Below are 121896 nucleotides of genomic sequence, written 5' to 3'. Positions count from 1 at the left end.
CTAGTATTAAAGGAATCACAGGCGCGACTTACAACTGCCTCAGGTGAAATGAACCAGGTAGCCGCCTTTTTATTTCATTTCGAAACTTTTAAAGAAATTTCGGGACCGGTCCAAGTTCTGATCCCCAGATTGCTTGGCTTTGTACAATAAGCCAAACGATTCGAAGTCTAGAACCTCGGACCGGTCTCTAGACTTTGAACAATGTTTGGAATGCGAATCACAGTCTAGAGATCGGTCCGAGGTTTCAGCAGCTTGGCATGCATGAACATTATGTAAGCATAGCATTCCAAGATATCAAACCGATACCTGTACTACAAATTTCATAGTCCAGCGACAAGTATGAAGTTCCAAACCTCGAACTACTTGGCTTCCACAATGTTTGTGCAAGCAAGCGTTTATGAGGTTTAGAACCTCTGACCAATCCCCACACTTCAAGAAAAAATAAAAAAACTGCCCAATATTTAGAAAATCAAATGACAAGAAAAATAGAAAATTAAAAAAAAAAAAAAGGAGAAAAAAAACAATCGCAGACCTCATAAATTTTCACAAATTTTGGGCTTCTACATTATTACCATATTTAAATATGGTACGGATGTAAATTGTTTAAGGTTTTATTAGAGGAATTTCATAAATTAACGAGACTTTTTTTTAAGCCCTTGAAGAAATGCCCTACCCAAAGAAAATAATATTTGAAGTGGAAGTAACTGATTAATGTAGAGGTTATTAGCTAAGGGATTCTTCTAAATGTATTAACCCATGTATGTAATATTAGTTGACCACAAACAAAAGCTGTTTTTTCCCTTGATGAGTATAAACAAAAGTTTGAATTACTAGAAATATTTCAACAATTATTAACATGAGACCGGAAGATATTCGAACTTCAGGCTTGCCACCCCAGTTATTCTTAACCCCGAAAGGTCATTTTTAACACTGTAATATATGATACTCATATATGTGTCAGACACTAACAAACACATCAATGTATGTAACATAGATTGGCAAATAATTTTCCATAAAGGGTATCTAGGACATTCATATTTACAGCTTCAACTTTGAGACAAGGTTACTTCGGATTTGTAAAGCTTGTGAAACCTGCCTTTCTCCCGTTTTCCTATCCCACAAAGATCCTAGCAAACTCTCACGGACGATATGGATCCCAACAAAATATATTTGGATCCCCATTTTAATAGGGCTAAGTTATTGGGTGTGTGATGCACCTTATTCTAGCGCCTGTGTCTTCCAAAAATCCATCTTAGATATTGATTTTGGATCCAAATTTGTACAAGTCCATATTCTAAAGCATCTCAAACATTGGGAAAGGGGATGGGTCATGGTGGTAGCAACCCCATGTCCTAATAAAACATTGGGAAAGAGGATGGGTCATGGTGGTAGCAACCCCATGTCCTAATAAATAACCATATTGTAGTTTCCATTCTCACCATTAACATCACCCGACGCTGACTCCGAATTTATTCAAAACAATGTCATTTATTTGAATTCTTTGTTACAACCGTTTATCAAAACCCTTTTGAAGAATTATTTATTTGAACTATTTTTTACAACTGTTCATCTAAATCAGGTCCGCGCTGACAAGTGGATATCCATTTGTAATGATTAGGATGGGTATAGATCCTAAATCCATGAAAAATCAAGAGCTGACTCATGCATCCAAGGACAATGAATTTTTCCCCAAAACAATGACTTAGGTGTAATCTTTGGTATATTACAAGCTTTCTTTACTACTTTTCTCAGATCTCTCTCTCACACAGCCTCTGTGTCACTGGCGGAGCTGCCTTGTAAATCCCTATTCGTATTTGTATGGGGTTCCAATGGTTGAGAACCCTTCTCCACATCAATTCCTTTGACAAGTTTTAAATAGGATCATTACTCTTTCCTTTATATCCTTAGATTCTTTGCCATACTAATTTTTTGAGAAAACAGTCACAAAGAAAGATTTTTCTTCCAAATAACTTTTGATTAAAGGAAAATCGTTTGATAGGGCTGCAGCCCTATCAAAATACGTAAAGCCTCAGCACATAGAAAATCGGAATTCAAGCATAAAAAGCTCTAAAAATACGGTTAATTCATTTTATCGCAAAGGTTGCATCGCTTGAACAGTACGGTTGAATAAAAATATGATTTCAAAATCTAAAAATATTGTTATTGTAACAAATTATCTAAAGATTCTAAACCATACATTTCATCCTAAAAAAAAATGTTCATAAATCTACAAAATCTGCACCATTTTTTGAATTTTCAATTTCATTATCGGTGTTGGAAATTGATCTTAAAATAATTATAGAGATTTCCATTGCCAAAATGTAGATAAAAAATTTAAGATTTCCATTGCCTAAGTACGAAATTTAAAGCTCCCAAAATGTAGATAAAAAATTTGACAATGGAGAGTCTAGATGCATTATTTTTAAGACTTAAGAGATCTTTTTCCTTCATATCTCTACAAACTCATATCACTACAATCTCGACATCGAGATGACCAATTGTAGGGCTTTTCAACGTCAGAATAACCTTTAAAAGTGGAATATTTATGGCACACCTTACACTATTGGTCCAAATTTGAAAAGGACCTACTTTTAATGAAAGAGGCATTTTCACCAAAGTCGGATGTATCATGAATTTTGCAGTAAGCAGCCCTAGTGCATTGTGCGTTCACAATCCAAATAGACAAAGTCGTACTCTTCTTTCTTTGCAAGGGTAAATTAGCACTAATTTTTGCCTCATGTAGGGACATTAATATTCATCTACCATCCTCATTTGAACAAGACTACAGCAACCTCCATAACCATTTTGATGGTTAGTTCCCGAAAAAAGTCAAAGGGTGACTATTAAAAATAAATAAAAAATTCCGACTATGGGTGGGTATATACATTATACAAAATAATACAATTGTGGTGGCATCGCACTCAATAATAAATGACTAAAAATTGGATTCCCAACAAAGATTGAGAAGTGCTAAATGTAGCTGGAAGATCCAAGCAGCAAATCAAACATGTCATTTGCAGTTAGAAGAGTAGTACCACCGAGTAACAAATCAACTACGGGGCCACCAGTTTCTACCACTACCTCACGAGCTTCACGTATCTTCACGACAAAACACAGTTGAAATTATTACCACTGAGCATTCAAAGAATGATAAGCAACCTCGAAAGGAAAGGAAAAAACTCAAACACCCCAAATGGCATAATATATGTATTTAACTTAGTGAAATTATACCTCAACCGTGTTAATCCCGCCCACTATGAAAACGAACAGCACACTCTGATCACCGAACTTTGGTTTTGCCTAAAAGAGTAAAAAAATCTCTTTCATTTTTATGGAAAAACTACGGAACTCAATGAAACTATGGGAGCACAATTTCTGTTATCACTAATAAGAAAATCATAAAAGGAGGTCTAGAAATGAATGCTTACCTGGCCTAGGCCAAATCTTCCAAACCCGCTTTTAAAAAATCGCCCAACTGCCGATGAATGATAATGCAAACCAGGTATATCATCTTTTTCCAATGTTAACCTAAGAAGTTTATACAACAATCCCCTGTTACCCAAAGTATCATCGCTTGAATAATCATCTATACTCAATGACCCTCTAGAGATGGAGTTTCTATTCAAGCCCGACAATTTATGGAAAACCTTGAATAGATGATCAACTCTATCACGTATTTCCAACCTCAACTGCATGTCTCCATAAATGTGTTCACTGTTATGCTCTGTATCTTCCTCATCCCAGCTACCCCACTGGTCTTCAAAATCAATCGTTGGTTGCTCTAAAGAAGTCCCTTCCATCTTTTCAGACGCAAGCTTCTTCCTATGAGCTTCCAAATCATCTTCTAGACCCCGAAGAAACCCAAAATTCAGTTCTTGTGAACACTCGAGGATTGCATCTGCAAAAGCTTCCTTTAGGGAATGCTCTTTTTCCCAAGAAAAAGGACCCCCAGAACCAGAAGTTGCAAAATTTTGACCAGCCAAGATGTATCCAGTAATAGCAAGGACAATCGCATCTTGGAAAGAGAGAAGAGACTGCTGGCTCTTCTTGCTTTTGTCATTTTCAAAAGAACCAACCAAACTGCTCTTATTGATTAAATCACAAATTTGGCCACAAAGGCTCTGACTTGTATCAGTGGCACTAAAATTTAAAATTTTCTCGGCATTAGTAAATGCCTTCCAGCGAGAACTACGAGGTTCACTAAGGGCTACTAGAGCAGCCATGGCAAGCTGAATGATCCCTTTGTTTCTTATTAAGGATGCCTGAGTAGAAGCCAACAACTTTATCATAGAATGCAACTCTGATACATTAGCAGGACTAGGTCGAATGTTTAGGCTCAAATGCAACTTCTCTCTACAAAGGGCATCCTGGAGCCACTTCTTTATTAGCAAAGCTCCATCTTTTGTTTTTCTATCAAGTAGAGCTTCCAAATAACGCACCCCTAGATGGTTCTCAGTGGATACGAGGGACCCACTAAGAAAACCAGTTTCAGAGCACCCCACATGGATAGCATTAGTAACTTTGCCACTTTGGTCATTTAAACTTGTAACAGAGGAACCTTTATCATTGGAACTCCATCCAGATACAAAGGATTGCATACTTTTGGAGAAGGGAAAGCCATTCTTTGGAGACCCATTTTCGCTAAGAATGCTTTCAAGAGGTATTCGAACATCGAGAGGGGCACGCTGCAAACCGCAAGAGACAGCCTTGTTTTGAGGGTTTGAGTCTTTTGTATGAGGAGCGAAGGCCATTCTTTCCCTGCGCGGCAAAGATGCAAACATGCGATCAACAAGTGAGTCACCATGAAGGCATGGTGAGAGGAGATCGAGTGTTCTGTCAACAAGCAATAAACCGGCGGATCTTTTACCACGTCCACCCACATCATAAAGGCTTGACATGTCCATCAAAATCTTCCCAATATTCCTTGACAAATCACCCAGAGAAAATACTTCCATCTTCAAATCCATCTACATACATATAAAGGGAACTGCTTAAACCCCATGCTCGATTATTCGATCAAGAAAGCAAATCCGCAAACTTTCCACAAAGAAAAGGTATATTATAATCTAATGGATTACATAAAACCAGAGTTGAATGTGAAGTATACCATCCCATAAAGTTGATAAACAATGATGGAGGGAAAATGGGGCCCACTAACAGCATATGACCACAAATGGTGGGTCCCGCTCTCTCCATCATCATCCATGACTCCATAGATGGTGATAACCCATATGGACTATGATTTTCCATTATCCAATGGATTTGTCAGCCATATCTGTTAAGTTTGCAACATAGTACCACAGGTTTGAGACGTGGTACTACTACTACCTTCTCAGCCAGATGGTAAAGGAAATGCGCTGTGAGGGTGGCTCCAGGAGGAATGTCCTCACCATCAGATGCTGCTCCATTACTTATAGCAGGCAGCCCAGGGCTAACAGAATCATCATGATCTATAGATAAGCAAGCTTCTGCAACTGCACCCTCAGAAGGCAGAACAAAAACGCCAGGTGAGAGAGGACATAAAATCATCGGGAAATGAGTGACTGATACAGTCAGTTTACTCGATCCTTTGGAGGCATTGCTTTGACCTAATAGACGCTCAGTGGATCCTGATCCAGGGCTGGAAGTAAGCTCTTCATTCGAATCCAACTGTTGCCAACCCTCATCCTCCAATAAAACCTCTTCATGTGGCTTGGTTTCCTCGGCCTCATCAGGCTTTACCAGTTTATGCTTGCACATGAACTCCTCATAATCTTGAAGAAGTAAGGATTCATATTCACGAAATGCGTCAGGTCCAAGTGGAGTATCAATATAGGCAGAGTGGGCTATCTGCATGACATACCCTTAAGAAGCATCAGAGATAGTCAAGTCTGGAGGAAGGACAAATTGCAGCAAAGAGGCACACAGTTTATTTGCATACACATAATTGTTCCACAAGCTAAACACCTGTTACCATAGAAATAGACTTCAATTAATCCAGATGAAAACTTTTAATATTAGGTTATTGAACGTTTTGATGAATCGCAGTAATTAGATTTAACGATAACAAATACTATGATTGGGGACAAAAATTCAAGCCAACAATTCATCTAATAGCAGATCTTCTTCTTTCGCTCTCCTTGAAGATAATTTTAATGAGAGGACCATGATAAATGGAACTCCTACATATGATGCATGTATATATCATTGCAACCTGTAAGGGCATGCAAAAGGAGATAAAAAAACCAAGATAATTTCTAGAGAGAGCTCAACCGCTAATGTGCTAAACTCCCACATGAATCAGTTATCCAAACTTAAAACAACACAAATACCTATAAAAGTATGTTTGGTTAAATATTTTTCATAAATAATTTTGAAGAGCCAATCTCAAATGGACATGTCAGGCTTACCCCCCACCCACAACCCCTCCACCAAATAAAATAAAATAATAAAATAAAAATAAAAATAAAATAAAATCTCGCCGGGACCTAGAGTGTCAAAGCAGATGATGGTGTAATAGTATAATCAGATGAACAGGACACCATCATCCATCGAATCGATGCATGGTTATGGAGTAAGCGTGGGACACCAGAATAGGACACGGCCCCAGGTGGGTCCCAGCCCCCCTCTCTCTCTCTCCCTCTCTCCCTCCCTCCCTCATTTCATTAGATAGTGATGACTCAACAGACCATGGTTTTCACAAAGTCCATTGGGATCCCTCCCTCCCTCATTTCATTAGATAGTGATGACTCAACAGACCATGGTTTTCACAAAGTCCATTGGGATATAATATGCTCCCGCTTAGCACAATTCCTACTGATGTGACCAGGGTCTGAAAATTTAATGCACCTAATAAGCAATGAGGAAAAGGAAAAATATAGCAACAAGCTGCTAGTGCCCACCATACAGACTATAAACTAAAACCTGATACACCATTATTTTTCAGACAATGTCAAAGGACTGCTACCTCTAGAGGGACATTGCAGAGTCTAAGTAGATACAATGCTCATATATTAATCACATTAACTCCTAGCTATTGACTTCCTTTGTAAATGATGAGAGGATTATTTAAAGCAATGGACTCACTAATTCAACTTATGAAGAGCCATAAGATTGTGCTTGAGAGTGGAATATTGAAACAATTTAAGACATGAAGAAAATGGTATGTGGAGAACATTTCAGATGATGTTACCGCTAGTGGGCAAACCCAACACAAAATTCCTTCACCAAATCACTCATAAAATGAGGATATGCATATAAGAAAGCATTCAGATGGAGGAAGCAAAACAAACCAATTCAACAACTTGAGGGCTAAACCCAGCCACTGCTTATTTGCTAGACAGCCCCAACCGTGACAAACCACCTAAACTATCCAGCTCAGGTAGGGACCATCTCATTAAGTTCCTTCGATCCCAAGGTTTGGGCAACTTCAGTCCATAACTGCGATTGGACTAGAAATCATTCTAGCTCCAGTTTAAGTACATTGGGCCAGTAAATTGACCTTGTTTTCTACAAGGGAAAGTACACTAGAATTCAATGAAAGTGGATTCGTAGTTCACCACACAGTCACAACATCACAATATCCCATTCAACAAGCCGCTAGTCTTCACAATCCAGGAACAAACTAAACCCTAACATCACATTATTTTCCACAAAAAAAAAACGTAAAGAGAAGCATACGACAATACCACATACTGCTCCCTTTTCCAAGCAAGTAAGAATCATATTGCCTTACTAGTGAAAGGACATATATATATATATATATATATATATATATATATATATATATATATATATATATATATATATATATACATGGTCCAAGAAGCGTAACGACCTTAAAGTTTCCCTGAACCCGTCCCAAGCCTGGGTAAAGGATGTGGGTTGTGTTAGGTAGGCAGCCAACATAAAGCTTTGTCAAAACTTTTCATGTATCCTAAATCTACATTATCTGCTTATGCTAGGGTGTTCTCCATAAGCGATGCCCTGTACTGTAACTCGGGTACAGTAAGAAATGCGAAAGAGTTAGCTAGGGCGTCCCCAGAAGCGACGCATAGCAGCGCCACCCTATTGTGGTGAAAAATATGTAATTCTTGCAACATTTTGGACGAGCACGGGTAAAGAAGCTAGTCCAAGAAAATAGGATTCATCTAGAGACAGGAAATGTAAGAACACTTAGGGGCCATTTGGGAACCTGGAAATCAATTACATGAAAATAGATTCCACGTAAATATAACATTTCCATTGTTTGGGTACACTATAATGGTAAGGAAATGGAAAATGATTACCTGAAATTTCCCCAAAAAAAAGGAAATCTATTACACGCGGTGCAAGGTGAAAAATCAATTACGCACTTGACGGGTAATCTTGAGAAATATTTCCCGCATGCCTCTCCCTCTAAAACTTTCCTCTGCCTTCTCTCTTTAAAAACGCAGAAGGCTACCCCTCTCTCTTGCAACTCTCTCTCTGGAAAGAAAGAAGCTCCCCATTTGTTTAAAAACACAAAAGCCTACCCCTCTCTTGCCACTCTCTCTCTGGAAAAAAAGAAGCTTCCCACTTGCTCTGCAACCAGGTAACATTTCATCTGCCTTCACTTTCTTAGCATTGTAGAAGTCAATTGATTCACATTATTATGAAACCATTGGAATTTTTTTTTTTCACTATGTATCTCCAAGAAAACCAACCCTATATTGGATCTACCATTTTTGGAGCTTTACTGGGTAGGGTTTTTTTTGGTAAACTGTAAGGTTTTTCAAACTTCAAATTGCATCTATTGAGTTAATTTTTGTTGCTTGTGTATCTATCATGCAATATGCTATGAAACAGGGTGGGGTTTCCCTCATACGAACCCTTTGGTTTTATTCTTGTGATTTTCTTAGTTTTTCCCTCTAGATTTCTTAGTTTTCCCTCTAGATGGTGCTGATTTTTTTTTTGACAGAGTCGAACTTTTTGTTTTAATTGAGAGACCTTCTACTCAGTGTAAATCATTATATTTAATTATATAAAACACTATTAGCTATTTAATTTACACTTTTACAGCATATAATAGCTATTTAATTTACACTTTTACAGCATATAGTATTTTTTATATGCTAGATCATTTGATTAGTTAAAGAAAAACAGAAACGCCAAAACTTTGATTTCTTCAGTTATGCAGTTCGGGTTTATTTTTGGAGAACTTCAAATACTTGGGATTTTGAGTTTCTTGAAGGCATAGCGGTGAGGCTCCTTCCTCGTTGAAGCAATAACCTCTGGTTAATAAGATGACAACTCCCTTGTTCACATAACTCAGTTTTCTCTATCTTTTTTCTATTTTTAATTACCATGCTTATCTATTTTCTTTCAATTTCTTTTATTTTCAGCACTCTCTATTCTCTTTTATGTATTTTAGATAACCATGCTTATTGGTTTTCTTTCATCTTCTTTTATTTTCAGCTTATTGTATTTTAGGTGGTTAACTAAACACTTATAAAATTTTGTCATAACTTCATCTTTTGTTTTCTCTTAAGTCGACAACTTATATTCTGAAGCAATGTTCATTCGGTAATTACTCAAATTTGTATATTCTATCTATATTTTATAGTTTTTTGCATTTGTCTAAATTTTCATAGGCCACCATGGATGCAATATAGGCTTTGATAGAGAAGAAACAATAATTTATTTAAGATGAAAGACTGAATTCAGTAGATGAAAGAATTCTGTATAGCCTCTCTTTCTTGTTATTTCCCAACAAAATCCTGAATTCAGTAAATGAAAAAAATTCATTTAGTAAGTCATATATGATCAATCTCATAATTTACGTTGTGGTATGGCATGACACGTGCATCAGGATATGGAGGCATTATGAATTATTCAATCACATTTGAAATACTCACAGTTTGTTGTGATGGCTTTGAGATGTATATTTGGACATTGAATTTGTAAATGCATACTTCGTCAATGATCATGATGAGGTAAGGGCAAGTATGAAGCACTTTTGGTTTAACTATATGTTAGGTGTCAAAGATTTATTCGATTGTGGTATTTTGGTACATTATAGAATATCAGCTGCCCAAGATTGAGTACATAACCACAACATATTCTCACTAACATTGTGCCCTGCAGCGGTCCTCAACTTTCTCATGGTGAGTAATCAACTTCAAGCATGAAGTAAAGATGAAAATAGCCGGATCACTTGTTGCAGTTGGTAGTACTCTAGCTATATTAGGTACTATTCTAGGGACCTATGTGTATAAATCTTCTGCACCAAAGCGTAATTCAATTGGTACAAAGTACCATAAAACGATAATTAACTCCACTGACGTGGACTGTCGAAACCATACTAGAATGAGCAAAAGAGCTTACTTTATCTTGAGGAATATTCTTTTAGAGAGAGGAAATATCACTGATACAATGGGGGTTTCATTTGATGAATAACTTGTAATGTTCCTACACATTCTAAGCCACAACCTGAAGAACCGAAAGATTGGTCATGAGTTTGGTCACTCAGGAGAATTGTAAGTCGACACTTTAACGGAGTGTTGAATGCAGTTATAGGACTTCACAGAGAATTCTTCAAACCACCAGAGTCGAATTTACCATCAAGAATCACTCGTAAGAAGGGGACGTTGTTTCCTTATTTTAAGGTAATGCATATTGTTATACTTATTGTTTTTTACTTGATTAATGTGGGTATTCAGCAATATTTTAATTGCTTCTCAATAATAGGATTGTGTTGGAGCCATTGATGGCACTCATATCCTGGCAACTGTTCGGACTAGTCTCCAAAAAAAATTTCGTAATAGAAAGGGTTTTACATCACAAAATATGATGGGCGTTTGTTCATTTAACCTTCAATTCCAATACATTCTTGCAAGATGGGAGGGCTCAGCTGCTGATTCTCGTGTTTTACAATCATCACTCTCCTGTGATGATCCTCTTGTAGTTCCCAATAGTATTTCGACTCTATGTTTGATATTATATTTCTTCACATAACAATATCTTACCAATTGATTTTAATCTCAATCAAATATTCATTTTGTAGGAAAATACTACCTTGTAGAGCTCGGGTATCCTAATATCCAAGGATTTCTCGCCCCTTATCGTAGGACTCGTTACCATTTGAATGACTATGGTCATGGTAGAGAAGGACCACAGAATTACAAGGAGTTGTTTAATAAACGACATTCCTCCCTCAGAAATTCCATTGAATGTGCTTTTGGAGTTTTGAAAGCACGTTTCCCTATCTTGAAAGTGGCAACTACCTATCCAATCAAAACACAAGTCAAGATAGTTGTTGCATGTTGTATTTTACACAATTTCATTACAAGTGAAGACGGTGAGCTTCATGATTATGAAGACGTAATATCTGATCAAAACCAGCCACCGTTAGTGGAAGTTCCAGAGTCTGAAGTATTTGGCAGGAGTCAAAGGGAGAGAGATGAGTGGTCTGAGTTCAGAAATGAACTTGCGATGCGGATGTCGGCAGATTATAGGAGTCATCTTAATTGAAGTTCATAATTTTTATTTCTGTAATTGAGATGAATTCATGAGAAAAACTTTTGTGGGATGTATGACCTGATTTTACTTTATATTTTTCTGTTCGAAATGATGACCCTTTTAAATCGATGCAAATTTCTTTTTTGGTCATGCATAACTTAGCTTTGTAATTGTATTTTACATTGCTATATTAGATGAATGCATTCCATGTAAATGTTTTTTTAATAATGGATGTGATAGTGATATTTGATAATTCATGTTAGACATGGCGAATGAAATTCCAATGACTCAGTCAAATCCCAAGTATGGGAGGAAACTTCAAAAATAGACACAATTTTGTTGGAGCTACTTGTTGAGCAATGCTTGCTCATTAAGAAGCCTGAATCAGCTTTTAAAAATGAGCAATGGAGTGCGATTGAGCAGAAGTTCAATGCTAAACTTGGAATGAATTTGAGAAGAGATGTTTTTAAGAATAAACTTAGAACATGGTCAAAGAACTACAAGACTGTCAAAAAATGAAGGATCAAAGTGATTTTGGATGGAATGAAAAATCACATATGGCCATTATCGATGATTCTTCATGGGATGACTATGTAATGGTATGTTTCTCATCTATCTAATTTTCTATTATTTTAAAAAATATAAATTAGTTATTTAAGTTAATGCCTATTATATTTACCTGGCAGTCTAATCCGCTTGCAAAGAACTTCAAACGGAAGTCCTTAGAATATTGGAAGGAGCTAAGCATAATTGTCGGCAATGATTTTGCGGAGGGTGTTGGTCCCAGGATGGCAACACAACTAAAGAAGGACATTGATGATGATGTTGAGGATGTTCGAGAGACAATTGTGAGCTTAGATGATGATGATGATGTTGAGGAAATAAGTGATCATGAGGACTTCCCAGAGACACCAGTCCAATCAAGGACGAATGGAATGACCACCAATCCATTAGAAAAATCAACATCGGCTATGCCATCAATGAAGAAAAAGAAAACCATGGTTGATACTGTAGAGTCAATAGGTATAGCCGTGAAAAAAATTGGTGCCGCAATTGTAGAGTTGAGGAAACCATCAGCAAACCCACATATACGAGAGGTCTACAGAGCCCTTCAACAGGTCAACGGCCTTGTTGGACCCATCTTCATGCAAGCATACAATGAAATGATGTCAGACTTAAATATAAGTGAGGAATTCTTAGCAAGGGCTGATTAATTCGAAATATTTTCAAGAAGGTCGTGACATGTAAAGTGGAGTAAAATCCACTTATTTTTTTATTTGGGTTCCTCTCTCTCTTTATTTGATCGAGATGGTTTTTGGACTTGGGAATATTTGTTATCAAATTGCTATACTTACTTTCTAACACACATCTCTCTTTTTTGGTGGATGATGACGAACATCTCTATCAGTTTTCTATCTATGATAATATTAGTAAATCTTGTCAGAACAACGATAATTTTTATTTCACGTTCTCATTCTCTCTTTAAAATGGTGATGATTAAAATCAATACTTTGCACTCTCTCTATCTTTGGAATGGTGATTATTAATACTTTTATTTCTCTCTCTCTCTCTCTCTCTCTCTCTCTCTCTAGAATGGTGATGATGTTATTATTAGAAAATCTTTTTGGAATGATGTGATGATATTTTAATTCCAGATTTCAAGAGAATTTTGTGACAAAAAAAAAATGATAGTTTATAGGCAACTGCTGATAAAATTTTGGAAATGCGTTTCCCATATTTCTTTCAAACTTAGCCAAACAGTAGCATTGTATTTCCCAGGTTGCATCTAAATACTACCCAAATAGTACCAATCCATTTGCAAGTAATGTATTACGCAGTAATGTATTATGCCCATAATATATTTCACAAACAATATATTTCCAGGTATCCAAACGGCCCCTTACAAATAAAAATATGGAGTTAGTAAATACAATAAGACAAAGGAGAGTAAACATAGCTTGCCTACAGGAAGCTAAATGATAACAAGAAAAAGTTAAGGAAATAAATAGGTATAAATTTTGGTATATAGGAAAGGATAATAATAAAAATGACGTTGGCATAATAGTAGACAAAGATTTAAAAGATAACGTAATTAGTGCTTATGCACCACAAGTAGGACTAGAAACATAGAACTAAGAAACAATTCTGAGAGGACAAAACTAGTTCAAAACATACCAAATGGAGAGAGGACCTTTTTAGGAGGGGGTTTAAATGGTTATGTAGTGAAGGCTGGTATATGATATAAAGGGATACATGGGAGATATGGTTCTAGTGAATGAAATGAGATGAGTGAAGCTATTCTAAATTTTGTTTTGCCCAGCGACCTAGCAATAGCAAGCACTTACTTTAAAAAGTGAGATGAACATTTAATAACCTGTAGAAGTGGATCATATAAAAGCCAAATAGACTTCTTCCAAGTTCAGAAGGTAGATTGACTATTATGTAAAGACTGTAAGATTATCCCAAGAGAGAGTTTGATTACACATCATAAGTTCATAATTATGGACATCTACGTAAAGAGATCGAAGAGAAAGGGTGAAATTAATAGGTGCTTAAAAACTAGGTGGTGGAATTTAAAAAATGAAAAGATAGACTTATTCAAGGATAAAGTAGTTAAAGAAAGAAAATGAAACATTGAACATGAGGTCAATGTTATGTGGAATGAGACGGCTAACTGTATTAAGAAAGTGGCAAAAGAAGTTATAAGAGAAACTAAAGGGAAAAGAAATTCTAATAAGGAGTAAGCAAGGCTAAACATAAGGCTTGTGATAATCTATATATAAAACTGGGAACAAGAAAACTTGAAAAATATGTCTTCAAATTAGCAAAACTGAGAGAGAAAATGTGTAGGGATCTAGACCATATTAAATGCATTAAGAGTGAAGATCAAAGGTCTTGGTGAAGGATGAAGTAGTCAATGAAAGGTGGAGAGTTTATTTTCACAAATTATTAAATGATGAACACAATAAACACACAGCAGTAGAATAAACCGTTGGCATAAATGAGGGCGTAGGTCATAGATACATTTGTAGGATGAGGATATCGAAAATGAGAGAAGCCTTGAAGAGGATGCAGGTAGAAAAGGCACCGTTTTAAAAAAAAGATAGAAAAGGCTTTAGAACCATTACGTATCCCAATAGAGATTTGTAAGTGTATGGCAGATTTCAGCATGATTGGCAAACCAAGTTGTTCAACAAGGTGTTGAGAACGAAAAAAAAGGCATGGTGTGCATAAGGTTGCAACTTTAATCGATAAAAGTAAGGTGCACCTCTAAACTTTATCATAAAATGCAATTTTGGTGTCAAAAATTCTTAAAATGGTATGAGAATCTATTTTTATCCCTAATTATAGTACTCGGCTCGTCGCTACTTTGATTCAAGAGGTAACCATGAAAGCACTCTAGCCCAGTCTTGTCAAAGCACTCATTTAAGAAGCATGTAAAGAAAATGGCCCATAGAAAACTACAGAGCACGCTAGCTACAAAGAAAACGTAGTGCACTAACGCGCACGTAGGCGTGCCCGATCATGGAATAGGCTTTGACCTAGAAACTTCCCCTCCTGTCTATTTCGAGGAGGTGGGGTACGAACTTGGAAGAGGCACTTATCTAAAAAAAGAAAAGAGGTGGGCCACTGATTCTTCCTACAAAAGGTGGGCTACTTAGCCCATTATCTACCGAAAAAACGAGATCTATAAACGCATGAAAATCTAGAAATGGACAGTCCAAATAATATGTTGCAAAATGTACTATTTCTAAGACTTAAAATCTATTTTTTTCTCCATATCTATACATCTCAATATCGTGATGATCAATTGTTTTTCTAACATCAAAGAAACCTTTTTCAAAGAATTTTAGAGGTGCACCTTAATTCTACCTTACATAAACTTTTCCCAACAAAAAAGTCAGACGAATTGAGGAAAATAATTGTGGTACCTTGTTACAAGAGCGAGGGAGACATCCAAAATTGTGCAAAGTATCGACAGATCAAACTTATGAGCCACACCATGAAGCTATGGAAGAGAGTGATTGAGCAACGATTAAGGCATGAAATGAGTGTATCAGAAAATCAATTTGGTTTTATGCTAAGGAGGTCAACACTTAAAGCTATTTTTCTACTTAGGTAACTGATTGAGAAGTTTAGGGCAAAGCGAAAAGACCTGCACATAATCATAATTGATCCAAAGAAAGCTTATTATAGAATACCTTGGGATTTAGTTTGGTAGGTGACGACAAAAAAAGAGTCTCCAGATACTATATTGACTTAGTGAGAGATATTCACGAGTGAACACTAACTAGTGTGGGAACAACTAGTGGAAAGATGAGTGAATTTTTAATAACAATAGATCTATATTAGGGGTCAGCATTGAGTTCATACCTCTTGTTTTAGTTATAGACGATTTAACTAGGAACCTATAAAATGAGGTATTGTGGTGTATGTTGATCACGAATGACATAGTTTTGATTGATAAGAACCGAAGCGGCATCAATACAAAGTCAGAACTTTGGAAGGATGCTTTAGAATCTAAAGGTTTTTAAAATTAGCCAGACTAAGACAATATATAGAATGCAAGTTTCGTAATAATAGGAGTAGAGACGAGGAAGTAGTTAAGATTGACCGGCCAAGAAATACCAAAAAGAGAGTACTTTCGATATCTTGGGTCGATAATTCAGGAAAATAGAAAGATTGACAAAGAAGTCGCACATAATTAACGTTGGGTGGGCAAAGTGGAGATGTACAACTAGAGTCTTATGTGATCGCCGCCCAGCTTTGCTTTATGGTATGGAATGTTGGGCAATCAATAAATAACATACCTATTAGAATGAGTATAGTTGAGATGAAGATATTGAGATGGATGAGTGACAAGACAAGAAAGGATGAAATTCGAAATGAATACATTCGGGAGAACTTAAATATGGCTCTAATAGGTGCTAAGATGAGAGAAAGTAGACTTAGGTAAGCAGACAATTACGGCACTTGTTAGGAGGTGTGAGTTGGTTCAAGTGCATACCTTAAAAAGGGTAAGGGATAAGCCCAAAAGGACAAGGTTGGAAGTAGTAAGAAAAGATATAGGGACTTGCGGGCTCATTGAGGGTATGGCCCTTGATAGAGCAGAATGGTGGACCAAGATTCACGTAGCCGACGGCAAATAGTTGGGAGAAGGCTTTGATGATGATGTTGATGACATATATGAGTGTGTGTGCGTGCGTGCGTGTGTGTGTGTGTGTGTGTGTAGAATTTCACAGTTGTATGTCAATGGGATGACAGAACGATATATGCCAAGGGCCTTGATTTCATCATGGCCAAACAGATGGCCACAACTAGTAATTTGGGGTACTCATACATCAAGATAGGGCGCACCCAATAAAAATAAAATAATTCAAATGGAAATTTGACTAAATTACCCTTGAAACATTCAAGGGTATTATGGTCAACTTTTTGGTATAACGATCAATTTTTATTTGAAATTTTTATTTATAGTTTTATTAAGTGAACCCCACATGCCCAAATTTCATGTCGATAGGATTTGTAGAAAAAACAAAACAATAAAAATAAAATCAATTAGTGTCTGTCCAATTGGCAAAGGTTAAATATGGGTTGTGGGCTTATATTGTTAAACTATATTGCAATGGACAATGGGAAACTACAATATGTTGGTGCCATCACCATCAAATGACATAATGAACAGTTACGGAGAGAGTGAGACCTCCAAAAATATCATGTCCTCAACAGTGAATCTCTCTCATTCTCTATTGCCATATGTTATTCATAAGATGGGGAGGGCTACAAGAGGCTATGTTTCTTGTAGGCCATTGGATTACAATATACTTTCGATCATAGTTGCTGCAACCTTGTAAGAAAGGTCATGGACCTGCTCCAAAACCTCAATCCCACCATGCCGACTGGGGATCTTGGATGGAATGCAGGTCCCTATATTGTGATCCTTGTTCCCGGTTGTTTGAACTGCGGTTCTCAAGTGCAGGATGCATTGCATATGGGTTTTCTCAATTCGGCACTTATTCATATGCACTGATTCAGGTTTGTGCCCAATGGTACTGTGAACCCACGCATCATTCACGATCCCTTTAGACATACTATTGTGATTCCTTCCTCATGGAATCACACTTCCTTGTGACAAGGCTCGCGCTTGTTTGATATAGGATCGTACAGGACGACAATCCTAACAACAAGGAGCTTCCAACAATCCACGGTTCTTTGGCCCATAGCCAGCTCCCGCTCCCGGGAAAACACCCACACCTGACAACTATGCTTTCGATGCTCAGTCATTAGAATTAGTTATATTTTCTTTTTGACAAGTATCAAAGTCAAAATTTATTTCAGCAGATAAACACATAGGTCAGAAGGAATCAAAGTGCATTTATCCAGCAAGCCTTTTGTTTCCTAAAAGCAAATAATACTTGAATACTAGTTTAATTATTATGTAGTCATAATAGCAGGAAAGAAGAAGCACCTCTGAAATGGACGTGAATATCATACAATGATGAACAGTTGAGTGCATGCTTAGGCAACGTAAAATATACCGATGCGCATCACTTAAAAGGCGTGATGTTATGACCACGATCTTCTTCGCAGGATCCTCAAAATTTGACTTCCAGTTAACCACCTGGAGCATCCAAAAAATGGTTTCATGGTTAGTTCATTAGAAGTGTTTTAAGGTTCTAAATATTGATGATGCTATTTATAAAAGGGTAACATTCATATTTCACGATCCTAATAATTTTCAATAACAATGCTCAGGACGTAACGGAGCAATTTGAACTGATGTTACGCATTCGTTCATAATAGTTAATATCAAACAGTTTCTCCTATGTCCAGCAAAAATAAAACACAGTTGATATAACTGAACTTATTAGATAAATACACTGCTAAGCATCTATGCTCTTACTGACAGTATCTCAGCTATGGGATATTGCATGTAATATGTGTTCTCCACAAGCCATATACAGTAAAGCATTTCTTTTCTTTATCAATCTTACACTAGATATACTCATTGTCTACTTTGGGGTATTATTATTCCCTGTAAAGAATGATGTGTTTACAGAGGGATAAGCATGTTACCAGGAGTTAAGGCTATGTGCCAGATGGATGGTTATCTGCAATTTCTCAAAGTTACTTGACAAGCAAGTGTAAAAACCCAGGGATGACACAAAATCCATAGGCCATTGGGGTCATCACCTGAAGGATGGTGATGGAGAGAGAATGTGGGCCCCACAACAACAGGACAGGACCCTAATGTTAGGTCCCACACTCCTCTGCGCATCATTACGTAAGGAGGTGATGAGCCCTTGGTATATGTTTTTACATAGTTTTATTGAATTATAGTATACTTTCCTAAACCAGAAAACAAATACTCGAAGCAATGAGTCATGAGAGATGAATGCTTTCACTCAATCTTGACAAGAAATGTCCAAAAAAAGGATGAAGAATCTTAAGCACAACTTCCAACAGCTAATTGATGAAGTATAACTTGAATTTATATGTACTTACAGCATCAAGAGACGACACATTTTCTAAGCTGCAAATAGCACGCGCACCAAGTTCCAGTAACAAAGGGAATGCACCAACAAATTGGAATGCCTCAAAGGAACCAGCATCCAGATAAACAATTGCATCAGCCACCTGATCTGCTGTCTACAAGAAGTGCAACAAAGAATGTTGAGGACACGGTCAAATCAAATGTTCACCTCGATATTATTTTGCAACAAGTACCAAATGATACAATACCTTTCTTAGTATCCATCAAAGGTTCAGTGCACGGTTTTGGCAAAAATTAAAACCAAGTGTCTAGTAGATAAGTAGATAAGAGCAATGATGTTAAACCACACTAGACTGGTCATTCCCAACCTGAAACTGGGAAAATGTGCACTCGAATCCAGTCGAACCCCTCAAACCAGAATGTCCTATGAGCCAGTGATGAACCGGTTAATGTCTGGACCGGTCAGTCCAGGAGTGCGGTGCCAAACCGGCATGTCCCAATGGCGACTTAAAAAACCGAAAACTGACTGTTCTTCCTCATTTTTAACAATTTTTCACACTGCTTCGGTCCTTTTTTTGAAATAGATAAAGGGCATTTCAATAAATAAATAAAATATATATTTTGGTGGGATTTAAAGTTTTAAAACATCTTTTCTAGAGAGCGATTAAGTATTTGGCAACTCTCTCTCTCTCTCTCTCTCTCTCTCTCTCTCTCTCTCTCTCTCTCTCTCTCTCTCTAACCCGTAAAAGCCCTATCTTTTTGACAATCAACCAGCAACTATATGAGCTTGTTCTGGCCACTTAATCTGAAATTTTCAACACCCAAGTAAGTCCACTCGATATATTCATTGGTTTATCTCTTTAGATTTAAAAAAAGTTAAAAATACTTAAAAATTAAATAATAAAAAATAAAAACATTTTGTAGAGCTTTTACAGTAATAGATTTTTTTTTAACAATTAGCTGCAATGAGTTGTTTATTGTATTCATTCTAAAGGTTTTTTGGCTTTAATAGTTAAATTTACAAGTATTTGCTTATGTTGTAGATTTTATTAATTCTGTACATATATTGCCTTTTTTTGGCTTTTTATTTTCAATTACTTGTCTTATTCTATTCCCCATTGTTTAACGCACCAATAGAAATATAGTATGTTCATAAATGGAAAGTGTTCCCTAGTTAAAATCTTGTGCAATTTCGGATTTTTAATTTTTCGTTTTTTATCTATTTTGTAGGTTGTCACTTAATAAATGCCTCTAGGGACAATCGTGAAATTGTTCTATAGCCAAGAGTTTGTGCTTTTCTGCATATCAGTCTAGGGACAATCGTGAAATTGTTCTATAGCCAAGCGTTTGTTCTTTATAGTTTATATTGATATCTATGGGTATATAGAAACGAATAATCAATTTTTCTGTTCAATTATTCAAAATTTCAAACAGTTCATAGATCACGTTCACTATTCAATAAATACTTTTCAAGAAACGGGAGTTTTTACTGATTTATAGTCATTTTGTACTTGTGTAGGGGTTCTGTAAAAGATAGGTTTCTCTTTTAGACTTAATCCAAATTTAAAGTTCCACTTTGCAATGGCCAATGGAATTATATTTGTATGTTTTCTTTTGATGTAGGTTTGTAAACTTGTAATTCTTGTGAAGTGTTCTTTGTGGCTTAGGTCTTTGGGTTTAGGATTCATGGTTGGGGGTAGGAAATTTGGTGTAGGAATGAGGATGGTCATTTTCTCACAGAAGAATAATGCCTTCGAGTGGGTCTAATAAAGGAAAAAAATATCTAGTATGGGGGCATGTCAATAGGATAGGAAAAGGAGACAAGTGAGAAAACATATGCATACATTGTGGCCAACCAATAAAGGGAGGAGCCATACATCGGGTTAAGGAGCATTTGGCTCACAAGACTGGGAATGTCACCAAATGACTCAAAGTTCCCTTTCATCTGACCTATGAGACAGAAAAAAGCATTGAACATCATGATACAGAGAAGCGAATGAAGCAAATAATTGAACCCTCACCAACCCCCATAGAGAATAATTGTGATATTAAGGAAGGAGAGGACGAGCCCCCTCAATCAAAGAGGGGAGTACTTGGGAAAGAACATTGCTACAGCATCTAGGGTGATTGCGATTAGCAGGCCTAGGAGGCAAGGCCAGGTGGGATAGGGTATTATTTCCCATCTAAGGCAACATTGGGCTCCCAGCAACCATCGGACTCGTGTTGGCAGGATGAAGGCAATAGAAAGGGCAAACAAGTGTGTAGCTTGGCAAACAGATTAGTATGTTAACCCTTTTAATGCCCACAACTCCATCTATTTTCAGTCTATGTTAGATACAGGGGCATTCATAGGCCCTGTTTTGAAGGCCCCAGCTATCATGATTCCAGGAATTAGTTGTCAAAGAAGAACGTGGAAGAGGTTGGGGCACATATAGGGAGATATGGGAGAGCCATGCATATGCAGTCAAGGTTGATGGGTGGAAAGATGCCAGTGATCGGCATTTCATTAATATTTTGGTGTCCTATCATGCCTTTGAAATTGTTACGTCTAAGGAGGTATTATTTGGTTTTCCTAAAGAGATTATGAGGAAGTAGAGCCACAACATGTGGTCTATTTTATTACTGATAACACAGCCAACTACTCCCTTGGGAAGCAGTTGTTGCAAAGGAGCATTATCCACTATCTTTTGGACATCTTGTGCAGCATATTTACAACATCTGAGGCGTGAGGATACATGGAAGATGTCCCATGTTGGATCCATTGAGAATCAAGCGAAAGAAATTACAAAATTTATCTACGAGTACTCTATACTCAATCTTATGAGGAACTATACAAATAAGGAGGGGGTTAGTGACGCCTACAAAATTTACCTACGAGTACTCTATACTCAATCTTATGAGGAACTATACAAATAAGGAGGGGGTTAGTGAAGCCAACAGTAACAAGATTTGCTACTAACTTCCTCATACTACAGAGTATTTGCAGCAGAAAGATGGCTTGAGAGTTATGGTTACATCAGTTGCTTGGCAAGATTCAATACGGACCAAGAAGATTAGTGGGAATGAAATGGTAGAATCGACTCTAGGTAGCCAATTTTAGTCAATTTGGCAACATAATTCAAGTATAGTGTTTTAAAACCTGGCAATATCCCATCCAGGTTGCCGATCCGGATGCGGAATTGGTCGAGACCGAACCAATTCTGAAATGGTATGGGTCTCAGCATGTGTTTCCCCCTAAAATCCCCCTTTTTATTCTTTTTTATTTTTTCTTTAAGCTTCTCTAATATTTTATGTGGTCTCCCCTAAATCCCCACCCATTAAGCCTCTTTTAATGTTTATTGTATTTCTTTTGTTTTTTTATTTTTTTTGGATCAGTAAGGCAAACGATTTGAGAACGAACCGGATTGCCGATCTAGCCAATTCGAACCGGGATTGGGGGTGGACAATCCACCCCACCGATCCATTTTTTTAAACATTGCAAGTAACTAATCCCTTGGCAAAGGTGCTGAGGATTGCTAACGGTGGTTCTAGGCATGCTGTAAGGTATGTTTATGAAGCAATGGTCAAGTCCAAGGAGGCAATTTGCAACTTTTAAGCACAAGAATCATTATGAGAAGTATTGGGATATTTTAGATTATATATGGGAAGGCAGCTGCAACAACGATACATGCAACTGCTTACTATCTTAACCAAAAGGTTCTCTACAGCAAGGGCAACTTTTCAAGCTGTCCTGAGTTTTGGGAGCTTGCATACCATGATAAGACATATACGCAAGTGCGGATTGCAAAAGATATGTGGTTATATTAGAAGCTTCGAGACAATTTGGAGCAACCTATCCCCTTATGTGGTGAAATCCTTCTCAGTAAGCCATCTTATTAATGTATACATTATCCTTTGTTATTCTTAAAGTGTAATACAAATTATAATGTATCATGTTGTTTTCTACTTTTAAATTTCCATTTTCAGCAAATTGGTTGGAACCAGTTGGTGGGGAAATTCCCAAAATTTTCATTTACTCACAATTCATGTCCTCCACCAAAATTGTAGGGCAAGTAACCTAGGAATGGAATTGGAGCAGTTGTGTCCTGCACCAAAATTGTAGCGCAAGTTGTCTAGGAGAGGAATTGGAGCAGTTTCCAACACATCCAGACAGATAAGCGTGATAGGTTCGCGCATAAAAGGCTTAACAACTTGGTCTTGGTGCAATACAAATTGATCATAAGGTAGAGGTAATAGGCTCTCATTTATTTATGTTTAAAACTTTAAATTACATGAAATGTTATGCAATGTAGAACTATGCAAAAACCCATATGCTTGGAACCAATCGACTTGGAGAATATTGATATTATACAAGAATAGCCGAGAAAGAGAGGCCAACTCTTTAAGGCATTGAAGAGCAACTGGATAACTGAATGGAAACAGAACCACCACTAGAAGGTAGATTTTAAGTTTTATACCTTTATGGTTTAAGCACTTTATCCGGTTTCCTTCTTATATTATATTAAGTTATTAATACTTTAATTAGTAATAAGTAATTCTCTGGAGCACATATGGTATATATTGCTAGTAAACTATAGAGCAAATTCCATACGGACCATATTAGGAGGGGTCTATTACCATTTAGTGTCCAATATGCCCAATATTACGAGCACCACCCCCGTCCCCCACGGCATTTGTTTTTCCTAAGTTGCCCCCATGTCTGCCAATAGAAACACTGAACAGGGGACTATTCTTTCCTATCCGGTGTTTGAAATACCGGACAGTATCTGTTATCTCCAAAACCAGCGAACCCTCTTTGAATGTAGCAAGCTCATCCTTTGGTCGATGGTTAACATAGACCATGCTTTCGAAAAAAGATTGGCCCTTATTAGATTAAACCCAATATATTGATGCCCTTCTTTCACCACTTCTTCAGCAAATTCTATGGCGCTCTTCTCACACCGCAATTAACCAGTACTTAAATTCAACTGAGTGAGAAAGAGAGAGAGTGATGAACAAAACCAACAAATTTAATTTTTTAAGCAATTTATGCGATTGTGTACATTGTGCAACATCCAATACTAAAATCATGACCAATCTTAAAAGTTCCAGAGAAAAAAAATATGGGTTCTTTGTTGTCTCGTAAGTCTCACCATTAAATCCCTTATGGAATATAGACAATACGTTCATTCCACAAAAAGTCAAATTTCCTTTGGGCTTATGAGGCATTTGATAACCAATGGCCCGCTCATCCTTCCCATCCCATATATGGTTTTTTCTGCCACTAGAGAGAGAGAGAGAGAGAGAGAGTTTTTCTTCAAATAAGAGTTGAGGGAGAGTGATATTTTCTCCAAATAAGGGGGTTAGAAAGAGAGATTTTATTCAAATAGAGGGGTTAGGTAGAATCATGTATATAGCGACGTGGGCATGGCGAACTCATCCCTTATACCCACTGGTCCTCTTCCTCAACAAAACAAGTTCGATTCTTATTTCGCTTCTTTTATGCCTCTTTCTGTATAGTAAGAAGAGAGCCATAAACTTTGTTGAAGAAGTGGTGAAAGAAGGGCATTACTATAATGGGTTTGAGTCTACTACATTGAAAGAGGGCTCACTGGTTTTGGGGACAGCCAATAGATGTCCGGTATTTCGAACACCAGACACCAAAGAAATAAGAAAGAATAGCCCCCCTATCCGGTGTTTTCATTGCAGGAGAGGGGGAAAAAAACAGGCGGTAAGGAGGGGGCTGGTGCTTGGGCAATATTGGACACCAAATAATAATAAACCCATTCCCAATATGGTTCGTACGTAATTTGCTGTAAATTATAAGTTTGTACTCTATACCTTACTATTTTACTAATGTGTAGTCTTTCTTCTAGGTGGTGGAGATGATGATGACTTAGATGTTAGTAGAGGAATTCAATGATGAGGAAGGTGAAGACATCCATGAAGATAAAAATTGCTGAATACTTTTTTAGCATTTATGCAAAACAGATAAAGATTACTTATTATTTTTAGCATTTATGCATAACGATCAGTTTTGTGATATTGTAATCGTAACAATTGTGTCAGTATGTGCCTAGATGGCCTATGCGAAGTGGAGTTGTGGACTGGTTTTTACCTTTTTATGCTTTCATACTTTTTTCTGATAACTTTAACTGTCATTAATAAAAGAGAAGTACATGAGGTTGGTGTTGTGAGCCTCACAAAAATGGGTGCCACCCAGGGCCAGGAAAAGGCCTATGCACAATCAAAAAATCACTTATGACAACCAAAAGTTGGCCTGGCAAAAATTGGGCTTATAGAACACCCAGTTTACAAGGGAGCAGTGTGTATACAGAGTTGAGGGAAAGAGAAAAACAAAAGGAAGTCAAAAAAGTGGCCTGTAGTCCCGTGATTGAATTGCAATGAGGGCTCCGTCATTTCCCTATAAGTATGCGTCCATAAGACACTAATATCCCTGCATAAAAGTTCAATTTCATCAAAAATGTCCAATAAGTACCAAGGAGGTAGAGTCTTTTTAGATGCCCAAGCTATGACGTTCCTGCTGTCCCCTTCAACTATCAGAGTAGTGGCCCAGGATTGGTTGAAATTTTTTAATCCTATCAAAAGTGCCGATGCCTCAGCATGTTGAGCATCCATGACCCCGAGAGGTTCGGTGTAGGTGAAGAGAATGTTTTGCTGGTAACCTAGGAACACTCCGCCTGCCCCTGAAGGCCCTGGATTACCCCTTAACAGCCATTAAATTGAGTTTGATGGCTCCTCTTGGGGTTGGTTGCCAAGAGCTGAGTTTTGATGACCTTCTGGGCTTGTGGATTAATATCAGATCCCAATTGTCAATGAAATATGTAGATGGGACTCCTACAAAGTCTTTGGAATTAGTGGCCCAGAATGTGACCAAGGATTTAAACTTGTTGAGGACTGCCATTGGCTGCTGATAGCAACCCCTGAAAATTCTGCTATTCCTTTCTTTCCAAATGACCCAAAGGAGTGCTGCCGTGGCTGCTTTCCACAGAGATTTCCCAGCCTTTGGCCATGGCCCACTGAAGTCTGTGCCCTGTATATCGGGCACTGTGGGTGGGATGACCCATTGGAGGTTGAAGAGGTCCAAGACCTTGCTCCATAAAAATGATGCCAGGTCGCAATGAATATAGAGAAGGGCGGGCATTGGTCTCCTCTTCCGAGAGGCACATGATGGACCTGTTAGGGGTTTGCACTCCCCTCCTTTGCAGTTGGTCTATTGTGAGATTTCTTTGATGGCATGCTATCCAGTTAAACATCTGCACCCTCAGGGGGCCCAAGGAAGACCAAGCTTTAACTGTAGCTGTGTGGAAAGTCGTATGCAAAGCGGTGGGTTGGATCAGTTTTTGGTAGAAGGAGGCCACGGTGAAGTTACCTGAGGGGGAGGGGGTCCATACCAAAACATCATTTCCAGAATTTGGCAAATTGATTTCATTCAAGGCTGCAAGAAGTTGATTGAAAATGGGTATTTCAACCTCGGATAGGTTTCTTCTGAATGAGGGATTCCACACTCTTTTCCCTCCCAAGTTAACCATTTCATCAGACACCTTAGATAGTCGGTTTGATGCAACGGAATAAAGGGAGGGGTATAGGTCCTTAAAGGGTGTGTGCCCTAGCCATAAGTCCGACCAACAATTGACCTTGGAACCTTCTCTTGCGTGCAGCCTAATGAATTTTTTGAAAAGTTCAAGGGAGTGTTTAAAGGAGTTCCAGATCCCTGAAGCTCTTCCTCTATTTGTGTGTTGGGGTACCCAATGAGAGGATGGTATGTGACATTTGTCGCGAATCACCTGAGCCCACAAAGCTTCAGGCTGGGTGGAAAGGCGCCACCACCATTTCCCGAGCAGTGCAAGGTTGTGTTTTTTGAGGATTCTAATACCCAATCCCCCTTGTGGTTTAGGTATGCAGACCTTGTCCCAAGATAAAAGATGGAATTTAGTTTTTTCAGGTTGCCCAGACCAGACGAAGTTTCTAGAGAGTTGCTCCACAAGAATTTCATTCTCGGAAAAAGGTCCTTGCATCCACAGTTTGGACTGATCTGATAAAGATCAGAAATCTAAAGACGTCATTCTGGGTCGGCTTATTTGCGGGGCCGTGTAGAAGTGCTGGAAATATTCAATGATAGCAACCTCAATGTCCTCTGCACGGGTGAGAATGGAGTTATCCTTTTTCAGGGTAAGGATGTAATTGTCTCATCTCCTACAGTTAGCAATCCTATGGAAGAAACCAGTGTTGAGGTCCCCCGCTTTGAGCCATTTAACACGGGATCTCTGGTACCAGAAGAGTTCCTCTTTTTTGAGATTGGTGAAGTAGTCCAAGCGGGCAGAAGATCTAAGGGTAGCCTCTTGTTCGGTAAGTGGTCTGGTTTCTTCAAGGACGTCCAGATATTGGATGATCTGAAGCAGGGAGTTTTTGTTTTTGGTGTAGTTTCCGGGGAGGGTCGTGCTCCAATGTTTCAAAGCACCTTTGAGCAATTGGAGTTTAGTTTGAAACCTATAACCCGCCCTTCTTGTGACAAGTGAGGAAAAGGAATTCCACCAAACAGAGATCAACTCCACCAAAGATGCCTCTTGTAACCAGGCCAGCTCAAACCTGAAAGGTTTGGGGCCTCTATGCACTGATTCAGTGTCCAGGGCAATAGGGCAGTGATCGGAGGTGGGTTTGGGTAGGGTGTAAGCAAGTGAACCACAGAAGGCGTGCTCCCACTCGATAGATAAAAGAAATCTATCAAGCTTTGAACAAGTGGGTCGCTGCGCGTGGTTAGACCATGTGAATCTGTTCCCTTGGATGGGGATATCAACTAACTCATTGCGAGATATGAAGTTCAAAATGGCATTCATACTTCTAAAGTTAGATGAAGATGAGTTTCTTTCGTGGGCCCACTGGATAGTGTTAAAATCCCCTCCTATGCAGCAACAGGGGTGCGGGAGGGATGCTATTTCATCTAGTTCAGCCCAAAAATGGCCCCGAAGTGCTTCATTGTTAGGGCCATACACCCTCGTGAATTTCCATTTCAGGCCGTCAGAGATTCTAGAAAGGAGAATTGTGACCGAAAATAGTGCTTGATGACTTGACTCTAAGGAGTGGTCTGACGGGTCCCAAATGCCCCCTGCTGCTCCATTTGCAGGAATGGAGGCCCATTGGCAGGGTCTGCGGCCCCACACTTGTCTGATTTGGGAGAATGCCCCCTGCTGCTCCATTTGCAGGAATGGAGGCCCATTGGCAGGGTCTGCGGCCCCACACTTGTCTGATTTGGGAGAGAGTAGGGGTGGGCATTTTAGTTTCCGAAAGGGTGAGGATGGTAGGGGGGGTCTTTGACTGCGGATTTGTTACAAGGCTGACCAAGGCCTCTAATGTTCCAAGCCAAGAACTTCATTGGTTGAAGGGATTTGCAAGGGGGTACTCTTGGAGGTGTTCAGTCTGGGTGACCTCCTCGGTTGGGTGTTAGGGTGAAACCACTGATGTGAATGACTAAGGGGGGCTTGAGGGAGTGAAGAAAAGAGATTAACGATCTCCCTTTGACCCTTTTGTCTCACCTTCATACGGCTCTGGCCCTGCCTGGAAAAAACAACGCACTGGCCCCTCGGGTCCTTCATATTCGAAGCCCATAACTTTGTATATTTCTTTCATTCTTTCCAAATCCTTGAAGTTGGAATCTCTGGAACTACATCCTGTGTTAGGGTCATCTTCCGGAGGTAGCTGCGAGCTGGACTCTGCCTCAGGTCGCGCAGCAGTGTCCTCTATTTGAACAGGGAGGCTGGGACCAACAATGGCTGGGTTAAAGGCAAGGGGGGGGGCGGGGGGGGGGGGGGGGGGGGGCGTGGGGGGCTCCACTGTGCATGGAGAGCGAGACGGAGAGGGTAAGAGGGGGGGTTCTTCAAGGGCCACCAACAGTGGAAGAGGGGTGAGGGTAGAGCTAAGGAGAACTCCAGAAGATGGGGGGTTCACGAGGTGAAAGGGGAACGGGGCGGAGGCTGTACCAATGTGAGACGAGGTAGCATCTTGCCTCCACTGAGGAGGGGAGGGCAAGGGGGGGGGGCAAGAAGAGATGATGATGTATGGTTGTGGGGTGTAAGGCAAGAGGGGGGACCCCTGAGCCGGCAAGTGAGGGTGAGCAAGGATAGAGAGGGAAGAAGGAAGAATAGGGGGTAGTGGGTGGGCTCCAGAAGGCATAGGGGAAGAGGACGCCTCCAGGAAGATGGTCAGAAATTGGTGCATGAAAAACTTGTCCGAGCCTGCTGCCTGGAACAAGCTCGCGGGGGGAAGACATGTTAGATGCATGTTCACTTGTCGTACATTAATGACACGAGGAGAGAAAAGAAGATAAGGGAAGAGGATAGCGGCAATCTCTTCCAGTGGAGGCGGTGAGGGATCTCCGGAGAGGATGGTGGCAACGGCAAAGGGAAAGGAGGTTCCTTCCATTCAGGCGGATGGAAGGGGAAGGAAGGTAAAAAAGGGGAGAAACAGGATAAAGGGGCAAGGGGGCAGAACCGAGATGGCAGGGGGGGGGGAAGGAGGGAAAGGGGGGCGTTTCTGAGGGTTGGAGAGGCGGCTGAGTGGAAGCAGGGCAAGAAGGAGGGAACAAAATTGAAGGAGGAGGAGGTGACTCAGGGGTGAGGGCCGAAGAAACGGATGGAGAGGCGGGGCAGTGAAGGAGAAAAGTGGGCGAAGAAATGGGCAAAGGAGGGGGGGTAGAGGAAAAAGAGGGAGGACAACTAGACGGAGGGGATGGGGTAGAAAGGTGGTGAGGCGGGGTACACCAGTCGCTAAAAGGGGCAAGCGTAACACGTGTGAGGGGGAGCGACGTGCAAGTCGAAGAGGGAGGGAGAGAAGATGGCCCGGAAGTACCCAGACCAGAGGAGGACGGAGAGGGAAGAAGCGGGTCGCGAAGAAGGCCCAAGAGGAATCTAGACCTTCGGTTGAGAGAGAGCAGGGAAGGAGGTGGAGGATATGGGGCGCAGCAGACGAGGTTGACGGTGAAGACGGCGGGCTAGCGGAAGGGCGTGAGGGCACTTGGCGCGATGTTAGCAGCTCAGCAAGATCGGAGGCGGTAGGTGAGGGCAGGTGGATCGACGAGGGCGGCTGCAATGGTGAGGAGGAGCCTGCAACTGCCTGGATAGGGATGGGTCTCGAAGAGGGACAGGTGACCGTTGGGGTCACTGTGGCCAACGAAGGCGGTGGAAGATAGGGGAGAGTAGGTGATGCCGCATGTATGGAGATGGGGCTAGAAGAGGGACAGATGGCAGGAGGGAAGGCCAGGTGGGTTCCAGCGGGTGTTTCAATGGGCAAGACTTGAGGGTCGGGTCGACTCGCTCGGGCATGCATGCGAAGATCAAGTAGAGGGAGAGAGGTAGAAAGAGAAGCAAGGGAAGGTGGACCGGGTCGAGCTGCAGAGAGGGGGAAAGAACGAGTGGATGGAGAGTCGACCTGATTCTCTTTCTCGAGCCTCGTAAGGACTCCCTCGGTCACCGGGCAACAGCAAATCGGGTCTCCCTCCTCAACTCGGATAGGGTCGACACAGTTATGGCGACTTTTACGACTCGACTTAGCTCGGCCCAGGTTTGGGGGGAAAATCTTGTTCTTGGGTGGACGTCTCTTCTTCGTAGTTACCACCAACCAGCTAGAGGTAGATTCTGATGATGGAATGGGAACCGCTTGTCGGAAAAGGAAGAGGAAGGGGGGGACGCTTGAGTCCAAGATAAGGAAACATCATAGAATAGGTCCTCCGTTGCAATCCATATGATTTTGGGGATCTGAACAAGGTCAAGAACTTCCAGGAGAAGGCGTATGGAGTCCATAGGGAGGGACTTCATGGAAATCCAGTGTATGGAGATAAGGTTCCCGCACGCCTCCGCTATTTTTTGAAATGTACCAGGGGACCATAAGTGGAGAGGAATATGGATAAGGGTGAGCCAAATTCGTTGCTTCTTAAAGGACCCTTCCTTGAAGGTCCAAGGTCTAAGGGAGCACGAAGCACCTTTGACGGCCATCGTGGAAGAGTTGCAGAGGGCTACCTCTGGTGAGGGAAACAAGAACAAAAATTCCCCGATGGACAGACGGCTACAAGACAGGTTGGGTTCCTTCCAATGAACTTTGGCCCATCTCTCTATCCCTCTGATGCCATCTCTTTTAGGTTTGAAGATCCCTAAGAGGGAAGCCGAAAGTCTAGATCTGAGGGCAGAGGACGTCTCAGGGGTAGAAGAGATGCAGAAGGGGGTGAAAGGGGCGAACCCAACAGGAGGCAGAAGAGAGGAGTTATTCGGGGGTGTGTGGGTAACCAAGGGTGGAGGAGAAGGCGAAGGTTGGGTCTTAGGGGGTGCAGAAGATACTGTGATTTAGGCGAAAGAGGGCTTAGAGTGAAGAGGTTGAATTGAAGAAAGAGGCTGGAAATGTGTTTTGGGGTATAGATTGTAGATGTTGTCCCGTGTCAGGGGAGGCCAGCCATGGCGAGAAACAGAAACTCTTTTCCTTGCCATTCTTAAGGTAAAGTTATGTTGATCAAGAAGAAGAGAACAAGCTTTTTATGCTTTCATACTTGTGTTCAAAGTTCATTAGTCTAATACTTTGAAGCCTTATGTTTTGCCTTCAATGGTTCAATTTCATTGTTACAACTTAATGAGTTATTGGAAGCCATCATGAGAACTGAATTGAGATATAAATCATTTTATTTTTGTTCCTAATGATTTTCTGAATTTTATTTTCCATTTTTTTTTGCTTCTTTTATAATTCTCTATTCTTCAAAAAAAATTCTGTATTTTCCCTAGTTTTGTTTTATTTTTTATTTATTTGACTGGCTTGACCAGTAAACTGGCTCGGCTCAACTGGTCCAAGGTCCAACTACACCAGTTCCCTTCGTCCACCGGTCTGGTCTTAGCCACATCCATTATTGGGATTAATCACCTGGACCCAATCCCCTACAGGGCACAATCAAGTTAGCTAATTTTTAATCACTGCATTAGACAAATGCATAAATTTTTACAAATTCATCAATCCTTAAAGAGGTTTATGTGGAGGAACTGGCTAATGTTTTGGCTCGATGAAGTTGATCCTTTCACCATCTCCTTTGCATATTGTTTGTTATCTGTTAAACTCTAGGTATCCACAAAACTGAAGGACAAAATGGGAGGTCCCAAAACATGCTTCGAGGCTATAGAGAAATATGGTGGATGATGGGAGTTTAAGGCTAGGTGCAAAAAGCAGTGTATATGTTTTAAGTAACTTAGATGCTGTTTTATGCAAGCTCTAAGTGGCATTGATCGACTGACCTTAGAACCTAGGAGTTAGCCAAGTATGCTTCCCCAACAATGCACTTAAACAAGGATGAGGTTTGTCTAGAGCCGAGGCTCTAAACAATCAAATTAGAGCCACCTTCAAATAGTGGTGAGAAATGTGGTTTCAATATTGGAAATCTTTGACTAGCCTAAAAATATATTTTCATCTATAATTATAAAATTTAAAGCTTCAAAAATAGTGTAGATCGAGCAGATATATGAAAGCTCGAATAACTTAAAAATTGACAGTCCAAAAATGCATTACAAGATGCACTATTTCCAAAACTTGAAATCCATTTTTTTCTCAACTCCATGCATCTTGATGTCGAGATGATCAATTTGAGAATATTTGAGCACCACAACAAACTCTTCTAGTGAAATTTTTGAGGTAGGCTCTAATTTGATTGTTTACAGCCTAGGCTCTGTACAAACTTTTCCCTTTAAACAATGGCTGGGAGGATTATTCCAAGTAAGTTTCCGTTTTAGGATAGTTGGGTAATAGGGATTAGACACCTAGTTTGACAATTGTGATGGATTAATCCTACATAGACTTCATATTTTTTGGTACTATCATGAATAGTCTGTAGACTCAACTGACCATTTTCATGGCTTAGTTGACCATATAGGAGGAACACAGGCATAGTCAGCTGCAACATATCAAAATAAACTTTTTATGGAAAAAGAACTGAAAACCCAAGTCTTGGACAGTGATATCACCAGCATTTGCCTACTCCAATATCTCTTTTACAAGCATATTCTAATTCCTAAAGAAAATTGACCAAAATTACCATAAGCACCATAAGAACATTTCCTTGAGGAGGTTGTGCTCGGATATAAAGAGAAGGATTTGAACTTGCTTCAGAAGCAAAATCTAGAAACTTTTTTGGTTTTGAAGTCAAACCTCCTTGTAAGCTCTGAGATGGTGATGCAGAACTTAGATTCCAGAGAATGTAAGAAGTAAAACTTTTTAATATAAGCATTCAGAAACTGTTTTAAATGTAAGTTTCCCAATCCAAAAAAATGGAAGATCCCGGGAGATCAGAAGAAACTCAAAATCAAGATCCTAGAGGAAGTACTAAAACCAGCTCCCGTAGACCAGGTCTTCAAGGTAAGTGCAAATGGAAAAGCTAAAGAGTTGAATCCAATGTGGCCCTTCTCACCATTCTTTCATAAGATTGAGGATCTACCAGCCAATATATAGGGCCATGAGAAGAGAAATGGACGTAAATATCAAACAAGTAGGACTTTTCTCACTTATATGCAGTGTTGATCTTAACCCCTTAATGATCCACTAATCACTTTGTAGATAACTACAATTTACGCCCTCAATTTTAAATAGTTCTCACTTACAACTTACAAGAATGCCTAAAGCATTTAAGAAAGGAGGGGGAGGTATGGAATGAAGAAGGCCCTACCCTCTCTCAAAATCTACACATCGATAACATGAGACTCACCTTCCAATGAAACCCAACTTAATATGCTAGAAGAGGTTTGAGCTGTTTCTCATGATGAGCATACTTTGGATCCTTATCACCATACCTTAGTGTGGTGGAATGCATCAGAAGGTTGGCCTAATCTGCAAGACCCCAGATTAAATGATTTGGACCGTTAGAAAATTCCAGGATGTTAGACCTACCTAGACTTGAACGTTAATGAGACTGGATAGCTATCAGTAGAATTTTGATAAGCTTCGAAAGCTTGTGATTTTATGGTATCCACACACCAGGTCTCTACTCTTGCATGTCTTGTGACTTCATGCACTCTCCTCTTGTCCCTTGATAAAACCTAATAATTGCGATGTTGATGATAAAAACAAAACTAAAAAAAATGTGAGTTTTCCTGTTGAAGCTGGCGGCATGGAGGCCTTGGCATGTCCTCTATGTCACACTTCACCAAGGTTATTGTCGAACAAGTTGTCGCAGACCACCTTACGAGTTTCGCAGATAATGTTGATCGCAGACCACCTCAGGGTCTCAACATAATATTGCCACCTGATGGAAGCATTATATGTTCAATGAAGTGTTAATTTATTTAGTTTGCCTTTTTAATAAACTCAGTTTTTTTTTCTCGCTCCAGAGATGTTTTTTTTTTTTTTAATCTTTTTTATTTTCCATAATCAAGAAACATTCTTTTAGATTTCTTTATCGTACGGCAAAATATGCCAATATTAAATAGCCCATACTTTAGAGGAGACACCCTGTCATGCATATTTTTCTTAATGCATGACGAACAAAATTTCAAATGCCTTAGAGATGGTTTATGAGTATCTATAATAGATAAAGTATTTTCTCGATCTTATCTCTTTGTCTCACTTAAATTGTGATATAGCTAGCAAATCAGCAATCTTTTTGGATAAACAAGGCAATGAAGATGATGGCATGCTTTTATCTATAAGGGAAGAGCGAAGGAGAGTAGATGGAAATTGGGTTCGAGTTGGTTCTCCTTATCACGTTTGAGATTGATTAGGAAAGAGGTATTGAGAGTGGAGATTTTTCTCAAGATGACTTTCCAACGATATCTATGCGTGGTCACACTGTTTTCAAAAGCAAAAAGAGCCTATACAGTGAGGTTGTTGCAGACCACCTTACAAGTTTCCCGGATAATGTTGGTCGCAGACCACCTCAGGGTCTCAACATAATACTGCCACCTGATGGAAGCATTATATGTTTAATGAAGTGCTAATTTATTTATTTGCCTTTTTAATAAACTCAGTGTTTTTTTCTTGCTCCAGAGATGTTGTTTTGTCTTTTTAATCTTTTTTATTTTCCATAATCAAGAAACATTCTTTTAGATTTCTTTATCATACTGCAACATATGCCAATATTAAATAGCCCATACTTTAGAGGAGACACCCTCTAATGCATATTTCTTAATGCATGACGAACAAAATTTCAAATGCCTTTGGGAAAATACTTTATGTATTATGGATGCTCACAAACCATTTCTATCTTATCTCTTTGTCCCACTTAAATTGTGAAATAGCTAGCAGATCAGCAATCTTTTTGGGTAAACGAGGCAATGAAGATGATGGCATGCTTTTATATATAAGGGAAGAGAGAAGGAGAGTAGATGGAAATTGGGTTAGAGTTGGTTCTCCTTATCACTATTGAGATTGATTAGGAAAGAGGCATTGAGAGTGGAGATTTTTCTCAAGATTACTCTCCAAATATATCCTGTAGATTAGGATTACTAGGCGTAGTCTCACTGTTTCCAAAAGCAAAAAGAGCCTAGACAGTGAGGGACACAGCCTCCCACATTGAGGGGGTTGGCAGTTTTTATGGAGAACCCCTTATCATTTGATTTCTCCCAAATAACACCCCCCACCCCCTTCTTTTTATCTTTTTTTTAAATCATTAGTTTCCTGGATCTAAAATTACCCCTTTCTATTAATTTTTTGCAAAAATAACAACAGACTTGACTTTTATTTTTTGGATCCAACAACGACCATTTTTTTGTGCGTGGCCACCTTGCCTATTTAATCCGAAGATGGAATTTCCACGAAACTGAAATACAGCGAAACTCCATGGAAAAACTATGCTCTTTAAACCCAACATCCATAAATCACTGATTTTAAGTGAGCCATTGACTCCTAGACATCTCAAAAAATCATCTTACATTTTTAAGTTTCGAACCAGAATGACTTCCTAGATTTTTTATTTTTTTTAAGCCACCAAAATATCATTCAATGTTAGGTTTTTAAGTTGTGTTTTTTCCTCTCAAAATAGGTTTAGCAAACAACATGGAAGTAGGAAGACCCCCCCACCAATGCTTTTCCGGTCCTTAAAAGGGACAAAAAGATATTTTACTCTCCAAACCTAATGGCATTTCCCACACTTGGTTAGGAAAAGTCACACATGGGCGCCTAAGCCCAAGGCACCAGGTGCCTGCCTAGGTACTACTTGGGCGCCTAGGCCTCCACCGAAGAGCGGCTGGCCCAACCTTCAGTGAGGCACTGGGGCCTGGTCTTTGGCTCCCTCAAGATGAAACCTAGTCATCCAGGCAGTCTGGCATTTATTACATTATCACATTGATACAAAACTAGAAATCGCTTATGTTCTAGCAAGCCAAATAAATGGTGAGCATAATTGCAATTTCTTGCCTTAAACTCAGGTTGCCGAGATATAACAGAAAATTGTATGATTTGAAAACCCAGAACCTTCTCCTGATTTAAAACTTGAAATAACAAAGACTTTTAAAAATTTAAACACAGACTTCCTTTAGATGACAAGTCCTACAGTTACATAAACTAACATTACTAAATCTATTACCATTTATACTCAATATTTCTAGCCTATAAAGGACCATATTTTTCTTATTGTGATCCATGTGAGATTCAAATACAATGGATTTTGAACAATAAATCCTTAAATTTTGGGAAATTTCCCTGAATAAGGTATTATCCATTTAAATCAAACAAACAGAGCACCACTTTCAAAATAGTCAAGCCCAACTTCCCATGAGCTGTTAATTGTCCATTATGTCTTTCTCTAGCACGTAGGGAACATATTAGTTAGCAAAACCAAAACGGCCATGTTGATTTGATAAACCACATGATTTCTTTTCACTAAGCTAACTACAAACAAATGAATAACCAAGAGCCTCAGCAGGAGAAGATTCTACTAACACATAATGTCCTTTACCTTCAGCTGAAGCTTTTACCCAATGCTAGTGAACTAGTGTACCAAGCAATTCAGGGGTCCCAAAACAGGATGGAAAATCGAGCCCTCAAGCTGGCCTGAGCCAGCTGATTCAAACCGGTCAAACAGGTTGAACCGCTGTGAACTATTTGGATTAAACTGATTTTGAAAAAACAAGTTAACTTCTAATAATTTTTATCTATACTTTTTAGACCACTTTTATAACACTAGTTTCTATTGTTTTTTTGAATTTTTCTTATCTTAATATATTTTCAGGTTTTTTCCCTTTTCAATTTTTTTTTATTTTTCTTGAAATATTTCAATTTTTTAAGTTTTCACAGTTCTGACTGATGAACATGTCTACTTCCAACTGAACCAGTGCCCCACCGTTTTGACCACCTGTCCGGTCTTAATAACATTGTATGTGAGTAAGTTTATGTTTGTGCGCAACATATCCAAGCATTGTAGACAACGACAGATTGAATATTCATGGAAGTGTAAGCATAAAGATCTTTCAAGAACAGTAACATTGGAGAAATTTTTTTTTTTTTAAATTAACATTGGAGAAAGTTCTTAGCCATCAAAGTTCAAACTGGATTGTAGTTTGACAACTCATGGGTACTTGGGTCAGTTGGTCCTAGCTCTTCTGAAATTAAACCGGTTTTCAAATATATATATCTATCATTTTTAAGGCTTTTATACGCAATATGGCAGGAACCTCAAAGTTTATAATTTTTCAAATGGCCTCAATCTTTCCTTAGGAAGAGTTGTGACAAAGGGATATAAAGACGCTAAGTAGGGTCATGTTCAACAATAGATACATGTTTTCATCAGTTCCCATTCTTTTGCTAAGTACCTTATATGGAATTTGTAGTGAAAATGAACAATCTTTCTCTAAGGAAAACAGCAAAAGAAATAACAAAGACTCTTTACATAGAAGGCCATAAAACACTTGAATGTTTTAGATTTTCTGAAGCAAGGAGCAGTCCTATTTTCTTCTTGATTCAGAGGTTAAACAAATATCTAAACAACTATCACTATATATAAATATACCCAAAGGCCTTTTCAAACGGAAACCATATATTAGTAAAATTTACCCACTAAGAACCCAGCTGATAGTCACAATGCTGAAAATAAACTACAAAAAGCAAGAGTTTTCCACTGAAACCCCATGCCACTAAAGAGCACACATTCTTAAATCATCCTAAAACCCAAAAACAGCTATAACTTTCATTGGCAATTACATGTTAATTTGCAAAAGAGTTCTACAAAAATCACATAAAATCATTGAAGTATTGAGCCAATATAAAAACAGGCCTAACTTTATTCTCCAGGTTACATTAGCAGACATCATTTACAGTGATAAAAAAAGAACATGTAAATTAGTCAGCAAATTAACATGCGGTTCAAATGCATGAACTATTGCAGTGATAAAAGATTATTTTCCTCTCTGCCAAAATATAGTATCAAATGAACAAATATATACTCTAAAAAATAGTATTCTGAATGATATGACAATATCCACTCAGATTTAAAGACAATGGAAGCTTACTTGATGAATTGAATCCAGGCATGACTTGATGATATCTATAGAACCCATTATTCTCAGACCACCAATCTGCCATTTGCAACCAGTCTAACTGTTAAAATTTGCACAAACATACAACTAAATAACACAGACAATAAGAGGGGGGGAAAAAAAGTAAATCTGCTAAAATTTGCACAAACATACACCTCATTAACAAATTCGCGATGAGAAAAAACTTAAAAAAAAAGAAGCAAATACCGATCTGCTACTCATTCTCAATATATACGTAAATTACCATGATTAAACAACGGAATAATAAAATTTGAGAGAGAGAAAAAAGGCCCAAAAAAGTGATGAATCCCCTAAAGGAAAATATTTCAAAACAATGAACAAGCCAAAGGAGATTAGGGCAAGAAAATGAGAAACAAAGATAGGGCTCTTACAAAATCAACAGAAAACTAATCCAATGGGAAGACCGGAGTTCTCAATTTCCGTCACATCCAAGGAGAGATGGGGGGATGAGTATGAATTTTCTGGTGGAAGGCCAGAATTCTCAATTTCCGGAAAATCCACAGAGAGATCCGGCGATGAGTACGAATTTCCGATGACCTACATTCGGAAGTCCTTTGGATATTTCGGCAACCTATTTCTCAAAGGTTGTTTTGAAGATGAGCAAAAGATACAGGGCATGGCTTTTGTAACTTACGTGTTAACTATCATAATAGAGACTATGGTGCCATCTTAGGGTGCGTTTGATGACTTTCTCTGCAGTTCCCTAGGAAAATCCCATATGCTAATTTTCCTGGATTCCAGGAAGAAAGTGAAAATTGGTAGCCTAAAAGCTAGGAGCGATAAATTGTGGGGTTGTTACTTTCACCTATTTGGTATTTTGAAAGCTTTAAACTACCTACCTTAACCATTCATTATGTATTTCATTGATTTGATGTTCAAAATGCATATTTTGAATATGATTTTTTTACTACAAACCATCTAATGCATATTTTATAAATTGTAATGGTTGAGATTGAAATTTGTTCTTATATTGTGCAATGCTCATTGAACATTTAGATCCCAAAAAACAGGCAGAGCATATCCACAACTAGAAGCACAAATCTTACATTCAATTCCACTTGAGTCGTGTTCTCTCTATCTCTGAGATGAGGGAAAGACGCAGAGTTCAAAATTCAAAAATTTAACAGAAAAGAAGTGGAAACCCATGTATACAATAGAAACAGAAATTAACTTTGAAATTAGCTAGAAATTACACACAAATTACCTGAATGAATTACTCAAGAAAATTCCTTAATCCAACATAAGTCATTAAAAATAAGTTCTTGACCAAAAAAGCAAGAATACACTTGATCAAAACACAAACTCTAATCCAAAGAATGAAATTAACAGAATAATTAACAGTTCAGATCAACTAGGTTACCGACCATTAGCAGATCATGAAAAACAAGAATCAGATCACACCAAAAAACGCATTAAAAAAAGAACCGCACCTCAGAAGAGGCAACTAATCCATGAAATAATCACAACGCAATGCAAAAAAAAAAGAAAGTACCAATATGAAGATGACATTAATGGTAAAAAGACTAAAAATGAAAAAAAATTGAAGAAAAAATAAGAAACTAGACAACAAATCTGTGAATTATTCTTCATTTTAATGAGTAGAATAAACCAACTTGACCGTGTTAAAGTTGGGTATTGATATCCCTATAACCTCTTTAACAGAAAAAACCTAAACCATGTTAGAGTTCTACAGAAAGACCAGTGAAACGTCCAACAACAATGTCGAGAAATAGACGAAAATGCATCTCAAAGTTTATAGAGCGAGACTCAAACCCATATTAAGATTGAATAATATTCCAGCGACAACACGAAAAGGGGCTGAGCAAAGCCAGTCTAAAAAATTCTAGAGAGAGAAATAAAGAGACCGAGACCGAGACCGAGACCAAGCGAGAGAGATGGATGAGCGTACCTGGTCCAGAGCGAGAGAGTAGGGTTCCTTGACGGCGAGAGTTTCCACTGTTGGCAAATCAAATGCACCGTTTCTTAAGAGAACTTTTGGCACCAAAATTTTCTTACGACAGAAGAGTTTGCAGGTGCGCCCTATTTTAATGGCTTAGGGTGTGTCTATATAAATCTTAAATAAATGTGACCACCGTACTGGCCTCATGCTGTTTTCCTTCAAAGGAAACAAGACGTACTTCCGAATTCTGTAATAAAATATAATTTTTTGTATCAAAACTATTAAGATGGAATGATACTCTATTTTCATCTTAATATGAAATTTTAAACTCAAGAAATAGTTCAAATTGAGCATATCTATGAATATAAAAATATAAAATAGTATGTCTACTATGTTGCAAAATATACTATTTTTGGGCCTTCAAATTTTTTTTTCTCCATATATATACATTTCGATGATCAATTAGATGTTTTTCCAACATCCAAACACTATTTCTCCAAGGATTTTGAGGTGCACCTTAGTTCTACCTATAATGTGTTAACCTTATATAAATTTTCCTTTTTTTTATTTTTTTAAGCTTCCCTAAAATTAAAAGCAAAAAGGAAAATATATTAGATAATGAAACTAGTTTATATTAGGTTGGCATCTTAAATTCTAAAATTAAGGTGCACCAAAGACTATTTTGGCATTGAAAAACCATATAATTGATCTTCTTGACATCAACTAATATGAATATGATAAAAAAAAAACACAAAGATTTTAAGTCCTAAAAATAATACATCTTACAACACATTTTCAGGACCATCTATTTTTAAGATTTTCATATATTTATAAATTTATTTAATTTGAACCATTTTTAGAGTTTAAAATTTTATAATTAAAGATGAAAATTGATTTTCAAGCCATCCTAAAGTTTCGACAACAAAATATTGCATATTATGATTAAGTTAGGAGGTGTACCTTATTTTGATAGCTTAAAGTTGCAACCATGCAAACCTCACCCTTGGATAATATTGTATCTTGTTCAAAACTTGAGCAAGATGCGTCAGTTTTTGCCATGTTCAAAACTTAAATAGCATGCATCAGGTTTTTTGAATCGTGAAAATCCACACCAACCTTATCTCTTATGTGTTGTCTTTCATTTTTTTCATTTCTTTTTCCCCTTTTTTAGGTAGTTTAGTGGCCAAAATTAAACTTAAAATATAATGTCAATTGCTAATCACTTAAGCCCAATCTTAATTTTTTATAAGGTGTCTATCCTAGACATTCAAAATGTGGGGCACCTTCAAATCCTATCAAAAGTTATAAGTTTGGTGTCAACAATCTAGTACAAAAATCGACTTAAACTTCTAAGTATAAAATTTAAAGCTTCAATTACAGTGCAGATCTACATATACTTAAAAAATTTAAATATCAATAGCCAAAATATATTACAAGATGCACTATTTTTTAGATTTGAAATTCTTATTTTTGTTTATTCTTGAAGTAAAAATGATTAATTAGAAGATTTTTCAATATTACGATATATAGTTTTTAAGCTTTTGGGTTGCGCCTTACTTAGTTGCTTTCATAGATAAAAGGTTGATATTTTATATAAACTTTTTCTATCTTTTATTTCAAAAAAAAATCCAATCCTTTTAACTTTTACCCATATCAACATTGCCCATAGTCTGGATCATCAGATTGGGAGGTCCTTTAGCTTTTTTCACTATGTATAGTAAAATAGGGTGGCTTTAATGAAAAATGTTACAGCAGGGTTGTAGCTCCTGAAAGTTGCAGTTTTGTCGACCAAATAAAACTCAGAATAATCATCTTTATCCTTATATTTATGTAGGGGTTGTATTACTATACGAATATTTATTTTTGTACAAAAAAATCATAATCATTTTTAATCATTACATATAAATCCAATAGATGAAAGTGTATCACATTAAGAAATTTTATTTTAAACGTTGTGCCTAAACAAAGACACATCATCAACCACCAGATTTCAAATCTAATAAGTAAACAACGTGGATGTCAAGTTTTAAAACTAGAAGGCATATTGTCTAAAATGGTTTATTTTCAAATTTCACAATAAGCGGCAACATAATTTTTTCATATCATCATAGGACTTTCAAATTTCATAATCAAGACCAAGATCGATTTTCCACCATCATCATGTTTCCGATGTTGGAATTTGTGGCAGGATATTGGGAAGAAGGTTTATATCTTGTCGCATGCTTCTGTAATTAAGAGGCCAAATGGGCTCTTATGTCGCTTCCTTTTTTGCATCAGATATCTTACCATTTTTTCTATACGAGACCCAGACAAAAGCTACTAGTTGCACCCCAAACCCCCCTCTTAGCACCGAAAAAATCTCAAATTGATCATCTCCAACTATACAACAATAGATCGAACTATAAAAAGGAAAAGTATACAAAATGACCAGTTTACTTTTTAATATAATGAGGTCAAAACTACCTTCAAATCAAGTCGTTGTAAGTACTAATGATTAGACTCAAAGTTTAAAAAAACAAAATCTCGAACTTTGTAATACACTCTAGCCATCTAATTTGACATTTAATATCTTGGACTTGGAGTGATTGTAACTTCCTTGTAACTAAGATAAATTGTCCATACTATGCAATCTCATATAAAAAACATTTCAATCTCAAAAGTTGTGTCTTGTGATATATTATCTAGACATCTATTTTCAAGTGGTCACAAATTTGACATGAATTTGGGAGCTTCATTTTTCACGATCAAGGGTGAAAATAAATTTTACACCCTTATACAAGTATGGCTTTGGAATTGCATTCAAATCACCCTTTATTATTAAATGAAAATTGGACGGTTGGAGGTGTACTATTGACCATCAAAATCCAAGTAAATTATTCCCAAATTTAATGACACATTCTTAACCACTCGATTTCACATCTAACATATAAAAGCACTCGATTTCACATCTAACATATAAAAGTACTTATGACATTGTAAGGTTAAAAATCTTATAGGATATAATCACTTAAGGGTCGTTTAGATACCTAGAAATATATTGTCTGTGAAATATATTAATAGAAATACATTCTTTTTACTCGACACAATTTAATATGGAATTGTCTATATTGCACCTTAAATTTTCTCATGCTCTTATGGACATAGCGATTTAATATGAAATTGTCTAGCTAGATACAATTTATCTTTTGTACGCACAATCATTCTTGTCCTTTAAATTTCAAAATGAGTGGTTGTACTAGTGTCATTGAATAATACAAAATTTCAAAAAAAAAAATTCACTTAATGACTCGCCTCAAGCCATCAAATTTGATATATAACATTTGAAAATGTTTGTGACCTCCATTCACGAAAGGTAAATTATATCTTTGTAGATATTCTTCTTTAATATTGAAATGCATATATATAGATAGCATGATTATATTATGCTTGTCATGCCTCGAAGAATAATAATTTAACAGTGTGAATTAATATTCGTCATAAACATTGAGTGAACTATTTTAGTCCCAACCTTTAAATATCGTTAATTTGTAGTTTAAATAGTATATGGTGATGTATTTAAAAAAAAAATTAATGTGAAATAATAAAGTATTTTAAAAATTAGATTGAGATATTGGAGGAGGCAATGTGAAAAAAAAAATTACAACTAATATATAGTAAGTAATTTATCTCTCTTTGTCTGTATCTAAACCATAATCTCAAAAAATCATTTTTTTCAAACGACTAATCATTATAATTTATATAAAATATAATTTATCACTTTTTTATCTCGATCTAAACCTAATCCCAAAAAAATCATTTTTTTTTCCAAAAGATTTAGAAATCATTATGATCTATTCTAGGGAGATCTCAAAAATATTTTGAGACAACCCACGTTTTGGAGATTTTTTGGGGAGGACAACCCACCAATTTGGAGTTTTTGTTAGATGTTAGCTAGAGATTTTTAGGGGGAAGCTCTTTTTCATATATTTTGAGAAATCTTGTATAATTTATTTCCATTTTTTTACAGTTAAAGTGTACTTAAACATGATAAAGGTCCTATTTGAGTACCCGAACATTTGGTAAATCTCATATTTCTTTACCTGATAAATTTCATATTTCCTACCTGTGAGTGTACCAAATATGTAAATCTCATATTACAAGGAAATATGTTTCCTCAAATATGTAAATCTCATATTTCCTTGTAATATGTTTCTCTGATTTTCAGGTGCCCCGTAGAGAAAATATAGAAGTTTTTAACATGGTTATAATTTCATTATCTTTTGTACATAAAAGTTACAATCAATGTAAAATTGGATGGCTTGAGGTGAATCACGACGTAAGAGATTTTTTGTTTTTTAACTTTGTGTCTATTCCATGACATTCTTATAACCACCCATTTTGAAATTTTGTTTTGGAACTTTGTGTCTATTCCATAAAATTCTTATAACCACCCATTTTGAAATTTAAATGATAAAAATAATGGTGATCTCTATATACAAAAGATAAATATTGTCTTTGTAGATAATCCTTTTAAACATTGGGCTCCCAGGTATCATCCCCCTCCCCTCTCTACTTGTCTTTGTTCTGAAACGCTTTTGGGCGAGTTTGGCTTCACCAAGCAAGTTCATTATGACTAATATTAAATGCAGTTGAAGCCATCTTCAGTGAGGATTTAGTGGTGTTTTCGCGGCATTTCCCAAACAGCGGAACAGAAAACTAGACAACCATTACAGAGACAAATATGTTGCAAGACAATTCCCCACAAGTGGGTTACAAAACTACAATCACATTTAGTGGCCAAACTAAACAAGGAAGTGCAGACGCAAGTGCTTTACAGAACTACAATCACATTTTGTGGCCAAACCAAACAAGGAAGTGCAGATGCGAATCAGAAGAGAATAGTATTTAAAAATGGGCATTGGGCATGTGTTTTATGAATAGCTTTGTTTTTGCTTCTTTTTTTTTTAGTATCAACCTTAATATATAGCATTGTTAATGGCTAAACACTCAAACCCAAGACCAATTCCTACATTTTTACCATTTCCCATCTCCTCTTTACCTTCTTTCATCTTAAAATATCGCTCATGGGAAATGATTGGCTATTCTCCCTACCCCCTCCCCTCTCTCCCCTTTCGTCCATCCTTGGATAGGTGGGCAATGGGGGATCACCATTGTCCAATAACCGACTCAATGGTCGGGATCCTCCTGCCTAAGGATCCAATGGTGAACAAGGACCCATCATAATTTCAAGAGACACCACCCACCTGATCAATACCCTTTTGTTTACTTCATCATTGTCAGAGAATCATTTCGACTACTTACCAACTTATACGGTAGCCGGGCCCAATAGTTGAAAAAGCTCTAATGATGATAATGACGATGGTGATGAATAGCCCATGACTTGGGAGGTAAGATATTCCAAATCCAGTTATCAAATAACTTACCTCGCAGCCTGTCGAACAATGTCTCAAAAATTAGACTTAGACTTGGGCCGGCCAGATGTCCAATTTTGATACCCCCAATCCAAATAGGGTGATTCCCGGGCCGGGCTATATGTTAATAATTATTTTCAAAAAATAGATAACCTGGAGACTCAAGTGACTCCGGGTCTCTTGGCCCAAAATCGCCCGCCTTCCGTTCTGGTCCTCCTCAGTGATTCGCGAGTCAGAGAAGTGATTTTCGAATCACGTCTCAAATATTTAACATCAATGCATAAGACTATAAATTTCACAACTGTGCCATTTGACCGGTGCCAAACCAACACTCCTCAATCATTGCACTTCATCCTTTTTTATCATCAACATGCTAGAAAAATGATGTATCTTTCATAGAGAGTGAAAGGTAGAATGTTAGAGTTTCAAAAAGAAAGCCTCTGTTTATTTGCCAAGATTGGCTCAGCCCTTACTTTCAGGCTAACACATCGTCACAATTCAAATAAAGATGAAGAATATGGGTTTTAGCAGCTCTTTTATTGTACCCGAGCCATATACTCAAGGCCCAATTCCTTGGATAAAAATTGGAAGCAATTGAGAGTAGAAAAATAATGGAAGGGAAGAAATTTGAGAGAGAGAGAGAGAGAGAGAGAGGTTACTCTTCTGCAACGACGACACTGATCTCACCCTTCTCAAGCAAGTCATAGAAAGCTTTGGTTTTCCTCTGCTCGTTCCAGTGGTGAGTCTTCCAAACACCCCCAGCCAGCAGGCCGAGTGTCATGCCATAGAAGATCTCCTTAATGATACTTGGTCCAGTATACGCAACATGGGCAATCCTATGTGCAGCCATTGCTTCCTCTTTCTTCTGCAAAATTGAGTGAAAAGCATGACAAAGGCAAAGTTGACAGTTTTAAAAATAAAAATAATAAGGTAGAACATGACCAAACATTAATCAATTACAGTTAAATAAATGGTAATCAATTTAGATATTCATGTAAATCTCCACTTTTAAATTACCCTCCTAACTATATAAAAAAAATGGGTCATTGCCCACATTTTTGTACTCTTATCATGACATGGAAGGCAGTACTATGAAGAAGCTTTCAAAATTAGTGAATACCCACTTGGTTTTCCGTTCTTTTTCTTTTTATTATGAAGTATCATTGAGCTCACATAACCTTCTTGCACTATTTGAATAAGTGAATGTCATAGCGATCACTAAAGGGCCACCATTTATTAAGCCAAATATTATCAATAGAAGCCAAGCTTTGATGAAAGAGCAACAATTCAAGTTCGTACAGCATCAGGAGTTTTGTCTGAAGTGATCACCACTACAACATGGAAATATTTTGAATCCTTAAAGAAAATCACCAGGGGTTTAAGCCCCATGGCCTCCTTGTTTACAGCTTATAAGAGTCTTCTCTTTGCCAAGAGTCTATGGCAAGAGTCTATGCCATAGATAATGCCATGGGTTTAAGCCCCATGGCCTCCTTGTTTACAGCTCATAAGAGTCTTCTCAACAAAGACAATACCGACGCTTATCGATGTTTATTATCTATGGCATTTCAATTTTACACAACCTAGTATTTATTTATAGGGACAAGTGGTTTATCTAGTGTTTGACAAAGACAATACCGACACTTATCGATAATAGTTATTTATGGCATTTCAATTTAAACAACCTAGTATTTATTTTTAGGCACAAGTATTTTATCTGGCGTTCGAAAACTCAGTGAGTTCAACTCGGACTTGCCCGAGTTACTCGGAATAGGCAGGAAGCCTAGTCCAAAAGAAAAACATCAGGAACCACCCAAGCTCTGATAGACTCAGCCACGTGGACCGCTCTGATAGACTCAACCAGGTGGACTTGTTTTAAAAAAAAATGGTTTCGTCTTGTATTGTACATCGAGATTCTTGATTGTACCATCATTCAAAGAAATTAATCGAGCCTGCTGCAGTGGTAGAGCTCACAAATATTTTCCTTATTAAAAAAAGATTTGAGTCCCTACCAAAAGTATACGGTTTCTTTTGAATTCAAGCCTAAAAACTTCGAGACTAGATTGTATTTTACAGATGTGAATCTAAGAATTTATTTATAAATTTTACTGCATCAAAAAAAAAAACAAACAGTTGGAAGCCTAACAAAACTATTCAGTAAATACTTGCAAGTGATTCACTAAATAACATGTATGGATGATCAGTGCATTCATACCTACATAAAACTTACAGTTGCATGCATTTAGGTAAATTAAATGAATCTGATAACAAGTTTTCTCCTTCCAACAAACCCCAACCACCATGTCCATTTCATGACGTACTAACTAAAGACTGGTAAAAAAAGATGATCAAGCAGTTAAAAATATCAAAATCAAATTGTAAAATCACGATAGGATCAGATTTGAAGATGATTACTGTGATGGAATAAATTACTTTTCAAAAAAATAATTGATGCAACAAATTATTGGAGAATAAACTCTTACCCAGAAAGGTACGAGAATGAGATGGGTAGGGCTGCTCTCTGTGTGCCCTTTTTAAGAGGTGATGTATTTCTAAACTCATAGAAACGGTTTACTGCGTGAAAACGATAGAAAATTGACCCGGTTTCTATGCGACCAAGCTCGCATACGTACGAATGCGGGCCTCTTAATAAATCTATTTTTTAGATCAATTTTAAGACTTGTTTTTTAAGGACATATAATTCTAACATGAAGATCATGAATATGAATAAATAAATAAATTTTAAAAATTATAAATAATAAATTTAGTAAGAAAGCATTTGGATCGTTAGTTTCTATTGTTTTTAAATGGAATACTTACTTGCATCTATTTTTAAAAGGGAAAAGTTTACATAGAGCCGAGGCTCTTTAAACAATCAAATTTGAGACTCTATCAAAAAATTCATTAGAAGAGGTTGTTTGGATGTCTAGATATCTTCAAATTGATCATCTCAACATCAAGATGCATGGACATGAGAAAAAAATGGATTTCAAGTTTTGGAAATAGTGTATTTTGTAATGCATTTTTTGACCGTCAATTTTCAAGATTTTCAAATGTTCGTAGATATGTCGATCTACACTATTTTTAAACCTTTAAACTTTATAAATAAATGTAAAAATATATTTTAAGTTTATCACAAGGATTTCCAGTAGTGAAACTACACTTCTCGACTCTATTTGAAGATAGGCTCTAATTTGATTGTTAGAGTCTAGGCTCTATACAAACCGCACCCTTTTTAAATGGATGCTTTACACTTTCTGGACAGCAAAAGCGGGCTAATAAAAAGAAAATTTTCATCCGTCAAAATTTGGGGTAGATTCATTGGATAGATCAGGTTTTGATTAGTGACTTAGTGTTGATAATAAACAAACAATTCCTTTCGTTTGTTGGTCTTGAAATAAAACAAGCGAGTGGTTCATAGATTTAGGAATATTGAACAAACAAAACTGATTATTAAGATGGCGTCCATGGAAGTATAATAATAATATTATTATTATTAAAAATAAAAAATAAAACTGACCAATAATATGGCTGTCTTGGAATCATAAAGGCGAGATAGAACCAACTATTCGGTTGGTGGAACCACATAATAATTTTTTGGTTGATATATGTTGCAAAGCTAAAATTGGATGCGGTCAATAATCGGTCAAATGTTTGGCCTGTTTTGATAAATCATACCCATTTATTTTGATTGATTAGACAAATCTTACAAAAGAGAAAGTATACAAAAAGATATTCTTCTTTCTTTTCTTTTTTTGGAAATTTTTTAAATTTCATACGATACCCCAAGCCATCTAATTTGGCATCTGAATGCTAGAAAAACTTTTTTGTAATAAAGATAAAATATAAAGGGTGCAGTCGGCATACGGATGCATCCATAGCTGTAGAGGTAAAGTGCACTTTCAAATTTTATCATGGTATATAATTTTGATGTAAAATGTTCTTAAGATTATCTCAAAATTTATTTTTATATCTAATTATAAAATTTTAAATTTCAAAAAATGGTTAGAATCGATCTATAAACATATGAAAATCTTGAAAATGGACGGTGTAATATGTTGTAAAATACACTATTCCTGAGACTTAAAATCTTTTCATTTTTCATGGTCATACATCTCGATGTCGATATGATCAATCAAAGGGTTTTTCAACATTAAAATTACATTTTTCGATGGATTTTTGAGTTGTGTCCATAGTTCTACATTATAAGGTTGCATCCTTATATAAACTTTTTTCAAACATAAATAGTCTACATAATCCCAATTTATATATATATATATATAACCAAATAAATAGAGATTAGAACAATTGTTGTGATGTTATTATGCTCGACAACTAGGTAGATAGACGTCGATTCATAAATCTTAGAAAAATTTACTGAAATCCCCCAAGTTCAACTTTCTAAGCATCTTCATCCTTATGTTTTTTATACCACTCTATGAAGCTCAATATGGTTTTCTTTTGCCAATACCCCAAAGTAAAAAAAGTGTTCTATTTTGGACCAAAATAACTCCCTTTGACCGAAAAATGAGTTCAGTCTAACACAAAAAATATGTTGTACCAATTTGGCACATTGATTTCATAGTGTCGTACCACATGAAAGACTGCCAGACCGACACTATGAAAATGTGGGTATAAGGAGAAGAGGGGAATTTTGGTCATGAATCTATCATCTTTTTGACTGGGAGCGGGAGGGGGGGGGGGGGGGTGAAGATTGGGGTTTTTTAGTGTGGACAAAGTTAGAAATGAGTTCCCTTTTAAAAATATATTTTTGAGATAGATTTTTTTACTTAATTTTAAGGATATCTAATCTCTAACATGGAGATCATGAGTATAAAATAATAAATAACTTTTAAAAATTAAAAATAATAATTTTATAAAAAAATATTTGGAGTGTTAGTTTTAGTTGTTTTTAGATAGACCATCCATTTGCATATATCTTTAAGATGGATGCTTTATACCTAAGGGGCGCAAATGTAGAAATGCGTCCCTCGATGTATGGAATTTTTTCTCTTTTAGTGTTTTTTAAAAATTATTTGGGATGAGGGGGAGAGAATATCCAGAAAGTAGAGTCAAGGGAGATTTTCAATAATTTTCCCTAAATCTGAATATATGTATAAGTTCCGGCATAATTTTGTGCAAAATTATATTCGTACACAGTTTGAGTTGTCATGAAAATAGGGAAGTACCTTAATTAAAGACATATCATGTCATGTCATTTTCCAACCAAAATGAGCTACATAAATAAAATACTGTCAATCATTGATTCAAGAAACGTACTGTTTTGCTTAGTGTTCATTTATTTAAGGGCGAGTTTTGCATATGGTGTCACCCTTAAGCAATTCAAATACGACACATCTCCAATCCTTGTCAAAAGATAATTTTAATAGCTAAAATTTTAGTAATGACCTGATAGTCTATTTAACATTTAATTACAAAATTTAAAACTCAAAAAATGTTGTAGATATAGCAGATTTACAAGCATAAAAATGTATGGTCTATATAATATATTCAAGATGCACCATTTTAGAATTTGAAATTCTTTTTAAGACTCAAAATTCTTTTTTTTTTCCTTTTCCATATATGTATATCTTGGAGGTCAATAAGATCAATTAGAGGATCTTTTCAGCATCTTTTATATATATATATATATATATAGAGAGAGAGAGAGAGAGAAATAGTCACCATTTTTCATTCCATACTCAGGATATCACAATCTTTATTCATATATTTTTGAGGTGAGTCTTACTTCATGAAGTTGACACCTTGTGCAAACTTTTTTATTTATTTGATAGGTCACCCATTGTCACACCCCAAGAATTTACATTACTGTTATTCTTGAGATGTGACAGACACAACATATATACATCTATTGATAGGACAAATTTACAGTGGCGAGGTCTTACAAAGTAAATAAAAAAAGTTTAAGCAAAACTACAATATCTTCCCAAAGTTGATCTTGACGAGGACACAAATGAAACCGCAGTCATCCTGAAAAATGTTTACCATAGTTTGATGAGTTTGGCTACTCAGTAAGTGATCATCATAATCCTAAAAATAATCATGATTGAAAGATATCAATATTTTCCAAAATGAGATCTATTAACAGAAATGCATCAACAGTTTCACTTTCAATAATTGCATAATTAAGTATAATTCGAGTAATTGAAATACTTATAATACTTTTAACAACAGTACATAATTCAAAGGATTTCACAAAATACCCTATTGGCGTCCCAAGTAGGTCACCTATATACCCCATCAGCGTCCTGATGGGTCCACTTAATCCCTATCGGCGTCCCAGATAGGTCCATTTAATCCCTGCAGGTCCACTTATACCTCACCGGCGTACCGGATGAGTCAACTTAAACCCTACCGGCATCCCAGATAGGTCCACTTATACCTCACCGGCGAACCGGATGAGTCCACTTGCATACTTAAATTATTTCTAAATCTCTTTAAACATTCGAAAGCAGCAATATCATGTACTCAACATATCACTGAAACCATTAATATGAATTTTACTTAAACCATTAATAACAGTCACTCTCTATAACATTTCAAAAATAACCAATCAAATATTTTGGGCTCAAATGTAGAAAGGCAGCAGTTTGTAAAGGCATTCTAGCATAATTGCCAATTTAATATGTATAGAAAAACTCTTATAAAAATTCAAGAATACGGAATTATCACAATTTATGGAATATCAATTCACAAATAAACATTTCACAACAATACTATAATCAATTGTAAAAATGTCAATTTTTAAATAATAAGGCAGTCATTTGCACATGAATTTTACAATGTCTAAATATTCAAAACAGTAGAAAGAAATATCACAATTTTTATTAAAAAGATTATTTTTCATGATAATGAGGTCACGTGCGCATAAAATTTATCGCGCCTAAAATTCATGATAATAAGCAGAAATAATTATTTCATTTTATTTTTAAAAAGAATGGATTATTTTTCGAGACAATGAGGTCACTTACACATAAAACTGATAAAATAAAGATTCTAGACGGAAATATCACTATTTATTAAAAATAGACTATTTTTCAGGAAGACGATGTCACTTACACACAAAACTTATAAAATAAAGATCCTAGACGGAAATATCACTATTTATTAAAAATATACTACTTTTCAGGAAGACGATATCAAGAAGGAGCTTCTGATAAAAAATTTCGGTTCGAGAGAGAAGTTCACTGTGTTTCGACCAGAGAGAGATCTCAAAGTTTTGTTTTAGGGTGGGAGTGCTCACATCCCCTATTTAAATTCTTATAACGTATTATTATATTATTTTCTTACGCTCTACCTCATACCTGAGGTGTCGCGTTAAAAGCAGACATTTATCGTACGAAAACCACGTCCGCTAAAGGACGCTGCTAGCTGCAAGCAGCAGGAGGCAAAAGCGGGCAAAGGAAAAAAATAAAGGCAAAGCAAAAGTTAATCCAAAGCAAAACTTTTTGAAAATAGTGATGGTCCCCAAGGACCATCATACTCAAACAGAATATCACCTATTTATAAGCATATTTTCTCCTTTTTTCTTCTTTTTTTTTTTTTTTTTTTTTTTTTCAAAAGTTTAGGATTGTTACATTCTTCCCCCCTTAAAGAAATTTAGTCCTCTAAATTTGTGTACCTGATTATTGAAAATATTTTTAAATTTCTCAAAAATCTTAAACCTATTGCTCTGATACCATAATTGTCACACCCCAAGAATTTACATTACTGTTATTCCTGAGATGTGACAGACACAACATATATACATCTATTGATAGGACAAATTTACAGTGGCGAGGTCTTACAAAGTAAATAAAGAATATTTAAGCAAAACTACAATATCTTCCCAAAGTTGATCTTGACGAGGACACAAATGAAACCGCAGTCATCCTGAAAAATGTTTACCATAGTTTGATGAGTTTGGCTACTCAGTAAGTGATCATCATAATCCTAAAAATAATCATGATTGAAAGATATCAATATTTTCCAAAATGAGATCTATTAACAGAAATGCATCAACAGTTTCACTTTCAATAATTGCATAATTAAGTATAATCCGAGTAATTGAAATGCTTATAATACTTTTAACGACAGTACATAATTCAAAGGATTTCACAAAATACCCTACTGGCGTCCCAAGTAGGTCGATTATATACCCCATCAGCGTCCTGATGGGTCCACTTAATCCCTATCGGCGTCCCAGATAGGTCCACTTAATCCCTACAGGTCCACTTATACCTCACCGGCGTACTGGATGAGTCCACTTAAACCCTACCGGCGTCCCCGATAGGTCCACTTATACCTCACCGGCGAACCGGATGAGTCCACTTGCATACTTAAATTATTTCTAAATCTCTTTAAACATTCGAAAGCAGCAATATCATGTACTCAACATATCACTGAAACCATTAATATGAATTTTACTTAAACCATTAATAACAGTCACTCTCTATAACATTTCAAAAATAACCAATCAAATATTTTGGGCTCAAATTTAGAAAGGTAGCAGTTTGTAAAGGCATTCTAGCATAATTGCCAATTTAATATGTATAGAAAAACTCTTATAAAAATTCAAGAATACGGAATTATTACAATTTATGGAATATCAATTCACAAATAAACATTTCACAACAATACTATAATCAATTGCAAAAATGTCAATTTTTAAATAATAAGGCAGTCATTTGCACATGAATTTTACAATGTCTAAATATTCAAAACAGTAGAAAGAAATATCACAATTTTTATTAAAAATATTATTTTTCATGATAATGAGGTCACGTGCGCATAAAATTTATCGCGCCTAAAATTCACGATAATAAGCAGAAATAATTATTTCATTTTATTTTTAAAAAGAATGGATTATTTTTCGAGACAATGAGGTCACTTACACATAAAACTGATAAAATAAAGATTCTAGACGGAAATATCACTATTTATTAAAAATAGACTATTTTTCAGGAAGACGATGTCACTTACACACAAAACTTATAAAATAAAGATCCTAGACGGAAATATCACTATTTATTAAAAATATACTACTTTTCAGGAAGACGATATCAAGAGGGAGCTTCCGATAAAAAATTTCGGTTCGAGAGAGAAGTTCACTGTGTTTCGACCAGAGAGAGATCTCAAAGTTTTGTTTTAGGGTGGGAGTGCTCACATCCCCTATTTAAATTCTTATAACGTATTATTATATTATTTTCTTACGCTCTACCTCATACCTGAAGTGTCGCGTTAAAAGCAGACGTTTATCGTACGAAAACCACATCCGCTAAAGGACGCTGCCAGCTGCAAGCAGCAGGAGGCAAAAGCGGGCAAAGGAAAAAAATAAAGGCAAAGCAAAAGTTAATCCAAAGCAGAAGTTTTTGAAAACAGTGATGGTCCCCAAGGACCATCATACTCAAACAGAACATCACCTATTTATAAGCATATTTTCTCCTTTTTTTTTTTTTTTTTTTTTTTTTTTTTTCAAAAGTTTAGGATTGTTACACCCATCCAAGCATTGTAAGCAAATAATAATGCGTTGTCCATTGGAGTAGGCGTAAATATTATGTCCATAAACACCAAAATACACAGGCACTGACATGCACCATAACAAACACGTTCAAGGGCATACTGGCGGGAGAAGAGATGTTTATCTTTAGGGGATTGAGAAATATGTAATTTGATAAAACGTCATTTCAAGAACCCCAAGACCCACAGTAAATTGTGGTTCTTTTGCTAGAGAAACTCTTTGGATGGCTTGGAATCTAGGTGTGGAGCAGACTATAGAGTTTTTTGAGTATTGATTTTGGACCTAGTGAGAGTGGAACTCTAGAAAATGTAATGTGACACCCATTACCCTAACCCTGGCTGCCTCTTCTTAGCGTTGATTTTTTATTTGATTTTGATATTTGAAGCTCAAAAAATGGTACATACCTTCGTGATATATAAGTTATTGAAGTGGAAAGTTCAAAAAATATGTTAATGAAGCATTTTATAGCTTGAAATGTTTTTTTTTTCCTAAATTCATGATTGTTGAGATCAAAATGATCAATTTACGGGTTTTTATGCTATTAAAGCAATATTAAATAAAAGCAGCAACCAATATTATCAAAATCGGACCGCCCATTGAAAAGTTGAAGAGTTCGGTCTAGTTGAAACTACTCTGATCATTAGTTGAATTTGTTGGATGTGATTGTAAATATATAAAGAAATATATGAATAATAGTTTAAAAATATAAAATGTATTAAAAAAATTGTCCAACTTTATTTAGGACCCGGTTTTTATGTAGCCAAACCCTTATATACAGAAATGCAGGGGCCCTCTTAATAAATTGAGATGGATAGTAAAACTTAATTTTTAAGGATTTGTAATCTCTAACATGAAGATCATGAATATGAAAATAATAATAATAATAATACTAATTAAAAATTAGAAATAATAAATGTAGTAAGAAAACTTTTGGACCGTTAGTTTCCATTGTTTTTAGATGGAACACCTACTTGAAGATGGATGCCTCACACTTTCTAGACTGCATATGTAGAAATGCGGTCCAACAAAAACTGAATGGTCAGACTGGCCAAAATTGGACAAAGACTAGTTTTTTACTCAAATTACCAAACTGGCCAACACAACAATCTGATCGAGGGACTGTCTTCGAATTTGTCTGAAAAGCACCTTGGGCATTATAAATATCTACGATGGCTCTAAAATCAATTTTCAATACCAATTATAAAATTTAAAGCTAAAAAAGTGATATAGATCTTGCAAATCCATACACACTTATTTCAAAGGTGAAATGGATGGTTTACATACCGGTACAGTTTGTATAAAGCTGAGGCTCTAAATAATCAAAATAAAGCACATCCTCAAAATAGTATTGAGAAATGTGGTTTCAATAATGAAAATTTATGTGATAATCTTAAAATATCGTTTCATCTCTAATTATAAAATTTAAAATTTAAAAAATATTGTAGATCAGGCGGATCCATGAAAACTTGAAAATCTTACAAAATTGACAGTAAAAAAATGCATTACCTGATGCACTATTTTCAAAACTTGAAATCCATTTTTTTTTCTCATGTCCGTGCATCTTGAGGTGGAGATGATCAAATTGAGGATGCTTGTGCATCAAACTAACCCCTTCGACTGAAATTTTTGAGGTGCGATCAAATTTGATTGTTTAGAGCCTCGCACTCACATAAACGTTTTTCTATTATAAATCTTTATTATGGCTATAAAATCAAGTTTCAATACCAACTATAAAATTTGAAGCCAAAAAAAAAAAAGTGGCACAAATGGTAAGGTTAAGAAGATAAACTTGAAGGTTTTCCGACTCCAATCTTTTTATAAATTTTGAAGTCAGGTTTCACTTATTTTGATAGTGATCCAGCCCTATCAAATTTAAAAAAATGATTATTTCACCTACAAGTTGAAAAAGTAGGTGCCCGAATCCGAAAAAGACAACACCCTTCCTTCGTTAAAGAATCTGGTGGTATCCCAACACAGTTCGTCTCCCTCTTCACCAGAGTCCTTCCTACTTCATCCCCTCTCTAACCACTTCGCACAACACCCCCACTCTCTCTGAAGTCCTGCCAACCTTTCAACCTCTCTCTCTCTCTCTCTCTCTCTCTACTCCCTCCAACCTTTCATCATCTTCTTGCTCATCTCTCGATCCAGGTCTTAAAAAGCAAGCCCCCTGTAGCTTGGCTCCTTGCATCTCTCTCTCTCTCTCATGGCATATAAAACACTGATCACCGTCTTCCTCATTTCCGCAGTCCCACTGGCTATTCTTCTCGCTCTAGAAATCAAATCCCCATCGAACGCCACCTCTTACCCCTACCAAAGCCAGGGCTGGTTCAGGGAATGCAGCAAATGGGACGATCACGACCGTCGATTCATAGTCTCCTTCATGGAAGGCGGCATCGGTCAGATTTCCGTGCCGAAAAATGAAGAATCGCGGTCGCCGTTTCTCAAAGAGGATCTTCTCGTCAAAGACGCCGACCTTGGAGGGAATGGGACCCTTGGATTAAGGATCGACCGGCCCAGAAATCGGCTCGTCGTGGCCGTTGCTGACGTCTGGGGGAACCGGTTTGGCGCGGTCGCCTCGTACGATTTGTCCACGTGGCGGCGACTATTCCTCACAGTTCTCGCGGGGCCAGGTAAGAAAATCTGAAAGAGAATCTTGGGTAAGATTTTTTCCAGAGTTTCATTGCCCTCTTACCAGTCGTAGGACTTATATCTACCTATTGCTTCCCTCTTTATCATCCAATTTTTAGATGGACTTAATCTTTTAGGTATATATAAATTTTAATAAAATGAAATAAATTTTAAATGCTAAAACATAGTTTTTGGAAAAAATCTCCGATCATTGATTTTACTTTTAATTTAATTGGAAAGACCACAATTCCATATCCATTTTCCCTCTTTGAGATGGATGTTTGGTACCTCAGGAGACACAAATGCAGTTATGCATCCACTGCCGATGCATAAACTACTTTTCCACCAGCATAAATCACCTAATTTTTGGATAAAAACTCATATATATATATATAAATATATATTTTGAGTATTGCCTGGGCCTCGGCAGTAGTATCGTAAATTGTAAGTATCATGGTGAAGTCTAAGGCTCCATTCTAAAAAAAAAAAAAAAACAGAGCCTAAATCCCACCGAGTTATAACTTTTAGTTAGAAAAGGGATTGGGGTCGTGGTGCTAGCACCTCCACACCCAATTACCGCATCGTGGTATCCAATCCATTCCGATCATTGACACTCCCAATTTAACACCTTCGAAATGTAACTCCCTAACCTATTGAAAAATACAACGGAAAACTTTTCATCCTTAGTACTTTTGCCTAAAGAGTAAGCAAGCAATTTGATCATGTAGGCTGTGGACTGGGACTAGGTTCATGAGAAACTGGGGCTTAATTTGTCAGTATCTCCAGGGAAATTTATTTATATACGTATGAGGGATGAATTATTTAACACTTTACCCATTCATTCAAAAGTATTCCAACTCACGACAATTAGTTAACTATTTAACCAGAAGTATTCCAACTCACGACCATATGTTTTTTTTAGGTATTTTAACATCAAATTAAAAGACATGGGTAAAATGTTAAATAGGCAATCTCCTATAGAAATTTGACAAATTCTCTATATTTTAGACCAAAATTCTATAAGAGACTGTATGTGTGGTACAAATGATTAAATATTGTTTGGTATTTCCTATGTTTGTAATTGTGTGATGTGGAATCCCAGTAGCGACTCCAAACCTTATCATAATTTTCTTTTTTAGTATTCAGACCTTTCAAGATTTGATACAATGAGATATGGTGGGAATTGGAAGCATGTGAAATTTTCCTTGTCCATCACTAAAAATGATGGTGTAGAAGTTGTTCTTTTTCCTAGTGCCTTGCCACTATCTTAATCCAAAGTGGAAGTGCATAGTCGTAACATTAATGTTTATTTCGTGTGAAAATATTTTCTAAATAATGTTTTCATGTGAAAGAATTATTTAATGTGGTTAGATGTGGAAATATTTTCACACTAATTGGTTTCAGGGCATCTTTTCATACCAATTGGTTGGTGTGAAAATATTCCAACACTTAACCACATTAAGGAACTAAATGTGCTCAAGTGAAAGAACAGGCCAACCATGCCATCCTTGGTTGAGATGTGCGGTGAAGATGATCCGATTTATTCAAACTATACATCAAAAGTGCATATATTCTGTTTATTTTGCCTTTTGCTTACATGAAATGCAACCACTTTGTTGCTTTATTTAAGGATAATGTGAGTTATTTTTTTGCAATGCATTAGTATTAGCCATTTTCAAAAAGGTGTGGTTTTTTGAGGCTTAGGCTTCACTTCAAAAGTAACGTTGCACCATAGGTTTCTGTTAGAAGTTGCATTTTTTTTGGTACTAGAATCTCTTATGGAGGCATACAAATCAATTTTAGCCCTTGATCACAAAATTTGAAGTTCCAAAAATAGTATACATGAAGTGGTTAGAGATCAAAGGGAAAAAAACAAGGGATTGTATAAAGTGATCATTTATCTTTTGTACAAAGAAGTCACAACTACATTTATCTTTTGCACAAAGAAGTCATAACTATTCCCGCTCATTAAATGTCAAATTGAATGGCTTAGGGTGAGCCACGAAGTCCGAGATTAGTTCTCGTGGTCAGCCTTCGAAGAAAGAGGTATGTGGTGCAATGATGGGGACTCCAATCGAGTAATGTATGTCATGTGTATAAGGTGGTACCAATGAGTATGTCTGTAATACACAAAACTATATTGTGGAGATTCAATGCTAATGAACTAGCTGTTCAAGTTTATCCTAATTCTCCTAGCAAGTTGGTTCCAAAAAAAATTCACAAATAAATACATCACACGATCTGGAAAGTCTCCTTCCCTTAACCATATGGGTCATTTGGCAAAAAAGAACTGGGAGGTCAAAAGAAGATTACAAGCAATCATTCCAAAGAGTTGAGATAACTTGGATGATTGAAAAAAGCATCACAAATACTATGTTTCTAAGGGCTGAGAATGGGTCGGATCGACACTAGGGTCGGGGCACTTGAGTTCTGAGCCCGAGTCAGGAACTTTCATACTCCCGAGTTCATAAGAAACTTGGCTGAGTCCTTCAAAATTTAACAATAAAATTTTTAAGAATTGGTGAGACTTGATTGATTTCCGCAATTTTGATTCCAAACATTTCCTGACTTGGCGGCCCATCGAGTCTGAGTAACTCAGGTGAGTCCAAATCAGGCACGCCGAGTTTTTCAAACGCTGCTCTCTCATGGTTGCATTTTGTTTTTTACACGTCAGTGCTAATAAACAATTCCATTCACACACTTTCTTCAATGTTGCAGAGGATGGAGAATCGTTGGCAGATGATGTTGCTGTAGATGAGGAAGGAAATGCCTATGTGACGGATGCCAAAGGAAATAGGATATGGAAGGTTGGGCCAAAGGGTGAGCTGCTATCCACCATAATGAGCAAAGCTTTTAGTGAGAGAAAAGAGTGGTATTATAACTTGGTGGGACTCAATGGAATAGCTTACCATCCCAACGGCTACTTGCTGGTGCTCCACACTTCAAGTGGTGCTCTCTTTAAGGTTGACATAGCAACTGAGGAAGTCACTAAGGTTGTTTTAGTGAGAGGTTCATTGATCACCGGCGATGGTATTGAGCTTCTCTCCCCAACTAAGTTGGCGGTGGCTGGGGCTGTGCCTTCTTGCCGAGTGGTCACGAGCTCGGATGATTGGGTGACGGCGGCTGTGGTTGAGAGATATATGGGGCCCATGCATAGGTTTGCATCTTCGGTGACTGTGAAGGATGGCAAGGTTTATGTGAATCATTTATTCGGGTTGGGCCTTTGGCAAAGGAAGCATTTGATCACCGAGGCTGTGTTTTCACCCCTGTAATTTCTAGGTCTAGATTGTTTAGAAGAGAAAAGTGATTTGGTCGGTATTCATGTTTTCTTGTTTAGTGTTACTGAACATTTTAATGGAAAAACTGGGCTTATAATTGGAAAATAGAAATTGAAAGCCTCATGATAGCTATGTTTTATGCTTGCATATAGGCTTCAACTAGTTACCAGTCATGACTTGTTGGGGGCCAAGCCCAAGTTTGGGGTAGATTCGACCAAGTAAAGTAGATCCTGCTCTAATAACAACAAAAGCTCTTTTTCATTCTTTCATATACCAAGGGATTTCAGTTGGAAAAGAAGATGTTCTATAGCACTTTATTTTTGTTTGATTCGAATTCATAATTGTTTGAATTGTGTAATCTCCAACTATAAATATTGGTAACCAAACCAAAGCAATTTGATTTGATTATAATTCAATTTGTGACGATCGTAGGTGGAAAGTTCATTTTTTGGGGGCGAATGATGGATTGTTAGTATGGATGCTTTAGAAGATATAATTGGAGGTTATTTATGGTTAGGTTTCATATGTATACTTGGTGGAATATGGCATATCTTAATCAAACTTTTTGCGTGGGTTCTTGGCGCGCTTAGTCCTCAAACAAAACTACAAAAAGATGTAGGGAACTAGTGCTACTCGGCTAGTTCCTGAAAATTTTTAGTTGGACTCAGTCTGACTGACACACACAGGTCCGATTTGGACTCCATAAAAGAATGGGAGGGAAGTCCTTGTAATTTTTTGCTTTATTTTATTAATGATCAGTCGAAGCAATTCTGTTGCTCATTGCATTGATCTCTGATCTATTCTCCATTCCAATGAAATAAGTTATGGTTTTAAAACAAATTGGATCAGTCCTTGTAAATGCTGACTTCCTAGGCTTTTAGAACAGGTTATAACCATCTTTATAACATAATAGCCCCAAATATTATACTGGAATAAACTATGGTTTCTTTTCTCCCTATGGCTTTCTCTAACATAGTGTTTCATCCCTTTTTATTCCGGTCTGTCAGTATATTAAGTTTCTAAGTATTTATAAGTTTGTTTTTTTGGAACAGATTAGATGGTTATCTAGTTTAACTATCATATTAGCCAGTTGTGATTGGTTCAAGCCATAAGAGCAGAACAGGAGACGAAAAACAAAGTCCAAGTATGGGGATTTGGCTGGACATAGTGGCTCAAAATTATGAGAAGTCATGCATGTTCACAATAAAATTTTTAAATAAAGTGCAAAAAGAAGTATTACATTTAATGCTATTGCATCTAATTTGTAAGCCAAGACTGACTCTTCCCATGCATGTGAGCAGTTTAAAATTAATTGGAAAATTTAAAGACATGTATAAAAAGATCGCTAATAACACATGGAGTTCAAAATATCACCTTGCACTAGGGCTAAGTGTTGGGTTTGGTGAAAGCTAATTCACTACATCCATATTTTCTTCTAAAGATTAAGGACATTATGGAAAATAGAAAATGTACTTTCTTGTTTTATAAGAGAGTGAAAGATGACATAATATCCATCCTTTGAGGGTCATCCACTTGAGGATTATGGGAATAGATCTCCAATATGGAGATGGGTCTTCAAGAGAGAAACATGACCTCCGAGAAAGAGGCGATATTCCCATGAGTTTTAGGATGGTTAACTTTTACTTCTAAATAGAGAAAATCTCTATGTTGTTGTCGATGTTATCTTTCCAGTAGCGGTATTGCGGTGGAAAATAGGTTGTTGATTGACGGTGTAGCTCGGTCTGGAGAGCAGGTTTAGAAGGAAATATCGGTAACGGTCTTTTACCGATATTTAGAGATATGTATTATCTCTTGTAACCTAAAATTGTAATCTTCATTGTGATAGTGAATTTTTAGTCTCCGAGGCCGTGGATGTAGTCCTACAGGGTGAACCATGTAAATCGTGTGTTGTTGTGGTGTGCCTACAATTGGTATTAGAGTACAAGGTACGGGGTTATGGCTTGCATTAATAAAATGATGAATGATAGAGTTTGATGGATACATGGCTTGAGGTGGAGAAATATGGAGGCAAAGTGTTTGTGAAAATTCTACAATGGAGGCAAGTGAGAAGAAACCAAGAAATATCCATGGTTTGAGGTGGAGAAATATGAAAGCAAAGTATTTGTGAAAAATCCACAATAGATGCAAATGAGAAGAAATCAAGAAATCTATTCAATGAAGGTTGTCAAGGCAATTGTGATGACTTTGCTATCAAGGTGAAGATTGTTGGGTTTAGTGATAGCCAAATCACTATACCCATATTTTTTTTCTAAAGATTAAGGGTATTATAGAAAATAGAAAATTGACTTTCTTTGCTTTATAAGAGAGTGAAAGATAACATAATACCTATCATTTGAGGGTCACCCTTTTAGGATTTATGAGAATGAGAGACACTGCCTCCGAGAGAGAGGCGGTATTCCCATGAGTTTTGGGTTGGTTAGCTTTCCAGTAGGGGTATTGCGGTAGAAAAGAAGATGTTGATCAATGGTGTTGCTCGGTTTGAAGAGCAGGTTTAGAAGGAAAGATCGGTGATGATCTTTTACCGATATTTAGAGATATGTATCGTCTCTTGTAACCCAAAACTGTAATATTCTTTGTGATAGTGGATTTCTAGTTGCTGAGGCCATGGATGTAGCCCTACAGGGTGAATCACATAAATCGTGTGTTGTTGTGATGTGCTTTTTATGTTTATTTTTTTTTTTACACTCGATTTATAGTTGTATTAATCTACTTCGCATTTGGCCAATTGAGTACACGATATTTGGGTGGGATCTCCGGATTTGAGATTTTCGGTTCCACAAACTAAGGGATTATTGAGATCCCTACACTAAGTACTTGCGACCTTAGGAGTACATAATATCGGCTTGAAGGGGAAAATATCAAGGAGTACATAATATCGGCTTGAAGGGAAAAATATCAAGGAGTACATAATATCGGCTTGAAGGGGAAAATATCAATGAAACGATGTTGACTATTTTTATCGGATACTTCCTAAGAAATTTAAATTGCCTTCCTGTGCTGTCAGGCTCCTTAAATTGTACAAAATTAATTTCTGTGTCATTTTCAGAGTCCTGGTGCTAATAAAGACATAGGGTTGATAGATTATCCACCACCCCTTTGCTAACCATTAGCGTACTTGCCTCTTTCCAAAACTTACCTCAACGGTTAGTTTACCGCTTTTGATTTACTACCTCTTAAACGCGTACTTACCTCGTTCCAAAACTTATATTATCGGGCCTCAATGGTTAGTTTACCGCTTTTGCTGTTTCTATTTTCCGGTTAAGGAGTTAAACATCCCATACACACCTGAGGTTGCACTACTATCCATCAAATTTCTGGTTCCCTTCATCCAATCGTCCATCCAAAGTTCATAGGATCTTGATTGAATGCGTCGAAGTGGAATGCATGCTTAGTATAGGGTTGTACACCGGGATTCTTTCTTTGCCCTGCATTGCATTATTGTAGTAGCATATCACCGCACCATTCAATGTACCCCTGTTAACTCTACCCATCTCCTATTGTCTAGAAACTTTACCTCACGCTTGTAAACTCTAGCAGCATTTAAGATGCCAGAGAGTAGAGTCTGGGACAGTAGAAACCTTCTCTTCTCTTGTGATGAGGATAGCAAATGCGCAGATGACGAGGAGGGCTCAACACAACACAACACATTGGGCTCGGATGAAAGGAGAAGAGAGGAGATGAAGCCATGATTTAGAAACGCAAACGCAAACGCAAACGCAAATGAACCGGCTAATAGATTTGATTGGGAGCGAAGGCCCAAATACCTTCACATACAAATGGAACATCCCGCCTTTTTTGGCAGCAAGGGTTGATCTCCTTTCTTGATCTACTTGAGCATGAATTAATTATCACATAAAATTTTAAGAATGAGAAATTTTATTAATTAATGTAAAAATTATAATTTAATTTCCTATTTTCGTTTGTTATCAAATAAATGCTTGTATGATCTCAAAGATGGCTGACCATTTTTTGAATTCAAAATAAGTAACATCGTGGAAAGAAGCTTCGAAGCATCTACTAGAACCCAATAGAGCATGACATGGAGCACCATGTCTAATCTTCCCGGGTGTGCAAATAAGCCAACAAAATGCTGTTGGCTCTGCCCTATTCCCTAAGGTCTATGGGTTTGTTTAAGGAGTTCATGAGGTATAAGCCAACTGTGGTTGTGTTGGATCGATATCTAATATGGAAGAAAATTGGATGATTGTGACGATGACGTGCATCTCTAGAGATGGAAAACTCTGTTGCAGCATTGTCGCCACCGCTAATTATCTCGAGATAAAACTTAGGAACACTTGTTGCTAGGAAATGCTACCTAGACTGTTAAAGAGGGCTTCAGAAAGCAATTATCGGTTATGGAGACACCTACGAAGAATTCCATATGCATCGTTGGTTGTAATAACATTCAAATGCACACGAGGAACATTCAAATAAGAAGATAGATGGAAGACGAGCACTTACTGTGAACATAATACTAACATTGTATGTTGGCAGGGTACAATCACCTGCAAAATGAGTGATAAATGTGGCCCATTTGATCTAGATACGAGATTGTGTGGTTTGTATCGACAAGGATAAAGAGATTTGTAACTGGCCAGTGAACAAAATAACTTCACAGGTGAATTATAAAAGAAGAAGCATCCTTTCTTTTACTTTTGAAAATCGTTGTTTCAAGTTTCAAATTGTTATGTTTTATATATATATATAAAAGCTTCTTATCGGTCTTTACCATAAAGTTGGCCATCCCAAAAAACAATACAATTGAACTAGGCAATCATGGGGCAGTAGGAAACCAAATCGACTTTCTTGGGTGCGGGATCGAGCAAAGCAAGCGTGCACCTAGTTTTCACAGCACTACTACACTCACTCTAGTTTAGTTTTCTTCGCTGCTAGCGTGCTCAGCAAACAAGTATTTATTGACTTGTGTGTACGTATTTCCTATAGGATTGCGATTCTACCATATATGTCTTTCATTAGACCTTTATAACAGCGATGCTGAACATTAAATACAATGGGCCAAAAACACCATACGTTTTGATACAATTATCTATTGTATGACACCTTAACTTTTTATTAGAAAAATCCCCAGCTAGTTGCAAGGTACTTACCAAAGTTCCCCGCCGGGCCGAGCCGAGCGTAGTGCTCGATTCGAATGAGACTTGCAGTTTCATTTTCCCAATCGAATAAAGAGAGGCCTCTCGCCTTGCCATATCGATATTATGGTAAGAGCTCTATTCTATAGTAAGAAAATAACTTTTTTTTTCCACTTCAATTGCACTTGAATCTCACTGATACAACCTTTTTTTTTTCCAGGTTGAAGCCAAAAAAAAAAAGCAAAAAAAATAACTTTTCTTCTTTTAATTTCACTTGATCATTTGAATCTCACTGATATAATTTTTTTTCTAGGTTTGAAGCCAAAAATGCAAGGGCATGGCAGATATCGCATTTCTTTGGAAACCAAAGAATGACATGTCCCAGAAGGAAATGAAATCGTATTTGATATATATTATTCAAAGAAAGGGTAGGCATGTTGTACTTTTCAATATGTATTATTAAAAAAAAAATAGGCATGTTCCTTGAAGATCGTATTTGATATATATTATTCTAAGAAAGGGTAGGCATGTTGTACTTTTCAATATGTATTTGATATAAAATATTCAAAAAAAGGCAGGCATGTTGGACTTTAAAATTGTATTTGATATATATTATTCAGAAAGAGTAGGAATGTTATGTTGGACTTTCAATAGGCTCTCCGTTGAATAATATCCTTGAAGGTTGCATCCCAATGGTTTTTGGTGTTTCTCTTTTAGAACTTAGAAGGTCACATCCAACTTTATATATTTAGATAGGGTAAAATTATAGATATCTCCTAAAAATGAACTTTGTTGACACAATACTTGTATCACAATCTAGACTTAAACAAAATTTGTTTATTGCTATTACCTTTTCAATCAAAAAGAAATTAAGATACATTTTTCCTCTCTCTACCCGCTCTCTCTACTGGCTAAAAATCTGACATGTGATCAGCTTTTTTTATTCTCTCTCCCTGTCTCCCTCTCTCGATCTACATTGTCGAAAAGTAAGATTAAGACTTTATAGCACATGGTGAAGATGGTACATAGATCATATTGAGTAAAAAAATTTCTTAGATCTACGAAACACATCTTAAGCAATGTAATGGTCATTTATCGTAATAAAAATAAGCCTGATGCATAGTCAAAGCTGAAAACTAACTCATAATTTAAATCTACTATTGAAAATTTTAGGTTCTTAATGGGAGAGGGTGCCCTAGGTTAACTTGCATAAACACCATTTCCCTCTCTCTACGTGTTTGAAAATCTTTGACATATCAACTAGTACTACTCTCTCGACCTTCTTCTTGGTGGTTTTTTTTTTTTTCTTTCATTTCAGTTCCCAGTTCACTTCTATTACTTTCACTCTACCCGCCTTTTTTCATTTCACTTCACTTCCCAGTTCACTACTATTACTTTCTCTCTACCCACCCTTTTTCATTCATTTCACATCTATCAGCTTGCAGACATGGTGGATTAGTTGAATAAGAGAGATATTATTTCAAATCATTAAGGACTTCAAAAATTGATAAATTCCATATGTAGCCAGGGTCAATGCCTTCTTGTACCACAGAAACAACACATTGCGTGGCTGTTTAACGCACCAAAGACATCCAAACCTAGCCCAAGTTTCTCTTTTTTTTTTGGATACTGAACCAAACCTAACCCCAAGTTTCTCCTTTTTTTTTTTTCTGGATACTAAGCCGAGGTGTGAGCTGCAACCCCATCCATCTAAAAGAAAACAAAGTACAGATTCTGCTTACTAGAAAAGCATCAAAACACAAAGTTGATGAATACTGAGGGCCCAGCTTTTGCTTATACTCATGAGTTATATGCCAAGAGCCATCCCAAGCAAAGTTAATAATCTAGAATATTTTCATGGAAGGGATATAACGCAACACTTATAGCAAAAAGAAATGGTTCTATAACTCCATCAAACAAACCCTGGTTGTAAGAAAACAGGAAACATACTGATGCTACTAGCCATTTTGAAAACATCACACATAAAAGTAATGCGAGAGAGAGTCATTAAAAAAAAAAAGTGATACAAGAGCCAAGTTCTCATTCTTTTTACTCAATCAAGTGAACACGTTGTCTGCATATGCAAATAGAGAGATGCGCATCATGACCATTTATTGTAAGTCATGACTTTAGATTCAACTTGGCCTGTGTACGACTCAAACTATGTGGCCTGCTAAAGTTATCCAATGAAAAATCTGTTTAGTTCGCTAAATATCCCTAGCTACACCCATGTCCCTGGAACTCGGTCCTTGAGTTTAACTCCTCCAATGAACACAAATTATGCTAAAACTAAGCAAATATACCAATTGGCATGTATCATTTGTTGTGATGTCTGGCATATTTATAATCAATCAACATATAAAAACTAATAGCCTTATCAAAAAAAAAAAAAACAGTTAAAATATAAAATTATAAAGTTAAAGTGCACGAAACCCTTTAGCTAGAAGAAAACTGACAACGAGAATGTACACAAGAGACTCAAAGGCATCTCAGTTATCACCATGCTATCCCAATACCCAATCTCGGATCGAAAATAGAAGACTTGGATGAATCCAAAATCCGAAGGAGGTTCGTGGCCAAAGGTAAAGATGCTAGAGTATGAGTTATTTTGAAATATACCAATTGTACTTAAAATGACGCTAATGCTAAGAAGGAATCCCCAAGCGTTTCTAGATATATTAGTGAAAATAATCGACCCAATACACCTAGTCAATTGGAATTGAAAAAACTCTGTCGTTATTGTACGAACTTATAAAATATACCCTAGCAATTATAAAAAGAAGACTATCAAAGTATTAAAGAAAAATGCGTATCAGAAAGTACATTCAATACCATGAATAGGAGGCATCACTCCGTCTCTCTCTCTAAGATGTATCTAGGGCCATAAAAGCTCGAAGTGTCAAAACTTGAAGCATTTAATTCAACATGAACTAATTGGAAATTGCCCCAAAAGGTGGCGGCAGAAGAAAAGTATTGCTAGTCCAAAAGTGCATGATCCTAACATAACTTTACATTAATCAGTAAAGAGTTTTGACTTTGTCTTATTTATATATATATATATATATATATATATATATATATATATATATATATATATATATGGGTTTGTCTGGAGTTTACAACCCCTCAGAGGTTCAATTTAGAAGGGTTTGTGATGGGTGTATTTATCAAAACAAGCATTATTATTTTGTTAAAAAATTATTTAAATAAGTAACTTTACTATTAAGCAAGAACAAATTTGAAATTTTTTTAAAAAATACAATGATTTTTGGAAATTAGTGTCCGAAAACTTTATTTGTAGAATGCCTTGTCTTTTAGTCAAAATTTCAAATTTATCCCTTATGGATATAACAAAAATACCCTTTAACTTATAGTAATATTTACAAATTTGCCCCACAAAAGTAACTTTTTTTAAAAGATAAATAACAAAATTAATAAATCCATCTTTCATTACTCTCTCTGTCTTGAACTTTTGTAATTTGAAGGGTTGTGAAGTTCAAAATATCCTTATATATATATTGAAGGATTGTGAAGTTCAAAATATCCCTATATATATAAAGATACTATAAAATGCCTATAGACGAAAATGAACAGTGATTTCGTCTACCTTCATCACCGTCCAAAGTTCATCGCATGGTCACGATTGTCCGGTAGTATTTTATTTTTCATTTTTTTTCGACAAATTGGAATGATCTGAAATTTGGAGTGTATGTACATCTTAGCGGATTTAGAACAGCTCCAAAATTACCTGATCCAAATTGAAACGGCATTTTTGAAAGGAAAAAATTTATATAAGATGCTACCTTATAATGTAGAACTCCGGATGCCCTTAAAAAATCTATTAGAAAATGTAGTTTTAATGTTAAAAAACCCTTTAATTGATCATCTCAACATCGAGATGTATGACCATAAGAAATAAAAAGATTTTAAGTCTAAAAAATAATGCATTTTACAACATATTATCTACACCGTCCATTTTCAAGATTTTCATATGTTTAAAGATCCACTTGATTTTAACCATTTTTTAAATTTAAAATTTTATAATTAGATATAAAAATAGATTTTGAGATAATCCTAATAACATTTTGCATCAAATTTATATACCATGATAAAATTTGAAGGGCACCTTACCTCGACACCTACGGAAGCATCCGTAGGACCCAACATGTAATTTTGTGTAATTTTTTTTTAGGATTATCTGAAAATCTATTTTCATATCTAATTATAATATTTTAAACTCCAAAATGGTTAAAATTAAGTAGATCAATAAACATATAAAAATCTTGAAAATGGACGGTCTAGATAATGTGTTGCAAGATGCACTATTTCTAGGACTCAAAATCATTTTTTTTTTTTCAATGTTCATACATCTCGATGTCAAGATGATCAACCTTTATCGGATCTTTGTGGTGCGTCTTTATTTCTATATTTTAAGGTTGCAACCCTATATAAACTTTTTCCTTCAAATTAAAGAGAGCTTTGTTTGGGCTTTAATTTGAAAATAAGCCGTCTCAATCAAAAATCAATTTTAAGTTTTCTTTTTTTTATTTTAAAGAAATTAATTTTAACTTCTTGAAGGTTTAAACCAATGTCACCCAATTGACGTATGCATTCGCATTTTCCCCTCTTTTACTTTGCAAAATTGAACCGTTCTAAATTTTTTGACCACTTATAAAGCTAGAAGAGATTTCCTGTGCATGATTTAAGTCCACTCGTCTCCTACTTTTTAAAGTGGCTTAAAGTCGGCGAAAAGCTACGACTTGGGGATGGACTCAGCCCTTAACCGGGCCGTGGAACTCCGGCTGAACCTCCACTCATGTCCGACAGGATCCTCACCAATTAAAAGAAGTCTTGAAAAATACAAGAAACAACCAAAAAAGATAGGAAACATATGTTTAAAGTAAAATCAAACAAAACACTAAATGAGGTTAAAAAGATAGATTTTAAAAAATCAATTTGTACCATGAGTATTTTAGAAATAATCCAAGAAGAGAAAATACTTCTCAACTTTCGCCAAAATGATAGAAAATATAAGAAAAAAAAACTTATTACAAATATTATTTGTAAAAAGTTTATTATTCTTTGAATTTTTTTAAGATCCCTAAGTTGATCACCAAACATGGAATACTTGGACTTGCTCGAGTAATCAAACACTAGGATATGATTTCAAGATCTTATAACCATTCAACATGAAACCATTTATCTTTTGATACGAGGACGTCACAATTAATTATAACTATTCAATATGAAATTTGACAGTTTAGATGTGTCACAAAATTCGAAAAAATTTCTTTTGAAGTTTGAGTCGGGTCAAACGAATAAATGCAGTCATCCAATTTTATATTCAATGATCAAGATTAATTGTGACTACTTTGTACCAAAGATAAATGATCTTAAAATATACATTCCCTTTTATACATACCACTCCCAACTTATCCAGCTTACACTGCAGTTAAGATTACAAAATCTCTGTACATATATGAATGACACATCTTAATTACTCTCTCTTTCAAAAAAGGATATGAACAAGAGAAGTGAAGTTAGAAATGGGATCATGCCCGATTCACAAAAAGAACGGCCGAGCAACATGCAGCCATAAAAAGTGAATCTCTCTCACTCTCACTCACTCCCTCTCTATATTCCCGATAAATAATTGTGTAGCATTACAGAAAATCGCTATTTGCAAGGCAACCCTTGGACCTATATAAATAAATTGGGTCAACGATCGGCACCAAACCCCATCTCCCGTTGAGTCTAAAATTAGCACCAATCTCTCTCTCTCTCTCTCTCTCTCTCTCTCTCTCATGGAGTCCATGATTAGCACCAATCCCTCTCCCTCTCTTCACCCCAACCCCCTCCCACCCCAAAGATATATATATATATATATATATGAATTCAGTCGAAAATCAACCCCCACCCAACCCCTCCCCTCCCCTTCCTCTCAACCCCACTTCAAATCTCTCATCCGCCAAAACCCATTTGAGAGAGAATTGTATGGAGTTCTGGTCCACCTTCAATCACTACGAGATGGACAAAATGTAGCCAGAATTAAGCATCGTAGCCAGAATTGGGCATTGCATTGCCGTTGTCTTCAAATTGGAGCAGAATGAAAAAACAGCCTCACACAACATAAATCTAACATACTTTCCTTGACATGATCAAATATTTCCTCATTTTATTCATACAATGGAAATTGCAGTCTGATGCATGCATCCATGAAGCCTGGTAGGAGTCATACATAATGAAAGAAAACAAAAAAATTGACCATAATTTAAGTAAAAAACTCAAAGCAGTATATTATGAGAGTTCTTTGTCACCCATGTGAAAAATAAAAAATGAGAAACCTATGGGCAGCTTGAGATACAATAAATAATTTGCCCTAGCAAAATTGAAGCTGCTCATACATTTTGTATCAGCAGGTCGGCAGCAATAGCTTTTTTCAGGAATTACCAAACATGAATATGAGTCCTCAAATGGAACAATGGCATTTTATTGGGACTATTGTTCTTTATTTTCATCCTCTTGGTTGTCCGAGAATGTAATGCCGAATATTTGGCTGTAATCATCCACAAAGTGAACTTCAAGGCCTTCTTTAACATTGGGTGCAAGCTCATCGAAATCCCTCTTGTTTGCGGAGGGGAATATAATGGTCTTCACCTCGCTTCTCCTAGCTGCAATTGTCTTCTCCTTGACCTGTAATAAGAAGTATTTCTTGTTTCAATCTTGCCTTTCTTTTTGGGTAAACAGGGATCCAACAAAAATGTATGACAAACTTTGAAAATCAAAAGATTAAGATGAACAGCAGAACACAGGTTATGAAACATCAAAACAGCACCAATATCAGATGCCATTCATAAAATGTCACAACTTGCATCCCAAGTAGATATCAAGGGTAACTCATTGCCTAAAAGAGCATGAGTTAAACACACTGAGACAGAAGAGAAACAATAATTTTATCCTCCGTACTATGAAGGGAGAGAGAGAGATGGTGGTCAGAGATTCTAGCTGCCCCGCAACCTCCATTGAAGTGAAATTTAGAGATCGCATCTCCAGCCTAACTCCAATATAAACAAGAAAAATATTTTTAAAAAAGAAAACAAGAACACCACCACAGGACCACCCCTCAACAATGCGTCTCCCACAAGAGGTATGACAAAGGGAAATTCTTCTTCTTTTTCATGATCTCCTCCTAAAAGGTAAGCATTACACTAACTGGTTTTCGATAGCCAATAGCTCTAAGGTGAGCTCCACTTGAATGTGTATTTTTCATGGCTAGCCCAGACAATCATTAGTAAACTATAGAAGACCATAAAGCTCCATAATAAATCAAAGAAACTGAAAATAAATATGCACAAAAAAGGAATATCGTTAAAAAAAAACCTAGTTTTAATAAAGCAAATAAACTATGCCGCCATGACAAAGATGACATACCCCTCCAATAGGAAGAATTCGTCCAGTCAAGGTAACTTCTCCTGTCATGGCAATGTCCCTCTTCACAGGCTTCTTCATGGCCAAAGAGAGCAAAGATGTAATCATGGTGCACCCTGCACTTGGCCCATCCTTAGGGGTAGCACCAGCTGGCACATGGAGATGAAGCTTCGTGTTTGCGAAAAATTGGTTCCCAGGTTCTTTCTCGAGAAATATTGCTCTAGCAACAGTGTGGGCTATTTGGGCACTCTCCTTCATGACATCACCAAGCTGCCCAGTTAGATTAAGAGCACCTTTTCCTTCTCCTTGCTCCACAACCGTGGTCTCAATGTAAAGTGTAGAGCCACCCATTGCCGTCCATGCAAGTCCCATCACAACTCCCACTGGTGTATGCTCATATATGCGCTCAGCATGGAAGACTGGTTTGCCAACAAAGTCAGAGAGATTAGAGACATCTACCACAACTTTTTCTACTGGCTTCTCCACCACTTCTTTGATAATATTTTCTTCTTTTTCCTGTCAAACAAAGACAAAATTATACTAATGAGTGATAATTGCTTCAAGGGCTTACTGATCGGGAAATGTGGGTTATATGGCAGAATGATCCTCATTTTTATTGTAACAGGGGAAGATTTGATGTATAAACCGTAGAAAACTACGACACTAATTCTCATCTCCATCTCTCCCTCAGCTTTTGCTTTCTCACCCTGACATTCTCTCCTACCCTCTCCCTTGTGGGTTTCTTGGTAGTCCCATCTCTCTTTTAATTCTTTATGGCTTTCACATTCTACTACTTTGGATTTTTCATTTTGCTCCTTTTTTTTAAAACGTTTTCTTCATATTTTCCTTTTTCTCAACTTTTATGGAACCTTGACAAATTCACAGCAACAGTACTTCATAAAAGGCCAATCAAAATCACTACAAAAGAAGAGTACTTTGGTCCCTACATTAGATGGCCACTCAGGGAACAGAGATGATACCTTTGAACCAACACTTTCCTCAGTTGCACATGGATTTTGGTCAGGAGATGACTCTGCGGAATTCAAGTTAGTTGATTCAGATGTCTCACTAACCTCAGTTCGTTCAGAATCACTGCAGGTTGCTCCTTCAGTTAATGCTTCAGATGACTCTTGAGAAGATGTCTCTAAAGATTCACTAGAGTCAACTCTCCGAAGAGTCGCCTCGATAGATAGTTCCCTTGGCGAGTCCCGCCGAACCAATTGCAGAGCAATCTGTTACAATCCGATGCGCAAAAGATTCAGAAATATTGGTTAAGGAATGAGAAGTTCAAATAAATCAGCAGTCATCTAATGAGCATTTCAACGAGTTATGGATGATTAACATAAATAAAAAACAAGTTATGGATTGCCATTAACAGCAGTTTCTGCTAAGAACTCCGTATCATCCAAGTGTTTGTTTTAAGAAGCACCTGTCTCGTCTCTATACAAGGATAAAGTTATTGTATGATAAACTGCTAAGTTACTATCCCTTTCTTTTCATAATGTTGACAGTGTAGCATCCCCTCTTGATTTGATTGGGGCTTGCCATGAATTGCAAAATAAATGACAAAACAGGACATTATGAGTTATGTAGTCCATAACATAGCTCGCTAACATGGTAACACTAGTCTACATGCCAGACAAAGATGCATTACATTAAATCATGAAGTGAAGCCAAAGTGGCTAGCATACAACTCAAGCATGAGAGACAAAAACTAAAATGACCATGACACATAAAGACTAAATACCTTTACACATGTAGTTTCTAGTCCTACCCACAATCACGCAACATAATAGCACACCTCAGGCTCAAACTAGATGGGGGGCATCAAGATGAGTGAATTCGCCACCAGAACAAATGATCCAGATGTGGATTAGGTGAAAAAAACCATTGTCTGGTCATTGAAGGAAGTATTATTGTTCTGTTCACTTTCTAATATCAACTCCATTTTTTGAAGATCTTACATGCTCTAAATGCCATAAAATTAGAGAAAATGATTGGCTATAGCTTAGAGTATTGGTGAAAAATACAAACCTTGCGGTATATTTTTTCTATGTGCTTTTGGAGGTTACGGACGCCTGCTTCTCGGCAGTAACTCTCCACCAAAGCAAGAAGAGCTGCATAAGTAACCTCAACCTGCATCATAATGGCACGAGAAATTTTTTTATAATAAATATATTAAATACCTAAGAAAAAGAAGAAAATAAAGGAAAATCATACATTTGGAAATAAGAAAACAAATCCAAAATATGCACCTAATACCTGCTCTGGCTTGATACCACAAGCTTCACGGGTTGTCTTCTCCAAAAAATCCCGAGCTATATGCATCTTTTCATCAGTAATATAACCAGCAATTGCAATTATCTCCATTCGATCAAGAAGAGGATTAGGAATCATTTCCACTACGTTTGCTGTGCAAACAAATAGAACCTGTAACATAGAAGAAAGTTTTATGGAGAGGATAGACAAAATGGAATAGTTCAAGGTAGGTACATAAATAATTTTCCAGCTGACACCTTGAGATGGCCATGACTTCATCTACTAACATAAGAGGCCTTTCCTAGATGAGAAGCCTACTCCAATATATTTAAGTATGATTCATGAGGATTTAGATAGAGATGATAGGACACCAGAATTAAACAAATAAATGCATATTGCAATAGAACCGTTTCATATATTGTCATTAATGGTCATTTCAGAATGACATGTAAGAGTGCCTACTCAAAAAACACATAAAATACGCAATGATTCTTACCGTTGACTTACAACACCCCACCCCCCCCAAAAAAAAAAATTGTAAAAGGCACAACTACATAAAAGGAGAGCCATAGAGATATAGGAAACATATGGGGTTTCAATTAAATATCAGACTAATAAATATAAAAAAAAAATGCATGGGTTTCTTAACAGCACCTTATTCTGAGATCTAACAGTTGTATGGGAGAATATACTGCATGGTTGAAATTCCAAGAAGTTGCAGTAGAACCAACACTTACCTTAGATAAATCAATAGGAACATCAAGATAGTGATCAAGAAAGTTTGCATTCTGTTCTGGGTCTAGAAGCTCCAACAAAGCACTTGCTGGATCACCGGCATGGCCCCTACCTAGCTGTAATGAAGAGCAGAATCAAAGAGATGGTACGGTCAAATAGTTGTATGACTTCAAGAAACAATTTATTGACAGAAAAAAAAGGAGTAACACTCGTGGAAAGGGGCGCATTTTGAGAGGGTAAAAACAGACCACCAGGCAGGGATGTGATTATCAGATCGGTTACCTTGTCAATCTCATCAATAAGAACAAGAGGGTTTGCTGTTCCCACATTTTTTAGGCATTGAACCATCTTTCCAGGCATAGCACCAACATAAGTACGGCGATGACCCTGGATAAATAGCTCCAAATTATATATATTTTACATGTGCTGTAGTCAATAGCATTAGCCCATATAAAAAGATAGCTTATTTCCAGAATGCAGCTATCTTATAGATTGGCAATGTGGTGACCACATACAAGTCAACATAAAATTTGTTCAGTTTACTGTACCTTGATTTCAGCCACATCAGCCAAACCTCCCACAGAGAACCTATAAAACTTCCTGTTAAGAGCACGGGCAATAGAACGACCAATGCTGGTTTTCCCCACTCCAGGAGGGCCCGAAAGACAAATAATTTTGCCTACACATGGTATCAAAAGCCAATAAATTATATTGTTTGCCCTGCGCTATCTCTCAAAGAATGAGGAGAAAATAAACACAAGGTAATTCAGAGTAAGTGACAGCAACAAAATAATAGGTCATGAGATAATTGGCTTCTTCATAAGAAAATGTTAATATGATTTACATTTCCTCGAAGCCAAAACAAGGCGCATTGCACAGTTTCACAATAAATTGCAAGGTACCAATCAAGGTTTATGGACAAACTTTTTCCTTCAGAAAGACATAAGCTTTAGAGCGCGTCATTTAAATCAAAGCAGTTGAAGCACATGAATCATGCTTGATTTCCTCTTCATCTAGCATCATCATTAATAAAAGAAAAGAAAAAAAGGAACAAAAGGAACTAGAATAACCAGATTAGAGCTTCTTAAAAGCTAACACTATGAAAAAGGGTGCATAAACAGACAAGCATACAACACATGAAGCAAGTAGATACATCTTGTAATGGATATGAATTAAAGGATCAACTATTGCATAATATAATCAGGCCAATCAACTGAAAGTGCATTATGCTTTAATGTGAGACAAAAGGTGAAGATTCTAGAGAAATTTATAGATTCTAGAGAAATTTACATTACTAACCTTGCGCGATACCCCTGAGTTTTCCAACAGCTATGAATTCCAATATCCTCTCTTTAACATCTGAAAGACCATAGTGATCTTCATCTAATATCTTTTGAGCACGATGAACATCAAAGTTCTCATCACTGCAGCAAAACCAATCAAAATAATATCTCAGCAGGGGATGAAACCATTTATCTCAATCAGTGTTTAGCATCATAATACACATTAAACTGGATATAATATTATTTTTCTTGGGGACGAGAGTAGAGTTGGCTTCTTGACAAAAGTAGAGTTGGCATTTTGTCAGACCTTTTCTGTAGAGGAGGCCATAAAATTCCCTGTCTAATGTCTATTCCACTTGGTCTCAACCCGCAAAGTGGTCATTAGTGATTGCATTAGAGAGGAGAATGTTGCTCAAGGAAATCATAAGCAACAACAGAAATATACAAGTCAAGCCATTAGTTGGTGTACCTTGAAGAAAATTTTATTCCAGATAGATGAGTGGCAAGAGATTGTAGAAGCAAGACCATATAGAAGGCTTTTCTGTGAATCCTTCATCCAGAACTTTTTTGAGGCATCCCAAGCTATGCCAAATCGGTGGAGTGTCGCATTCTTGGTTATCTTCTATGACATACCAAAAGAAAAGAAAAAGGACCTTCTAGGGTGTCTTTGAACTACGTGGATTTAAGGAACATAGCACAGCTTTATAATCAAAAGCACCCTGAGCCATAAAAGGTAATTGTCTTTATTCTTGGGGACCAGATTCATGTATAGGAAATGGTATCCAGAAGTTCCACCTCTCGAATTGGAGTTAGAATCTCATGAACTTTATCACTGGATTGCTTCTTTACATCTTACCTTTTGCAGAAACTCCATACGACAAAAGGCTGTGTAGATAAATGATTGCATAGTTTGAGATAGCCCAGGCAGGAGTTTTGAGACATTTGAAGTGCCCGGTGGTGATTGTGACACAATTGAGGCAGTAAATGCAAGATCTCTTACACAAGCCTAAAGGTTGTCTTCTATTTATTAAAAAATAAATACACAACATATTCAATTTTTTTAACCCATTAATCTCAATAAGAATCTCAACAGAATAAGGTTAGTTAGAAACTCATGGTTTGCAAAGACGACATAAATATTTGAGGGGACTATTAAGTACCAAAAGAAACCCCTTAGAAAGGAAAACAAGATGGAAGGGAAGTCTAGGGTGTGTTCTGAAGGAATTGGGTGGAAGCATATCAAGTAATAACGCTCGGATCAGCAGCATAATGAGTGCCACCCAAGATTGATGTTTAGAAATTACCTATTAGCAATGTAGGCATGAGTTGTTCGGGACGTGGCCTTTAGGCTTCCCATATTTGTATTTCCCACATTATGTGCATTATGTGATTGTTGCATACCAAATAAACTAAAGGGGAAGTTGCATAGGATAACGGTCAGACCAGTCAAACTTTATGGGACAGAATGTTGGCTCGTCAATAAACAATATATCCATAGAATAAGTGCAACTGATATAAGGATGTTGATATAAAGATGTTGAGATGGATGGGTGGCAAGACAAGAAAGGATAGAATTCAAAACGAATACATATGATTGAACTTAGGGGTAACTCCAATAGGCGATAAGATGAGGGAAAGTAGACTTAGGTAGGTTGGCCATGTGCAGCGCTGATCTAAAACGGACGATTTGGTTCAAGTGGAAGGCTCTAAAAGGGCAAGACGAATGCCCAAAGTATATGGATTGGAAGTAGTTAGAAGAGATATGGTTACTTATAGTATGACTGATGGTATGGCCTTAATAGAGTAGAATAGCATAATAAGATTTGTTTTCTGGAGACTAAAAAGTTGGGATAAAGCTCGAATGATGATTATGATAATGTATAAACCATGACAATCATTGAAGACACTTTCTGAGTATCACAAAGGTACACTCTTACTCCCAGCTTCTGCAAGATATAGTAAGCCAGTTGAATCCAAATAACTATCCCTTTTCAGATTTTCTAAATTATTTTGTTTCCACTAAAGTGCTAAGTTTTCACCATAAGCTCAAAAAATAAGCACATTTTTGTCACTATTCAATCTTGAATTACATAAACATTAAAAAGAATAACAAACTAAAAATAATCTGGACCTCACATATATTCCCGATTATAACCACAACAGTCTCCACAGAAGCGGTGGTATGTGAGCAAACCATGATAATAAAGATAGCTCATAGCACAAAATAATTGTTTAAACCATATTTCATATACCAGGGTAAAAAGAAGAAGAAATCAAGAATTTTGATTATATAATTATGGCATAACACCTGTAGTTTCCCCAAGGCAATGCAGTGAGCCAGTCAAGATAATTACGAGTGACATTGAACTCGCTGGAACTCGCTTCCAAAAGCTGCAACTTGGTGAGTTCCTCTTCAATAACTTGTAAAACATGAGCTGGGCACTTGTCCTTTTTTGGTTCAAGCCTTTCCCGGAATTTTGCTACCAAAGAAAAAGAAAAGACAATGAATCACAGCATACGTCGTTTTGCAAACAAACCGAGAGTTATTCTGCATTCCCTTACTAACCAGAGAGTGCCGTTTTATCATCTGTCTCCAAACCCAGCTCCTGGATCAAGACAGATGAAGTTATATTCCTGCAAAGTGTACATTATACACATGAACCACCTGCTACTAAACAACGCAAAACATCTTTTAGTGATCTCCTAAATGTCAAAGTGGTTCAACTTCCTCATATTTTTAGAAACTTAAAGAAAAAAGACAAAGATTTTTAACAAATAATAGAGTTTAGGGAAAAAAGACAGATTATTAACAAATAATAGAGTTTATTACAACCAAATGCGATGGAAAACTAGACACAGATGAACAAAAGTACCTTCTTTATTGCTTTGAGCTGCTCATTTAGAAGATAACGCCGCTGCTCACCACTTATTTTTTCTTCAATTGCTTTCGCTATAGATTCCTGGCAAAAGCAACAAAAAATACATTCAATTAACAAGTGAGTCTCTTCAGCATTTCACAACAGCCACAAATTCACGTGTTAGAAGAAGAACCTGAATTTTGCTGATTTCCATCTCTTTTTTTACAAGCTCCAAAGTTAGCTTCAAGCGTTTGTAAACCTAGTTTGTATCAAGCATTTAATCATCACAATTACAACACACTAATTATACAGAGCAACTAACTCAAAAAAACTACTGAACAGAAGAACATACAAATTTTGAAAGATAAATTGATCTAAAACACGGTATATATATTAAATATCGAAGTAAGAAAAATTCAAAGTAAGAAATTAAAAAGAATAACAGCAGTCACTGCTCCACATCACTCCAGATTGGTTTGCATGTGAGGAAACAAAGGATGCAGAATATCTGGGAAGGGAACAAGACTTCAAGAACAAGTGATTAACATTTGTGAAGCAGAGAGGACCTTTGTGAAATCAAATAACTTGAATACATGAGGCCATAACTATCTACCTATAGGGGAGTCAAGAAGAAAAAGGAGTCAAGAACAAGTGATTAAAATTTTCAGCATCCATTTTGCACGTCAGACATATATTTGAAATAAAACATACCTCTGTTTATCAGGAGACCTGTGGTTATCCAAGGTCACTGCCAAGCTAAAACATGAAATTTTGATGGTCCTGACATATATAGCCCATAATCTAACAATTTCTTAATTAGTCCTTCCATCCCATGTCTAAGTTGTAGGGGCCAAATTAGCTTATATTCCACTCCTTGCTGGATGAAGACTCATTCTAATGTTTGTAATAGGATGGCCAATGCCTGGAACTCATTTCTTCCAAATTCTTCTTAGGTCTGTGGTCCATATTGCCTTGCATCTTTGGCTCTTTCGCAACAATGACTTCTGCCACTCTTATTTTGAGATTACTAGCTATAGCAGACAACTTTGGTCCCTTTTATCCAAGTGCAATAACTCCCACCCTTTGTCTAACCAAATTCCCACCTCCTCTCTTGAATCTAATATTGCTAATAAATTGGGCTCTACAACTCTTGACTCCATTTCATATCCATGAAAATTTCGTATATGTGATCAACCACCCTGTTTCATCCATTGCATATAATAAAAACATACTTCCCGAGATGTTTACCCTTCACCCTAGTCTCCACCAAAGCTAGACAGGAGAGATTAGTTTGTTTCTCTAGTTCTCCTTATCCTAGACCCCAAGTAAACCTTGTTCTATAAACTTGTTCTATAAAGTTTTTCCCCACAGTTAAACAGTATCAAAAAAAAAAAAAAAATTTCCCAACTGACCAAGTGATTTTTAGGTGGTGTTTGATAACCGATCAAACCTAGGAAACTACTACCGCAGTTTCACTGGCACTGTAGATATCACCCATTTGACAACAGTGAAACGAGTGAAAGTCGGAACTCCTCTATTCCCCCCCACACTAAAATGCATGGATGCCCCTTCTAAAGCCTAACCTTTTGGCTTGAAGGGGAAAAAAAGCCCACTTGCTCCTCACGACCGCTCGCTCCATCACCCTCATCAAAGAGCTCTACTGGTGCCGAAGAGCATCACGAAAAAGATAATCTTCAAAAATGAGTAAGTTTTCACCTTTTCATTGTTTATTAAGCAGATAAACTCGAAATTTGAGTTTTTGTTTTTTTCATTTTCTGTTAATTTGTATTCCTTTTCTTTTTTATGGTTATTCTCAATGAAGGGGTCCATTTATCAGTGAGCTTTTCCTTTTTTCACTATTCCTTTTTTTTATAACTATCATATTATCACCATTGATGGACGTGTACCTCTTTTTTTTTTCCTTAAAAACAACCACCTTCTGATAAACCCCAAATCTAAAAAGGTGATCTTTTCTTTTTTCTGATTCAGTTTTCTTTTTTCTCTGTTAATCTGGAACTGACCCTGTTTTCCAATTTTGGGGATTTTTTGTTCTATATTTTCTGATGTTTGTGTTCTTGTTTTGAACAATTAAACAGGCAGTTTCCAATTCCATCTTTCCCAATGCCAAACAGGTGAAATTTCCAACACCAAAGTTTATCAAACAGGGCTCCCAGCTTTTCACGCTACCAATTTTCACCTGCCTCCCAGAATCCAGGAAAGTCAACAGTAGAGATTTTCCCAAGGAAACTGCATTCAAAGTTATCAAATGCCACCTTATTTTCTTATTCCATCCTCGATCCTCCACACACACACACACCCCAAAAAAAAAAAAAAACAACAAAAAGCCAAGCACAGGGGGGGAAGGGGGGGAGATCCAAAACACATGTAGCTCCTGTTGAACCTTCCTAGCACTCCATCGCCTACGTGGCTTTCCAACAGAAGGGCAATCCCAGATGTGCTCGGCATCTCATCAACTCCATATCCAATATATTCAGCTTTACAGAGAAAAAGCGACTTATTATATTATAATAGATATAAGCACGCATACACAATTGACTGACCAAAATTTTGTAGAGAGTGCGTATGGTTTTGTAAAACAAGAAAAATTAAGAAAAAAAAAACAGAAGAAATCCGCCCCTCTATGGCTGGGGTCCCCATCTAGAGTTACCAAGCGAGCAACCATCAAAATTGAGTTTGATGGTGCTTGGTTCCAGTATTAACAGTTGGGTGGATCTTGTGATAAAACATTGAAGTGAACCAAGCAATGTCTATTCAATTTAGTAAAAGGTCTGTTGTAGAGTAGGCATGGATTTCCTTACGGAGTCTCGCCCAATCTTTGATCACAGATCTGACCCTATTCATTTGAAAGTAATATATAGCTTTCAAAAAGCTATATATTACTAGCAAGATAATCCACATCAAGGCAAAAATGAAGTTTGCAATGGAAGCCAGCCCAGAGTCGATAAGGGAATGGACAAATAAGACAGAAACAGTTGCTCGGTACTGGATAGATGTAGGTATAACCAACACCACTCAGTAGGTTGAGAAGGAAGGACCAAATCTGCCAGGCCTCAGTACCATAAACGAACAAGTGGTCGAGCAAGTGGTTCTAGAGTGAGTTTCTGGTCAGATTTATGGCTAGGACCCTCCCCACTGCGTGAAGTATTTCCTACCCTCTATATACTCGCCTCAAACAAAGACTCTACTATTGCTGAGGAAATGGTATTGTCAGGAGGCTGAAGAGTATGGAATTCTTCTTTCCGAAGAAACCTAACAGAAGGGGAAACCAACCACTTTCAATTGCTCTCGACAGCTTTACACTCACTATTCATTCCAACAAGTGGAAGAGATGCTGCAGTCTGGACTCTAGCCCCCTCAGGTATCTTCACGGTAGCTTACTTTTATAAAAGCCTGACTCAGCCTCCCACTTTACTGGGTAATCCCACTTTGGTACTGTCGAAAGTCTGGTCCACCATTGCCCCACCCAAGGTTCAAACTTTCAATTGGATTGCCTGCTCCCAAAGGGCTCTCACAGTGGACCAACTCCAAAAGAGAGGGATCCCGATCCCCGACAGATGTGCTTTGTGCCAATATGAGGAGGAATCCAACCCCACATTTTCATCCATTGTGACTTTACCCACGAACTTTGGGGCCAAGTGTTGCAACTCTTTGGTATCCAATGCGTCACCCCCCCTACTGTCAAGGCCTTGATTTCATACGATCTTGATGCAACCATATGGATAATCTGGGTGGAAAGAAATACCATAATTTTTCAATCACTTAAACTCCACCGTTCAGCACTATTACACAAGGTAACTTCTTTGGCCACTTTCTGGGCCTCTAATCATAAGGTTTTCTCGGGCATACCAGGGAATGTTTTCCTCAGCCAATGGAAAAATATCCTTCACCACCAACCACGACAGGCTTCAAGACCTAACAAATGGCAATCACCACCAGAGGGCAGCATTAAGCTGAATTTTGATGGTTGTTCTCTTGGGAATCCTGGCCCGACAGGGGCTGGGGGCGTCTTTAGAGACCACCACTGTAATATCCTCTTAACTTATTCTTATCACCTCGGCCTCAATGATTCGCACTACACAGAAGCCTTGGCCCTATTATTGGGCCTGAAAAGGTTCAACCTTTCTTGGGACTCACACCTGATCGTGGAAGGAGATTCAGAAAACATCCTCTCCTGGGCAAGTAGGACGACTTCTCCACCGTGGCACCTAACCTCAATTTTTGATGAAATTGTTCACATTTGCAGGGATATGGACGTCTCTTTGAAGCATATTTGGAGGACATCCAACGAGCTCGCAGATCTTTTGGCGAAAGAGGGGGCTAGGATCCAAATAGAAGAGCACACCCGGTCTGACTCCTTTTTTGTTCTAGACCACAGGCACACAATATAGACACTTTGTATTTGGGCATCTTCCAGCCCTGGTTTATTCTTTGAAAGCTTCATGTAAATCTTTGTAATTGGGCGGATCCTATAAGCCCATTTTTTGTACATGAAAGGTTGATGCATTTTTTATCGAGAGTCACTCCAAGTGGGTGCTCTCGGACTCTCACATCTATGTAATTATCACTTCTCAGTAATACAATGCTAACCTTTTCTCAAAAAAAAACAAGTGGTCCATTGACCACTTGCTACCCTTGCACATTACACATCTGCTGGTAAGGTGCATGCCCCTTCACTGAATCCTGTTCACCATGAGGGCCTTTTCGCAAATCACAAACCAACAGAATGCATGGACCTATTGGGGAGCTGATGTGGAACTGAACCTGCTAGCAAACCCAGAGGCAAAGTCATTTCATCAAAACCGTAGTTATCCAAAGCGATTTGGAAACCAAACCATTTAGGAATCGAAAGCACGGAATAATCGACGACTGGAAAATTGTTGTTTTCGGAATCGATGTCCGTTCAACAAGAATCGTGGGGGATGAGATTCCTATTTTTAGAAATCGAGATCCAACCAAAATAGAATCGATATCCCTACATAGATGGAATCGAGATTCCTGGCTTTTTGGAATCGAGATTCCGACCTAGTTAGAATTGATCACGATGGAATCAAGATTCCTTAATATATGGAATCAAGATTCCGCCATCTTTGGAATCAAAAGGGAACTGAGAGGGAAACAATACATGTCTCAATGCCACTCATTGACCGACATTCCAATTGCCATGCATGTTTACATTATTTTTAATATCGTGGAGTTGCAATCTCTCCAATGGATTAATACAATGCATACTTAAAGAATAAGTAGAGAACGAGAACCACCACTATGGTTTCTACTAGTCATTTCATGACAAAAAAGATGACTACACCTTGCAGCAGGTGTCTAGCTCAAGTAGTTTGATGCCTTGAAATCTTCTAAACAGCATTTCTCATAAAAAAGCAAAAAGAAAAGAAAGAGGAGAAGTGGTAGAATTCCAGTAAATGTGAAAACTCGTTTCAACAAATGTAGAATCGAGATTCATCAATTGCGGAATCGACCTATAAATGTTGGAATCGAAATTCTTAAAATAGGGAATCAAGATTTTAAACATGGAGGAAACGGGTTCCGTGAAGAGTCCTAGTTGGAATTGCCGAATCAGGGTTCCGAATTGGAATCACGACCTTCCATGAGAGATTCGGGTAACTAAGATCAAAACTCATCATAGAATGACCCTGATGGAGCTGGTTCAGACTCCAACTTGTCCCCACCATGGCAGGGGCAAATTGGGAATTGAGGAGGGTGAACAATGCCTCCAAATATGGACTCTCACCATTGTTGAGGTCCCTTCTAAACCTCAGTATCCATACTGCATGCCCCCCAGGGTTTCATATGAATCAGAGAAAGTAGAAGCTTGATGGGCCACTAGAAGTTTAAGATAGCAAAAAGACCTTTCAAACTACTCCTTCCCAACTAGTGGTCCTTCCAGAGCCTTATGGAGTTTCATGTGTTTTTGCCGAAAATCTAAGTGATCCCTTTCCATGCCCCCAAAGGCCTAGCATTGGGAGAATCCTTGAGCAGCAATGAATCGTCAAGGTCAAGGTCATACCAACACTGAATGCCTTGGCTCCATAAGTACTCTTCCTGGGTCACAAAGAGCCACTAATATTCTCCCATAGGGCAGCATTCATGTCCTTTTAAGTAGGAAGTTCCCAAGCCCCCATTTCCTTGAATTTGCAGCCAGTATCCATCGTACTAGATGGACGTGTTCTCCATGCCCCCAACCAAAGAAAGTCTCTCATCAGGCACTCTAGCCTTTCACTAGGCCAAGCCACCTATTTGCATTATTCTCTTACCCTAAACAACCATTGGAAATCAAAATAGCCCTCGTTCTAAAGTTTGGGAGTTCCTCGACATTGTGAAACCAACACAGTAATAAAGCTCATGTATCTAAGGTCTAAGCATCAGCATGAAAAAATCGCGTCATGCAATTGGGGTTGACAATAGTTACACTGCGTGTTTGTTTGGCTGAAAAAGCCTTTGAATATTCTGACTCCATGGGGAGATGGAAGGAGCGGCTTCCATTTCTTCCCCATTTTTGGAACCGATAACTCGATTAATGGCGAGAAATATAGAAGCCACCCCTTCTCATGCCCCCCACGGAGCCAAAAGGTTTGGAGGTTTCAGCCTCCAAAGCCGAAACTTCCGCCAATCAAAAACACCAACAAAGTATCCTCAAAATTGCTACAGCAACATCATGATGAATATTTATATGATAAATGCATCATTCGCAGGAAAAGAATCACAAGTGAAAGCCCTGATAAGAATTCTGTCAACCATATATATTCTATTTCTAACTTATGGATAACAATGCATCAATGCTTACGTCTAGTTCTTCAAGCACTTGCTGGCAATGCAACTTGTTTGCTCCAGATATAGCAGCACCAAAATCTGCTAGCCGCGGGTAATTGAAATCACCAATGTGCTACAAACATATCAAGAAAAGCAAGTAATTAGCACCATAAGTAGCAATACAAGTGAAAGGTCAAAAAAAAACTCATCTATCACTATTACCCAAGGACATCACATTTTTAACGGAATTGCTAACCCAATAAGATACAGTCAGGCCAGCTCATCTTTACAAGCCGAATGGAAATTCTACACAATCCATAAAATAAATGGAAAAGAATAGATTCAGAAACACTCAGGCATGGCTAAAGAAGTCATCAGTCCTGGCTAACAATCTGTGAATTCTAGTCCCCTGAACCAGAGAAGAACATGATCCTAGTTTAGTTGACCCTTCCAGAACAGTCATTGTTCGGATAAATATCATATCTCCAAATAAAAAACTCGGACTGTAAATATCACAGGATCATATCAGTAAATATCACAGGATCAATCTGACATGATGCATGGACATAGAATTACACACTCTCGCAATTCAACAAACATAAGATCAGTTTCATAAAATGCATGAGGGGTCATTGTAACACACAACTACTCACCAAATAGCATTAAAGACTTCTCAGAGTTCCTACAAATGTTAATCCTTCAAAACTTACAGCACGATTAACGACATGTTTACAAGAAATTTAAAATATATCCAGATGGTCACAAATGCCTCAATATAAGGAGCCCCATAAACCGTGAAATAAGCCTTAGGAAGTGCCATCACTAGTAAGCACCATTGTTCACTCTCAGGTCCTATGACCCTCAATTGCAGTATTTCCCATTTGAATTAAAACATTCACAATTCAAATCGCAAATTTCCATGTTTGGTGATGGCAGAACCTTCCGGAAATGTTTCAGAAATGTGACTATTACAATGTCTCTTTCATTTCTTGATCGGTAACCGATTTTCCCATCAATATTGATTTAAAGTATATGTCAATTTTAGGTACAAAAATGAGCCTCTTCGGAAGAGACTCTATATTGGAATTTCTACGCCTCAGACACAACTTTGAATTTCCTGCTCATCAACGCCAACTCAGATTGTCTAATTCCTTCTAATGCAAGTGCTTTTGCTACCTCGTTGCACTTACAGCAGATGTGATTGAATTGAGACTCCCACTCCTTCATTTCCTTCCACATTTCTTCTATCAGATGACTTTGCTTCGATGGACATTTTGCCTTTTCAAATCACCAACCCAATGGCATATGACGAAGTCCCTTCTCTAATTATCAATTTAAATTTACGATTCAAACTTTTAACCCATACAGCATCAACCACATCTCAGCTTCATTTAAGTCACTATTTTACAAAGGACCAGAGAAAGTCATTAAGACTTTACCTAGCCAATCTCTCACAACACAACACATCCCAGCAGGTTCCAGCTTCCATTTGGCATTTGCATCAAAATTCAACTCATGAATCCCCCAGGAGTCGGAAACCATTTGTCAGCCCTGTTAACCCTCTTAACTTTCAAGTCCAATCAAGTCCTTGACGCTGAGTTTGGAAATTTGACACCAAGCAGCCCCACAACTCTTTTCTAGCTTTTTCCCATATTATAATGATCAGGCTCATGTTTTATTGCACTCTTTCCAAGTCCTTTCACTTCTGAAACATCAGTAGTTCTTTTTTTTTCCGTAGTGCCCATACTATTGCAACTCTTGGAAAAAGTTATAAACCGAAGAAAGTTGATAAATTACTTTATTATTGAAAAGTTCTGAGAAACATTTTAACAGCAAAATATTTGTAAATGAACAAAGATGGTTAAACAATAGTTATAGTAAGAACAAACAGGGAAAATCTGATTTTCAAACTGTAAAAAGTTTATTATTTCAAGAAAGGATACATGAAAAGAATATTTATTCATGTGGCTCAGAAGATGTGATTACTTGAGTGTAAGTCTGAACATGATCCCTCCAAAGAGAACTAGTTTTCAGAACATCTCGCAAGGTTGCTATAACTTCGAATGAGGTCGCCTTTATAACATCATCATCTTTATCATATGGCTTCTCCTGCAACAAATAGAGTGCATAAATCTTAAATATGAACTTAAGATGAGAGAGAGTAGACTTAGGTGGGCTTTCTATTTGTGGTGTCGACCCAGTACAGCACATGTTAGGAGGTGTGAGTTAGTTCAAGTGGAAGGATTGAAAAGGGTAAGGGATAGGCCCCAAAGGACATGGTTGGAAGTACTCCGTAAACTATGGGGACTTATGGCCTCACTAAGGGTATGACTTAACATAGAGTAAAATGGCGGACCAGGATTCGTGTAGTCAACCTCAATTCATTGGGAAAAGGCTATGATGATGATGATCTTAGATATGAATTACAGCTCACAGTTATTAATAAAGGCCCAACCACTATGGTTGCATAAAGAATTGGTTTCATTTTTGCACGTCATCAAACTGAAGCACAAATTCCACAAAACCACTACATAGCCCCTCAACTCAATTAGCGAAGAAATTCATACTGAGAATGAAAAGAAGAAAGATTGTCAAGAAATCACATGCCTTGAGATGATCAACTTTCACAGTGAGTGGGTCCTCGCTGACCTGCACAGAAGTAGGATTGTGTAAATTGAAGTATATTTCTTATAAAAGTGTTGCTTGTTTAAATTGTTAAACTCATGAAGATTGAATGTCAAGAAAAGCCGAATATATCAAAGTGTAACCACCATACCATCTCAGTAATACGTAGCCGTCGATGACCAATAAGAACCACCTGGTCACCTTGTATACTGGTGATCTGGTGCATTTGATGTGCAAGATCAAAGAATAAAAATAAGAGTCAAAGAGCTATCAAATTTGGTTCAAATTCTTAAGACTGCGAATCATAACTTTCATAATGCGTATGCAGAACCTCCTTATAACGCGTAGCCTACCTGTGCCAAGGTACCAACTTCATGAAGGCGATTAAACAATTCTTTTCCCTTGAGATCATAGGTGCTCTTCTCCGTTTCTGAACCAGATGTCAGACTTGCATCACTTCCAGGCTCATCTTTGACAAGGAAAGCACCTGCATACGGGATTGATCTTTTCCGGTTTTCGATCAATGCTGCCAACAATTTCGGATCCTAAAAGAGATATCATAAAGGTGATTCAGAACTTCCAGACTTTTTGAGAAAGTGAAAGAGTTAACTCCTAATTACCAAAAGAGAAAGAAGGTTTAGCATGTGCTGTCGATGATGATAGTTAGCTAGCATAAGATTTCATTCTAGACAACCACGCAAGGTGGTTGTTCATAGGACAATGCATTATCAACAAGCTATACCTGGGGCATTTTATTTTTATTCTCATCATCATTTTTCCTTGGTATTATAGCATATGCAAAGCTGACAGGAATGATGTCCACATATGGATGTTGACCACAAGATATTACATTTTTGTAGGTCCCTTTCGCTTTCATGAATTAAGAAGTAGGATACATGGTGAGATCATGGGCTGAAGTAGAATACAAAAATTATGTGAACTTGTGGACAGCATAAGTAAGCCTATACAGTATAATCACTGCTTCACGAGCTTGGTATTTATTGTAATCTTTGAAACCATGTATGGAAAAAGTATTAATACAATGCAGATCACTATGAACTAATTTCTGGATCCATTAAGTCAATAACCAAGCTTCTAGTTAACAGATATCTTCACTGAAAGGAGGAGGAGGAGGAGGAGGAGGAGGAGGAGGAGGGGGGGTGATCATATCCAGGAACAAGTTGCATTGAAAACTAGTCTTTTTGAATGTCAAAACTAAGTGTCATAGCAAGATTCTCAATGACAATAGTCACAGGATGAATTCCACGGATGATGACCTACAATTAATTTGAAGGAGAATATCAATTGTATAACATAATAATGTCCATCAGCATTGTTCTTAAATTATATTTGAGAATACACTGATTGATTGGCCATTGATTGCATCACATTGTGTTGCAAGACGACATTGAGGTCCTTATGGACTCAAGCTTTTTGTAGCTTTTTTATTCATCTGAAACGGACTGGGTGCATCAGGGTATATCCAAGAGAACAAATGCCTAGGAGATATAAACAAAGAAATTGGAAGCAAAATACACAAGGCTAAAAAGAAAAAAGAGGAAATACAGGCCATGGAAGTACACATTTTGTCACTCCGTTAGCCAGTCAATCAGAGACTCTCCAGTAGCACCTCTTTAAGCATAGTGGAAAGAGTTCTTTATCAACTGACAACCGAACTGATTTCCTTCATTACATACTCTTAGTCTTAATATATTTCCAATGGAAGTTTTATCCAATTCATGCTTTATAAGACCTAATGACACCATTAACCAATAGAGAGAATAAAACGGTAAATAATTTTCTCAGATTGAAATCATACACAAGCCACCTCATTCTATGGTGCAGTTCATTGCAAAGAGAAATTTTTTGGCTAAAAGACTGCAGAAAAATCAAGTTTGATACAGGTGAACAAGTAGCTATGTGAGCTTATGTCTTAGAGCAGAGTATTGCTTTTCGATAAAGGAAACCATGAATTATGAAATAGATACAGGCAAACCTATAAGGTTACAGCCAAATCTAATACAAATAAACCATGAATTAGGATACGATCAAAACTAAATGGTGCATACCTTGACATAGATTGGCATGTAAAAACCTGGAAATAGAGGCCTATGTGGCAAAGGCAAAGCTATGACCTATCATCAAAAAAAAAGAATCAAATAAGCACCAATTGAGAACAGAATGATACTTTAGTGAACATTGAAGGCATCATTGATGATTCTAATTTCTCCTCAGCAAGGTAGCAAAATGCAACTATTAAGAATAATTTATGGACCAAGCTATGATGAAAATATGTAAATAGAGAAACAACAACAGCTAATTGATGAATGCAAGTTACATGTTAAATGGTGGATTTCAAAGATATGCAATAAGGACAAAGAATTTGATTTTGGACTACAGTAAGTGGGGACATGTGATGAATCATGAATGCCACCATGTATCCATGTAATGTGATATAAACATTCAATTCTCACCTGCAAATATATTCATAAGAGTAACTAAAGCAGCACACAGAGGTTGAAGTGAAGTTACAAAAAATAATTTCCACAAACTCCAGGAGAGCCAATGGAGCTAGTAAGAAAGCACATTTTCAACTAATTGAGCATGCTACAATAAGAAAATAAGAACAAAATAATATATTGTCAGAAGACACTGATAGAATTCTGAGGTCAAATGTCAAATTGTTCAGTTATCGCATATTTAATCACTCCAAAAAGCCATATTGTGAGCAAGCATTCACAAATACCACCACCATTCTAGATGCTCAAATTCTGTAACACCCAGCACCTAAAACTCCGGAAAAACAAATCTCTCCAAAGCTACTTGAACTTAAGACTTTATCTGATTTCTCTGATCAACAGAAAAACCAACCATGCACCAGGTATTGCAACCATGCTGCATTTAAATTTCATTTCATTTAATAAACATACTGGAATCCATCAAACATGAAAATTTGGACTTGCAGAAATTGCAAATTCAACAACTAAAGAAAATGGAAACAACATAGTACCAAAAATCACCTTGAATGGCAAACAATGTTTAAAAAAATGGCCAGCCCACCGCCTAGGTGCCCAAGGGGCAACAGGCCGCTTTGCCTAGGCCTGGGCGAGTAGTTCTGGGCACCAGTTCCTGGCCAGGCGCCCATGAACTAAGCCTTTTCTGGAGGAAAAAATTTGCCATGAAGGCATTTTGGGTCCTTTTTGCCTATGAAAAAAGGGGAAAGGATATTTTGTAGGTATTCTAAATCCCCAAAGTGGAAAAAATCAATCCAAAACCCAAAAAATACTCATTTTTCAAAAAAATTCAAAAAAAAAAAAAAACTACGAAATTTGAAGAATCATCCAAAAGCTTCTCTATCTTATTAGAATTATTTTTAAAGCGATACTGAGGTTATTAGAAGAACTTTCAGGTGAGTTCAAGCTTGATCGATATCCCAAACATCAAAGCACAGAGATCAACCAAAAAGGTTTCTTTAGAATCGATATTTGAGATTTCTGTCTTGGATTTGGAATATCTTGTTAGGATCCACTAGAAGCGGAGATCCAAGATTGAAATATTATATTAACCCGGATTAAAATCATCATCATTAAAGCCTTTACCCAACTAAATGGGGTCGAGTACACGAATCCCGGTCTGTCATTCTACTCTATTAAGGGTCATAACCTCAATTAGGCCATATTCCCCATATTTTTTCTCACTACTTCCAACCATGTCCCTTTGGGACTACCCCTTAACCTTCTTGAACCTTCCACTTGAACTAACTTGCACCTCGTAACAGGTGTTGTACTGGCTCTGCGCTACACATAGCTAGCTCGCCTTAGTCTATGCTCTCTCATCTTATCACGTATTGGTGCCAGACCTAAATTTTCCCGAATGTACTCATTGCTAATTCTACCCCTTCTTGTCTTGTCACTCATCCATCTCAACATCTTCATCTCCGCTACTCTCATTCTATGGGTATATTGTTTTTTGACCGCCCAACATTCCGCCCCATGGAGCAAAGCTGGTTTCACAATTGTCCTACAGAACTTGGCCTTCAGCTTCATTGGTATGCGATGACCACATAAAATTCCGATTGCACATCTCCACTTCACAACTGGAATTTATGTGATCGCTGAATACCAATTAATCTGGATTAAAATGATAAGAATAAAATCATATGCATCCTTTATGGTCATGTTTCAAATGTCAGGGTAAATAGGCTCAAGACACAGCTTGCCGGTATTAGAAGGGACGTTGCCCTACATAAAAGAGTTCCCGATCTTGTGAAGAAGGAGATTCTTGAGTACATACAAGACAAAAATAAATAAAAGAGTTAAAACAGAGAAGGACACATTTTTATGACGGGGAGGAGGAGGATAATGAGAGGGATGAGCTGGTGGGCCAGGTGAACATCTCTAAAATTCTAAGAGGTATTTTGGGTCTAAGAACGTCGTACAAAAGGGCCTATTTGTGCTCTTTCTACACCCAACCTCGAGGCCACTGTTGAGAAAGGGAAAGACAAACTGACTCTTGAAAGGAAGATTGAGGCGGGTTATTTCAATACATTGCTCAGTGGTTCTATCAGGCAGGCATTTGTTTAATACTCCTCACTTAAGTAGCTTCCATACAATGTTATAAGCAATCGACCAATTTGGGCCAAGGTTGAAAGGCTTAACCCCATATGCACTTTCAAATCCACCATCGAAGAAAGACGTAGACTACACCAAGGAGTATCTCAAGTCCCATAAAGATAGGTAGGCTCATTTTGGGGTGTCCATCATGACAAATTAATGGAGTGACAGGAGGAGTATCATAAACTCGTTGGTGAATTGTCTTTTACGTTCAGTACTTTTGAGATCTATTGATGCTTCTGAATATGTTCATGATGCACACGACATACTCTTTGATAAGGGCATGAGCATTGAGGAGTTTGCAGAGGAGCATGTAATGCAAGTTGTCATAGATAATGCTGCTCCTAATTTTGTTGTAGCTCATTTGTTTCGCTAGAAGAGGCCTCGTATATTTTGGACACTTTGCATGACACATCCCATAAACCTCATGCTTGCGGCCATTGGTGAGATTCCTAGTGTAAAAGGGGCATTTTCTAAGGTTAAGGAGGTCACAATTTTCATATACAGTGACACCAATACTCTTAGCATGATTGCACAAGTTCACAAAAAGAATGATCTGATAAAGCCCGAGATGCTACTACTTACTCGAATCTTAAGAGCATATACAATAGCAAGATCCCACTGAGATCTATGTTCACTTCAGAGAATTGGAGCAGATGCAAGTGGTCTAAAGATTCCAAAGGAAAGAAAAGTGGTCTAAGGATTCGAAAGGAAAGAGGGGCCCATGATATTATTCTCTAAGATTTTTTGGCATCAGGTAAAGTACTCAGCAGCAGTATTTCTACCCTTAGTCAAGGTCATGTGCTTAGCTGACACTGACAAGCCCTCTATAGGCATTATGTATGATGCTCTGGATGGAGCTGAGAAGGAGATAGCAAAGGGTTTGGGCAATGATGAGGGCAAGCATGGCCCAATTTGGAAGACTATAGATGAAAAGTGGGATAGACAGTTAAACCATTGCATGTAGCTAGGTACTATTTAAACCCAAGTTTTTTTATGTTGACATAGAAATTGAGAACTTGAGGGTAGGGATACAATTATGGCCAGATTTAATGAGTGACTTGAGAGACTTGTTCCTGAGCCAGGCATCCAAGATAAGACGTATGTTGAGGAACTCATTTTTGTACAAGTGTGGATTGAAGTCGTTTGAGAAGGAAATGGTGTTGAGACAAAGGACCCAATTGGATCTAGGTAATATATCTTATTTGAATTTTTATTTCAAATTTCTAATGCATGTTTGCAATTGTCTAAAATACTTTCTCGTAGTTTTAAATTAATCATAGAGATTGCACCCAATTCACAGCTCAATGCTGAAGCTACCATAGGACTAGTACGCCAAACCACTAGGAGATGAATGTTTAAGTCTAAGTTTAACTACTAGAAGAACTAGTTGTGAGCGAAATGGAAGTTCATTTGAGATGCTATGTTTAGTTCTTTTCTTGCTCTCTAAATTTAAATTTAAAAATCTAGATGGCTCACATAGTCCTCATGCATGTTTTTCTTATAGGTACATACAAAAAGAAGGTATAGGCTTGAGCAAAGAAACCTCAATGATTTAGATTGCTAGATATAATCAGAGGCTTATGGTGAAGTCGAATCAGTATGATGTGAGGGACCACATCACTTCCAAGGACATGGAGAATACTACTAAGTGGTTGGTTGGAGATCCTGGAACTGAAGATGTCTTCCCCTGAAATAGTTTAACTTGGGATACCATTGAGGAGGCATCAGGTCCAGCTTCTAACCCTAGGAGGGCAACTCGGGCAACAATTGTTGCTGGTACTTCACAAAGGAGGAGAGCGATAGATGAAGAGGAGGCTGATTCAGAAGAAATTAAGGAAGATGCCCAATATGTTGAAGAGGTTGATGATTCCGATGATGATGGCGTTAACTCAAAAAGAGCTACTAGGGATGATGAAGATTATGATGATGAATGAAGATGATGACTAAATTGTTGATTTGAAGAATTGAATCTTATCTTTTATATTGCATCTTATCTTTTTTATTGCATCATTTTGTATTGGCCTTCTTGGAAACTTGGAGTCTTATGTGCATGATGATTGTATCTGTATGAGCTATAAAGTATGGACGATAATTCTATGGAGTATGGAGCTTTGGAGACTAATACACTATGGACTAGTTTATGTTTTTCACTAAATTTCAATGAATTGAAGCTTTGAAGTAGTTTCAACGTCCACGCATGTACATTTGCATTTAAAAGTTGGTTAGAATATATATTTAAATCAACGCAAATAAATATAAAAATAACACAAATATCTGCATATATGTGTGTTGTTGGACATCTCACATATCTGCGTATTTTTTAAAATTTGTCACCTCAGGTTATAGGAACCTCCATAGATGCCCTAGGCTGGGCTGGGCACCTAGGGGCCACCTAGCGTCTTTTGGAACCTTAATGGCAAAATGTCATAAGTCCACACACTAAACAGGGCATATAAACACCACCACTGCTAAAAGCAATCGAAAGCCCCAATTTTACCAAACCTAATTAAACTTTCAACCAACCCATCATTAACTTCCCTCATCCAACTGTATAGTAACCATGACCCCGAATTCCAATCGAGCTGTGTACAAGTTTTCACACACCAAATAAAAAAAAAATGAATTCTATATTCAGAAAAATGCTTACATTCCAACATTACAAATTCCATAAAAGGAAGACAAAGGAAACCAAGTAAACTTAAAATGACATAAAAATGGAGCTAGGATTACTCACTGAGAGGTAATCCTCTGGTCTAGGGTTAGTAGGAACTATAGCAGAAGACGATTTGGGATCAACCTCCTCAACAGTTTCTGCATTCTCAGCTTTCGCCTCAACCGTTTCACAAGAACCATCATTCCCACCTGATTCAGAGCAAAAGAAAACTCTTCGCCTATAATATGGGCTTCCTGAAATAGGAGATTTCATGGAACGCAACAGACGCAGCAGAGGAGACCTCCCCTCCCCTCCATGACTGGAGTGAATAGGGAGCCTTGAGGAAACGCACTGTAATCGGCCATGGAGACATGAGGCTGACAACACCTTCAACATAGATGGTGGTGGTGGGAGAGAAGAGGGACTTTTAGAGAGAGAAAGAGAGAGGGAGGAGGGGACTCGAAAAGATAGTATGGTGGAAGAATGTGAGATAGACGGATAAAATGGATAGGAAGAGGGGATTTTAGAGAGAGAAAGTGAGTACAGGAAAACAAATGCGAAGAGAAGCCTTAGAGAGAGAAAGTGCAGAATGAGAGAGATGGTGGCGACTGAATGGAACGAAAGAAAGTACAGTCGAAAAAAACCTAGTGAGATATGGGAGATGGATTTGTAGAGAGAGAGAGAGAGAGAGAGATTGGATGCAATGCCCGGAAAATTGAGTGATTATGAGAGAGGGAGAGGTTGGAGAGAGAGATTTCTGGGATTCTTGGGAAACAAGCAAAAGTAGGGAGGAAAGGGCAACTTTTTAATAGGAGAAAGCAGGAAGCGATGCCAAAACCCTGTCTAAACCCTTCCCGTTCTTGCCGCTACAAAGAGAGCGAGGGACCATGGTTTGCTGCCATAAAAAATGCACCTCGCTCTTCTTTGAGCGGTGTATGAAACTAGAGCTGTATACTATGCTCCTTCGAGAGATGATCTGTATACTTACTTCCTCGAGCAAAACACTTATTTGGGAGGTTTTTTTTTTTTTTTTTCTTATTTAAAATTTTTGAAAATCCATCTAATTATAGATGATTATTTTAAAAAAAAAATTGAATTTGGAATTATTAAATATCTTGGATCATTCCCTCCAAAAATTGCACGGTAGTACACTCCGGAGAAGAAAATCGTTTGGCATAAAACTATTTTTCTTAGCAAGTATATATTCACAGCCAAACCAAATAGATGGGATAACGCGTGGATGATTATGATAATGAAGTTGAAGTATAATATGCTCCCTCGGTACTACAGTTTATCTGCATTTCTTTGGTCAAAATACGAGGAATTGCTTAAGGATTACTATATAATTATTCTAAACTAAACATTTAAAATCTGAGTTTTCTAACACTTAGATCTTACCTTCTAAAATTGTATGGCCTCTGTATCTCAATTGAATATGCATATATAGAGGGTACAATTGGAAAATAAAAAAAAGCTTAGCCAAAATATATTATATTATGCGGGAGCGTATTGTCCATTTACTCCCTCTAGTAAAACCCCACATAGACTTAATTTTAGGACCCCAAATTTTAGAGATATAACCTCTTTGACGGATAGATTAACCTCAATAAAAGAAATTTCCTAATTGCATCCTTTATGCACTCGAGATAAATAATGTCTCGAAATTGGATAGAGACCATACAATTTTTAGATGGTGAGGTAAGTATTAGAAAACTCAAATTTGAATTTTTTATTTTGAGAGTAAGCATCTATTGAATCTTAGGTGGATCCTAAACTTTCATATTGAAAAGATCCTCCCAAGTAGGTCTTCTGACTTAGGGAGTAGAAATAAAGTATGCTCCTAAGGGAGCATAATATACATATTCAATGGTTTATATAAGTTATATTGTAGAAGTAAAGCACACCTAAAATATCTAACGTAAAACATTATCCTTCTAATATAGAACACTTCAATTGATCATCCTGATCTCATGATGAATGGCTATAAAAAGAAATTCGATTCTTAAAAAATGGTGCATCTTGTAGCACATTATTTTGATTGTCCATTTTCAAGATTTTCAAGTGCTTGCAAATCTGCTCGATCCGCACAAAGTTGAGTTTTGAATTTCATAAGTAGATGATAAATAGTCATTGTTATAATTTTTGGCATCAAAATTACATCTTTTGGCAAGGTTTGGATGTGCGCCTTGCTTGGATTGTTTAAACTTAACATCTTATACAAACCACGCCTAAAGGCGATTTCTTTTATTGAGGTAATCTGCGTTAGAAGATGTCACATCCCTAAAATTTGTGGTCTTAAATTTTAACTCTAGATAAGGTTTAATCCAAAGGAGTACATAGACAATCTACTCCTAGGGGAGTAGAATATCTTTTGGGTTTTTCGTTTTGGGTAGTTGAGCCATGGGAATTTAACTTGAGATGTAGCTACTAAATCGTTATAATTGAAGTCATTCCCAACATATCATGAGATTCTCATTCTTGAAAATCACAGTCGGGATTACAGGATTCTTGCTTTGGGCAAAGACTTTTATACATACCTCTTATTGTTGATTCATGCCATATTTTATTATCGTAGATCATGTGTACAATGTGTTCCTACTTTTGTCGCAGGAAATTTGTGGAACCGACCGATAAGATTCACTACTCGACATTATTTGTTACTCTATTCCTCCTTGTTATAAGGGGCTAAATAAATGTTCTATATGGCCCCCTCATGAGCATCAAATATGCTAATTAGAAAGCTGGTGTTAAAAAAGTTGGTATTGGCACTGCATTAGGGACGTACCAATCCGAGTCGGATATTTGATTCCCGAATCACCTCCGGAATTCCGGAAAGAAAAATGTGAAGTTGAGAAATCTAGCTTACAAAAGCAGATAATGAAAAAATTTGTTTGAGGATATGGAATCGCTTGTCCTTACAGGGAACTACAAGTTCTAGACAAATTAGGGCAGTTGCCAAGACCATAAAGAAGCATAGACTCTTCAATTTCGAGTCGAACAGGTGATTCCGAGTCAGCTTAGCAAAAATTTCATCACTAAGAAGAACTAAATTTGATAGATATTCATATTTGCTAACATTAAAATCCCACTTTAAATGATATTGGTACTTGTGAATGCTAATATGTCACTAGCAACTAAAGAGACCATTTAAAACATTATCACTTTTTTGGAAAACTATATAAAGAGGCCATTTAAGTTTTACACAAGGAAGTCACAATCACTCTTGTCCCTTGAATTTCAAATTGGATGATTGTAAGAATATCATTGAAAAAACTCAAAGTTTGAAAAAATAAAATTTCAGACTTTGTGTCTAGCTCAAGCTATCCAATTTAACATCTAATGAGTAAGAGTGATTTTGACATCTTTGTAATAAAGATAAATGGTTTCATTGTATACAAGCCCGACTTTTTTAGTGAGACTTTGGCTTTCTAAAATACCGTTGTCTCATAAGGTGTTCACATTCAAATGTTGGTTCTTGGAAACACCATTTAGATATGGGAAAAGTTTATATAGGGTTGCAACTTTAAAATGTAGAATCACATATGCACCTCAAAATTTTATCGGAAATGTTGTTTTCATGTTGAAAAATCACTCTAATCGATCATCTCGATAGATGTATGAATATGAAAAATAAAAGTTTTTTAGTCCCGAAAATAGTGCATTTTGCAACACATTATCTAGACCGTAGATTTGCAAGATTTTCATATATTTATAGATCTACTTAATTTTAACTATTTTTGAAATTTAAAATTTACTAATCAGGTATGAAAATAGATTTTAAGATAATGCTAAGAATTTTTTACAACAAAATTATATGTTATGATAAAATTTTAAGACGCGTCTTAATTTGACTGTTTAAGGTTGCAACCTTATAGAAACCGCACCCTTTAGATATTAGTATTAACAAATTCCAATGTCTCATGAAGTGACGGGCTATTAATATTCTAAATGTGATACATTACCTCATGAGATATTAGTGTAAAAAATACCATGATATTGCTATTCACGCACCCTTTAGATATTAGTATTAACAAATTCCAATGTCTCATGAAGTGACGGGCTATTAATATTCTAAATGTGATACATTACCTCATGAGATATTAGTGTAAAAAATACCATGATATTGATATTCAAAGAGGTTTTCGTAAGACTTAAAACTACTCTAACCACACCATTTTGCCCATTGTTCTCCTATTATTGCAAGTTCTTAAAGCCCGATTTGATAGGACCAAAAGATGAATGACTTTAAAAGTGTGCAGCAGTAAAAGATGGCTCGATAACTTTCCCATTTTCTTATACATCTTCTCAGTTCAAAAATATTGTTTTATTGCTTTCCTACCGTTCACTTTTTGATACACGAATTACATAATAGAAAAAGTTTATGTAAGAGATCAATCTGACACTATAGAAGTGAGGCACACCCAAAAAAAAAAAAAAGAGGTAGTTGGAAAGGTCCTTCTAACTATGAAGAAATCTCCGATTAATCATCTCGACTTCGAGATGTATTTAGATAGGAAAAATAAAGATTTCAAGTTTTAGAAAAATACATCTTGTAACACATTATAGGGACCATCTATTTTCAATATTTTTAATAGTTCATAAATTGCTCAATCCACATTATTTTTCGAGCTCTAAATTTCACAGTCAGGTGTGCAAACATATTTTCAGCCATAATAAAAGTTTCCGACATGGGAATTGAATCTTCAGGCAAGGTTTAGAGGTGCGCCTTAATTTGATTGTTGAAGGTGGGCTTAGTATAAGTGGCACCCTTATATAACAGTCAACATTACATATGACAAGCACATAAGTAAGAGTATCCAACTTATGTGTGGAAGATAGATGGTGGAGATGAACTATGGTGACCATTAGGTTTGTCGTAACACACCCTACTCACGGCCACGTCCATCTTAGGAATGGACGGTAGATGCACTTCATGCGCATGGTGTATATGTAAACACAATATGTACCATGCTTCTCCGCTTTCAAGTCAAAAGTTCATTCCCTCTTTACATATCATATTACATTTAGCATACCATAGTTGGATACTTTCTACCAATGATTTTAAAAATAATGGGTAGGCACCGATTCACTCGGTCCGACTCAAGAATCGGTTCTGTGTATATATAGAAAAACGGGTAAGTCTAGAAGGAACTAGTGGTTATGTATAGTAAAACAGCGATCCGGACTACTGATTCACCGATCCGTATTGATTTTTTAGATACCCGATTCGGATCACTAATTCATTTTTTAAATCATGGTCTCTAGTGGCAAATAGTAGAAATGGACCATTGTCTTGCAACTATATACTCAACAAGAAGGGCATCCGAACATTAAACGATGATGCTCCTTAGACACAAAAACCAATTTTGAGATGCGTCGTATATCTTAAAAGGCTTCAAATCATCTAAGTCGCATCCTCCATATCATTTGGAGATTCAAAATGGATCTACAAAACGGACTACATAGATTTTTTAGACAAATTACATACGGACACTGTTTCCCCCTGGTTATTATCAAATGAATATATTTTTTTGCGTAAATTATCATGACCCCCTTCAGCAGCCCTTTTTTTCACTGCCAACTATTTACTCACGTGGGAGAGCCAAAATACATACTACAGATACCTTCTATACTTAAAGTTTGGGCATATAAAACTATACAGAATAATCTCTACAAAAACAAATCATAAATAAAATCTCTTTATACAAGAAAAAGAATAATGCCTCGAGATTGAACATAGATTGTCCAATTTTTAAATAGGTCGATCTAAGTGTCACAAAACTCAAAATTCAATTTTTTTTCTTTCAAAAATAGTCTTTCACAAAATTTTAGACTAAAAAATTCAATATAGCTAAGTGTTTTGATCGAGGAAGTAGAAGCACAGTGTGCTCCATGGGAGCAGACTGTAAGCATTGTATATGAAACCATTTAAAAACAGGTGTATTTTCCTCCAGACCGTACATAGTGGCCGGACAGGCGGGCAGTTGTGGGAAACAAAAAGGGGGGGGGGGGGGGGGGGTTGGTCATTGTAATTTATGTGGAAAGTGTACTGAAGATGGTGGGTATCACAATGTGACTACTAGAGTTTAATCTTGTATAAATAAATTTTGCCAATGCGAAATATAATTGGTGGCTCAATGTGCACTTTGGTGAACAAGGATTCTATATAATGATACCATTTACCTTTAGCATAATGAGGTCACAATTACTTACAACAATCCGAAGTAAAATCTGATAGCTTGGGTGTATCGTAAAGTTCGAGAAAATTTCTTTAGAACTTTGAGTTTGGTCAATAGAATAAATGCAGTCTTGCAACTTCACATTCAATGGTCAAGATTAATTGTGACCACTTTGTACCGAAGCTAAATTTGGCACTTATGAAAATTTGTATTTCTAGTTCTAATCTCACTCAGAAGGATGTCAGCATTTTTCTAGTGCATTCACACGTAAATGAGGATCTAAATGACATTCCCTGAGCAATGTAAAGATAAAAACACCAGCATCACCTAAATGGCATCCCAATAGCACCCAAACATGTTTTGAGACGGCATCTAAACAAGCCTTACCACTATATTAAATGTTTCCCTCTTTAGAAATCCGGGCTCTTGGCTTGGGAAATAAGGCACAAAAGGACCACACCAGTCTTAGCTTTGAACCCAAGAACTAACCTACCTTGAAAATGATAAATTGCTACTCAGAATCCATGTTTATATAGAAAGTATGCGACTTTCTTTTGCCACACCAGTCTTAGGTTTGAATCCAACTAATCAACCTTGAAAATCTATATATTTTTATTACCCAAATTTTCCTCCTCTTTTAATTAAGGGGTTCAGTTTGGATGGAGTTGAGGCTCTAAACAATCAAAGAAGAGCGCACCTTCAAATTGCGTTGAGAAATGTGGTTTCAATACTGGAAGTCTATGTGATAGTTTTAAAATATATTTTTATCTTTAATTATAAAATTTAAAGCTTCAAAAATAGTGTAGATTGAACAGATCTATGAAAAATTGAAAGTCTTGAAAATTGACTGTTCAAAAATGCATTATGAAATGCACTATATCCAAAACTTGAAATCCATTTTTTTCTCATGTCTATGCATATTGATGTCGAGATGATCAATTTAAAGATATTTGGGTATCAAAACAAACTCTTCCAGTGAAATTTTTTAAGGTGAGCTCTAATTTGATAATTTAGAGCCTCGGCTATGTAAAAACTTTTTTCTTCAATGAATATTATTAATTATTCATGTGTGGCTCTCCAAATCTTCAATCTAACTACATGGGAGTGTTAGAGCCTTGAGGTTGTCTGTTGGAAACCATGTAACCACCAAAGTTGCATATCATGTAAGTGTAGAAACAAGTTAAGTTTTCTTAATGGAAGATGACAATTTCAACATCAATGAATGATTTGCCATCATGCAGATTTATCCCCAATAAATTTAATTTATATTGGCTGAGCGAAAATCACCTATTTTTTATTTATTTTTTAAGGTACAAGCTCCAAGGGTTCGAACCCCTCCTGCTAAGAATATGGAGGTTTCCTCTACCAGGCTAAAGCCAGACGGGATATACATTTTGCTTCATGATACGGATTATTATTTCAATACAAACCATTGTATTTGTGAGATTTTGATTTTGCTTCATGATACTCATTATTATTTCAATACAAACCATTGTAGTTTTGAAAAAAACTACCATGAAAATGCATGGATATTATTTTTTATTGCCTTTTTCCCTTTTTTTTTTTTTTAATTATTTTTTCAGTAGATAAGTGGTGGTTTATGTCGCCATTTTTCCATTTTTTTTTTCTTTTGTTTTGGTATATAAGTGGGGAATACATGGCTCTACTTATTTTAGAAATAGTTAGTGGTTCTCGAATGTGTCAATGGGAATGAAAACCTAAAACAACTGATACCTGAAGCTCACAACAACCTCAATTCCACTCCCCATTTGCAACGATTTTTATAGAACTTTTGGATGGAACATTTTTGTAGATCCCATTGAATCAAATTTCTGCCACAATTAGATGGCAAATTCCAAAGATAAGCATCCAATACTTGTTTAACGCATGGAATCCTAACAATAATGCCATTTTTTTCTAGACTCATTTAAGATAGGCGTCCCACCTTAGTTGGTTTGTTATAACACTATTGAAAAGTCAATTGGTTATTGCTTGATGTTTGCCACGCTACTTTCTAGGCTCAATTCCTAGGAAAGATAGGGGTCCTCGCCTCACTGATTCACCCCAAAAACAAAAAAAAATAAAAAAAAACATCGCTGTAAAATCTAAACGAACAAACAAACATTTAGTGTTTGTTCTCTAATCCACAATGCGGAACCTTATTTGACATAATTGTGATCACTCAAGAATATAGTTTTTCGAGATTGTGTATAAAGGTAAGCAGGGCTAGCTTTGATATAGCAATTAACATGTTCAAACGAGACCTTCTGATGAGAGAAAATATATATATATATATTATTATTATTATTGAGTTTATCTTTTAACTTGATAATAGGAGGTGCGCAAGAATAGTGGGATGGGTTGTGCGTGAATTGATGATCATCCGTTGCTTTAGGAATGTAACTAGGATAAGGTTAAATCTATTAGTTTAGAAATATAACTATGATAAGGTTAAATCTAAACGGAGTTTTATCTTTTCAACAACAGGCAAGGCTTGGGATAAAACGTGGGGTATCTCTCTTTTGGTACGCAATGCTTAAGAGAAAAGATAAAGACAATCGAGAACATAAGTTAAAGGAGATAAAATAGGAGAAAAGATAAGGACGATCGAGAAAATAGGTTAAAGGAAATAAAATAGGATAGTCAGTTCTTTATATTATTATTATTATTGTGTATTGAAAAAGATGGCGAATGAGTTAATAAAATTTGGTCAAAGAGATTATTTTGGAGTGGATTCCCGTGCAGACCTTGAAAAATATATATTCTCTCAACCCTTTTTTTTTTTATTGTTATTTTTCTGGTTTTTATTTATCCCTACATCAATTGGTATTAGAACAAGTTAGATCTACTTTTTTATTGTTATTTTTCTGGTTTTTATTTCTCCCTACATCAATTGGTATTAGAACAAGTTAGATCTACAGAGAAGTAAGAGCCAACGATCCGATTTGTTTTACAATGCCACCAAAAGTTAATCAAGCTAATCTTGCTTTGTTTTACAATACCACCAAAAGTTAATCAAGCTAATCCTGCTTTGTTTTACAATGCCACCAAAAGTTAATCAAGCTAATCCTGCTCCTATGGATGATCGTTGGGGACATGAGAAGTAAGAGCCAGAGATCCAATTTGTTTTACAATGCCATCAAAAGTTAATCAAGCTAATCCTGCTTCTATGGATGAACGTTGGGGACAAGCTATAGAAAATTCACTAAAGAACTAGAGGAGATAAATCAGATGTTGCAATGGTTGGAGAACAATGTTCTTCACGAAGAACAGATGATGCAACGGTTGGATCAACGGTTATAGCGGTTGGAGAATAATGTTCCTTGTGAAGTAGGTACTAGCAACCACATTACGACAAATCCTGGGTGTTGATTTAGAGTGTAACAAAGATTACAGGCTAGATTCACATCGTACAGAGCGATCACGAGATTTTGGTATTAAAGTCGATCTGCCAGATTTTTATGGTAAGCTCCACATCAAAGGTTTTATTGATTGGTTAAGTGCAGTTGAGAGTTATTTTAAATGGAGTGAATTGCCAGAAAAAAGCATAAACTTATTGCTACCAAACTGGAGTTTGGTATGCTGCGGCCTGGTAGGAGCAAATTCAACAATCCCGACTTCATAGTGGGAAATGAAAACTTACTGACTGAAAACTTACTGACTGGCAAAAGATGAAAAATAAAGTGAAAATTTTTGTTCTTCCTGCGGATCATGAGAAAATTTTCTTTCAAGAACTCCAAAATCTTCGACCGAATGAAAAAAAAGTAGAAAATTATACCGGGGAGTTTTATCTATTAGTTGTTCGAAATAACCTCCAAGAGATGGAATAAATGACCTTCAACCTCCCATTAGGGATGAAGTTTTTCTATATTGACCATGGACTTTAAGTGAAGATTTTCAACTTGCTTTACGAGTAGAGACTAAATACCAAGAGAGCATCGAGAAGGAGGTTTTACGCCAACTGAAATTTAATGAAGAAAAAAAATATTCTGTAAAGTTTATGTGTTATCGATGCAATGAACTAGGACATCATTCGTTTGAATGTCGAAAAAAGAAGATGGATGTACATTTGACTAAGAAAGAAGAAGAAGTTCTAGAAGATCAAATTCAAGAAATAATCCTCCAAGGTGATGAAGAAGGAGATCCACTTTGAATCAAAGCTCGAGGTCAAACTTCTCCCAACCCCGGGAGAATGATACAGAAAAAAAATTTAATTGTTATTATTATTTTTGAGTTTATCTTAATTTAATTGTTATTATTATTTTTGAGTTTATCTTTTAACTCAACAATAGACGGTGCGCACGGATAGGTGGGCAAAGTTGAGCATAAATTGATGTTGATTAGTTAGTTTAGGAATGTAAATCGAATAAGGTTAAATCTAGTTAGTTTAGAAATGTAACTAGGATAATGTTAAATCTAAATGGAGTTTTATCTTTTCAACAATAGACATGCTTTTAGGCTTGGGATAAAATGTAGGTATAATGATGGTTAAGAGATAATATAGGGATGATCGAGAAAATAGGTTAAGGGAGATAAAATAGGAAAGGCATTTGTTTATCTTCTTCTTTTTTTGTCTATTTAAAGGGAGCTTTTCTTTCATTGTAAAATGGTGAATGAATTAATAAAATTTGGTTTTGTGAGATTATTTTGTGGTGGATTCCCTTGTAGAACTTGAGATATGATTGTTTACAATGAAAATCTGACAGATCTTCTGATGAAGATCTCTAGAATTTTAACATCTTAAACTAAGTAAAAAAATATAAATAAAGTGGTAGAGAAAGTGTGACAGATTGAATTCAGATTTGAGGCCAGATTTGCCCGAAAACGAGCAGATCTACTATCAAATATGTGGCAGAGCCAACATGATTCAGAGCATTAAAATACGATTTTTAAGACAAGTTAACAGATAAAAAATAAATAAAGAAGCAAAACAGTAAAAGGAAAAAGATATAAAGAGGAAAAAATAATGCCAACTCGGGCCGAATGGCTCGTGATTCTCGAGCCTTCAAGGGCTCGCCCGTATCAGAGGCGGTCCTCTTTGCCTCTCTGATTCGGTTGTTGACTAGCAAATATCTGGTGTAAAGGGTTAGATATAAGGTTGTTGTGCCCTAATTCTAGTTTTGATCTAGGGTTTTTTTGCCCTAGGTCTAGGTTTTCTCAGTTTTCGGGGTTAAGACTTCAGGAGGCTAAGGTTTGTATCTTCTCTAGGGTTTTCAATCTAGAGATTTTTCTAAAGCTATCGGTCTTTCTGGGGTCTCAAGGAGAATTTCCTGAGCTTTATAAGGGTTTTGTAATCCAGACGTTGAATATGAATTTTGAGATTTTTTCTAATTTTTTTAGAGTTTTGGGGGTTTTTTTCTAAATTTTTATGAATTTTTTAAGGGTTTTTCCGATTTTTTGTATTTTTTTTGGTAATTTTCCTAATTTCGAGAATTTATAGGGTTTTTTAATCTTTTTTTCTCACTTCTTTTGGGTTATGGTGATGGGGTATTTATAAGATTCAATTTTTTTTAATTTTTTTGGAGTTTTTTTTAACTTTTTGGATTTATCTTGAAGTTTTAGCCTTATATAATGAGGAAAACGTGTTTACTACATCATCAGATGAGTTAAATGCATCATCAGCCCGTGTCTGGGCCTGTCGGGCCCGTTACAGCCCAGCCGCGGCTCGACAATTGGGTGTCACTGGGACTAAATTATCATTTATTATATCGTTTTATCCATAAGTCCGATTCAAGCGATTTTTGGACCGTTGGAAAGCTCTTGGGCTCTTCTTCAAATTGGAATAGGATTTGGGTACTTTTTGAGTAATTAAATTGAGTCTACTAGGGTAATGTGGTCTTAAGGGTTTATAAAACCATAGAATTTGTCAGATTTAAAATGGGGTGTCTATAAGAGTATATTCTCTCAACTTTTCTTTTTTTTATTGTTTTTTCTAGTTTTTATTTCTCCCTGCCTCACCTTGAGTATGGTAAAGTACTAAAAAAAACTCAATGACGACACCATTTTATTTTCTAGCCAAATTGACCAAGTTGATTGTGTTTAATTTACAAATATGTATTATTCCCAATGGACTCAAACTTAATTGTTAGGGATTGCATATAATATTAATTTTTAGGGATTGTTTATAATGAAACAATTTACCATTAATATAAGGAGGTTACAATTACTTATGACCACGCTATGTGAAATCTTATAGCTTGGGAGTGTTACAAAGTTTGAGAAAATTTAATTTGAACTTTGAACTTGGTCAATGGAATAAATGCAACCACTCAATTTTACATCTAATGATCAAGATTAATTGTGACTACCTTGTACAAAAGATAAATGGTATCGTTGTATACTTTTTCTAATTTTTATGCAAAACTACCCCAAACTACCCCACAAAAAGCAACACCCCTTTGGAATTGACCCGATCTGAATCCAAAATCTTTATTTTGGACCCTATTCGGATCCGGGTATAGACCCAAAATTTGGATCCAAAATCCGTATCCAGATCTAAACATCACATCCGAATTAAAATTCGGATTGGATATGAGTGCAGGTAAAATTCGGATCGGATCCAAGTGCAGGTGGATTCGACTCGAATCGAACCCGTTTTTTTTAAATAATAAATTTTTATTTTTAAATAGGATATATATAATCCGGATTCATATCCAATATAGGATTTGGATCTGGATCTGATGTATATTATTAAATATCTGGATCCGGATCTGAATATCCAAGATCCAGTTTGAACCCAGATCCGATGTATACTATTTGGATCCCCATCCGAATCTGGTCGGATCCATCCCCGATCCGACCCATTCTCACCCCTACCTGTGGCACTCCCCCTCCACCACCAACAGCACCAGCACCACTTAACTGGCATTGCTGCCACCACCTTCAGCCACCACCATCACCTCACCAAATCCATTACCACCATCACTCTACGAAGGCCTATCGGCACCACTCCACCACGACATCCACTACTTCACCACCGCCCACCTGCCACCATCACTTTATTGGCTTCTTCACAACTATCCCAATTAACTGGGAGAAGGCTCTGATGATGATGATAATCACAACCATTGCCACGTTATACTGCCATCATCACACTATCAATACCACCACCACGACCATTACAATGCATAAATAACATTTTACAATTTAAATTATAACAACCAAACACCCATGGAGAGCAAATATGATTGAATTTGCAAACTCAAAAAAAAAAAAACCTATTCGGCAAAATTTTACAATGACAATGGTAACTAGGACAATGAAGACTTATTGTGTTAAAAAAATAAGTAAAAAGATAAAAATAAGCATATAAATATAAAACTCTGCCTAGGTTACATTCTTGAAACCAAATCAAAATCGGAAACCTCAAAAAAGGAAAAAAAAAAAATACTTGTTTTATATAATTTCTATTAAATACTCTAGATATCGATAATTTTGTATTAGCGAAACATGTGCTTTACCCTTTATATTAAGGGAAAAATTTCTATACTTCCCCTGCAGCATAGAAGTTCTTTCTTCCCCTTACCATCGAGCCGTCCAATTTTGATCAAGAGAGCCACTCACCAGTTTGATCTTAGGTCCGATGTCTCAAAGTATTTTATTTTTAGTTTTTTTTTTATTATAAAAATTGTATGAATATGAAATTTGGTACGTGCCATTTTCTCATTGAGGCACACCTTTAAAAAATATTAAAAATAATTTTTCGATAAAATATAATAACCAAAATACCCTTGAAACTTTCAGGGGTATTTTGGTTATTTTATTTTATTGAAGTTTGTTTTTATATTTTTCACTAGTGTGAGTTTAATAGAAGAATAGATTTCCAAAATTTGGTGTCAAAATAGTTTATAAAAGAATAATTAAAAATAAAATAGTGTAAAGACGTGACATTGTGATTGGGACAATCTTAGCCCTCCATTCAGAATAGACGGTTGGATAAGGAGAAATATATAAATTTTATGCCGTAGCTTATATTAATACAATCGGGTACTTCTGCGATTAAAGGTAACCTGGTATGTCTCCATTGTCACTAGAAAAAGTCTAACATAATGTTTTTTTTAATGTGAAGCCCTCCAGTGAGAATAACGGGTTAGGTTGATCTAAAGCGTTTAATGGACGGTAGATATCAGCTTTTCGCATAGTTCGTATGATGTGAAGAGCTCACGTAGAAACTTCAAAGTTGAATTTAATATGTATTGTTGGCATGTTTTTGTTGTGGGAAAATAACGCTGCCCCCCTTCTAGAATCAGAGCCTTGAATGTGCATGGGTATCTCAATAATTTGGTCTTGCTGTGACGAACTGAACTAAAGAAATAGTTTATACAAGGTTGCAATATTAAAATGTAGAACTACATATGCGCCTAAAAAATTCATTAGAAAAGGTTGTTTTAATGCTGGAAAACCCTCTAATTGGTCATATAGACAATAAGATGTATGAATATAAAAATAAAATAAAAATTAAGCCCCAGAAATGGTACTTCTTGCAACACATTATTTACACCGTCCATTATCAAGATTTTCACTTATTTATAGATCTACTTGATTTTAACTAATTTTGAAGTTTAAAATTTTATAATTAGATATGAAAATAGATTTTCAGATAATTCTAAGATTTTTTACATCAAATTTACTTGCTATGATAAAAATTAGAGGTGTGCCCTAATTGGATTGTTTAAAGTTACAACCTTATAGAAACTACACCTTGAACTAAATAACATAAATACTTCTACTTGTTCAGGGTTAAAAATATAAATAAATTTTTCCAATGACAAAAAGAGATTTTTGGGTTCCTACCCCTAATTGAGTGGGGCAAAGTTGCAATTTTACTCGAGGCACTTAATTTGAAAAAAATTGATAATATTACTCGACCGTGAACCTTGTTGAGTGGAGCAGAGTTGCAATTTTGCTCGAGACACTTAATTCGAACAAAATAATAATATTACTCAGCCGCGAACTTGAAACAAGTAGTTAAAAAAAAATAAAAATAAAAAAAATAAATAAATGGTGAGCTTCAGACTCTTGAACTTGAACAAGCCAGGTACAAATGTCATTTTGCTTGAGCCATGTAATTCAACCAAAATGACTATTACTACACTCGCTCAGGTTAGGAACACGGAACACACATATATGATAGAGAGAAAAAGAGATTTGTTTTTAAGTATGAGCTAGTTGGGGTGGCAATGGATCCGGATCCGACAGGGGAGCTGCCAGGTATACTCGACATGAGTCGGGTATGGGTCTAGCATTTGGATCCGGCAGGTCAAGTCTGGAAATACTATACAGGTCCGGATCTTGCTCCAGCTTGATCCAACCGGTACCCGTAAAGTGTTAGAGATAAAATACTCTACTTTAAGCCCTATTCATTTGGGTGTATTAAGGATCGTAAATATAATTATCACTAATAGACATATTTAGCTATTAAATGACAAATCACACGGCTTTAAATCTAATAGCAGGCGATTGTGATCTTGTTACTATCATACAGGTATATGATGGTAGAAAAAACGTACAAAAAAAGAAAAGAAAAAAAAAAGCGCATATTGAGGTGACAATGGACCCAAGACCCGATGGAGTAGACCCGAGACCCAACGAGTATAGGTATAGGTCCAATTTTTGGACCCGACAGGGTTTGGGTCTAAAACCTAGACCCCAATCTATTCAAGTCTGGATCTAGATCCGAGTCCAGCCGGACCCGACCCATACCTGACCCTTTGCCACCCCTAACAACTAGGGGTGCACTCTTGTCGTTTGGCTCATTCCATATCGACTGGATCCAAATGATGCAAATACCTCTTATGGTTTATGTTTAGGAAGCTAGAACAAGAGTTTTTTATATGAAGAGTATATATTCTTAACCCTGAACAAGCAATAAGGGTGTTCATGTCTTTTGGCTTAGGCCATTGAAGCAAGGCTAAATTATTAAAATAGCCTAAGGTAACTTTGGTATTTTTAAATAATACTTTTGAGAAGGTAGCCAAGTAAAATGAATATTACAAGGCAACTACTTTATTGCTAAAATTGTTAATTTGATCATCCTAATGGTTTTTTAAGGTGTTTTTTTTCCTTTTGTTGCTTTGGTGCGTTTATATAAATTCGTACTTTAGAAAAAAAAACTAGCTAATCAAACAATTCGAAGGAGTTACTTACGAACAATGAAACTATTTTTTTTCTTTTTTTGGTTTTTTGCATAGTCGTTTTGGTGTAATTCTACTGATAAGGAGGTCACATAAACCCATGCGGACTGGGGCTGGTTGGCCCGACGCTTAAAAATTAGGGCTTGGGCCACAAAACGTGGCCCTAGGGCTAGGGCACCATGCTCTTGAGGATCGGGCCAGGCCTAGCCCAAGCCATGGCTGTGACATGGTTGGCCCCGTTCAGCCTAGCCCAACTCTTTTTTTTCTTTTTATTTTTTATTTTTTAAACTTTATTTGACCCAATCTTGGCTGAGCCTGGGCCACCCTATAGGGACAAGGGTCAGGCCAAGGTTAGGGCTTGGTCAGGCCAAGGCCAAGGCTAGCCTAGGCCGTTGCAAACCTTGGTAAGAACAGGAGCAGACAAGCACGACAGATAGACACTCCTGAAGGGACTGAGGAATGGGCTGAGGACAAAAATAGCCTTCTTCCTAAAAGTTGGTTTGTCCAAACATAACCCAAAATAAAAACTTTGAGATGAAAAAGCGTACTTATCATAAGAGATTAAATATATTACTATCACTTCCAGGTATTAAATATCAAATTAGATGGCTTAGGGTATGACACAGAGTTTAAGAATTTTTGCACCTTAAGTCTAGTCAATGACACACATACAACCATCTGAATTATAACATGATATATAAGAGTAATTGTGATGTCATTGTACAAAAAGCAAATGATCTATTTATATATTTTTCCTAAAACAAATGCTGGGATATGAACAATACATGAAGATGCAACATCTCCATCCGTTTCAAGTGCGATACGTCGAAATTCAATGGAATTACCGGTTCAATCGGCAAGACATACCCAGTTGAATACGTATCTTAGAAGGTAAAAATCCAAAAAATAATTGGTTTATTATTTCATATATTCTTACAAGGCTTCACATACAATGAATTCCTCAACCTCCCTTTCAAACATCTAACAGCCGTATGATATTCCTACCCTAGATAAGGTTGAAGTCGCCATCATAAATGTACAGTGGTGTTCAATAGCAAAAACCAAAACAAATCATTCCACACGAGAAAACAAGACAGAGACTTTTGGAGGATGAGAATTCTTATATTGTTGTAGTGTTTCTTTAGTGGTTCATTCTTGTTACCTTGGGAAACAAGCTGGCCCGGCTTCAAATACTAAATTATTAAAGGGATTGTATACAATGAGGTCATTACCTAATGTACAAAGCGGTCACAATTGCATATAATCATCCGATATGAATTTTGATTGTTTGAGTGTGTCACAAGAGTTCGAAAAATTTTCTTTTGGTCTATGTGTTTAATCAATTGAATAAATGCAATCACACAGTTTCACATCCAAAAGGTTAAGATTAATAGTGACCACCCTATACAAAAGATAAATAGTCTCATTTTATACTTTTTCATTACGAAATAATACCTCGTTCAAAATGCTCATCTTAGAACTTCTTCTTTTTTTTCACTTGTTTGTTTTCACTGTCTCTCTTTTTCTGGTCCGTTATTAACTTAAAGTTTGTATAGAGCCGAGGCTCTAAACAATCAAATTAGCGCCACCTTCAAATAGTGTCGAGAAAAGTGGTGTCAATATTGAAAATCTTTGCTGAAAAATGAGTTTTACCTTTGTCACAAAAAAAAAAAAAAATAGAAATCTTTGTGATATTCTTAAAATATATTTCCACAATTATTTATAAAGTTTAAATCTTAAAAAATAGCGTAAATCGTTGACGGTCCAAAAAATGCATTACAAAATATCCTATTTCCAAAACTTGAAATCCATTTTTTTCATGGCATATATATTGATGTCGAGATGATCAATTTGAGGATGTTTGGACATCAAAACAACACCTTTTAGTGAAATTTTTGAGATAGACTCTAATTTGATTGTTTAGAGCCTCGGCTCTATATAAACTTTTCCCTATCTTAAAACATGTGATGTGCTCTAAGGCTCTTTATTTGTATTTTTCATCTCAATGTTACCATTAGGTTGGCATCAAACTTGTGAGGGATCTGATTCAGTCAAATTGACTCAATATAATGAGTTAGATTTAATTTTTAAAGTTTTAAAAAATTAAAACTAATAGCCAAAATTGGTTGGTTCGCACATTAATTTTGACTAATTCCAACGAAACTAAAATTTTTATTTTGGACTGGATCGACATGATCCTATTTCTATAGTAGTTTACAGATTTATATTTTTATTTGACAAAATTTTTTACCCATTATACCATCGAAAGGCGCGTGTTTTTTTTAGAGAGAGAGAGAGAGAGAGAGAAAAATAAAACTTTGAGCAAACATTTCACGCGTTTAGTAAGGTCTGTTGTGCTCTCATCGTAAACTGGTTTTTAGTTTCCTGTGAACTAAGGCCATGGTCAATATGACCCCACTTCCTCTGTAGAACGATAATTACTTGCCACACATGTTGCATTTTTGTGGAGGTGGGCTCAACAACCCTTAAACAAAAGCCCTTTGTGTTGCTCACCATACTTAAAAAGAGACTCATCAATCGCTTTCTTGAACCATAATGTTTGGACACCACCGATACCACAATATCTTGTAACTTGCAAGTGCTGGGCACAAAAATCACATTTCATGTGGCATGTTAAGTTTACCAAAGCCACGGGCTCAGGTGTCATATTGGTTTTAAATGCTGTTTAAAACCTTTAATTGAGCACCGATTAAGGGTAAATTAGTTAAGTGGATGCTTGAGTCAGCAGATGAGAATCAGGAGTCAGTGATAAATTAATTCGGTGGATTCTCAAGTCAGCAAGTAAGAATCAGGAATCGGTGAACAAAGTGTCTTAAACTCTTAATACAGTGAACCACTGGTTTTGAACAACTCAAGTAATTCGCTATATTGAAACTACCAAAATCCCAAAGTCGTTTAAAAGAACAATTATGAGTGGGCTCGTCGATTTTTTGACACCTGATTTGAACAAATCACTCCATAAGACATAAAGATAGTTTTGGTAGCCGTCTTTGTAGAAAAGTGTAGAAAAAACAAGGCAGAGACAAGATAAAGCATGAGGGTCCATTTAATGAAAACAAAGGAAAACAAATAAGAGAGAAGAGTCTTATCTCTTGGCTTTGAGGGGGCAAGTGGAGCCGTGTTTTATACGTGCACATCCTCACTCCACGTTTCATTATAGAAAAAAGTTTATATGCATCTCATGTCAAAGATAAGGGAGATCTCACCGTTCATCATGGGGATTGAGCAGTGGATGTGCGGGTGGTATATCATAAACCACTTGTCACCAACAAACGATGCACTTGTACGCGAATGATGAAGCGGGCATCAATCATCACATTTTACACGTGCCATGAGCATAGATCTATTTTATTTTATTTGGGTGATAAGAAAACAAAGTTTCGAAGAACCCTGTATTTGACCAACAGAGATTAGGTAGAGTAGTCCTATCCCATTTGGACGGTCTGGATTGTCTGTCTCACATCATCTCAATTCTGAAGCGTTCATCAAGGTAAAAACGATTAGCCCAACCTTATCGTATGGTGGGTCCTAGGGCTAATCTATCCGCATGTGCTACATGTTAAGTCACTATCAATAAATGTATTAAACGTAGGCACAAAGTTACTACTTTTATCTTTTATCACTATCCCTAAATGTATTAAAAGAAGTTTACATAAGTGATCAAATTAAGGCGCACCTCTAAATTTTTTTATAAATATAAATTTTTTTTAGATTGGCTTGAAAGTCCATTTTTATATCTAATAATCAAATTTAAAATTTTAAGAATTGTTCAAATCAAGTAGATCTATAAACACATTAAAATCTTGAAAATGAACGATTTAGATAATGTATTACAAGATGGACTCCAAATCTTTTTTCCTTTTCATACTCATACATCTTGACGTTGCGATAATCAATTAAAAGGTTCTCCAACACCCAAACAATATTTAATGATGGATTTTTGAGTTACACATTTAAATCTTATATTATCGAAACTTTAAGCCTTTATTGGTTTCGGGCATGCAGGGGCGTTATCTCAAGATGATGTTTGCCCCCCTTCGATACTGTATTTAATGTGTAGAATAAGGGCAATTCATCATCAGGATATAAGAAAAAGAAAAAGAAAAAGTCTCTTTAATGTTCATAAGTTCTATGCACTGGAGCTTTGAACTCGCACACTAGACACCGGAGGCTTGATATTTTCGAATGAGAAAGAGAGAAAAATAGTAGAGAAAGAGAGATTAGCCCACTGGTTTCACTCCCTGGAACTGTATAGAAAGATGTGTGGTGGAGAGGCTCAAAAATATGTTATTAGTGTCTAACTCGTATGGGTAAGAGGGTTCATATTATAGAGCAAAAAGAGGCTGCCAATTTAGTGTAGTTGTGGTTACATGCACTACCAACGGCTACAAGTTACATACACTTGCTCAATTTAGTGCAGCGGTGGAGTTATATGCATCACCAAACAGCTACAAGTTACATGCATTTGATGGCTGCTGTTAGTAGCTTCCATTTCATTAACGGCTAGATGACCATTGGATGTCCCACACTAGTTATCTAAAAACTCAAAATATCTTTTACCTTCTTTTAATCCTAACATGAATCCCAAAATTCCATGAAAGTTTTCTCTTAAATTTAAAAGTCGTAAGAATCTTTCTCAATAGTTTTTTCACCTAGGGAGTAGATATATAATGCGCTCATATTAGATAATACACTCGTGAGACTAGTCTCCATATAATTTTTAAGGCACACCTTAAAAAATTATTAGAAGGGGTTTTCGATGTCAAAAAACCCTCAAATCGATTATCTCAGCCTCGAGATATATAGACGTGAAAAAAAATAGATTTCAAGTATGAGAAAATAGTGCATCTTGTAATGTATTATCTGGGTTCACTATTTTTCAAGTGTTTATAAATTTGCTCGAACTACACCATTTTCAAGCTTTTTAATATTTTATAATTAGAAGTGAATAATTTTTCAAGTCATCACAAATATTTTTAATATTTTTTTTTTTGAAACGGAATTTTTTTTTTGAAACGGCTACTAAAAGTCATCTTTTAACAATATTTAGATGTACACCTTGGTTGTTGTTTAGGGTCTTAACCACATGCAAAACCACACCTAATATTTTATACACCACCTTAACATTCAGTTTAGAAACCAATTATTAATAAAACAACCTTCCTTTAGAAAGTGAAATACTTTGAGAGCCCCAACTTTGCAACGTGCAATGCAACAAAAAATACTTGGAGTCTGACAATGATAAAAACAAAAGGAAAAGAAAAACAACGTGGCTTTTGACGATATATTCCCATATGAGCCGCCCTAAGCGCCAATCAGTAGGCGACTACAAATCACAATTAGAATCAAATTTAATTCATGAGAACAAGGCAATGCCCCTAATGTTTGATTCTCAGAAAGGGTGGAAACGGGCCGGCCCGACCTGTTCTTTTAGGGCTGGCCCAAGTTTAGCTGGGATGAGCCGAAAACAAATAAATAAATAATAGAAGAAAAAAATAAGCCAGGCCCGGGCCAGATGAAATCGAGCCAAGCCTTGACCTTACCTGGGCCCTCAGGCTACATTTGGTGTTCTAACACTTACTTATTCAAGGCCCACCCGCCCCGGTGAGAATCTCTCTCTTGATCATTGTAGAACTTACCTATGAATTCATCTTTTATGAGCCGTCATATAACAGCCAAATTCCTCTCAATCATTAACAGAAATTATATGCATATTGTCTCTTAGTGATCTAGAATCCAAAGTCGCCAAGTAGGGTCCTCAAAGGATTCGGATCGTAAGATTGAGATTTTAAAATGTAGAATTAAGGTGCATCTCTAAATTTTTTAGAAAAAGGTTGTTTTGATCAACTATATATATATATATACAAAAAAGAAGGAGATTTTTAATTCTAAAAATAATACATCTTACTTCACATTATCTAGATTGTCTAATTTTAAAATTTTCATGCATTTATAGATCCGCTTGATTGAACTATTTTTAGAATTTAAAATTTTATAATTAGAAATAAAAATAAATTCTATCACAATTCTAAAGTTATCAATATCAAAATTGCATCTCATGATAAAGTTTGAAGGTGCACCTTATTGTTTAAAGTTGCAACCTTATATAAACCACACCCATTTAACTTACACATGAAACTAATTCTATCTATGTTTTTTTGTTTAGAATATCTAAAATCATTAGAAATATCTAATTTTTAAAATTTATTGTATGATCACCGATCCATCGATCTAAATTGATGAAAGGGCAATATACCCACTTTCTTGAAACTTGCATTAGAAATTTAAATGGGTGAAATTAAAAATAGTAAATTTACCCATCCCAACAAAGGTTTCAACACACATCTTTCATCTTTTTTAAAGGGGGTTCAAAATTTTAAAAAGGGAAAAGTTTATATAAGGTTGCATCTTAAAATGTAGAATCACATATGCACCTTGAATAAACCCTCTATTCATACATCTCGACATTAAGATGTATGAATATGAAATAGTGCATATTGCAATACATTATTTAGATTATATATTTTCAAGATTTTCATATATTTATAGATTTACTTGATTTTAATTATTTTTTAAATTTAAATTTTTTTAATTAGATATAAAAATAGATTTTAAAATAATATTAATAATTTTTAATAATAAAATTACATGATAAAATTTTAAAATACGCCTTAATTGGATTGTTTAGGGTTGCTTCGTGGTAGAAACTGCACAATTTTAAAAAACAAAAAAAGCTATGATGGAGTATGGAGGTGATCCAAAGCGCATTTAAATATTTTTAAAGTGAAGGAGGACACATTCAGGTAACAGTAAATCTCGCCGTACACGTAATGAAATTCCGCGTATAATTACAAAGTGGACGCTTTCTAATTCGATTGCCTATCGTCGGTTCGGTTTTTCGGTGGATTGACTATCAATACCCCTGCTTTCTAATGAATACCTTACTATGACCTTGGGTACTCATCTATGAATGACTAAGAAGTTCAAATATTTTATGCTGCCTCGGGGGAATATTTTTTCATGGAAAAAGTTTATCTAGAGCCGAGGTTCTAAACAATCAAATTAGATCCCACCTCAAAATTTTTATTGGAAGATATTATTTTGATGCTCAAATTGATCATCTAGACATCAAGATGCATAGATATGAGAACAAGAAAAAAAAGATTTCAAGTTTTGTAAATAGTGAATTTTATAATGTATTTTTGGACCTCAAAAATGGTGTAGAAAATAGTTTGTAAGATGCACTATTTATGATACTCAAAATCTTTTTATTTTTCATAATTATACATTCCGATGTCGTGATGATCAATCACATAGTTTTTCAACATTCAAATAACCTATTTCGATGGATTTTTTAGGGCCATCGGTAGTTCTACATTTTAAGGTTGCAACCTTGTATAAACTTTTTCCTTTTTCGTTTACTCCATCCCTCGTTTTAAAACCGGATCAAGAATTATCAAACTATTAACGTAATTGTTTCTAAAGGTGAGGTTTGCACTTAAACAATCAAGGTAAGGCGCACCTCCAAATTTTGTCATAGGATGTAATTTTAATGCCGAATATTTTTAGAATTGCTTGAGAATCTATTTTTATTTTTAATTATAAAATTTTAAATTAAAAAAATAGTTCAAATCAATAATATTTATAAATGTATGAGAATCTTGAAAATGGACGGTCTAGATAATGTGTTGCAAGATGTACTATTTTTTAGATTTAATTTTGTATTTATTTTTATATCCATACATTTCGATTTCGAGATGATTGATTAGATCGTTTTCCAATAAATAGAAGTTGTCAACTTTTTATAAACTTTTTCTTATTTCAAAGCATGCATATGTTTAAGAAAATAATATTCCAATATTTAATAAGATACCATCAAATTTTTTAGACTTGGATCTAAGTCTTGAAAAGATAGAACATAATAGCATTGATTCTTGTAACCGACTCAATAGTTAAGAAAAGACTCTAATAATGATAACGAGATCTAAGTTTTTAAAAACTTCTTAATCAAAAAT

General features: G+C 36.5%; 4 protein-coding genes across 13 annotated transcripts; 1 reads left to right on the top strand and 3 right to left on the bottom strand.

Moving 5' to 3' along the window:
• Window positions 1-2699: 2699 nt before the first annotated feature.
• Window positions 2700-40476, bottom strand: LOC18430227 (vesicle docking protein). 8 transcript variants are annotated; one of them, XM_088859597.1, is made up of 10 exons: window positions 40367-40476; window positions 38410-38475; window positions 18964-19107; window positions 17927-18079; window positions 5921-5946; window positions 5391-5829; window positions 4868-4967; window positions 3429-4758; window positions 3232-3300; window positions 2700-3099 (listed from the first exon to the last, which is right to left on the bottom strand). In XM_088859597.1, exons 8-10 carry the CDS (start codon window positions 4749-4751, stop codon window positions 2971-2973), a joined length of 1521 nt encoding a protein of 506 aa, XP_088715723.1. In that variant the 5' UTR covers window positions 4752-4758; window positions 4868-4967; window positions 5391-5829; window positions 5921-5946; window positions 17927-18079; window positions 18964-19107; window positions 38410-38475; window positions 40367-40476; the 3' UTR covers window positions 2700-2970. The 8 variants fall into 8 exon arrangements, with proteins under 8 accessions (XP_088715723.1, XP_088715719.1, XP_088715718.1 ...); XM_088859593.1 differs by having other exon boundaries at window positions 2700-3132; window positions 3429-4967; window positions 5329-5829; XM_088859592.1 differs by having other exon boundaries at window positions 3429-4967; window positions 5329-5829.
• Window positions 40477-46191: 5715 nt separating this feature from the next.
• Window positions 46192-48381, bottom strand: LOC18430229 (Cytochrome c oxidase subunit Vc family protein). The gene is made up of 2 exons (XM_011623591.3): window positions 48249-48381; window positions 46192-46633 (listed from the first exon to the last, which is right to left on the bottom strand). The coding sequence occupies exon 2, from the start codon at window positions 46616-46618 to the stop codon at window positions 46424-46426; it is 195 nt and encodes a 64-aa protein (XP_011621893.1). The 5' UTR covers window positions 46619-46633; window positions 48249-48381; the 3' UTR covers window positions 46192-46423.
• Window positions 48382-57441: 9060 nt separating this feature from the next.
• Window positions 57442-61302, top strand: LOC18430230 (uncharacterized). The gene is made up of 2 exons (XM_006840389.4): window positions 57442-57915; window positions 60632-61302. The coding sequence occupies exons 1-2, from the start codon at window positions 57489-57491 to the stop codon at window positions 61183-61185; spliced, it is 981 nt and encodes a 326-aa protein (XP_006840452.1). The 5' UTR covers window positions 57442-57488; the 3' UTR covers window positions 61186-61302.
• Window positions 61303-72460: 11158 nt separating this feature from the next.
• On the bottom strand, window positions 72461-98306 carry LOC18430231 (lon protease homolog, mitochondrial). Of its 3 annotated transcripts, none has more exons than XM_006840390.4 (20): window positions 97630-98306; window positions 92349-92414; window positions 90633-90824; window positions 90431-90496; window positions 90262-90303; window positions 89641-89763; window positions 87689-87787; window positions 81062-81127; window positions 80884-80970; window positions 80577-80616; window positions 80319-80490; window positions 78027-78151; window positions 77276-77406; window positions 77010-77114; window positions 76730-76843; window positions 75996-76163; window positions 75768-75869; window positions 74714-74965; window positions 73737-74249; window positions 72461-72998 (listed from the first exon to the last, which is right to left on the bottom strand). In XM_006840390.4, exons 1-20 carry the CDS (start codon window positions 97942-97944, stop codon window positions 72804-72806), a joined length of 2973 nt encoding a protein of 990 aa, XP_006840453.1. In that variant the 5' UTR covers window positions 97945-98306; the 3' UTR covers window positions 72461-72803. The 3 variants fall into 3 exon arrangements, with proteins under 3 accessions (XP_006840453.1, XP_020520447.1, XP_088715716.1); XM_020664788.2 differs by having other exon boundaries at window positions 74807-74965; XM_088859590.1 differs by lacking the exons at window positions 80319-80490; window positions 80577-80616; window positions 80884-80970; ... (6 more) ...; window positions 92349-92414; window positions 97630-98306 and adding an exon at window positions 78480-78647.
• Window positions 98307-121896: the final 23590 nt, after the last annotated feature.

The sequence above is a fragment of the Amborella trichopoda genome, chromosome 2 (assembly GCF_054954075.1).
Source record: "Amborella trichopoda isolate Santa Cruz 75 chromosome 2, AtrichopodaSantaCruz75HAP2 v2.0, whole genome shotgun sequence".
Classification (NCBI taxonomy): Eukaryota; Viridiplantae; Streptophyta; class Magnoliopsida; order Amborellales; family Amborellaceae; genus Amborella; species Amborella trichopoda.
Note: the sequence above shows the minus strand (reverse complement) of the source record. Positions and strands in the feature narration are given on the sequence as shown.

Coding starts and splice junctions, on each gene's coding strand:
- LOC18430230 (XM_006840389.4), top strand. CDS start 57,489: ATGGCATATAAAACACTGATCACCGTCTTCCTCATTTCCGCAGTCCCA. Junction 57,916..60,631: donor CACAGTTCTCGCGGGGCCAG/GTAAGAAAATCT, acceptor TCAATGTTGCAG/AGGATGGAGAATCGTTGGCA.
- LOC18430229 (XM_011623591.3), bottom strand. CDS start 46,618: ATGGCTGCACATAGGATTGCCCATGTTGCGTATACTGGACCAAGTATC.
- LOC18430227 (XM_011623590.3), bottom strand. CDS start 38,457: ATGGGTTCTATAGATATCATCAAGTCATGCCTGGATTCAATTCATCAA. Junction 5,830..17,926: donor TATTCACGTCCATTTCAGAG/GTGCTTCTTCTT, acceptor TATGTCATGCAG/ATAGCCCACTCTGCCTATAT. Junction 4,968..5,328: donor TTTACCATCTGGCTGAGAAG/GTAGTAGTAGTA, acceptor ATATGTATGTAG/ATGGATTTGAAGATGGAAGT.
- LOC18430231 (XM_006840390.4), bottom strand. CDS start 97,944: ATGTTGAAGGTGTTGTCAGCCTCATGTCTCCATGGCCGATTACAGTGC. Junction 89,764..90,261: donor TGAAAGTTGATCATCTCAAG/GCATGTGATTTC, acceptor TATTTGTTGCAG/GAGAAGCCATATGATAAAGA. Junction 76,844..77,009: donor TTATTGATGAGATTGACAAG/GTAACCGATCTG, acceptor TCTTCATTACAG/CTAGGTAGGGGCCATGCCGG.